The sequence below is a fragment of the Peromyscus maniculatus genome, chromosome 4, assembly GCF_049852395.1.
Source record: "Peromyscus maniculatus bairdii isolate BWxNUB_F1_BW_parent chromosome 4, HU_Pman_BW_mat_3.1, whole genome shotgun sequence".
Classification (NCBI taxonomy): Eukaryota; Metazoa; Chordata; class Mammalia; order Rodentia; family Cricetidae; genus Peromyscus; species Peromyscus maniculatus.
The window spans coordinates 139,945,903-140,090,081 of record NC_134855.1 but is presented as its reverse complement, the minus strand read 5'-3'; the positions used below and the strand labels follow the sequence as shown (position 1 = coordinate 140,090,081).

Below are 144,179 nucleotides of genomic sequence, written 5' to 3'. Positions count from 1 at the left end.
GCCGTGCCAAGGGCCTGTGCTTTGAAACAATCTGCAGTTGTCTGTGTGAGAACCAGCCCCACGGTTCTGTAAGACCAAAGAGAGAGGCAGACAGACCCAGGAAGGCAAGGTGAGACCCACGGGACCTCAGTTAGGGACGCAACAGCAACCAAGTGACCTGCACAGGACAGGTGAGGAGGACAAGAGACTTCATCCCTGCTGCCAAGTCCTGGTTTGTATGTCACTGAGATCAAGGTGGCGCTCTCTCTCTCTCTCCCTCCCTCCCTGGCTTTTCCTTGCAATTTGATGAGAAACCACAAAAAGCAGCAAGGGTCACTCGGGCTCAGTCACAGAGGTCAGGACTCGGGTGGCAATGACCCCAGGATTTAGTCAAGCTTCTGCTTGCCGGTCAGGTGGCTCGGCGGGTTAAAGCCTGTGTGTACAGGCCTGGCGGCCTGAGTTCAAGCCCTGGATCTTATGGTCGAAGGAAAAAACTGACTCCCAAAGTTGTCTTCTGACCCCCACGTGACCATGTGGGGGATGCGCAAGCAACACACACACACACACACACACACACACACACACACACACACACACACACACTCACTCCAAATAAATAGAAAGGACAAAGTATAATAATTCATAAGTACCCATGTCAGGCACTTAAGTCTCTAGCACTGTGCCAGCCTCTCTGTTGGGAGTTTTAAAGGAGAAAGTCGAAGCCACCTCACTTCAAGTTTCTGTGCAGTAGATGAAGTGTGTCTGGTTCAGGAGCCAAAGCAAAAAATGGCTCTCCCCCAAAGGCCAGGCCTTTCCGTTCCCAGCTGCAGCAGACTCCCCAGGGAGAGCCGGGAATAGGTGGAGAATGTAGTCAGAACAGATTCTGGGGCCCAGGGCACCCTAGATGAACACAGGGCTGGCTGGTGGCCTCTGTTCTTTGCCAGGCTAATCCCACCTGGGCCCCGGCTGGGGCTGGGAGCTGGCATTCACTATGTCACCTCTCACACAGGTTGTCTTCCACCTCGGAGTGCCCAGGACTGGGGGACAGGCAGCTGCGTGGCTCCTGACCAACCACCTCGGCTGTCTGGAGTAGAAACTTAAAGCAGTCAGCCCTCAGCCTCCTTAGCTCCTGCTGTGATGGCCAAGGGCCAGCCTGGCAGGGAGGACAGAGAAGAGGTGCCATTGCTCCATCACTCTGTTCCCCACACCCCCCAGAACTGGCTCACTCTCCTGCCACTTTGAAGGCCTCCCCGGCCCCAGCCTGGGAACCTGCCTTTCTCTGTGGAAAATGGGGACCAGTCATGGCTGTTCTGCCTGTGTCTAGAATTGCTAGAGGGACCAAATAAAATGGTGGGGTACAGGGACCGGGCTGCCCAGCAACACTTTCCCTTCCTCTGTACCAACGCATCTTGAAGAACAGAGAAGCAAGCAAACAAAACCAGCAGAGAAGGGGGTCCACGGACCTCAGTGTGTGGGTGACATTTCCCCAAAGCAGCTGAGAGAGGAGGAGTCGCATGGGGAGTGGGGAGTCAGTGGTGACACCCTGGGAAGCCTTAGCAAAAACACTTGCTAGGGGCAGATGCACGCCTTTATTCCCAGCACTCAGGAGGCAGAGGCAGCTGGATCTCTGAGAATCTGAGCTCAGCCGGGTCTACACAGCAAGTTCCAGGCCAGCCTGGTCTCCATAGTGAGAGCCTGTCTCAAAACAAAATAAAACACTTCCTGGGAAGTTGCATTCCCTCCTGCTACAGATGGAGGGGAGTTAGGATAGTGGTGAGTGCCTATCATTCCGGCACTGGGGAGGCTGAGGAAGGAAGATCGTGAGTTTAAGGTCAACCTCTGTTACATGGCAAGCAAGACGGTGTCTCAAACAAACAAAACGGAACAGTTTCCGAATCACATCGCTGTGAAATGTGTGTTGTTGTCGCATGGAAACAGGATATGTCTATGTATTCTAGGTTGGCCTCAACTTTGGAGAAGTGGGGGGGTGGGGATCCTCCTGCCTCAGTCTCCCCAGTACTGGAACCACCATGCCTAGCCAGAAAACAAAATTGAAAGGTTTAAAAACATTGAAGAAGAATCAGATGACAGCTGTGTCTGTGAAGGAACACTATGAAGCAGAAGTTCCTGAGCTCAGAAGGAACTTGATAACGGAAAGGTCAAATGGCCACGAGGCGGTCATGCTGGGACGGGAGGGACGGAGGGCGCGCTCGTGGGTCCTGCATTTCAGAGACACACTCCAAATCGAGGAAAGGAGACAGCATGGGTGTAACTGCAGCTCAGCGTGTGCTCACTGGCCTGACGGCCCCGGAGGGGTTGCTATGGCAGAAACTAACCGGACTCAGTGTTTAGGAAGCGCCTGAGGGGCTGGAGAGATGGCTCAGAGGTTAAGAGCCTGGACTGCTCCTGCAGAAGACCCAGGGTCCCTTCCCACAACCCACATAGGGTGGCTCACAACTACCTGGAACCCCGGCTCCAAGGCATCTGATACCCTTTTCTGGCCTCTGCAGGCATCTGCATGCATGTGGTACATAGACACACACACAGGCACACACACACACACACACACACACACACACACACACACACACACAAAATAGTTATTATCTTGTTGTATTTTGAGACAGGATTTCTCCAAGTATCTCTGGTTGTCCTGGTCACTCTGTAGACCAGGCTGGCCTCGAACTCAGAGATCCAACTGCCTCTGCATCCCGAGCGTGGCCCGATATTATTTAAAAAAAAAAAAAAGTCTGAACCCAGACATCCAGAGAACAGGGCAGAGTGCAAGAGTTGGTCGAGAGGCACAGACAGACGTCACAAGTCTCAGCCACGAGGCTGGCCACGTGACCTGAGCACAGGAATGGCTGACCGCCTCTGTCCTTCCTTTCTCCATAAAGCCAGCTGGCTGCAGATGAGACGGGGTGGTTTTTAGGGTGTTAACCTGCTGCCTTCTCAGAGTGCTGGCTCTGTGAGTCAGAACAGCTTGAAGACTCAATCCATGCCACTACGCATCGGCCTCTGGGTTGACAGGCAGTGAGGGCCCTGGATACAATCACACACTGGAAAGGACAGGGGAGGGAACTTGAGAGGAATTAAGACAAATCGGAGTGTGGTGGCTCATGCTGCAACCACAGCATTCAGGAGTTGATGCAGGAGGATTGCTGTGAGTTTGAGGCTAACCTGAGGTACACGATGAGTTCCCGACCACCCTGGGCTATAGAGTGAGACCTTGTCTCAAACAAACAAAAGACAAACTTGGAAGGAGCATCAACTGGCACCACAGGAAACACAGTGATGGAAACAGACATGGGAATGGGAAAAGAAAGTAAGTAGTTAGAGGTAAGAGAGCATTAGCCAGACCAGGAGAATGGCAAGCACCGGAATGGAACGACAGATGAGGCAACAGATGCACAGCTGGAGAGAGAGCAAATGTTCAGGGCACGCGGTGAGCACACCCGCCGTCCCAGCACTCTGTCTAAATAACATGAAGAGACGATCAAGCTGGGCAGTGGGGTGCATGCGGTTCTCCCAGCGGGGGGCGGGGCGCAGGGGCATGTGGATCTCTGAGTTAGAGGCCAGCCTGGTCTACAAAGGAAGTTCCAGTAGCCAGGGCTACACAGAGAAACACAGACTCAAAAAACCAACCAAACAAACAAACCAAAAGATCAGGGTTGGGAGAGAGCTAGTGGGTACAAGGTCTGCTGGGCAAACATGAAGATCTACGTTCGGTTCCCGGCTTCGGTGTAAAAAGCCAGCTGTGGGGGTCAGTTCCAGTAGACCCCTCCCCCCTCTCCCCCCACACTCTCGGGGCAGAGACAGGCCTATCCCAGGGGTTCAGTTAGCACTCAGACTCAGAGATTAGGAAGGCACCTGGCTGGGTGTGGTGGCTCACGCCTTTAATACAGGGGGATCCCTGTGAGTTTGAGGCTGGTCAGAGCTATATAGTGAGTTCTAGGACAGCCAGGGCTGCACAGAGAGACCTCTCTCAAAAAAGAAAGGAAGGCAGAGAGAGAGAGAGAGAGAGAGAGAGAGAGAGAGAGAGAGAGAATGGAGGGACGGAGGGACAGAAGGACAGAGGGACAGAAGAAAAGGCACCTGCCATGGACATCAAGTCTCCGGGGCAGCTCCCTGTATAGCTGAGTTGGAACATTCCATCTTGGAGGGAGGCTTGCCTGGCTCACAGCCCCTCCCCCAGGCGGTGGATGAAGCCCTGAAGGAGATGCTCCCTATGGAGCTGTTTGAGGCCAGGGTTGTAATTTCTGTGAACTGTCACCTGTGTTGAGATGGGCTTTTCTGTGATGCAATGGCCTTTGAATTGTCCCCGTAACAGTAACCCCTCATCCACACTCCTGGAAGTAAAGCCCAATAAGCTCATTGGTTCAAGTTGGACTTTGGGAGGCAGGTGTATGACAGGATGCAACACAACTGCCCCCCCCAAAAAATTTAGATTAATTCTCTAGGAACAAGAGATGTAACAGACTTGCCTAGAGAGAATTTGACCTGACCCCTGAGGAACACTTGAAGAAATGGAGGGGTATACCATGATCATGGACAGGAAGGCTCATAGCTACGCAATGTCTATCACCCCCAGGGTGATTCAGAAGGTCACGTTGCTAACAGTACCAACAGTCCTTCAAATGTAATTTTAAAGTAATAATGAAAAATTCATGAGCAGAAATATCCAGAAAATTCCCCAGAACGAAGAGAACAAGAGTCCCAGTGAGCTCCATGGGCTCTGTCAGGAATTGTAAAGTCGATCATTTGATGTTTTTACACTGGTGTATTAACAGGTCAGTGAAGGAGGTGGATATCCTAGGAATAAAACCAAATCCATTCAGAAATTAGTATACAGTAAAAAAATCAGGGGCTGGAGAGATGGCTCAGAGGTTAAGAGCACTGGCTGCTCTTCCAGAGGTCCTGAGTTCAATTCCCAGCAACCACATGGTGGCTCACAACCATCCATAATGAGATCTGGTGCCCTCTTCTGGCCTGAAGGTGTATATGCAGACAGAACACTGTATACATAATAAATAAATAAATCTTAAAAAAAAAAAAATCAATGTGTTTTTTTTTTTTACAATGATTGTGTTTGTGTTTCTAAGATTTACTTTATTTTAATTACATGTCTATGTTGGGGGGGTAGGTATGTGCAGGTGATGTAATAGAACAGTTAACATCGAAACCCCCTGGTGAAAAGATGTGCTATTCTGTAAGTGGTGTTGGGGCAGCTGAGAGATTGTGTAAAACAATTATGCATGTTTCACACTTGTGTTGGAAACACACATTTTCGGAGTCCCACGGAGAAACACAGGAACAAAGCAGAAATAACCCAGCAAGGCAATTTCTTTTTTGCAAAAAGGGTACAACTCCATGACCCAAACCAGGCAGCAGGCAGGCTGGGGCAGGACGGTCACTTGGCTTCTGTTCTAGCATGGGTGGCGACGTCTTTTCCCCTTTGGCTGGGGTCCAACCCACAGTCCTTCACAACTGTTGTGATCGAGTCTGAACGAAGGAGAGTGGTACAGCGTGGGGAGGGGTCGGCTGATCTGGGAAGGCAGCAGGGCCTCTGTGTAAGCAAGTTTCTCCAATGAGGAGACTGAAAGAATGGCATAAAGCCGGCGGTGGTGGCGCACGCCTTTAATCCCAGCACTCGGGAGGCAGAGGCAGGCACATCTCTGAGTTCAAGGCTAGCCTGATCTACAGAGTCAGTTCCAGATCAGCCAGGGCTACACAGAGAAACCCTGGCTAGTTTCCAGGATGGTGAGATTTAGGGACTACTGACCCTTGAGGACTAGATAGATGGGAACTAGGGCAGCTGGGTTGTGGCCATGCCTATGAGTACAGCCTTTATGAAGTTGAGGCAGGTAGATTGCTACTTACCTTGAGGCTAGCCTGGACTACATAACAAGACCTTATCTCAATAAATAAATTAAATTGGATTATATTAGACTAGATTAATGTCAGAATAAAAAGAAAAGTGCCAGGCATGGTGGCCCACACCTTTAATCCCAGCACTTGGGAGGCAGAGGCAGGTGGATCTCTGTGGGTTTAGGGCCAGCCTGGTCTACATAGAGAGTTCTAGGACAGCCAGGGCTACATAATAAAAATCTGTCTCAAAGAAACAAAACAATAAACAATAGCAAATAACAACAAAAGCCTCCCTAGGGCTGGAGAGATGGTTCAGTGATTAAGAGCACTGACTGCTTCCAGAGGACCCGGGTTCAATTCCCAGCACTCACATGGCAGCTCACAGCTGTTTGTGTAATTCCAGTTCCAGGGACCCAACACCCATGGCAAAACACCAATGCACATAAAAAAAAAAAAAAAAGAAAAGAAAAGAAAAAAGAAAAAAAAAGCCTTCGGGGTTGGGGATTTAGCTCAGTGGTAGAGCGTTTGCCTAGCAAGCACAAGGCCCTGGGTTCGGTCCTCAGCTCCAAAAAAAAAAAAAAAAAGAAAGAAAAGAAAAAGCCTTCCAGAGCCATGTACAATGGCATGCACCAGTCACCACAGGACCCAGGAGGCAGAGGCAGGAGGCCAGGAGTTCAAGGTCAACTTCAGCTGGTAGCAGGTTTGAGGTGGGGCTACATCAGAACCTGCTTCACAAAAATCAAAACAACACAGCAGCAGCCGTCCTAACAGAAAGGAGGCCTTCCTCACAACCTTGGAAAGGAGCCTCACAAACCCCACCACTAGTCCTGAGCCCAGCTGTCGTCGCTCCACCTTCCAGCTGAGCAAACTGGGCCAGCGCCTGGGTGACCCCGACATCGTCACCGTCTACACAGCCCAGGCCATTTGACACTCACACCAGCTTTAACCAGACTGTCACCCTGGTGGCAAGATGGCACACGGGCTTGGGCAAGCAGCAGACACCAACACTGACTCACTGGGAGGAAAAGCCAACCAGAGGACTTAGAAGACACAGGAACTGCCACTCCAGGGCAGGGAGGAACAGAGCGAGACACCCACCCCCAGCCCCCACCCTGCCCCCCAAACTCTTCTAGCTCAACTGTTTGCTTTGTTCCCATCAGCTCTCCTGCAGGACTAAGTCTCCCAAGAGACACACCCATTAACCCTGATGGACCGCCAAACAAGGAAGAGGATCAGCAGGGTGCACGCCCATTTCACAGACGAGGAACATGGAGTCCAGAGAAGCACAGGCCTTGACAAGGTGGCCAGAGAGCTGGGATGTGAGATCTGTGGTGTGAGCAGAGGCCTGGTCGTCCTTCACAGACAATGGTGGAATAAGACACCTCATCCTCCCCGCGGGATCCTGTCTGCCCAGAAGAGGCCTCCGGGCAGGGCACAGGAAACTGCCTCAGAGTGGCCTCATCCCAGCTGGGACCCCAGCGGTAAACTGACTCCCTTAAAGCCCTCAGCCCAACCCTCAGTTTTCTAAAGAAACTGTGGCCAGGGGCAATGCCTGTATTCCAAAGTGCATTTTTCCAACCCGTACACACAGTGCTAACCAAACTAAATATGCCCAGACCTGGAGGCGGCCCAGGCATTGCTGGTTCATAAGCCCTGGAATGTTTCTTTCTGCACACAAAAATGAAGGCCCTCTTTACACAGCTTTGCTGAGGGGGGGCGGGCTTGGGTAGCAGAGTCCCCAAGTTCAGTCCCGCCACCAAAGATCCCCTGTAGAAACTAGCACAGGAACTGGTCGGAGCCCGAGGACCTGGGTTCACATCTCAGCTCTGGCACTAACTGCAGGCTCGTGTAAGTGACCCGACCTCTCTGGGCCTGGAGGAAGTGGGATAGGAGCAGATAGGCCACAGCCTGGTCTAGAGGAAATTTCACAGAAGGCGCTGCTGCAGCTCTGTCCAGCCCGGCCCGAGGCATGAACCCTCACCTAGAAAGAGGACCATCGTGTTGGCTGGGGACCGAATCTCCATCCTCATGTTTTTCTTACAAACGCTTCGCCCAGAGCCCTTTCCCCTGCCTCCTGGCCCCTGATGTGAGACCTACACATGGTAGGAACTCAGAATCTCGGTGGTGATGGCAAGTGCTATTCTTCTTTGGCATTTCTGTCTCCTCCAGGAAGAGGTGCTGGTGAGAGCTCAGAGCTCAGAGCATCACTGAAGTGCTCTGAGTCATGACACTTCCCAGGCGGGGGCTGGATGTCTGACTATTAGGAGGGAGCTGGGTCCAGATAAGGTGCGTGGGAAGGACTGGGAAGCCTCAGCGGCTAAGACACTCACTTGCCGGGAACTTCTCAGCAGGATGGTCAGATTTCAGTGCCTGCCCGGGATGCAGCTGCTGACCTAAAGCCAAGCTAGTGACCCAGTTTCAAGGGGAGTGGCCCAGACACCTGACTCAGTCAGGCACCAGCTGCAGTGGCCAGCCCTGCTCCGGGAGCCTGGGGCTAGTCAAATCCCCATGGACCAGGAGGGAAGTAATGGGCTGTGGTGGCACATAACACCCTGATATCCCGAAGAACCCACATTCAAGGCCAAGACTGAGCTATGCCTGTGGGGACAGCATGATGGTCTGAGTTTCGTCCCGGGACCCACATGATGAAAGGAGAGAACTGACTTCCTCAAGTTGTCCTCTGACTGCTACATGCACCTCTGACCTCTTACACACAGGTGCTCATCCGCCCACACTAACATAAATCAAATGCAAAATAAATAAAAAGATTAAGTTCTTGGTTTAAAAACAAAATGAGGAAGTGGGGTGTGGGTGGCATGAATCTTTAATTCCCACACTTGGGAGGCAGAACCAGACAGATTTCTGTGACATGAGGCCAGCCTGGGCTACACAGGAGGCCCAGTCCAACCAGGACTCAAAACCAACCAACCAACCAACCAACCAACCAAACAAACAAAAAACCCCAGGAGAAACAGAGGCCCAGAGGAGAGTGGAGCAAGGTTATGCCATGTTCTGCTAGCCAAAGCCACACCCCGATGCTAGCCCCCAGCCTGGCGCCTGCAGGACCAAGAAGCACATTGGGGAAGGCCCAAAGGCGTTACACACAAGAGTGCGGAGTGCAAACCCGGGGCGATAGAAACCTGGCCCTCTGCATACTAGAGAGAGGTGCTATATCCAGGCTCTGGCTCGTTGGGGAGGGGGGCTTTAGAGAGATCAACGGGGACCCTGGAGTCTGTGTCCAAGTCTGATCCACACACCATCAGCATCAGGAACCACAGCAGGGCTAGCAGGGCTCATAGTACACATTTCTGGGACCTGCTGTTTGCACTGCATCCTCTCAAGGGATTCTGAAGCACCCACCATCTTTATCAACTTGGGGGTGCTGCTGACATCCTGGTTAAAAAGTCTGGTCTCAGAGAAGCCTGGCTTCAAGTAGCAGCTCTGCTGCTGTCTTGCTGTGTGACTTTAGGTCAGTTTCTGTACCTCTCTGAGTCTCGTTTTCTCCTCCTTTAAAATGGAGAGAGTCTCGGTGTTCATCCCATAATCCTGTTCTAAGGGATGCTGAGAGCGGCATTTGTAGAGCGTTCAGCATCAGTGCCAGACACTGAGTGTGGTGGCTGTAATGGAGAAGAACAAGCCAGAGGCAGGGAGGCAGGAGATGAGGAGGCTGCAGAACCCAGAGGCAAGGCCTGTGGCTGGCTGAGGAGCCCCGTGTCCCCTGGCTGCTCTGAGGTGGCCAATCTACCTTAACGTCCACGTCAGCCACCGTGACCAGATGCTTGACAGCCTGCGTCTTCTGCCTGGTGACTTCTGCCCTCCCACACACCCGGGAGCTGGACAGCGCCTCGCCTCGGGGACTTCTTCCCTCAGCTGAAACAACTGACTGACTATCCCGACCGAATGTTTCCAGCAGGTGAAGTGGGCCATTGTTCAGACCACTGCTGTGTTCTCAGAACACAGGGGAGCGGCCGGGAGCCCAGAGCCCCCCAGCTCCGTGTCAACACAACTGTAAGACTGGAAAGAAGTCAGACACAGGGTCCTGGGTGTTAACCTCAGCCATGAAGAGGGCTCTGTGGTGACAGACCCCTGGTCTGTGTGGGAGGTACTGGGGGGACAGTGTCTGGCCCCAAGAGGTGGCTGTCTGTGCCTGCTGAGCAGGTAAGTGATGAGGGACATGGACTCACTGAGGGCAGCTTTGGGTGATGGAGATCACTGGGAGCCAAACTCACACAATACCATCAGGCCTCCTCCAGGGGCCATCACTCATTGCTCCCCGACTGGTGTGACCAAGAGGATGGGATGCTGACGGAGGCCAGGGGACCAAGGTGGCTCCTTCTGGAGAAGCTGGGTGAAGGCCCTGTCCAGGACACCCCCTCCCAGGCCCCCAGGAACTGCAAGCTAAATATTTACAGGGGATTCCCCTTTCCTGCCTGTGTGGGCAGCCAGAGGCTTAGAGACAGGAGGCAGAATCCAGGGGGAGGAGAAGGGCCCAAGGACAAAGGTCAAAAGTCAGTAGAAAGAACTCCCAACTCCCAGAACAGTCTGCTCCCTCACTTGGTACCCAGTGCCACCAGAGTGGTCCCACTGCCGTTACTGCCAGCTCCTGGGGAGGAGTGGAATCCAAAGTATGTTGTGGCTTCCTTAAAGATGCTTGGGAATAAAATTATGTGTTTCTTTCTCCCAGTTTTGATTTCATTTTTCAAGAAGGGGAGTTGGAAGAGAGGGCACAACTAATTCAAAAAAATCTTACCCAGAGGAGACTGTTCTCCTAGACCCCAAAATGTGTCTATACAGATGGCTGGTAAAGGCCTACCTGAGGCCTGAGGACAGTGGATGTGATGGGGAGAGCCGCCATCTCCACACCCCCTCCTTACCCCCCCATCTCCTCCCACCTCAGTCCTGGCAGAGTCAGGCAGCTCTGTTCTCCACAGACGGGCGCCTCCTCTAAGCAGGTGGTGGATGCAGAGAATGTACCCTCTGGCTGCCATTTCCTGTCACCTTTGACCTCCAGGCTCTGATGGCACCAGAGCCGGCAGATCTCAGTGGACCGCTAAAGGAAATAGTCTGTCAAGAAAACAAAAGGGGGCTGAGGAGGATGGGTGGGTGGGTAAAAGTGTTTGCCCTCTGAGCGTGACCCAGAACCCACGTAAAAGCTGGGCGGGGTCAGGTAAAAGCCTGGCACAAGGGAACCCCCAGGAGTCCACAAGGGGGACCCCAGCTTAGACTCCTAGCAATAGTGAGTAAGTAGCCTGATCTGGCCATCTCCAGTGACCAGATGGTGCCTAGCCCAATTGTCATCAGAGAGGCTTCATCCAGCACCTGAGGGAGACAGGTTCAGACCCACATCCAAACATTAGGTGGAGTTCAGGGAACCCTGCAGAAGAGGAGGAGAGGAAATTGTGGGAGTCAGGGGTCAAGGAAACCACAGGAAAGCCTTGGGGTCAACTAGCCTGGGCTCCTGGGGGCTGGCAGACACGGAGCCCCCAGGGCTCACAGACACGGAGCCCCCAGGGCTGGCAGACACGGAGCCCCCAGGGCTCGCAGACACTGAGCCCCCAGGGCTCGCAGACACTGAGCTGATGGCTGGGGAGCCGGCACGAAACTGACCTAGGCTCTCTGTATATGTTACAGTTGTGTGGCTTGGTCCTCTTGTGGGACTCATAACAGTGGGACCAGGGGCTGTCTCCGACTCTTTTCCAGGCTCTTGGGACCCTACTCCTCATACTGGGTCGCCTTGTCCAGCCTTGATGCATGGGGGCAGGGATGCTTAGTTTTGCTGCGACTTGAAATGTCATGCTTTGTTGATACTCATGGGAGACCTGCCCTTTCCTAAGCAGAAATGGAGGAAGAGTGGATTGGGGAGTGGGAACAGAGCAGGGGGGGGTCGGGGGGGGGGGAAAGCTGCGGCAGGAATGTAAAATAATAAAATGAATAAATTTTTTTTTTAAAAAAAGTTGGGTGTGGCACCACACATCTATAACACCGTGAAGGGGAGGAAAGCCCTTCCTGGGGCTCACTGGCCAGCTAGTCTAGCCAATATTGCAAGTCCCGGGATGAGTGACAGACCCTATCTGGCACATATAAGGTGGAGAGTAAGAAAGACATGCATATCAACCTCTGGACTCTACACATGTACACACAAGTGCACCTACACACCCAGTGTCCCCATCACAGAAGAGTCTGAATCCCGAGAATGCACTGATCTCACTTACAGGAAGTCGGGATTCAGACTCTTCTGTGATGGGGACACTGGGTGGCTCGCTGGGGAGGAAGATTACTGTTGCTGGCAGGACGAGCGAGTCTTGGGTCACTCATCCATCCACTCATCTATCCATCCATCTACTCATCTATCCATCCCTCTCCTTATTCATCCACTCACACTCATCCATCCATCCATCCATCGTCTCATCTATCCATCCGTCCATTCATTTCCCACCTATTTATCTATAATCCCGCCACTCACCTATCCACCATATGTCCATCTACTCACCTCTCATCTACCAATCCACCATTTAGTCATTTATAATCCTATCCATCCAACATTTGTTCATATATCTCACCATCTACATTCATCTATCTGTCCATTCACTCATCCATTCTTCCATCTGCCATCAACCTATCCATCCATCCATCCATCCATCCATCCATTTGTCCGTCTATCCTCACATCCACACATCTACCCACCCACCAAAATGAGTGGATAGCATCCATCCCTCTGTCTACCCATCCCTCTATCTAGTTATTTTTGCACATTCAGCCAGCCAGCAGACATTTATTACAGGCCTACAATATGCCTGCATTGCACAGTCAGGGGACAGAGTGGGGACTGAATGGGCCTTTCTGAGCCCTACTCATTCTGCGACTGGGGTTTCAGGCCAAAGAGTTCCAACATGTCATGTCTGATGACACCCCTCAGTTACAGACATCTCAGAGAAGCAACAGGAAGTAAATTTAACCAAAATGGACATTCCAGAGTGTCTTAGTTAGGGTTTCTATTGCTGTGAAGAGACACCATGACCATGGCAACTCTTATTTAAAAATAAAATTTATTTGGTGCTTGCTTACAGTTTCAGAGGTTCGGTCCATTATCATCATGGCAGGACATGGTGACATGCAGGCACACGTGATGCTGGAGAAGGACCTGAGAGTCCTACGTCTTGATCCACAGGCAACAGGAAGTGAACTGTTTGACTGGCTGTGGCTTGAGCATAGACCTCAAAGCCCACTCCCATGGTGACACACTTCCTCCAACAGGGCCGCACCTACTCCAGCAAAACCATATCTCCTAATAGTGCCACTTCCCTTTGGCGACCATTTTCTTTCAAACCACACACCGAGTCTGGAAGGCAGGAGCCTTGCCCATCTCCAGGGCACGGAGTGGGCTTTCCATTTCAACACAGAGAGAATAGGGTGGGAGGGCACTTGATGAGGCAGACTTGACGAAGTGGGTTTGGTCGCTCATTATCCCTACCCTGCTTCTGCAAGATCCCCGAGAGATCGCCTGAGGGAACAAGGCTCTCCCCATCAGATTATTGCTCCTGCTTGGAGGGGATCTCATCATGTCTGTCGGCCTTCACATTCCTGGCACCAGATGTGACCACGGGTTTAAGACAAGACTGGAGACCCCAAGTGTCCCTCGGGTCTGGAGCAGGACACAAAACCCGACGATAGGGAGCCTTGGAAATGCTTATCTTTGCCTCTTCGCCTCAGAGGGGATGAGATAGGTCAGCTGCCAGTGTTTTCCACAGTGACCCACAGTTCTTCAGCAATGTGCCTGAGCGGGAAGGCGATGGAGAGCAGAGAGGCCCGCTTCATCGTGCTCCTAGTTCCCTTGGGGCCCAGCAGCTTCCAGCTCCTCTGGGAGCTGATGCCTCGCCCATCTCTTGGAAGAACCTCTCCTGGGAGGCAGGCTGGCTGGGGAAGGGGCAGGGAGATTAGGATTCAGGGACATCTGTCCACTAGGACCCATGCTGTTTGGAAAAAGTGAGAACCTGAGGCTGGGACTGAGGTGGGGCCGAGCTGAGGCCAAGCTGGGCTGGGTTATTTGGAAGTGGTTATGGCTTCAACTTTCCTCTGGGAGGTTCCTGCCAGTGCCTGTCTGTCCCGGGGTTGGAGCAGGTGAGGGTGGGGTCAGGAGGTTGGGGGGTTTGCACAGAGCCCTGCTGGGAAGGCAGATAACACCGTCTGGGTGCTGGCCTGAAGCCTGACTCCCCAGGGCTGGGCTCCAAGCCCTGCCGTCTCCATCCCTCCTCCCACACTCACCAGGTATCCCAGTTTACCACGGTCAGCCAGGGGACAGAGGACTTATCGCCCACCCTGGAGTCAGCCAGAACCTTCTGCTGCCATAAGAAATAGTCACCACCAACAACAACATGACCACGTGGTCACAGCAGGGGCCACATCAGCTCTGACCTCAACCTGGTGGCTTCCCTGGTTCCAGCCTGCTCTCACCATGTCCTGTCTGTCCTCGTCAGCCAGCCCAGGTTTCATGCACCTTCTGTAAGGGTTACTTGGCTCCGGGAGCCACCACCACAGAGCTTTGTCTATCTGTTTAGGAGCCGTGGGCTGGCCAGAGCCAATACTCCAGAAATCAGGGTCCAAGAACCATGGGCAGCTTGGGTCAGATGCAGACCCCACCCTGGCTGTGTGGCCCCAACCACCACATGCTCTCTCTGAGCTTCTGCTTGTCACCTGAGAAGCGACCAGGCCAGGCTTGTCACTTGGTCCCATGTTTACTTAATATTCAAAGGAGCATGGTAGTACACACCTGTATCCCAATATTTGGAAGCCTGGGACAAGAGGATTATTTCGAGTTCAAAGCCAGCCTGGATAACACAGAAAAACCCTACCTCAAAAAAGGGAAGGAATGTGCCAGGTGTGGCGCACGCCTTTGATCCCAGCAGAGGCAGAGGCAGGTAGACCTCTGTGAGTTCGAGGCCAGCCTGTTCTACACAGCAAGTTCCAAAATGGTCAGGGTTACATGATGAGACTGTGTCTCAATAACAAAAACAAAACAATAGTAACAAGATGAAAGAGCTGGAGGGAGAGAGGAAGAAAAAAGAGACAAGATGGTTTGGTGGGTGGGTGGGGCCTGGTGACCTGAGTTCAAAAAAAAAATAGAAGCAACTTCCCAAGGGCTGTCCTCTGAGTGACAGCCACATGTGGAATGCGTGGTGTGCCCGCACACAGGGGTGGTAGTCCCAGGAAATAAAAGAGGAAGAAAGGAACTCAGCTGGAGGGAACCTGAGTCCAGAGCTGAAAACTCAGCTCACAAGAGCCCAGGCAGGAGCCAGCAAGGACCACACGAGCTGGGTGGAGACTTGGCAGTGGCTTCCCCAGCCTGGTCACCCACAAGGCCAGATCTTCCAATTGCTCAGGAGAAGCCGGGAATCTTGAGTTTCCAGATTGTTCTCTGGTTTTGAGTGTTGATGACTAATTTAGAGCAAACACGTAAACACAGCTAGGAGCAGGATGCAGTAGCTATCAACTGTTCATTGAGGCCCCTGATTAACCTGAGGCCCCTGATTAACCTGAGAGCGGAACCAGAGCCCAAGACGGTGAGCCACCAGCCCCAGGCCATGGAGCACAGGAAGGGAGGAGACTCGGTGACCTTTCTTCTTGGGCCACAGACAGCTGCCCAGGCTTGGAATGGCTGTCCTCTGACCCTCAAGAAGGCCTCAGCCTTCCCCTCCAGGCCTGGCAGCTGGTTGCAACCTCCTCCTCTCTGGCCTGCTCAGCCTTGTCAGATACCAAGGGTTGTGTGGTACCCATCGGAGAAGACTACTCTGGTTTAAGCCAACAGAAAGTCCTTATTAGCCGGCTGGCGACCGCACTGGGGGTTTGGATCCCGGTGGAGCCCTGAGCCTTTCTCAGGGTGAATTTTTAAGACAAACATTGTGTTCTGTGTTGACATACTTCAATTAACAAGAAAAGTTAGACAAAAGCAGATCTGTAGAAGTCAAAAAGCAAGGTACATTTAGAGCCTTCCCGTAACCATGGACTTTGGTGGATTAGGCTTTGTTTTAGTTTCGGCAGGTAGGACGGTCTAGGTGCTGAGTTTTACAGCCAGGACAGCACTTCCATCGCGGAGTCAGTTATTCTAAGGTCTGGGGTCTGTTTCACTGAGATCAAGAGAATGGTTCCGAAACGGAAGCACCCTGGGAGCCAAGAACCGGAAAGAGGCAGTGAGGACGGGGTAACCTGGAAACCTGGTAACCTGGAAACCACTCTGGCAGGCTTGGGCGGAGCTGGGGGGGTGGGGAGTGGGCCGTTAAGGTCCTGAAGCATGGGGTCAGGGAAACGGGACAGTTGGTAGAGCATATGCCACCCGAGCACGAGGACCTGAGTTCGACTCCCAGCAGCACATGAGCAGGTATAGGGGCATGCACCTGTCATGGCAGGACTGGGGTAGACACGGGAGGCTCCCTAAGGCTTCCTGGCCCGTCCGCATAATCAGAACAGCAAGCTCCAGACTCGGTAAGAGATTCTACCTCAAAAAGTAAAGCAAAGGGAGAATGAAAAGGCTATCTGGCAGCAACCCCTGTCTTACACACACACACACACACACACACACACACACACACGCACGCACGCACGCACGCACGCACGCACACGCAAACGCACATGCACACGCACATGCATGCACACCACTCCCTGGCTACCTTCACATACCCTTTGCCTTCTCTGCTCAGCCTTCGATGGTGCCTGTACTTAGGAGGCACCGGACACACTCCTACCTCAGGGCCTTTACACTTACTGCTCACCCAGCCTGACTTACCTCCCACATTGAACTCATAGTCTCACTTGTTTTCAGCCTCTGCTTCAATGTCACCCCGTCAGCCAGGCCCTGGGGTACCATCCACGGGGTGTTCCTTTCCCCTGCCTGCACTAACCAATCATCGCAGGCTTGGTAACAAAGAAACATGGAGTTATTCTCTTACGGTTCTGAAGATCAGAAGAGCAATTTCGCTCTCCAGAGGCTAAACCCAAGGTGAGGGCAGGGCAGGGTCCCCTCTGGAGCGGACCCTGCCCTTTGCAGCTTCTAGAAGCTGTTGCATCTTGGCCGGCAGGTTGTCTCTGCAGTCTTCCAGGCCAGCCCCCATCTACCCAGTCCTGTGTTGCGTCCTTCTCATCCTGGCTCTGACCCCCGGGCTTCCTGCCTGCACCCCCTGCGTGACACTGGAATCCCCTGGCTAATGGGGACAATAAGCCAGCCTGAGGCCAGCTGCTCAGCCACCTAAGTTCCATCTGTGACTTTTGACTTCTTTCCCTTAGTGGAGCGCAGTCAGAGGCCCATGGAGAAGACCCTGGGGAGTGTGACGTCATTCCACGGCCACACAAGAGTGAACACCGAGCGTCAAGTGCCATCTTTAGGCCTGGCACGGTGGGTGGCTTTGTGGCTGAGCTCATGGGTGACAGAGAAGAATGTGGTGACTGAAGGAGCAGGAGGCAAGAAAAGTGACTCAGATAACTCCGCATCTCCTCAGCAGACCAAAGAAGAAACGTGGAGGCTCGCAGGGGCCTCCATGCCGAGGGCCAGGAACCAGAGCTGACAGCTTCTTTCTCGTCACTCAGGACACACCTCGGAGGGCTGGGAGTCAGTCCCAGGAGCAGGCCGGAGGGGGGGTCAGCCTTGGGTGGGGTAGGGCTTTGAACAGGCCAGGCCAGGTTGGTGGGCAGCCCTGAGTGCAGCCCCGGGCAGGACTCGGTCAGTTTATGACAGCCAGCGTGAGGCTGCCCCTCCTGCCCCGCGTGTCTTCCCAGCTTTGGCGTCACAGCAGTCAGGCTCCAGCCCAGGTTTCCTCACGGCTGAAAAATGTTCTGGCTGGAAGGATAGGAGCAGGAGGCCTCAGAAAGGAAACAGAACTAAAGGGCTTTCAGCCTCGGGGCAGGCGCTGGCCGCAGAGGTGAGGGACAGGAGGGCTCCAAACACTCGAGGCCGTTGTGGCGTCCAGACAGAGCCAGGGCCTGGGCACCAAGGACAAAGGAGAAAACAAAATGAGATATCAAAACACAGGGCCAGCTAGATGGAGTTTGCTGCCAAGCCTGATGACCTGAGTTCAACTCCTGGGACCCACAGGGTAGAAGGAGAGAACTAATTCCTGTGAGCTGTTCTCTGACCTCTACACACTCATGAACACACACACACACACACACACACACACACACACACACACAACATAGGCGCACACATATATACACACAGAGAGAGATACACAAAATACAGACACACACAACACACACAGACAGAACACACACAGCATACACACACACATACAACACAGGCATATGCATACATATACACAGACACACTCACACACACACACAAAACATAGGCGCACACACATATACACACAGAGATACACAAAATACAGACACACACAACACACACAGACAGAACACACACAACATACACACACACATACAACACGGGCATATGCATACATATACACACACACACACACTCTCACACACACAGAACACAGACACACAGACACACACACAGACACAAACACACACACACACACAAAACATAGGCGCACACATATATACACACAGAGATACACAAAATACAGATACATATAACACACAGAGACAGAACACAGAACACACACAGCATACACACACACACATACAACACAGGCATATGCATACATATACACAGACACACTCACACACACACAGAACACACACACAAAGAGCACACACAAACACACACAGCTTCCTGACAAGGGAGATGCTCACGGACAAGGCTGTGCTTCTGAAAAATGTCATTTGGACGTTTTTCCTGTTGCCGCGTAGGGGTCAAAGCCAGGCCCTGCACACGCTAGGTAAGTGCTCTGTCACTGACCCTCCCCTGCTCCCTCTACCTCCCCTGTTCCTGCAGTGTGACCCCTCTCCTCCGGCCTCCTTGCTCGGTCCTCATTGCCCTCCCAGCCACCAGGTGGGTCTGATCCACCCTTAGCCTGCTCTGAGGCGAGCGGAGATGGAGCGAGAGGGGTACCTGAGGCACTGGTGTCTAAGAGATCCCCCAGTGAGGCCTCGTCTATACCAGCACACTCTCCCTGGCCCACGGCCTGGGGTTCTGTCCCCTCAGTGGCCATCTTGGCCTTCCAGAAATTTCCAGAGCCCAGAGCAGGCCTTGGGACCCCAACTTCATCCAAACCTCAACTCCATCTGCCAAGCCAGTGTCCCCAGGTCACCTCTGCACCTCGCCCAATCTGTTCCCACTGTCCCTCTCCTCTGCACACCTCCTGCAGGGCCTCCATCCACTTCCACACTTGGAATTAGCTTTTCCTTCCAACATTCTCCCAGCTCTTGGCTGCCTGGAGCCCAGAGCCTGGACGGCACCTGGGACCAGTCCCTAGCATGGAGCCCGCATCTGTTGCAGCCTCTCTGCTTGCCTCGCGCCCAGGGCAATGGGCCTGGAACAAGTCCAGTGCTCACAGCAGAGGCTCTCATGCCCTCTCCGGGCAGGAGGCCGCTCAGGACAGATGGGTTCCGCAACCCAGATGAAGGTCGTGTTGTGATTTGAAAGCATAATTCCCACCGTGTGCCCATGTATCCGAACGCTTGCTCCCTCGCTGGTGGCACAGTCTGGGGAGGGTGTGGAACTTGGGGAAGCTGTAGCCCGGCTGGTAGCTGCTGAAGGTCAGAGCCCTGCCCTGCTTCCGGTCCTGATCCACCAACACGTGAGCACCTACACCACAGGTGCCACCAGCACAGACCAGCCGCCCTGCAGCCATGTCTTCTGCCAGGATGGGTTGTGGCTCCTGTGCAAACAGGCCCGTCCTCCATTAAGTTCCTCCCTAACACAGGTGGGGACCTGGGAGCCCCTAGGGCGGGAAGAGCATACGGAGCATGCGCATGCAGCAAGCCGCTGACGGTGGAAGGAGAAAAGCCGAGGTCTGATGGGCATCGAGCCCGAGGCAAAGCTGGGGAGAGAAATGAAGCAAAATGTAGGGGACGGAGGCTGTGGAAACTTGAGACTTTTCTTTTTTAAGATTTTTAAATTTTATTTCATGTGAATGATTGTTTTACCAGCACATGTCTCTGTGTACCATGTGTGTGTCTGATGCCACGAATGTTAGGATCCTGCCCTCACTTCTGCACATGCGCAGCTTGGGGCTCTGCATCTTACATCATCAGTGGGTGCGGGTGACTATGTACCCGCCTTAAAAAGCCAGACGCAGACCCCCCACTCTCTCTCTGTTCCCTCTCTGCTCTGCTCTGTTCCCACCATCTTTCTCTCTCTCCAGGCCTGGCTCTCCTCCCTCTTATCCCCTTCTTTCTAATAAAGCTCTTTGTAACTCTGGTAGTCTTGGCCATGGCTGTGGCCTGTGACTCCAGCTCTGCCACCAGCACTGTTTATCCTAACCATCAACGGAGATCAGAAGAGGACATCGGGACCCATGGAACTGGTGTTAAGGAAAGCTGTGAGCCACCAAGTGAGTGCTTGGAATAGAACCCAGGTCCTCTGAAAGAGGAGCCAGTGCTCTTAACAACTGAGCCGTCTCTCCAGCCAGCATAAGACTTTTCCTTCTTCCTCTCCTTTCCTCCTTCTCCTCCTTCTTCCTTTTCCTCTTCCTCTTCCTCTTCCTCTTCCTCTTCCTCTTCTTTGTTTGAGACAGGGTTTCTCTGTGTAGCTCTGGCTGACCTAGAACTCACTCTGTAAACCAGACTAACTTCAAACTCAGAGATCCGCCTGCTTCTGTCTTTTGACTGCTGGGATTAAAGGTGTGTGCCACCTTGCCCAGCTAGACTTTTCTTTTGTTTTTGTTTTTTTGTTTTTCAAGACAAGGTTTCTCTGTAAAACATTTCTGGCTGTCCTGGAACTCACTATGTAGACCAGGCTGGCCTAGAACTCACAGAGATCTGCCTGCCTCTGCCTCCCAAGTGTGGGGGATTAAAAGCGTGCACCTCTGATGCCCAGCTAGATTTTTCTTATAACTTAAACAATATTTTTTTTACTTCCCGATCCACCAACATGTGAGGTGCCGTTAAACAATTCCTATGTTTTATTTATTTATTTAGTGTGTGCACACATTTGCACTCCTGCAGACCACAGCACACTTGTGGAGATCAAAAACAACCTTCAAAGAGTTGAGCCTGGGGATCAAACTCGGGTCCTCTGTCTTGGTGACAAATGCCTTTACCTGCTGAGCCATCCCACCAGCCCTCTTATAACTTTGATTCATTTCCAATTAAAAGTCTTCCAAGGGGCCAGGCGTGTGGCTCACAGTAAAGCGCAGGTGGGTGTGGGCCCAAGTTCCAACCCCAACACCACAAAACGGAAGACCCTGCCTCATGATCAAAAAAACACAGTGGTGGATGAGTCCCCGAAAGTCCCCTTCCACCAACTCACACAGCGTCTTGGATGGGTGTCCCAGGGCCCCAGGGCACTCGGGCAGGAGAGTGTCCCAGCAAGTGTTTCCTCTGCACCACCCTGGCTGTTTACTCAGCCTCTGGGCTCCACAACGATCCCAGGTGTGTCCTCTTCACTGTATCACACTCACAAATATTTATCAAGTGGGCACAGGGGGTGTGATGGGTTATGGGGGGCAGTAGCAGCTTGCTCGCTCTGGGAGTAATGACCCCTCAGTCCCCACGTCTCCCTTTCTCCTCTGTGTGGGGAATACTTTTTAAACTCTCTCTTAAAACTAATACTGTCAGCCAGGTGGTGGTGGTGCACGCCTTTGATCCCAGCACTCGGGAAGCAGAGGCAGGTGGATCTCTGAGTTCGAGGCCGGCCTGGTCTACAGAGTGAGTTTCAGGACAGCCAGGGCTACATGGTGAAACCCTGTCTCAAAAAACCAAAACCAGTGTCCCCTCCTCCGCTGTCCCGTTCCAACTGTACATCCACTGTTGCCCTGGGGTCAAGTCACAATTTTGGGGTGCTGTCTCTGGAACATCTGACTGGGGGCCTCTTCGGGATGATTCTGAGTCCAGGTAGTAGAGAGTTGATTGGGGGGGGGTCATCACCCTTTGAGGCTGCAGACACCGTATATCCCATATATCCACGTCCTAAACCCACTCGGCGAAGGATGCTTCATCCTCCTGGCACAGAAATCATCCCACAGTTTCGGGAAAGTCCTGAGCTGGCCTGGTGCCTTGTCCCAGTGGGAGTGCGTGACAGAATGGCCTGTAATTTCAGCCCTTCCCATGTGACATGGGTTTTCAAGCCCTGCCCAGGAAAGAGTTGGTGGTACGGGGAATGCTTTGCTATACAAAAGAAACACAAATAAAGAAAAGAAATCGAGCCTCCTAACAGACACACCACGCTCTAGAGGCCAGCATCAGCTGAATACTCTGCCTCAAGAGGTCTTTATCTGGGTCAGTGCATCCCCGGAATCCGAGCACCCAGAGGCAGACGGATCTCTGTGAGCTCATGGACAGACAGCCTGGTACATAGTGAGTTCCGGGACAGCCAAGGCTATGTAGAGAGACCCTTTAAAGAGAGGGGGGGGTCTTTGTCTGGAAGAGGGGGAGAAGCAACACAGAGTTCTAACTAGGATTCCCATCCCACCCTGAGTCTGCACAAGGGTTTAGTGGACACCAGGTCTGGAGGCATCAGACAAGCCAAGGAGAAGATCTGGCCTGTCTCTGGGTCACCCAAGCCAGGGAGTTATCCACTGGGTGTCGTTTCATCCGGACCCTTTGCAGTGACTCAGCCTGTACAGGACACAGCATTGTATCACTGGGTGGTACCCTGGACTCCCTTCCTCTCATGCTCTGGCAGGGCTCTGTCGTGGGACAGACCAGCAGCTAGAGCCTATAGGAATGTTCTTCAACTCCTAGGGCCTTCATTTTCCTAATTGTGCCATGAAGCTGGTCACCTAAGCCCACGACTAAGCTCTACAACATCGCCCTCTTTTGGTTACAGATGGTACTTATCTTCCTTTGATGGACAGGCACACTTACCTTCTTCCCTGCAGGATCCAATACAAATGTTTAAGACAGTCACACGCTTGTCCGGAAGCATGGGACCTGCTTCGGCGTCCCTACCAGGACGTGGTGGGACAATGCTGCCTCTGGCTAGTGACCGGCCTTGTCCAGCCTTGGTCATCGCCTTTGGCCATGAGGTCATCTCTTTTAGCACAGTGCCAGCTAAACGGGGGGGGGGGGGGGGGGGGGGGGGGGGGGCGGGGGGGATATTTGTGGGGAGAAGTGAGCGCTCTGTGCAGGGAAGAGGGCCACTAGAGCCCCCCAGGTCAGGTGACCCTGGGGTGAGACAAGGAGAGAGCTTGGGCCCAGGAGGCAGGAAGTAGGCAGATGCTCGGAGGGAGCTGTGGTTCCCTGCAGTCACTGAGGAACCCCTAGGCTTCAGTCTCCCCCTGCTGGCCACCATGCAGAATGACAGTCTGGGCCTGGGCCTCAACGGGAGCACTTGATGAGCACCTACTGTGTTCATGGGAGGAGCGACCAGGCTGAGCACAGCTCTCCCCTGCAGGGACTAGATGTAGAGAAGGAGCCTGGGCATGGAGACTGAAGGAAGATACTGGCCTTATTAAGCACCTAATGTTTGTCCTGGAGTAGTCGGAAATACTGTCCTGGTGCCTGGTGCACTGCACACATTTGCTGTTATGTGCTGAGCCTGGGCTTAGCTGGGCGTACACATGGGTTACTATATACTTAGGACTCTCAGAACATGAGAGGGGAACTTTTTTTTAGTGTGTGTGTGTGTGTGTGTGTGTGTGTGTGTGTGTGATGCATGAAGGTACCCTTGGAAATAAGAAGAAAGCATTGGATCCCCTAGAGCTACTGAGCTCAATGTGGGTGCTGGGAATCAAACTCAGGTCCTCTGGAAGAGCAGCAAGTGCTCTGTGGAGCCCTGGCTGTCCGGGAACTCACTCTGTAGACCAGACTGGCCTTGAACTCACAGACCTCTGCCTGCCTCTACCTGCCAAGCTCTGGGATCAAAGGCGTGGACCACCACCTCCTGGTTCAGCAAGTGCTCTTAAACCACTGAGACACCGCTCCAGCCACAACGGGGACTATGCTTACAGCTGAGGTTCAGGGAGATTCGAACCTGTAGGTGGTGGAGTGGGACTGGGAACCACAGTGGAAGGGTGGGCTCTGCCTGCTCACAGCCCTGCACTGAGACTGCACATTCATCCACCCATGTGCAGAGCAAACATCTGCTGGGCTCCTGCCGTGTGGCTGGCACTATTCTGTGTGCTGCCCGAGGAGACATCTGATAACAGGGGCAGCAGTGTCCCCAGGAGCTGTCCGCAAAGCAAGGTAGAGGCCAGGTGTGGCACGCACCTGGGATCCCAGCACTCACGAGGCAGAGGCAGGAGGGTCAAGGACTCAAAGCCAGCCTTAACTGCATAAGGAGTTGGAGGTGCCCTCGGGTACTAGAGTGCATCAGAGACTGGTGTCCCTGTCTCCAAAGAGAGGGGGCTGGGGAGACGGCTCAGTGCTGCACCTGGCACGTAAGCACAAAGGCCTGAGTTCGATTCCCGGCACACACGTAAAACTCTGAGCATGGTGGTGCGCACCCCAGTACTACAGGAGGCTCCCAGGAGCAGGATGGCCGCACGGGCCAGCCTGACCTGAGTTCCAGGTCCAGGGGAGAGGTTTTGTCTCAAAACAAGGCTGGGTTGGTGAGATGGCTCAGCAGATCAAAGTGTTTGCCATGCTAGCCTGACAATCTGAGTGTGATTCCAGAACCCGTGTGAAAAGGTAGGATGCAGCGACTCAGCTGTGAATCCCGGAGCGTCTACGGTGGTGAGGTGCGAGGCAGACAGAAGGACCCCCAGAAGCCTGTGAGCCAGCTAGCATGGAGTTAAGAAGCATGCTGCAGGCCTGAACTAACAGGCCAAGGCTGCCCTAAAATCCTGCCATGAATGGCAGAGCCCCTCATGAACCCGCAGACACTGTCAGTTGCTCAGGCTAGGCTGAGGCCAGTCCTGCAGTTGTGGCTGGCGCCACCTGGTGTCTGCAGGAGACATTGCTGCACCTGGAGGGCCCATTACACTAGCTTCTGGTACTGTGTGTCACCAGGATGCCAGCAGAAGTGGCCATGGCCACCTGATGGCCCGGACTCAAGGTGTCAAGGACCGTACAAACATTCCCTCGGTGGACGGTCCCGTGAGGCCTGCCTGCCAGGCCTAGAATATAGATAGCTCTGTGCACATCAGGTCCGTGCTCCAGGCAGCTCCTCTCCCCGGAAGCTAAACTCACCCTGTCCTGGTTGGGTTTTGTCAACCTGGAGTAAGTTAGAGTCTGAGAAGAGGAAACCTCACTTGAGAAAACACCCCGATCAGATTGGCCTGTGGGCCAGCCTGTGGTACATTTTCTTGACTGATGACTGAGGCAGGAAGCCCAGCCCACTGTGGTGCCAACCCTGGTCTGGAGGTCCTGGGTTCTCAAAGAAAGCAGGCTGAGAGCTGGGCGGTGGTGGCACACACCTTTAATCCCAGCACTCAGGAGGCAGAGGCAGGTGGATCTCTGTGAGTTCCAGGCCAGCCTGGTCTACAAAGGAGATCCAGGACAGGCACCAAAACAACACAGAGAAACCCTGTCTCAAAAAACCAAAAAGAAGAAGAAGAAGTAGAAGAAGAAGGAGAAGGAGAAGGAGAAGAAGAAAGCAGTCTGAGAAAGCCATGATAAACAAGCCAGTAAGCAGCACCCCGCCGTGGTTTCTGCTTCAGCTCCTGCCCTGACTTCCTTTCATGTGACTATAAACTATAAGCTGAAATTAACCTTTTCCTCTCTAAGTTGCTTTTTGTCATAGTGTTAATCACAGACACAGAAAGTAAACTAAGACACACCTGTGTGTGTGTGTGTGTGTGTGTGTGTGTGTGTGTGTGTGTGTATGCATGTTCACGTGTGGTGCGGGTGCCTGTGCATGTGGAGGCCAGAGATCTCCCTCAGGTATGGTTCCTCACAAGTTATCGGCTTTTTAAAAAAATCATTAAAAAGTATTTTAAGCGATAGAGGAGCTGGAGAGATGACTCAGTGGTCAAGAGCACTGGCTGCTCCGGCAGAGGACCAGGTTCAATCCCCAGCACCTACCTGGTGACTCACAGCTGCCTGTAACTCCTGTCCTAGGGCTCTGACACCTTCTGAGCTCCACAGGTACCAGGCACACATGATGTGACATACATTCGGGCAGACACTCACAAACATAAAATAAAATAAGATAAATTCATCTTTAAAAGGATCATGGGCCTTTAATCCCAGCACTTGGGAGGCAGAGGCAGGCGGATCTTTGTGAGTTCGAGGCCAGCCTGGTCTACAGAGAAAGATCCAGGAAAAGCACAAAGCTCCACAGAGAAACCCTGTTTCGAAAAACCAAAAAAAAAAAAAAAAAAAAAAAAAATTAAATTAAATTAAAAAAAATAAAATAAAAGGATCATGGCTATGTGTGTGTGTGAGTGTGGGCACTGTGTGCCATGGAGCACGTCTAGAGGTCAGAGGACAACTTTGGGAGTATTTTTATTTTAGTAACCCTTGCTGTGATCCTGCTGACACACACAGTACTTGAACTAGACGCTAGAGTAACTCAGGCCCAGGAGGGCTGTCCAGGTGCAGCAATATCTCTTCCAGCCACCAGGTGGCGCCAGCCCCAACTGTAAGACTGGCCTCAGTTCAGCCTGGGCAACGGCAGGATGTTAGGGCAGCCTTGGTCTGTTAATTTGGGCCTGAGGCGTGCCTCTTTTCTCTCACACAGCCCATCATAACTGTCTTTGACTTTGTTAAGAGAAAATGATGCCCCCAAAGGGTCAGGTGTGGTACACACTTTGGCAGGCAGAGAACGGGTGGATCTCTGAGTTCAAGGCCAGCCTGGTCTACACAGCAAGTTCCAGGCCAAACAGAGCTACATATAGAGATCTTATTTTTTAAAAAAAGATGTCCCCAGAGAGGTGAGTTGCTGCCAGGCATGTGCCCCACTTCATTTATTCACTCAGCATCTGTTACTGGACCTGGGCTGGGGTCTGCTGAAGTGAGCAGGAGCTGTGCATCACGGGCCCCATGGGGCTCACATGCAGAGGACCCGCCAACTGCAGGAATCTCAGCCAGACAAGCAGGCCCCAGGTGCCCGCAGCAGCCATTCAGCAAGGCGTGGCACAGAATCAAGTCAGCACATGGCAGCTTCCATTTTACCCTACACTGGGCACGCGCTGGGATCTCTGCACCCCTGTGGAGTTCCATCCCATCTCCTAGGCTGCCACCCCTCCCCTGGCCCTGAGCCAGATGCTCCAATCTCCTTGCAGCCCCTCATGTGTGCTGGCACAGGACCTGCCTCAGGACCTTTGCTCTTGCTGCTTTTGTTAGAAACTTTCCCGCTAGGTAAGATTCCTCTCCTCGGGTGACTCTCTCCAGCCCTAATGGGTTTTTTGTTTGTCTGTTTGCATTTGTTTGTTTGTTTGTTTATCCAGACAGGGTTTCTCTGTGTATTTTGATGCCTGTCCTGGATCTCGCTCTGTAGACCAGGCTGGCCTCGAACTCACAGAGATCCGCCTGGCTCTGCCTCCTGAGTGCTGGGATTAAAGGCAAGGCGTGCACCACCACCGCCACCACCACCCGGCATTTTTTTTTTTTTCTGGCAGCACCGATGGTTTTCTCAGCTTGTCATAGTGAGCAGGTCTCACCTGTGCTGTAAATCCTTCTTACCACTGTGTCTCTGTCAGCTCCGCTAGAGAATCAGCTGCTCGAGAGGTTGTGAGGGAAACTGAGGACAGGTCTTTCCCAGCAGAGGGAATGGTAAATGCAAGGGTCCCACTAGTTGGCCTGCTTTGGGGAGACTGGCTCACACACCACACACAGCTGCTGGTCAAGAACCTTGAGTAGTTAGAGCAAGCTGAGCAGTTTGAATACAGAGACCCACTACAGGCTGCATCCCCCTGCCTCGGCCAGCAGGACAGTTGGTGGGAAAGAGAAAATGGTGAGCATTCTCAGAGCATCAAGTTTCCTCAGAGTGGGGAGGACAGGCAGGGACCTGGTCACCTGGGCGGCTGTGAGGGCCATGTCACATTGGCACGACTGAGCCATGCCATGCTCAAGAGGTCTCTGGAGCCTCAGTGCCCTCCCCTAACATGGTGTGAGAATAGACCAGCTATCCCGGGAGGAATGGGGCCCTCGCCTGGTGGTCATATGCAGAGGTCCGGTGTTGTGGAATGATCTTCTTACACACTGTGAAGATGTGTCGCTCAGGTTGGTTTAATAAAAAGCTGAGCAGCAAATAGCTAGGCAGGACTTCCGGGGCAGAGAGGACACTGAGAAGAAGAAGGGCAGAGTCCCATAGAGACACAGAGGAAGCAGGATGGACGGTATGTAGATGAATAGAAATGCGTTCATTTAAGTTATAAGAGCTAGCTAAAAACAAGCCTAAGCTATTGGCTGAGCTTTCATAATAATTAATAAGTCTCCGTGTTGTGATTTGGGAGCTAGCAAGTGGGACAGAGGGGAAAAAGTCCACTTACAAATGGTGTCCAACATGGGGGCACTTATTCCACATAAAGCTTTCCTGAGGAAGCTTTAAAAAAAAAGGTTCCAAATACACGAAAATGGAGCCAAACATGGCTTCCTAATCCTGCAGTCTCTCATGCAGGCCACAGTAAAGAGAGGCATCTCCTGGCTGCTGCCTGAGGGCTTGCATGAGCCAAGCTGCTTGGCAGGTTAAGGTTTCACTCATGCAGTCAGAAAAAGTTACAGATACACAGTAAAGCAGGTTCAGATGAAAAAAAAAAACAAAAACAAAAACCTCTGAACAGGTTACAGTATGTTTTAAAATATGCATAGGCTAGAGAGATGGCTCAAAGGTTAAGAGCCCTGGCTGCTCTTCAGAGAACAAGGGTTCAATTCCCAGCTTACAACCATCTCTAATGAGATCTGGTGCTCTCTTCTGGCATGCAGGCATGCATGCAGGTATACATGCAGGCAGAATACTATATACATAATAAATAAATAAATACATCTTAAGAAAAGAATAAAAATGTGCATAAGTTTAAGAAAGAAAGGAAAATGGGTATAGACAGTCATAGACAAAGTAAATCATTTATAAATAATTTAAAAAAAATAAGCCACATAGAGATGGGAAATACACAGGGAGACTGGACCTTGTATGGTGTTGTATTGACTTTAAAGTTTTTTTATTGCTGATAAGCAAACAATAGCTGCTGAGAGACATGGATTATGAAAACTACTAAATTTAACCAACCTGTATGTTTTTAAAATGCCTTAACTTGGAAATAAAAAAATATGTTACATTGGGGAAGAGGTTATGCTTTTGTTTCCACAGAAAATGAAAGGCTATGGATTCATTCAAGGTTGATAGAGATCAGATTTGATCGCTGGAGACCCCTGAAAATCTGGCTACAGACATAAAGAAATAAACCTAAAAAAAAACCCTACAAGAGAGGTGATGCATATTTTACCTGCTCAAACATAAAAAATCATCTTTAGCTGACTTGTGCACATTGCACATCCCATACTTGTATTAATGCAGATTATGTTACCTTTAAAAGTTTGTGTGTTTGCAGGCAAAAAAAGACCATATACCAATAAAGACAAGTAGCCCAGGTGATCTGGCCTCTCAGAATGCCTCTGTTGCAGTTTTCTCAGAGTTCTGCATCCAGAACAGCTTCAAGACTGATAGCTGAGATGGTCCAGCCTCACAGACTATTCCAGCCAGGACTTCAGACAAGCCTTGCATTATCCCATCACACTGAGACTGGGCAACAGCTAGTTCCTCTAGGACTTGACCATTATCTTAATTTTCTCATGATCCACCAAAGATTCCTGTACCCCCAGACAATATAAAGCAGTCTACAGAACACAATACCAACATTCCTAAGAGATGGGATGGGTGATTTTTGGTCATTTGGTGGTTTATGGATGTTTGTCATTGTTTAGGGGTATTGGTTACAAATTTTTTTGGTCATGGTCAGAAAAAAAAAGGCTGAACAAGGGAGATTAGATTCAGGGATCTCTTTTTGAAGGGAAAAAGGAGGAATACAGTATAGAAATGATAGGATAAAAAAGTGGATTGTTGAGTCTACTTTTGAACAACCACTAGTCTCAAATATTTTACATTGCTATGGATTTTGGTACATTGACACAAATTTAAAATTATTTTTGTTATACTGAACGTATGTTTCTACTCTTGTTTGGGGGTATTGTGCTTCTTCAGATCATTAAAAATATATGATTAAGAAATGCACGTTAATAGTTAGTCATTTATAATAATCAAACTTTTAGTCATATTAGGTATGCTTTCAAGGTTAAACATATATTTTAGAAAGATAGGTGATCTTCAAACACTTCAAAGACCTATAGAATATGGCATTTAAGATGTTTAATAACCTAAGGCTTTTCATGACAATGAGACACGTCTGCTCCTGGCAGCACCAATCTACTTCAGAGAAGATGATGGGCATCGGAGAAACTCCTTATGGAGTTTGCTTTCTTTGTGGCAAAAGTTAGCCACTGAGCAAGAAACTGCTCTTGCCTCAACTGCTGACAGTGTACTGTCCAAATTGGACAAACAGGACACAAAAGAAAGTGACTGCTGAACTTTGCCAAGAGAAGGTGGGACAGTCCTTCAAAATTCCTGCTTCACCAAAAGTCTGTCAGATATTTTAGGCCCGTATGCTGAAGATGGATACCCCAACATTACAGAGGAACCTTGGGGTGACTGTCCAAGCAGCCAAATGTCTCTTGTCATTTCTTACTTTTGGAAGTGGCTTCTCTGTACTTCCTGTTTACTCAAGTAAATTTTATCCTTCTTAGGTCTCTGATGGAGATTGAAAACTAGATAGTTATAGTTTTACAGTTTTCCTTGTTATCAAATTTAGGAAAGAAATTTACAGAAGAGATATAACATTTATAAGGTTAAAAACATAAAAGCTTAAGTTATTTATCTAAAATGATATTTTTTAGGATGGTAATACAAGTTATATTAAAAAATGGTTTAGGTATGAAACTTTGGACTCACCAAGATAGAATAGATAATGGAGTGTTTTCTCCAAATTTGCCAAATGCAAATGGACTGGACATTGTGAATGTAATTCTTACCTGATAATTGTTCTTATTGTATGTAGTTTTACTATGTTAGAGTTAAAACCTTTCCTTTTTATTTAAACAAAAAAGGAGGAAATGTTGTGGAACAATATTTTTGTGCACTATAAAGACTTGGATTGGTTTAATAAAAAGCTGAACAGCCAATAGCTAGGTGGGATCTTCAAGGGCAGAGAGGATTCTGGGAAGAAGGGCAGAGTTCCATAGAGATACAGAAGAAGTAGGAAAGCAGAATGGACAGTATGTAGATGAGGTAAATGAGCCTCAGGGTAGCACATAGATTAATAGAAGTGGGTTAATTTAAGTTATAAAAGCTAGCTAAAAACAAGCCTAAGCTAAAGGTGAGATTTCATAATTAATAATTAGTATCCATGTCACGATTTAGGAAGTGACTGGTGGGATAAAGAAAAATCCACTTACAGTCTGGTGAGGTATTCACAGTGATGGTCACGGTAATAGTCAGGCCTAATGGACTCCTGTAGTTCACTGTGATGTCACTAAGGTGGTCAGCTGGATAATCAATTGAGGTGGTCACTACTGTGATCAGCTATAATGGCCAGCTGTAGCAGACACTATGGAGGTCAGCTGTGATGACCAGTGTAATGGCCAGCCATAGGTGTTCAATGTGATGGTCAGTTGTCAGGGTCAGTGGTGGACAGATACAGTGATATCATACTGGTCATCTATGGTGGTCACTATTACAGTCGTCAGCTGTAGAGGTCATCATGGTGGTCAGCTGTCATTGTCAGTGTTGCGGCCAGATGCAGCAGTCATTTTGAAGGTCATCGTTGGGGTCACTTTGGTGGCCAGTTATATATAGTATTCATTGCAATGGTCAGCTGTGGGCATCAGCTGTAGTGGTCATCTTGATAGTCAAATGTGGTAGGCAGTTGTGCTGGGCAGTTGTAGTGGCCACTCTGGAGGTCGGTTTTCTTGGTCACTGTGGTGGTCAGCCGTAGTGGACACATGCAATCAGTTGTAATGATCAGCTACAGTGGTTACTATGGTGGTGAGCACAATAGTCATTATCGTGGTCTGTTGTGTAGACAGCTGTAGTAGTCACCTGAAGTGGTCACTGTTGTGTCAGTGGTCAGTTGTAGTGGTCGGTCACTATGGATGTCAGTGTGATGGTCAATGTGATGGTCAGTCACAGTGGTCACTATGGTGGCCATTTGTAATGATCACTGTGGTGGTGAGCAACAGTGTTGACTACCGTTGTCTGTACTGAACATTACAACTAGTGACAGCAATGACCACAGTGACCATGCAGCTGACTACCATAGTGGCCATTATGACTGGTCATCACAGTGACCACTAAATCTCACCTCCATAGTGACCATTATAGCTTACCAATGTAACTGAACACAGTAGTGACAACCTGGACTGACTAGTACAGTTGACCATTACAATGGACCACCACAGTGACCACGATGGCTGACCAACAGAGTGAAAACCACAACTGCCATATCAATGACCACCAAAGTAACCACTATTACTGTCATTAACAGTGACCACTACAACTGACTACATCAGTGACCACCATATGTTCATTCACTGTGATGGTCAGCCACAGTGGTCACTGTGATGGTCATTGATGTGGCCAGCTGTACTGTTCACTATGATATGCAGTCATGATGGTCACTGATGTGGCCAGCTGTACTGTTCACTATGATATGCAGTCATGATGGTCACTGATGTGGCCAGCTGTACTGCTCACTATGATGTGCAGTCATGATGGTCATTGATGTGGCCAGCTGCAGTGTTCACTGTGATTGTCAACCATAGTGGTCACCTTGGTGGCCAGTTGTAATGGTCAGCTACAGTGTGTGGTGGTTGGAATGAGAATGGCCTCCATAGGCTCAGATATATTAATGCTTGGTCCCCAGCTGGTGGAAGTGTTTAGGAAGGATTAGGAGGTGTGGCCTTGTCAGGGAAGCTATGTCATTGGAGGTCGGCTTTGAGTTTCCAAAAGCCCAGGCCAGGTCCAGTGTCTCACTTTCTGCCTCATGCTTGTGGGTCAGATGTGAGCTCCCAGCTACTGCCCCAGCGCCATGCCTGCCTCCACGCTCTCTGCCATGGGCTCATTGTCTGAAACTAAGCAAGGCCCCAGTTAAATGCTTTTTCCCCTTCCTTCCTTTCTTCCTTCCTTCCTTCCTTCCTTCCTTCCTTCCTTCCTTCCTTCCTTCCTTCCTTCCTCCCTCCCTCCCTCCCTCCCTCCCTCCCTCCCCCCCTCCCTCCCTTCCTTTTTTCTCCTGTAAGGGACAGCTGCTTTTGATATTGCTCTGTTGCTTTTTGTTTTCTTTTCTTTGTTTTTGTTACTGAGGTGGAACCCAGGGCATCACACGGCCTAGGCTCGGGCTCTACTGTAGTCACACCCTTAGGGCTCTACTGTAGTCACACCCTTAGCTCTCCCTGTTCTTACACACCCGCTGCTATCCAGGCTGACCTTGAACTTTCAGTTCTCCCTATTTCCACCTCTGGAGTAGCTGGAATGACAGGCCCACACCAGCCCCTCCAATTCACCAACACCATCAGGTCAAAGTCTCCTGAGCCACGCCAGCTCAGGGTGCCCTGCCTATGGTCACCCCACCACCTCCTCCAACCTCCTGGAAAGAGCATTGGGTCCTGGGGGTGGACTCTCCCACAGCCCAGCTCCCTCCAAGCTTTAAGAGCTGTTATTATGCTTTGCTTGCTGGACGATCATGAGTTATGTCCTGCTGGGCTATAATGCAAGATCCTGTCTCAAAAACAAACAAGAAAAAAAAAACTGTAACAAGTCCTGCCCCAGGACCTTTGCACTCACCATTTCTTATGTTTATGACTCTTAAAGTTCCCATCTCTCCCTATAAACCCCAACTCCATCACTGCCTCCTCGGTCACTTCCCTGACCACCTCTGCAGCCCCACCCCCGGGCTACTGTAAACTCCATCACTTCACTTCCTTCATAACTTCATCCCTGTCTGGTACTCACTTCCTTGTTGGCCTGTGTCTTGTCTCTCCACCCTCCTCCCCAGAACTCTGGGCCAACAGTAGGGATTTATGTCAGCTTTGTTCACTGCTGGAGATCGAAGCCAGGCATACAGCAGAGAGTCTGGATAAAGTAGATGCTCAATAAAGCCTTAATGGACAGATGGACATGAGAGCCTCGGTTACAGCTTTAATAATCCAACTCAACTCACTCCCTCAAGAACCTTCTTTGGCTCCCACTGATCTACAGAATAGACAGCAAACTCCTTTTGGGGGCATTCAAAGCTTTCTGTTTTGAATGAACCCAACTGTTCCCAAGCTGGATGCTCACTGTACTCCCAGAAGATAAGCAAGTAATTCATACAGAAGTATTAGGAAAGGGGCCACAGGCGGTGAGATGGCCGAGTGGACGTCTTGGTTTGCTTTGTATTATTTATCAAGCACTGTGGCCAAAAGCAGATGGGGGGAGAGGGTTTATTTCACTTTGCAGGTCACAGTCCATCACCACAGGAAGTCAGGGCAGGAAGTCAAGCAGGGAGCTGGAGGCAGGAGCTGAGGCAGAGGCCATGGACGTGCTGATTCCTGGCTTGTTACTCAAGGCTCACTCAGTCAGCTTATACACCTCAGGACCACCTGCCCAAGGGTGGCACTGTCCACAGTGGGCTATTAGTCACTAATCAAGAAAATGCCCCCCAGGCTTCCCCACAGGCCAATCTGATGGAGGCATTTTACCAAGTAAGGTTCCTCCTCACAAGTGACTTAGCCTGTGTCAGGGTGACATAAAAATTAACCAACACAGTGGGTAAAGGCACCAAGCTCAAAGACCTGAGTTCAGTGTCTCAGAACATCATGATGGAAGGAAGGAACCAACTCAGGTAAAGAAAGGGGTCAGGCAGGCAGCCATCTGTCTCCCAGCGTGACTGTGAACATCTTCGTCTGACTCAGCATTTGACCCTTACTCAGTCACATCAGTGATGACTGATGGGGGGAGAGAGGGGAGGGCTGGAGAGGTGGCTCAGAGGTTAAGAGCACTGGCTGCTCTTCCAGAGGTCCTGAGTTCAATTCCCAGCAACCACAGGGTGGCTCACAACCATCTGTAATGAGATCTGGCGCCCTCTTCTGGCCTGTAGACATACATGCAGGCAGAACACTGCATACATCATAAATAAAATCTTTGAGAGAGAGAATACTGAGTGTTCTCTGATGAAGAGTAGAAAAGCATGGCAGGGGCGGGGACGGGGCAAGGACAGGGCAGGGGAGGGGCAGGACAGGGGCAGGGACAGGGCAGGGCAGGACAGGGCAGGGCAGGGCAGGGCAGGGGCGGGGACGGGGCAGGGGCAGGGGCAGGGCAGGACAGGGCAGGGACAGGGCAGGACAGGACAGGGGCAGGGACAGGGCAGGACAGGACAGGGCAGGGCAGGGACAGGACAGGGCAGGACAGGACAGGGCAGGGGCAGGGCAGGACAGGACAGGGCAGGACAGGACAGGACAGGGCAGGGACAGGACAGGGCAGGACAGGGGCAGGACAGGGCAGGACAGGACAGGGCAGGACAGGACAGGACAGGGCAGGGCAGGACAGGACAGGGCAGGGGCAGGGCAGGACAGGACAGGACAGGGCAGGGCAGGGGCAGGGCAGGACAGGACAGGGCAGGACAGGGCAGGACAGGGGCAGGGCAGGGACAGGACAGGGCAGGACAGGACAGGGCAGGACAGGACAGGACAGGGCAGGGACAGGGCAGGACAGGACAGGGGCAGGGACAGGGCAGGACAGGACAGGGCAGGGGCAGGGCAGGACAGGACAGGGCAGGACAGGACAGGACAGGGCAGGGACAGGACAGGGCAGGGCAGGGGCAGGACAGGACAGGGGCAGGGCAGGACAGGACAGGACAGGGCAGGGACAGGACAGGGCAGGGCAGGACAGGACAGGGCAGGGGCAGGGCAGGACAGGACAGGACAGGGCAGGGCAGGGGCAGGGCAGGACAGGACAGGGCAGGACAGGGGCAGGGCAGGGACAGGACAGGGGCAGGGGCAGGACAGGACAGGGGCAGGGACAGGGCAGGACAGGACAGGGCAGGGGCAGGGCAGGACAGGGCAGGACAGGACAGGGGCAGGGACAGGGCAGGACAGGACAGGACAGGACAGGGCAGGGACAGGGCAGGACAGGACAGGGGCAGGGACAGGGCAGGACAGGACAGGGGCAGGGACAGGACAGGACAGGGCAGGGCAGGGGCAGGGCAGGACAGGACAGGGCAGGACAGGGGCAGGGCAGGGACAGGACAGGGGCAGGGGCAGGACAGGGGCAGGACAGGGGCAGGGGCAGGGCAGGGGCAGGGCAGGGCAGGGGCAGGGCAGGGCAGGGGCAGGGCAGGGGCAGGACAGGGGCAGGGGAAGGGGTAGGAGGCAGAGGCAGGGGCAGGGGCAGGGGCAGGGGTAGGAGGCAGAGGCAGGGGCAGGGGCAGGGGCAGGGGCAGGGGTAGGAGGCAGAGGCAGGGGCAGGGGCAGGGGCAGGGGAAGGGGTAGGAGGCAGAGGCAGGGGCGCGGGTCGTAATAAAGACCAGAAGCTGAGCTTTTATCCGCTGAGGAGTTGGTGAGAACATGGAGATTAAGAGCTTGGAGCAGGGACGCCTTTAATCCCAGCACTTGGGGAAGGAGCCGTCTCCCTGGGACACCCAGAACGGACCTGAAGGTTCTGCCCGAGGCCAACCCAGGGCCTAGCTGCCGATCCTGTGAAACCCAACAACTTGAGATGTTGGTGAGATTGACTTACTGATCAACCTGCTCAGCTGAGATCCACTCGGGAGAGGTTTCAGGAGCCTACAGCCTACAGTCTGAGGAAACAAGATCAGCTGAGGAGTTGACAAGCAAGAAAAACGTGACCCGAGAACCGAACCAGATCACCAGAATCATAAGCCCACCCTACACTGCCTGGGAACAGGTAAGGCCCCATCTCCAGTCCGGCAGACCAGCTCTCTAGCCCATAGGCCCCAGCCATAGGAGTCCCAGGGACCAGACAGCTACCTTTCCCTGCTCCCCCACCAAAAAACAAAAAAACAAACAAACAAAAAAACAAAAACAGCCGGGCGGTGGTGGCGCACGCCTTTAATCCCAGCACTCGGGAGGCAGAGGCAGGCGGATCTCGGTGAGTTCGAGGCCAGCCTGGGCTACCAAGCGAGTCCCAGGAAAGGCGCAAAGCTACACAGAGAAACCCTGTCTCGAAAAACCCAAAAAAAAAAAAAAAAAACAGGCCCTGTGAACCCAACAACCACTGGAGCCATAAGGCCACCCTGCACCAATTGGTAACAGCTACTCCCTGAGACAGAACCCACTAACACTGATTGGACTAAGCTGCTCCCAGAGAAACAGAGCCCAACAGCACCGATTCGACCAAGAACTCCTAGTGGATCAAGACTAACAATTAGAACAAGAGAGGCACCTTCAGACAGACACTGCCTGCACCGAGCAGAGGAAGAGATGAGTAGATGCCAGTGCAAAAATACAGGCAACAACATAAAGACTTATATGGCAACATCAGAACCTGCAAGACCTGAACATACCAACACAGAAGAAGCAGAAGAAATCAATCCTAAAAATGAGTTTAAGAAGATGATGAGGCCCTTAAAAAGGAAATGAAAAACTCCCTTAAAGAGGAAATAAAGATTTCCTTGGGTTGGGGATTTAGCTCAGTGGTACAGTGCTTGCCTAGCAAACCCAAGGCCCTGGGTTCAATCCTCAGCTCAAAAAAAAAAATTCCCTTAAAGAAATAGAAGAAAAAACAAACAAAAAATTAGAAGAAATCGAAGAAAGCCAAGGAAAAGTAATTAAACAGATGAAGGAAACGGTTCAAGATTTGAAAACTGAAATTGAGACAATAAAGAAAACACAAACTGAGGGAATGCTGGAAAAAGAAATCCTGACTAAACGATCAGGAACTACAGAAACAAGCATAACCAACCGAATGCAAGAGATGGGACAGAGAATCTCTGACACTGAAGACGCAATAGAGAAAATAGATTCGTCAGTAAAGCAAACACTGAAGACAAAAAAGTGGGAAAGCACATCAGGGAGAGCACCCCACCCCGCTGGACGGCATTTCTGCCACTGCACAGGGAGGGGAGCTGTGGTGACAGGGAGGTCCCAAGTCCCCAGTGACCAGCGGAGTAACCTACAGAAAGATGGTCTGAGTGAATCCCAGGGCCACACCAGGGCTCAGTCTGTGGAAGTTTTGCACCTTTGTCCCAGTGCCCTGCCATATAGTTGCCCTTGGCCCTTCTACAGCTGCAGACCTTTGTGAGCAGTGAGACAGGCTGGGGACACAGGGCCACCAAAGCTGCCATCGGTGTGGTCCTGCTACCCTTCGGCATCTGGGTACACCAGGTGACGCATTGGGGCAGACACGCAGGGGCCCCTGGCCAATGTGAAGAGCAGAAAACCAAAGCACAGTGAGCGTGCACTGGGCAAGGACAGTGAGTGGCCCTCTGAGCTGTCCCATGCAGAAGGGGATGTCCTCTAGAGACCTCAAGTCAGAAGTGGATCGACTGCCCGGGTCTCTGACAGGGCCACGTTCTCAGGCTGACAGCAGCTTCCCTCCCTGGCAGCTCCAGGGGTCTCTGTCCTGAAGAAATGCCCACAGAGCACTGGGGGTTCCTCTATGTGGCTGCCCTTCACCCCCGAAGCCTCCATCACCCTGCATCTCTCATCCAGACAGGGCTACAGGTCCCCAGGGTCCAGGTCCACGCTGGCTCCATTCCCACGGCCCCATTAGAGCCTCGGGGGCTGTTCTAGGGCTTGAGGTGCGTGTTCCTCATTCCTCTCCACTGCTCATTGCCTCCCCAGAGAAGACACGCATCAAGGTCCAACTTCTCACATGGCTGGTGTGGCCTGCAGGACCCCCTTCCTCTAAGTGCTGTCTCCTTCTCGCTCTTCCCCTCCTTCTCTGCGGCTCTGATCTCCCTCTGTTCCTTAGCCCCTGTTTGCTGTCCTTACCATCCATTTCTTGCAGACCTTGTTTTATTTTATTTACGGATGTGCATTGAACCTAGCGCCTCACACTTGCCTGGCAAAATCTTGACCACTGAGCTAAATCCCCAGACTTCTTTTGAACTCATTCAGTCATATATTCAAGGCTTGAACCATCAATCCTCCAGCCTCAGTCTCCTAGTGTCTGGGAGATGGGCCTGTGCATATTGGGAACTTCCCACAGCTGCTTCTGCCCACTTCAAGTCTCCCACAGTGAGTGACCTCCTCGCAGGCATCGGCCGGTCTGACGACCACACTTTTCTATCCCACCACCCAGCACGTGGAGACCACGCTCCACTTTGTCTTCTCCTTGGAGAACGAGCCCAGGAAGGCAGGCATCCTGGCATTTGTTTCTGCTCCTTGTAGTTCTTAAACGGGTGCTCACCGTGGGTTTGGTGCATTCAGAGAAGGGCCTGGGACTGTCTCTTTACTCACCCCAGTCCCGCTCTTCCTGGTTTTTGCCTTAACCAGGGTTGCTGAGAATTCTCTTATATCCTTCCTCCCTTCTTCCTTTTCTTCAGTGCTCAAAAGGAACTTTATGCAAATGAGGCAAAAGCTCAAACTCTGGGCTTCACCCCGTCCAGTTCCTCCTCCCCTCCCCCTCTCCATCTCTCCTTCTTTGCTCATTTTGTTTTTTGAGACAGGGGCTCACAAAGCCCAAGCTGACCTTGAATTTGCTACATAGCTGAGGATGATCTGAACTTCTCTCAGTTTTGTTTCTTTGTTTGGGCTTTTGCTTTCGGAGAGAGGGTTTCTCTTTGTATCCTGGGTATCTTGGAACTCTCTCTGTAGACCTGGCTGTCCTTAAACTCAGAGACTTGCCTGCCTCTGCCTCTGCGATTAGAGGCATGCACCACCAGCCAGCTAAATAAGCATTTAAAAGTCACTACTTGCCTTGTTGCTTGGACAAAGTGCCTAATACAATCAGTTTAAGGATCTGTGTTTGCCCAGTCTGAGGGTGCCCTCGGTCAAGGAGGGCATGGCGGCACAGGCTTGAGGTGGCTGGTCACAGTCTCCACAGTCAGGAGAGAGATGAACACTGCTGCTCAGCTCACTTTCTCCTTTGTATTCTGTACTGGGCCTCAGCCTACGATAGTGCAGCTCACACACAGGGTGAGTCTTCCTTCCTCAATTAACCTAATCTACAAGCTTTCGCACAACCATGTTTCCATGGCGATGCTCCAGCCTGTCAAGTTGACAGCTGATAGTCATCCTCACGTGAGGAACGTGGAGTCCTCCTAGCTGTAGGAGAATACTAAGTGCCACTGGCTTGGTGAGCCTGTGGTTGCCATTTCCCACTAAGCCACACTGTGTTCCTTTGCCTCTCAGAATCTGTTTCCTGTCTGTAAGGCAGGCTGAGAGAATAGTGAGTCTCCAGAAGGGTCTTGGGTCATTCGATCAAAGTTAGGGAACACAGGTTTGTCTAGAGGCCACCCAAAAACATGCTTTCTGCGGCTGTATGTTTACCCAGGGTGGCTGGGGAGTTATTAAAGTCATAGCAAGCAAGGGGACCAAAGGCCCCTCTATAGCCTGTCAAGACGTCACTGCTATAAGCCAGGCCCGAGACTGCCGGCTGCTGCATACCCCGGCCCCTCAACACTGCAGTACAGCACAAAGATGTTCTGCCCCCCATAATAAGTTTCTCCGCCAACACAGGGAGCCAGATCAAGCCAAATTGAAAAAGTTTAACAGCAGGTTTATTGAGCACAAAGCAACTCCCAGGTGGGTTCACTGGTCTCAGAGGAGAAGGCCAGAGAAGTCGTGCGCCTAAGCTAAGTCGTGCGCCTAACCTAAGGCAGGGAGGTTACATAGATTGTAGGCAATGGGTGATGATGTGTCCACCACAAGCTGGGTTTGTGCCCAAGTATGATCAAAAGCTGAGTGCTAAGTAGGGCGGTGGTGGCGCATACCTTTAATCCCAGCACTCAAGAGGCAGAGTCAGGCGGATCTCTGTGAGTTCAAGGCCAGCCTGGTCTACAGAGCTAGTTCCAGGACAGGCACCAAAAACTACACAGAGAAACCCTGTCTCGAAAAACCAAAAAAATAAAAAAAATTAAAAAAAAATAAAGCTGAGTGCTTAGGCGGGGACTCGAGCGGCCACATCAGGGAGGAGGTGCAGTAGCCGCCAAGAACGAGGAACTGGGCTGTTGGTGCCTTTCCTTTGTTCTGAGACTCTGAGCAGGCAGGGTTTGGAGACAGAAAGAGACAGGAGTGGGGCTTTCCGGACTGCGCAGGGGTGAGCCCGAGGCTCCAATTGAAAACCACTGACCCCTGAAACTGTAAGCAAGACAATTAAACACCTTCTTTCATAAGAGTCACCGTGGTCATGGTGTCTCTTCACAGCAATAGACAGCGACAGAAAGCAAGGAGGAACATTTCATTCATTCATTTACCTGTACACTGATGTCTTCTGTCCCAACTGCCTGTTCCCAAATACCCCGCAGCCACTTCCCAAATTACCACACAGAGGCTTACATTAATTATAAATGCTCAGCCAATACTTCAGGTTCGTTACTAACTAGCTCTTACAATTTAACCCATTTCTATTAATCCATGTACTGCTCCAAGGCTCATGGCCTTTACTTCTAGCAAATTTTGTGTGTCTGACTTCGGCTGGCAACTCCTCTGACTCCTCCCCCTCCTTCCCATCATTCTCAGTTTGGCTTTCCCACCTAACTTCCTGCCCAGCTACTGGCCTGCCAGCTTTTTGTTAACCAATGAAGAGTAATACACATTCATAGTGTAGAAAGGATTGTTCCACAGCATTTGCCACATCATTCAGTAGCATCTCCCATCAGACCCTGCTCTAGACAGCAGTGAGAACCAATGACCCCTTCCCCATGAGTTATCACTGGTGGAAGAAGACAGATCAATAAGCCAGAAAACAAACAAAACATTAACTATCATCTGGGGGTCGTTGGCAGGAAGACTTTTTTTTTTCCTTTGAGAGAGGGTCTCACTATGTAGCTCCAACTGGCCTGGAACTGAAAATGTAGACCATGCTAGCTGCAAACTCAGCAATCCTCCTGCCTCTGCCTGACCACGATGCCACCACCACACCCAGGAGGAGTTACTGACTGGCCAGCCAGCAGGGAAAAAGGGCTCCTCCCTTCTGGTGACACATTTCAGTTGCAATGCTCCCCACCCCATTGAAAACAATACAAATGAAAAAAATAAAAAATAAAAGGAGGCCATGACTGCTCCTAGGTATGGTGGAGGAGAAGGTTTATTGTAGATATACTGGAGAGCATAGCCAGAGGCAGAGACATCTGGAAGAGTCCAGAGTAAACATGACCTGGCTCAGGGTCATGTGAGGAGAAGGGGTAGCGAGAGCCAGGAGACCAAGAGGCAAAGGGTCTGTAACCAAGATGGCTGGGTTACATAGGAATCAGAGAAGCTGGGGACTGGAAAGCCAGCCCAGTCCCTGGATGGAGAAGTTGGGGGTAGGGGCAGGCATGCCAGCCAGGAGGACTCTGTATCAAGTAGGGACTGAGAGATGCTGGGAGAACCTGGCAGCCAGAGTCCACTTTGATATGTTACTAGGCATCTCAACAGTTTGTTCCAGGTTTGAGACCGAACAGTGTGATAAAGGGGGGAGTCTGGAAGAGGCCAGAGAAGCAGAATGGAAGAGTGGGAGGGAATAGTGCCTTCGCCTGGGTGTTCACACAGAGCTCTCGGGGGAGGTGACACTTTTGAAACTATAAGGTAATGGACCAATCACAGGGCCTTTTACAAATCATGTCCTTATCCTCCACACATGTAAATATGTAGGCAAACTATTAGAGAGGGGATTCACACTCCCCCACCCCCAAACAAACTCATTTATTGCTTTTAGGATAAATTACTTGTAGGCTATGCCTGGAAAAGCTTTTAAAAGCCCATAAAGAAAAGCAGCAGTGTGACGCTAGGGCCTCAGGGCTTCCCTGGGGCAATGCTCCGCAGCTCACTTTCTGACCTCAAGTGTTATTGGCTTCCATTTCCCTAAAGCAATCGCCTCCGGAGTCATTTGAAGTCTGGTGACTTTTTTTTTGGTTGGCACTTAGTGGCCGAGGCTGCTGGGTACCCTATAACGAAGCACAGCCCACCGCCCCACCCTCAGTCCCACAGGAGAGGCAGGTGAAGGTCAAGTGTGAAATTGAGATGGGATGCATTTCTCCAGAGGAGAGGGACGTGGACATCTTCATAGCACGTTCTGCACAAACAGGGACCTCAGGACACGTTCCTCATGGCAGGACACTGGCAGGTGTAGGCCATTCTGCCAGGAGTGGTGGGAATGCGTTCCGACAAATTCAGTTCTGCTCACTGGATGGAGCCTGTCCCATGATGTCACATCTGCCAGTAAAATGGCTCCCTCCCGCGTGTGTTGAGACCTTTCCTGCTGCACTCAGCCAGCTCCTCGGGGCCAGCACCCCTGGGTCTTCCTGCCACCTTCTCTGGAGCACAGTACCCGGCTTCCCCACCACCAATTTGCAGTTTTCTATCCTTCCTCCTTTGTTCCTTTTGGACTGAGTTCAATGCTTCTTGAAATGCCTGATTTTCTTCATGCTTCCCGTTGACAGCCCCACAACCTCCCAGACCTAGATCCACGCTTCTTGTTCTCTGTGACACACACCCCCCACCATGAATCCGGTTCTCCAGCCCCTCTGCCCCAACTCTCCACTCCTGTACCCTCACTCCTCTGAGGGACTGACCCACTGGGCCTGGATGGTCTCTCCCCTGATGCCCTCCCCAGAGCACACAGCTGCCCACTTGCTGGTTTTGCTTTGTGGTCTCCAGCCCCTTAAACATAATACGGAAAACGGTGCCGTGCAAGAGGGAAGCTGGCAGCTCCCAAGGGCTCCTCCATTCTCCAGCCCTGGCCAGTCCTGGGGTCCCACCGCAGCCTCTTCCCTCCATCACACCTGCACCAGCCCTCCGTTTCTGCTTCGCTCTGCCCCTCAGCTGCTACCATCCTAGATCCTGCTGTGGAATCCTACCACATACAGCCCTACCTGCTGAATACTCCAACTCCATTCCCCCAGGATGTGCCAATCCTCCTTCCTGGACCCACAGGCCCTGCCCAGCTTTGATGCTTTCTGTTGCTGAGGGCGTGTAGACGTGTAGATTACCTCACCCAGCTCTCCAACTCCACCTCACTAGGCTTCCTCCCTGACCAAGTGTCAGCCAGGCCCTTATTCCCAGCACATACTGTGGACTGGGCGTGGCTCAGCGCCTCAGACAGCTTGCTAATTTTACCTATCTATCTTGTTCCCAGTGCCTAGGTGCACGGCTGTGCCCTCTATTATAAAGAAAAGAAATACTGGGGGGTAGAGGGCTGGACAGATGGCTCAACGGTTAAGAGCACACACTACTCTTGCAGTTCCAGGTGAGCCAATGTCCACTTCTGACTTCTGTAGGCACCATACACACTGGGCACAGACATTCAGGCAAACATCTATACTCATAAAATAAAACAGTAAGAAAGACTGGGCTGGGGCTCCACTGGTGGAGAGCTGGGTGACCATGCATCAAGTCTGAGTTCTATCCCCTAGAACCACACACACTTGGTGGTGCACACCTATCAGAAGCTCAAGGTCATCTATACTCAAGTACAACTTGAGTACATCTATATTCAAGTACAACTATATACTAGGTTTATGGTCAGCCTGGGCTACAGGAGACTGGAAAACAAGGCAAACCACACACACAAACACACACACACACACACACACACAATGGTAAACTCGCAATTCATAAAAATCTGTGATTACAATCTGTGAGTAGAATCAGGTAGAAAGCAACCCAGGACTGGCCATAGATAACATTCTAGAACCAAATTGTCACCTATGTGTGGTGTTCTACAGAAGAGGGGGACCTCCCTGAAAGGCAATTAGACAGAGACAACCACCAAAGTTTGGTTCTTGAATATGTATTTTTTACTGAAAAAATCATTCATAAATTAACATACAAAAATGTACAAACACATGAGTGAATAATGTAATGACAAAGGACTTTTTCTGTGAAAAGTGTTTTTAAAACATCTTTAGATTTCAGTGCAAAAATGTACCCCTGGCACCTTTTAAAACAGAGAGCAGGCTGGAAACAAACAGAAGCAATGGTGGAATAAGCTAGCTGCGCTCACTGCCTCACCAGTCAGGCCACACCCTGCTGCTCTGCACGGTCCTCTGAGGAAGGGAAGCGTTGACCAGAGTCCCTGTTTTAGCAAAACCAAAGTTCTGCAAAACCCCTCTGCCCCCAAAAGCAGCCCTGTGTGAAGGGGAACCTTCCGGACACAAGGCAGTCCAGGACAAGGCTGGTTTAAGGGTCACTCATCTGTAGCATTGAATAATCTCAGCTGCCAGAATACACCAAGGTCACACTCGCATCTTGCTGTCATTTTCTTTAAGCATCCTGTGGCCTAACGTGTGGCCTGGTGGTATGGATTTGACTGTGACATTTCCCACTCAGCATGTGACTTGGTGGACAATGATCGACAGTGCCCACTGAGAGTCCACACTAAAAACAAACTTGGACATGATTGCAAAAGAATTGAAGTGACCCCACTTTGAGCAGTAAAAAGACCCTTTCTTTTGTCCCCAAATCGGCATTTTCTTTCTTAAATCAAGTATCAGCCTTTGGCCCAAAGCAGTACCCTGTGGCAAGTGTGAGGTCGCAGAGCTTCAACCAGGACACATGCTGCGTGCGCCTCTGTCCCTCCCTGGAAGCCCCTCCAAAGGACCATGGCTCTGCCACACTGCAAGCAGCTCCTGGCCCTCAGTGCACAGACAGGGGGATGAGGGAGTGAGGGCTGGGCCCACGGCTCAGTGGCAGAGCTCTTGCCTGGCATGTGAGGCCACGGGTTCCACCCCCAGCTCTGCAGAACTGACGAGGGAAGGGCAGAGGGTCGGGATGGGGCCAACACAGTCTGGACGCTGTGTGTACCGTAAGACAAAGGCAAGTCAACGCGGCCGAGCAGCTCCTTGCCAGTGCAAACAGATGACGCAGCTCACCAGCGCTCTCAAGGGCAGGCACCTGCTCTCTCATACGAGCGGGAAGCATTCTGCAATGCCATCTGTTCCCTAGATACCACTCTATTCTACAAAAAGAACAAAAACAAGGAAAAAAAAAACACGGCCTGGCCAATCACTCCCACAGTCTGGGGGATCATATGTCCACAGAACCAACTTGTGCGGTGCAAAAACCCCAACCCCACATATTTACACACCCCACACCCACCTATGTAAACCATGAACGTCAAGGGCTGAAGGCAAAAAGGCAAAGAACAGAAGCTGGAGGCCTCGAGAAAGCATCCTCACCACCCAGAGCCCTGCTGCAGGGGCAGGGCTGCCGCAGGGGCAGAGGCAGGAAAGGGCTGCCTCAGGAAGGAGGAACCCTTCTGAGTGCAGCTTAGGAACGGCCATCAGGAAGCAGGGGCCCTCTGCTGGCTGCCCGGCAAAGCTCTGGTGAGACCTCACCTGGACCCTGGCTGACACACAGCACCCCAGTGCCACCTGCTCCCTGGCTGAGCCCTTCCCAATCGACTGCTCGTTAGCACAACACAGCATCTTCCCAGAAACCAAAAAGGGAAACAGAGAAACCACTGAAGCCAGCTGGTCACACAAGCACAGCTCTGAGAAATAAGGCGATTTCCAAAGAAAGGGGAACGCCACCCATCACCCAACAGCGACTCTGAGATGCTGAAGGACAAAGTCCAGAGAGCTGAGGTACACAGTGTCACCCCTCCTGGGGGAGGGGGACCCTGCTACACAGCACAGGTTGGCCTGGAACTTGCTATGTAGCCTACACTGGCCTCAAACTTCCTGTTCTCCAGCCCCTGCCCCCCTCAACCCTCCCCCCGCCGGCACTGAGGGGCCTGTAAGAGCGGAGAGCACTGTGGTACTAAGAGCAGTCCCTGCTTAGCTGTTAGGTCTCTGAGGAAGACCTACGGGAAGGGAGGGGAAGAGAGGGGAGGGGAGGGGAGGGGAGGGGAGGGGAGGGGAGGGGCTGCAGTGACAAGTTCTTTGCTCTGCCCTGTGTCCACTCCCTTCTGAAATGACAGGGATTTGGAGATGCTGTTCTTCAACTGTGTGGTAACTCAGTTATGTTTGCCCCCCAAGGTCATCTAATATATGAAGCCCTCACTTTCAAGTGGAGCCAGCTATAAAATTAAACTTTAAAAAGGCATTTTACATGGCTTATTTACAATTACACTTCTTCAAGAAGTGACTGTTAATGTGTCTACCATCCCAGGTCCCTCCCCCCTCCACCCTTAGTCCCCACCAAAGCAGGTAATTTTCTTTAAAAAAAAAAAGGAGGGGGGGAAGAAAAGAAAGAAAGGAAGAAAAGAAGACACAGAGGTGCAGAGAACGAACGGTGTGGTAGGTGGGTCCTCCTGCTTCAAGCCAGGGGTGGCTGCCATGGCGGCCTCTGGGCCCGGCCATCCATCTATCCGAGGGGCACCTAGCCTGGCCCTGGGTGGGGACAGAAGAGAGCAGCAGGGCAGATGTCTGTCTTGTAGAATGAAGCCAGTGCTGATGAGAGGTGTCCCCAAGCCGCCTGTCCCTGTTTGAGCCCACAGTGAAGGCCTTTGTGCGTGTACTCTGTGACAGTTTTCTGGAACCCTCCGGTCCTGCACTCCACTCTCCTTCTGTCCTCGTCCTGTGTTGACCCCCAGGATGGCGCACCACAGCGCTTCTGAGGGGTGGTGGGTAGGCGGATGCGGCTTCTCTCCACATCTCAGTACTCAGTCACCTGAGCCAGCTCGGGTGTCAAGTTGACAGTTATGTTTTTATACAGGGCGTCGTACGTGACGTTTGCAAAGTAGTTGAGGTTGTTGAGGCCGTCCAGCCCTTGCCGCTCCTTTGACTTCCTCAGCAGAGCGTACCTGGGAAGCCGAGGACAGAGAGGGACTCAGAGCCAGCTTCCCAGCATCTCACCGAACGCCCTCAGGCCACAGGAAATGGAGGCTCAGGAGACTGGCCCAAGGTCGGAGTGGAGAAGCCCCGAAAGATTACAGGAGGGGACAAAAAGCAGCCAAGCTTAGAGCTCTGCCACTCCCCTGGAGACACCTTCATAGTGCAGGGGCTGGCAGACGGTGGTCCCAACTGTCTCAGGCTGCATAGAAGACCCAGGCATCTAAATCTCACCAATGGTCACCCAAAATGTCTACCTTGGTTAATCAGAACAGACACCCGTCACACCCAGCCACATCACAGGGGCAGACAGGCGATACAGCCAGATAGACGATACCAACCTTCCAAGAAACTGGACTTCTCCTCGATGGTGGTGAGGAATAGACTTGTATTTTCCCGTGTCCCCTTCTGGCCGGCTCACAGAATAGCCTGCATTTTGTACCCTGTCCAAAACCAAAGGGACATCAGTGAGATGCTGAAGACCCAGAGACTAGTAAACCCTAAGACAGCCTCTCCAACAATGTCCAAGCGCCTTCTCACTCATCTAACTGATTTGATGTTTAACTAGCTAACATTTCCTGTGTGTGTGTGTGTGTGTGTGTGTGTGTGTGTGTGTGTGTGTGTGTGTGTGTGCGTGTGTGTACAGGCATGCATGTGCTTAGAGAGGTCAGATGACAATTTTGCATGTCATTCCTCAGGCACTATGAAACTTGTCTTTTTGGAAACAAGGTCCCCCATTGGCCTGGAGCTACCACATAGGCTAGGCTGTGGCTGGCTAGCCCAGGGCATCTGCCAGCTCCACTTTCCCGCTGCTGGGAGCATGTGCTACTTCATGTGCTACTGAGATCAACAACTTTTTTTGAGACGAGGTCTCACCGTGTGGTTCTGACCTGCCTAAAACTCCCTATACAGACCTGCCTGACCTGGAACTCACAGAGATCTTCCCGCCTCTACCTCCCCAGGGCTGGGATGAAAGGCATATGCTTGTATGGTGGTCTGAATGAGAAATGTCCCCCATAGGCTTCAGTATTTGAACACCTGGTCCCCAGTTGGTAGTGCTGTTTGGGGAGGCTTAGGAGGTGTGGCCTTTCTGGAAGAGTCAGTCACTGGAAGCCAGCTTTGAGTTTAACCCATTTTCAGTTTGCTCTCTCTGCTTCATGCTTGAGGTTGAGATGTGTGCTCTCAGCAGCCTGCTCCAGCCATCATGCCTGCTGCCCCCTTCCATGATGGACACTCACCCTCTGGATCCAGAAGCCCAAATAAACCCTTTCTTCTCTATGTTGCCTTGGTCATGGTGTTTTGTCACAGCATTTGAACAGAGCCACCAGTTCCAGCTTTTAAAAAAACAAAACTCGCCAGGCGGTGGTGGCGCACGCCTTTAATCCCAGCACTCGGGAGGCAGAGCCAGGCGGATCTCTGTGAGTTCGAGGCCATCCTGGGCTACCAAGTGAGTTCCAGGAAAGGCGCAAAGCTACGCAGAGAAACCCTGTCTCGGAAAACAAAAACAAAAACAACAATAACAAAAAAAAAACAACAAAAACTCATGGTTTCAGGGATCAAACTTCGCACTTTCACAAGTGTGTGTGTGTGTGTGTGTGTGTGTGTGTGTGTGTGTGTGGTCAGCCAGTGCACGCTAGCAAAGTCCTGCATCCCTGAGCCACACCTCAGGAGTCGTCACAATGTGTTTCTTGACTATGTAGTCACACTAGGCATTTAATTAACTGGAGAGACACCTGTGTAACCTGTGTATGTGAACTAAGGATGGCACACTCCCATCGAATGCCCACCAGCAGACTGACTGGCATTTCTGTCTGTGGCAAAACCATGAGATTGCCATTGAAAACGGTGGCTATGGGAAGACAGCTCAGCAGATGAGTGCCAACCTGCAAGCATGAGGACTTGAGTTGGGGTTTTCGAGAACCCACGTAAAAGCTGAGCACAGTGTTGTGTGTCTAGAACCCCAGCACTGGGCAGGGGAGAGGGATGGACAGCTGACCCTGGAGTTCAGTGCTAGCCAGCCTAGCTGTATCGATGAGCTCCAGCTTCAGTGACAGACCCTGTCAGAAAACACCAAGTGGAGAGCCACTGAGAACAAGCCCAACACCCACCTCAGGTCTCCACCTGCAGGCAGCTACCGACTGCAGGGACAGATCTGTGAACAGGCTACCAGGCGCTCCACCCCTCAGCTTGGGGAGGGTCCACTGACATTGGGACACAGTACACAGAGAGCCACAGGGAACATGTTATAACAGGGCTCAAGCCGGGAGTGGGGGGGGGGCCACAGGCCTTTAATCCCAGCACTCAGGAGACAGTGGCAGGTGGATCTCTGTGAGTTCGAGGCCAGCCTGATCTACAGAGTAAGTTCTAGGACAGCCAGGACTGTTACACAGAGAACCTTGTCTTGAAAACAAACAAACAAACAATAAAACACCATGGCTCAAGAGCCCTAACACATCACATTCTGATCAAATTTATTTCTAAGACCTTCTCCTAAGTACCAGTGGGAATCTACTAAGCAACCACCAGTGTGCATGGGAACACTGAAGGCTAGACATGCCAGCAGGAAGCTGGGTAAGTTTCAGATGGTTTGCCACACAGACACCATGTGTTTCTAACACTGACATCACTCAGCCCCAAGCAGGGACACTTACCCTGAGACTGAGGCAAGTGCTTATTATGGTCTGATAAACCCACACAGGTCTGACGTGGTTCACTCCCCTGCTTTAAGACACTGAGATGTAACCATCTTGTTTTGGGCTGTGTAGACTGAGGCAACTTATTTTTATTCTCATATGAATTTTACGGTGAGCATACTTCTTCCCTCCGCTGGTCTATGAAGAAGAGTCTTTAGTACGTAGCTTAGGCTGGCTTTGAATTCCAAGAACTCTCTTCTCCACAGCTTCCCAAACTAAAACCATAGGTCTGAGGAGACACCACACCAGGTACTATTTTCTTTCTTTCTAACATTTAAGTATTGAAATGTGGTGGTATTCTAATTGTACTGAAATGTGATTTTGATTGTATGTTAATAAATAAAGTTGCCCGGGGGTCAGAGCTATTAGAGCCATAGACAGAGTGTGGCGGTGGTGGCGCACGCCTTTAATCTCAACACTTGGTAGAAGAGCTAGGTAGATATCTCTGTGTGTTCAGGGATACAGCCAGCATTGGAGACATATGCCTTTAAGACCTGGGGGGCTGTACATACAGACAGTGACGAGGCAGTCACGTGTTTGGGTTTACAACCAATGAGAAGGAAGAACAAAAGACTATGAAACGACTTACACACAGGAAATAGCTCTCTTTCGGGAAGCTAGGAGCTCGCAGGAGGAAGGGTAAGATTTTAGCTCTGAGCTCTGACTTCTTGGCTTTCTCTTTTACATTGGTTCTGTGTTTCTTATTTAGTAAGACGGTTGGTTACATCTACATTGAAAATTCTTTTTTTTTTTTTTTAACTTTATGTTATGTATAAGCATCTTGTGCAAGCCTGGTGTCCTTGGAGGTCAGAAGAGGGCATCAGATCCCTTGGAATTGGAGTTACAATAGACAGTTGTGAGCTGCCATGTGGGTGCTGGGAATTGAACCCAGGTCCTCAGCAAGAGCACCAAGTATTCTAAAACAGCAAGCCCTCTCTCCAGCCCCAAATTAATCTTTACATTTTTAATTATGTATATTTGTATGTACACGTGAGTACAGGTGCCTACAGAGGGCACTGGATCCTCTGGAGCTAGAGTTACAGACAGCTGTGAGCTGCCCAATGTGGGTGCTGGGAACCAAACCCAGGTCCTCTGGAAGAGCAATAGGTGCTCCTAACCACTGAGTCATCTCTCCAGCCCCCATACTTGTGACTTATAAAAAAATTCTTAAGCTGTCATGTAAGTTTATTTTTCATGTCAAAGGAGAAAATGAGGATAGTTGCCTTAGTAGGAAGTAGAAATTCTTTTCAGTTTAGTTAGAAGGTTTTTTTCTGTTGTTATTTAATGTTATAACTGTGTAATTTTAAAAACAAACTCCAAATAGTCATGACTCCCAATATTCATCTCCGTCATGAAAGAAAATAAGGCAGCTGCTCCCAGATTCAGTCGGAAAGGCTGGGTGGAGCTGCTGTGCAGTGTGGATGCTCACAAGGGGCAAAGCTGGGCACAAGTGTACAAGAGTGGAGGAGTGGGGTGGCGGGGCACGGGAAGCACCCCACCAGGCTCCCACTGACAGCTGCAAGGGTACTGGGTGACATGTGCAGGGTCTCTGAGACATGGTGGTGGGGTTGGGGGGGCAGGGTGGGATGCATACCTGTTCCACAGATCGTCATCTTCTCCACCCCAGCCCCAGAAGGCGTTAGGAAAGCCATTGATTTTCCGAAACTGTTCTACAGTCAAGCCGCTTACTCCACCAAAAAACTCTGCGTAGGGAAGCCTGAAGGAAGGAGAGCAGCCGAGTTAGAAGATGGAGAACTGAATTTCCTGATGAATTTGTCTTTGTTTTCCGGCACTGCACGGATGGAACCTAGAGGCTCACAGCCAGGCAAGGGAACTGAGCACCCCTCCAGGCTTCTAACTGGTTCACAACAACTCTTGTGCAGTGAGTGACAGAGCACAGAACTAACTTAGTGTGTACTGACTGGGTTGTGCAACCATGGTCACAATCAGTGCTCAGTTTCTCCTCTACCACCACCACCGGCCGTCACCACTCCAACATCTCACCCCCACCCAGTCCCACTGACCCACTTTCCACCCCCAGGGCCCCGCCTACTTTGGACACTTTCCACATCGAACAAGATGGTGACACTTGGCCCTGTGCCAGCTCCCTGCTGAACTCCTGAACACAGTCCTACACGCTGCAAGCCACCCACCAGCTGACACAGCTGGTCACAGCCAGCTACACCTCACTTCTGCAACTGGCCTTCCGGGAGGAGGAGACACTCACAGGTACATGTATTTGTCCAGTTTGGTCGCAAAGTGCCTGGGCATCTGTCCACAGCCATAGTAGTTCCGGTCACTCTCGGGTATATGATCCACATCATGAAAGATCAGGCAGTCCCAATCCAAGTCCTTCATGGCTTCTTGAAAGCCCACATTGAAAAGCATGGCTCGGTTAAAGGGCTGGGTGCCAACCTGAAAGAACAAAGGATCTTGAAGCAAAGACCTTACTGCCATCTCTGTACACCAAAAGGGCTCCTGGGAGCCAAAGGGACAGAACACTGGGCCCACAGGGTCTGCAGCACTGCTCAGCCCAGTCACCCAGGGAGTCCACTGCATTCTGTCGTGTTTCTTCAGAGAGCACCTCACCGACACATGCTGAGGACAGAGGCCCACAGCCACAGGACATTCAGGGAACAGGCCGGACTCTACCAAGTCTCAAGTCTGTGCTACACACACATCTATTTCACACATCTAGTCAGAGTGTGCTCATCTCAGCTTGTTTATTCTAAAGGTCCCACTACAACAGTCACTGAGTTCTCTAGAGACTAATGTCTGAGGATTACAAATTCTGTGACAGGTAGAGACCAGTTCACACTAGTTATGGCCTACTTGAACTACATGTGAACCTTCACTGACCCCAGCCGGTACCAAACACACACTCAGGACAGGCGCAAGGGAAGTGCTGGTTGGTTTCGATATTTGTCAATTTGACACAAACCTAGACATATCTAAGAAGAAAGACTTTTTTGATTTTGTTTTTCGAGACAGGGTAGGGTTTTTCTGTGTAACAGCCTGGGCTGTCCTGGAACTCACTCTGTAGACCAGCCTGGCCTCTAACTCTGAGACCCACCTGCCTCTGCCTCTCGAGTGCTGGGATTAAAGGTGTGCGCCACCACGCCAGGAGGAAAAGGGGCTCTTAATTGAGAAAATGCTTCCTTAAGACTGGCCTGTAGACAAGTCTATGGAGCATTTTCTTAATTAATGATTTATGTGGGAGGGCCAAGCTCATGAGGACAGTGCCACCCTGGGCTCTTTACACCCAAGACAATGTCACTTACAGCTTTCCAGACTGTGGGCTCAGAAGGGAGAGAAGGAAACTAAAGGTCACTCACTTGCTCGACCACGTAGAAGGCGAACTGCAGGCGCTGGCGCTGAAGCATGGGGAGCAGGTGTCGCAGGAGGACTGGGAGGTGCTCATGGCGGTTCCTGAAGGGGATGAGGATGGCCACCTGCAGTGGTCACAGGACAGGAAGCCATCCGTTAGCTGCTGGCCCCGCTGCCCAGTTCATTCTCTGCGTTGCTACACAGTTGGGTACCCTGGATGAGCAACCCTAGAGAGTGCTGAGGCCCTGACATCCTCAATGCTGACCTGTGCAAGCAATGACACCATGGAACTAACGGGACCCTGTCTAGACTGCAGCTCTAGGAGGCACACATACCCAAGGTCCTTCTAGAAGTGTGCAAACACAAAGGGAGCTAAGCACCTCCATGCTGCACACAGCTCGTTCCACACTGGACACCTGTGGACACCTGCTACTGTGCACTAAGCTTCTCCTGTGGCTCATGTTGTGGCCCACCTCTCCAGGGCCAGCAGCACCCAAGCACTTTATTTAACACTTGGTCAAAGAACGGCCTTAAGTTTCTGTCTCCTCTCCTGACTACAGTCCTCCTACAAAGGCCTGAAGGTCCAGCTGGATCATTATACTGCAGTCTACTTATCTATCCTCCAGGAACTTGGGAGACCAGACAGGAAGCACTGGCTCTGCAGAGACACAGTCCACAAATATGTCAGCTGATCTACTGATCCTTTCTCTTGCAAATAATCCTGCCTAGGAACAAAAGGGTCGCCATACACCAACAAGGTGCTGCCAATCTCTACGGCTACAGGAGAGTCCTTGGGGAAACCCATTTCTCGAAAATGAGAGGCAGAGTGCAAGTTCCTGGATGTCACAGGTCTTGAATCCCAGTAATCCCAGATGTGTTTCTGACACCTGGGGTCTGACTCATAGCCCACCTTCCATCGAGGCACACAGTCCGAAGGCTTCCAGTGGCCTCCAAGCTTGATGGCTGGGTCTCTGGAGAAGAGCTCGTGAATATCGTCCATTCTGATTTCACTCATGTTTATGTCTATTGGGCCCTCTGGACAGAGAGGAGGAAAAACAATGAAGAGTTTCCCAGGCTGAGCCCTGGCCCTACTGCTACCCACCTCTGCCCTTGAGTGTGCCAAAGGACAAGACCTTAGAGGCCGGCTCCTGCCAAAGCGGGCAGAGAAACAAGGGCCCTGAAACTGAGGGAGGCAGCTCTTCTTCAAGACCTCTCCCTGCTCCAGGGGGCTCCTGTTTCACGTCTCAATAAACTGCCTGCCCTCCAAAAAAGCCTGAGGGGCAGCTGGATTCCTCGGAGGAGGGACAGGAGTGTGGTGCACTTTGGCCTGGCATCATTCAGAAGCAAGGCCAGCTGCCTGTCTCACCCCAGCCACCAGGGAGTAGAGGCTCTGACTAATGGTGCCCAAACACAGAGCACTCACCTTTGACAAAGCCCCCAAACTGAAACCATGACAATCACTAAGTGCTAGGGAAGCCAGGCATGGGCATGCCTTTGATTCCAGCACTCAGGAGGCAGAGGCAGGAGGATCTATCTCTGTGAGTTTCAGGGCAGCCTGGTCTACAGATCGAGTTCCAGGACAGCTAGAGTACTAGTGTTGGGATTAAAGGCATGACCACCATGCATGGCTTGAATTTTCTTTAAACCAGCATGTTGTTAAGAAAATAACTTTTGCTGGGTCGTGGTGGTGCATGCCTTTAATCCCAGCACTCGGGAGGCAGAGGCAGGTGGATCTCTGTGAGTTTGAAACCAGCCTAGTCTACAAAGGGAGTTCCAGGACCCTATCTCAAAAAACAAAAATTAAAAACAACAACAAAGAGAAAATAACCTCTAGCAACTAGCCAGAATGGGATGGGAAAGAAGTGTGAGGTGGAGGTAGGGGTACAAATGAGAACCAAGTATGACACAGAAGAAGGAAGGTGGGTAGAGAGGTCTATTATGTCAAACCAGGTAGAACCAGTGGGCAATTTATACTAAAATGACAAAGCCATGGCCAGATCTTCTTGCAGGACACCTTAAGAAGGTCATCACAAAGGGCAGAACACAGCACCATTGAGAATGTGGGTCACCAGCAGCAGGCTTGGCTGAAGAGGAGCTGGGGCACAAGGAATTCCTCCAGCCCCAACTCCCAGGGCAGGGAGCCCTTGCACTATTCAAAGAGGCCGGGAAGCCAGCTGGTTACACTCTCCCTTCCACGTTAACCAAAGACTGCCCTGAAGCAACGGGGAAGCTGATCTACTCACTCATGGAAGGGAGCCTCTCTGGGCAAGGGTGGTTGGCGAAGTAGGTGAAATCTTCAGGAAGAAATGTCGTGGTTGGGGGGAAGGCTTCACTGTGGTTCAAGTCCAGAGGATAATCTAGGAAGGGAAGAGAAAGACGGCTCAGCCAGGCACTAACATGCTGACTCCTTCAGCTCCTCACAAGTGTTTATAGCTTAGTGGGAGCAGGTGGTTCCGTGCTGGAGCTAAAACTATGAAGCCATCACAGGAGGAAGAGAGGGCCTGCTGCAATGGCTCCCTTCCTATCTGCACCGGCACCGTGGGCTTCCGGTACTCAGTTTACAGGCAGTGGAAATCAGAATGAAGTGTCAACAGCACAGACCCCCCACACATACACACCCCTCTTATTTTACCAGCACTTCTGACCTCTGACCTGGGCATCTGCACTTGTTCACAGCCAAGCAGCACACCCCACTACCCCGTTTCTGGTTTCCTCTTCTACGAAGTCCCTTCGATGAGGAAGGCCAGAGCACTTCCTTTCCACTGCCTCCATGCCTTACCCTTCCGGTCCTAGAGTCTCCCAGTTACTTGCCATAACTAGACTTAGGGCAATCTTTGGTGCTGATATGGAGATGCCATAAACACCAGTCATAGCTGAGGAATGTGGAAGGTTGCTGTGGGATGGTCTGTATGTCAAATGTGATGCTCTGATTGGTCAATAAATAAAACACTGATTGGCCAGTAGCCAGGCAGGAAGTATAGGCGGGACTAACAGAGAGGAGAATTGAGAGAACAGGAAGGCGGAGGGAGACACTGGCAGCCACCGCCATGACAAGCAGCAGCATGAGAAGATGCCGGCAAGCCACGAGCCACGTGGCAAGGTATAGATTTATAGAAATGGATTAATTTAAGATGTAAGAACTAGATAGCTAGAAGCCTGAGCCATTAGGCCAAACAGTTTAAATAATGTAAGCGTCTGTGTGTTTATTTTATAAGTGGGCTGTCAGACTGCCAGGGATGGTGGGAGCCGGAGGGAAAACTCTCCAGCTACAGAAGGTGATGCTGTTTTTTGGTGCTGTCCTCATCTTCTGGACCTCAGTTTTATATGGAATTGTTCCTGGTTCAGCACTGTGCCCTCCCTTTGCACTGCCTCTCAGAGAAGGGCAGGCACCTTCTTATTGTGACAGCGCCCCATTCCCCAGACCCTTCACCAGAGCTACTACATGACCTTTACCCTGTATGCAGGCCTGAACCTCACTTTTGAAAGTTCTAATTTCCTCGTCTCACTCACTATTGAGCAGGTTCTCCAATGGCTTCCTCAAGTGGGGGGGGGGGGGGGCCGGCCAGAGAGATTGCTCAGTGGTTAGAGCACGGGTTGCTCTTGCAGAGGACTCAAATTCAGTTTCCAGACCCACAGCTCACAGCAATCTGTAACTCCAGTCTCATAGATCCAATGTCCTCTTCTAGCCTCTGTGGACACCAGGTACATATGTGGCACACAGACACGCAAGCAAAACACTCAAATATACAAAATCAATGTTAAAAATACTTTTAAAAAGATGTGGTGGATCTGGGCAGTGGTGGCGCACACCTTTAACCCCAGCACTTGGGAGGCAGAGGCAGGAGGATCTCTGTGAGTTCGAGGCCAGCCTGGTCTACAGAGCAAGATCCAGGACAGCCAGGGCTACACAGAGAAACCCTGTCTGGAAAAACAACAGCAACAGAGGAAAGTATATGATTCTGAAACCTAGTGTATCTGACGGTTTGTTTCTCTCACTTCGTTCACAGTGGCTGAGCTACAGCAGTGTGGGCAACTTCCCATTTATAGCTCTCCTCTGCCTTCTAGACTGTGGTGCTGAAGGTGGCTGCTGCCATTCACACACCTAGGCTTTGTGGGTGGCCAGTAACTTCTTTTTGGAAGTAGAAGTGCTTGCTCTTTGTTCAGGAACTGCAAATGGCTTTGCCTTGCTGGGAATCTACTTCCAGCCCTGTGTTGGTGGTTCAGTGGGCCTTTCAAGCCTGTAAACTCACTATTCTCTGGTCCCGGACACTCAGGGTGAGGTGTCACCTGGTGACAAGTCCTCCCTTCTCCCTCGCTGTCTGCTCTCCCTTGTTTCCGTATCTATTTCAGCAGTAGTGTTGCTAAGCACTGCAGCGGGAAGTCAGGCAGCTGTTCGGGTGTGGACACCAAGTCACACGGCAGGCTACCCTGGTTGAGCAGTGTGGTTCAGAGCCCCACTGTCCTTACCTTCAGGTGATTCCCAGAGAAATCTGTCCTAGTCCTCTGCCGTCACAGTAGTCCTGAATTAAGCACCCTGGCACAGAGGACAGAAGTACACACACCCACACCAACGGAACTGCTCTACATGTGTGAGGTTCTCAGGGCTCCAGTTCCTTGTCCGGCTGGGGACAAGGCTCTGGGCATCAGGCAGTATAGCCGCTTTTGGCCTTCTTGTGTAGTGGGTAACTGTTCTATGACCTTGAAGTACCATCCCTAGAGATGCAGCAGGTAACTAACTGCTCCACCTGCCTATGACCTTGAAGTACGTGTCCCTGGGGTGTGGCCTCACGAACCCTTAAGACCTGGGATGCACGTAGGCAGTTCTCTCTCTCTCTCTCTCTCTCTCTCTCTCTCTCTCTCTCTCTCTCTCTCTCTCTCTCTCTCTCTCTCTCAGATGCTGAGACGGACCAGGCAAAAGAACAGCGTGAACCACAGCTCAGCTTTCCAGGACCCTACAGTAAATCTCTCTTGCTATAGTGAGTTTTTACCCCTAATAAATTCCTTCCTCTTTAAGCAGACTCCGTGGATTTCTCGTTATATTCCTGAATCTTGCCCTCCCCCACTCCTTTTTGATTTTTTGAGACAAGAGTCTCAAGTATACCAGGCTATGTGACCAAGGATGACTTTGAACTCCTGACCCCCAGCTCACCTTTATTCTGATTCCCAAAGGTTTGGGACATTGACCATTACATCTCTGAGGAACTCTGGGAACACTGGGCAGTAAGGATCTCCTGTTGTAGCATTTTCAGTTACTGGTTGGCTTCCATGGTCTGTGAAGTCCTTGTCCTTTATCTTTGCTTCCCAACTGAATTTCCCCCTACTGTGGTCTTCTTATTGTTAAGGTTTTGTACCATTAAATACACAAAATACACACCATACACACACACACCACCACCACATACACACACATACCACACAAACATGCATGCACGTATACCATTACATACCACACACACAGGCACACATGCATATACACATACCACCACACATACACACTACTAACACACACACACACACACACACACACACACACACACACACACACACACACACACTTTCCCACCATTTGAGTGGGATCTAAGAGTGTATAAGCAGATGCCTCTTTTCCCAGGTACTGTTACCACCACACAGGACAAAGGTCGTGACATCATTCCCCCATAAGGTTCAACAGAAGCACCATGCAGAGAACCCCCTCCAGGAAAGGGCCAGCAGGGCTGTGGCGGCTGCCCCAGTTTTGCACTGACTGTCTCTTCTCCCAGCCCTTTAGAGTCACACAGTGTGACGAACATTAAAGCTGGCTCTCACCCACTGCTGGGGCTGGAGCTGCAGAATTTTCAACTCAGGCTGGCTTTCCTTGTTGCTGTTTTTTTCTTAAAGAACACCGAGAGGGCATCTAAGAGCCAAATGGCCACCACATCCAGGCCTTTATCCAGGGACAGCTTGAAGAGTGCTGGTCCTGTCTTGGGAGGGGTGGGTAGGAAACAGAATGCTGTCCTCTGTTTGGAGAGTTTTTAAACGGCATGATTATACTTTCTAAAAAGCTTTTTAAATTTTAGGTCTATCTTATGTGTATGAGTGCTTTGCCTGCATCTACGTCTGTGCACCACTTATGTGCCTGGTGTCTGCAGAGGTCGGCTGGAACTGGAGTTACAGGGGTGGTGAACTGCCACGTGGGTCTACAAACTGAATACTGGTTCTACAAGAGCAGCCAGTGGCTTTATCCCCTGGGCCAGCTCGCCGGCATATCAGCCGGAGATTGTATCTTTGCATACCAATCTTCACACTCAGCAGGAGAGCAGCATGGAATGGACCTGGATCTGGGAATGGGCTCAGGGCTTTGTACACATGAGACAAGCATTCTCCATTCCTTCAGCCACAGATTAGCCCTGATTTTATTTATTTGTTTGTTTATTTATTTTGACACATTCTCATTGTATAGCCTATGCTTCTGAGTGTTAGAATTTCAGGTTAGTACTTCAATAACAGGTATTATTTTAGATGATTCTGAGAGCTATATTATTTCTCTTTAAGAAAAAAAAATGAAGGGCTAGAGAGAGATAGCTTAGTGGTTAAGAGCTCTTCCAGGGGGCTCAGGTTCAATTCCCAGCACCCACATGGCAGCTCACAACTGTCTGTAACTCCAGTTCCAGGGGATCTGACACCTTCACACCAATGCACATAAAATAAAGTTAAATACATTTAAAAAAGAAAAGAAAAAGGAAAAAATGAAGCAGGAGAGATGGCTCAGCAGTTAAGAATGCTTGATGCTCTTGCAGAAGACCCAGGTTCAGTTCCCAGCACCCCTATTGGCTGGCTCACACCCACTTGTAACTTCAGATTAAAGGGATCCAACACTCTCTTCTGGCCTTTGTGGGCACCTACACACATGTACTCAAGTGTTCTCTCTCTCTGTTACACACACACACTCACACACACACTGAAATAAATCTTGAAAAAAGGTAAGAAATTGAGATCAGTGAGATTGTTTAGTGGGTAAATGCAGTTGCCACCAAGCTTGATGATCTGAGTTCAACTCCTGGGACCCACTTGGTGGAAGGAGAGAACCAACTTCCATACTCACGCCATGGTATATTTATGCTCCAACACAAATAAATTAAAAAAGAAATGAAGGCGGGGTGTAATGATGCACACCTTTAATCCCAGCACTTGAGAAGCAGAGGCAGGTGGGTCTCTGAGTTTGGGGCCAGCTACAGCTACATAGGGAGACACCGTCTCAAAAGCAAAACAAAAAGCCATGTTCTGAACGACGACGACGACAAGCTTGAGTTCAGAATGAACCTGCAGCCTTCTCGTTTCCTTAACCCCCCCCCCCAGCCCTTCTCTCAACACTCTCTTTTGGAGATAATTACTCAGCCTCCCTGCCTCTTCTGGGAGCAGACATTTCCTAGGGCCCTCTTCACTAGAGCTTACCTGAATCGTTCAGGCTGCTGTTCCTCTTGGCATAGGCGCTGCGGACTACCTGCTCATACACCTGGGCACCGATGGTCCTCACGTTGTCCCGAAGCAGGATGCCTTGAGCCTGCACCATGAAGAGGTAGGTATTCACTGTGGAAAAGAGGGTGGAGGAGAGCTGAGGAAGAAGCAGGGGTCAAAGCATCCATCACACAACTTGGGGCTTTCTATCCTTTAGAACCTCCTTCAGCTCTAAAGGCTTCCCTAGTCTTGCTACCTCTATTCCCACCCTGGACTCAGGACACTCACAGTTCTTGGGTGGACAGTAGTGCTCAGGGGAATTTCAGCCAATCCCAACTCGGTGTAGAAAAGCATAAACTTCAGTTACAACCCACCTGGTGTGCAAGCCTTCACAGTGCCCTCTAGCACAGTATCAATCAGAAAGACCTTCATAGACCAATGGTAACACTTGACGAAGATCTCTGCTCTTAGCACATCCACTTTACACTTGATGTCACTAAGAATGAAGTACAGGCCACTCTGCTCCCCAGGCACTGAAAGCTCTGTGTCCCAACACCTCCGCATAATGATGGACTAAGATGCCCGCCCAGCCTGCCAACACCCAAGGCAGTAAGGCCAGCACAGCTGAGTGCTCTTCAGGTAATGTGAGTAAACTAAAATGCACTGGTGAGCAAGTGAGTAGTGGATGGGCTAGTCACTGTCGCCTTAAGCTGGTGTGGCTGCTCCAGGAGGGAGTCGCACCCCAGAAGTCATAATACCCTCTTTCCTGGCCAGGCTCTCCATGCCTCACTCCCTTTCACAGGGAAAGGACTGCCTTACAAGGGTGGCTTCTTTACAAGCCATCCCTGCTACGGTCAGAGGTGCAATCTTCAATGTACGGCTGGCTTCTAACATGGCCTCAGGCTGTAGTACAGGGCTTACAGTCTTGGTACTCCTCTGTGCTCAGCACACATGGCCTTGGGCTGCAATTCTGGCTCAACAAGCTGTATCTTGGTGACATGTACTGTTATTATCACTGGGTCCCATACATAATGGGCAGTAACAACTGCAGGGGTAATGCCTCAGAGTCTGATGCTACACTGGAGTGGGGACAAAGTGGCTGGACAGCTCAGTGTGGAGCGTGGAGACCCGTCCATATTGAGAACACCTTCGGAATGGAGTCTAAGGGAGCCAACAGAGCTCTGTGCTGGAAGACACATGCACTCATTCCACCCTCCAAGAACAGAACAGACGTAGGGCTTGTTCTCCAGAGGGCTGGAAAACTTCAGAATCTTTTTCCCCCTACCCCCTAAGTTTTAGTTTTTCAAGACTGGGTCTCTCTGTGTAGTCCTGGACTGGCCTCCTGGGCTGGCCTCGAATTTACAGAGACCCACCTGCCTCTGCCTCCGAAGTGCTAGGATTAAAGGTGAGCGCCACCAGCACCGGTCTGAACTTCAGAATCTTCAGATATAGCCTCTGAGAAGTCTGTGCACAAGACATTTTCTATTTCCAACCTGCAGTGCAGCGCAGGGTCACAGCAGGAGGGTGGCCCACAGTTCATGTATTAAAAATGAGACCTTCAACTTCTTCTCAGAGCTCTTGCTTGCTTTTGTGGCACTGTTCTGTGTTCCCATAACCTGGTCTTCCTTCATTTCCACAGCTGTCAGAAATCACCTTAAAAACAAGCTGCTCTTTCAGTGGGTGCTGGTGGTGTATGGCACACGTGTATGAGGCTAGAGGGCAACCTTGGGTGTTATCCTCAGGAATGCCATCTGCCTCCTTTGAAACAGGCCTTCTTTGTGGCCTGAAAAGCTTACCAACTAAGCAAGACTGGCTGGCCAGTGAGTACCAGGGACTTCAAGTCTCCACTGCCCCGATGTTGGGATCACGGCACAAGGCACAGGCCTGGCATTTTCACGTGGGTACTTTTCATGTGGGTGCTATGGATGGAACTCAGGCCCTCTGGAAGCACTTTACCAACTGAGCCATCTGTCCCCAGACAAATGTTTATGGAAGCATTCAGAGTACTAGCGCACTGCAGACGAACACCCCCACCCAGTGTGCTGAAAGGTAATGCCAGCAGAGGGCTCCACCGGCACAGCTACGCCACTCTTCCTTGAGAGCTCAGAAAACAGGTTTCCTGCATCTGCCCCCAGGCATGGAACTAGGACAGCCAGGGTGGAGCCTGCAAGAGGTAACAAATTCACAGGTGACACCAGTTCTGCTAGCCCAAGGGTACACCTGGAGACAGCTACAAGGAACTGCAGCCGTACATTTACAGTGTGTGTGTTAATTCTTTCTCTTAATTCCCCTAAAGATCCGAAAAGGAGAGAAATCCATTAACGCTGCAGTGACCTCTGAGCACCTGCAGCAGTCATCGGTGAGACAGGATGAAAAGTAATCTGTGGAGCCCAGAGATCAGCATCATGTGTTCATCTACCATGTCTCTCCACCTTATTTTTAAAGACCGGGTCTCTCACTGAACCTGGTGCTCATCAATTGTGGAGGCTGTCCGGCCAGTGAGCTCTGGGGAATTGATCCCTGTCTCTGCTTGCTCAGTGCTGGGATTGCAGGTACACACCGACCACACCCAGCCTTTTGTTTTGTTTTTTTCAAAATAGGGTTTCTCTGTGTAGCCCTGGCTGTCCTGGAACTCATAGATCCACCTACTTCTGCCTCCCCCTGGGGTTAAGGGTGTGTGCCGCCGCCACAGCCATCATCACCCCCAGCCTTTATGTGGGCGCTGAACTCAGGTTCTCATGCTTACACACAGAGTACTTCACCCAGGGAGACATCTCCCCAGCCCTGCTTTGGTTGTTTTGAGACAGGGTCTCCCTATAAAATCCAGGCTGACCATAAACTGGCTGTGTAGTTCAGGCTGGCCTTGAACTCACAACCTTCCTGTCCTCAGCCCAAGTGCTGGGATTATAGGTATGTGCCAGCTTCCCCAGCTACAACTATTTATTTTTGTCTTACAACTAAGTTTTCAGCATCCTGCTCCACTGTGCTGTCACAAAGGAGCCATGTGCTCAAATAAAACGGTTACTAGGAAGGAGCTAGACTAGACCGTCAGTGTTCTTCTCTTGCACAGAACTGTCAGATGGATCTTTCTAGACTTAGCCACACACACACACACACACACACACACACACACACACACACACACACACACACACACACATCTCCTGCTTTGCTGGGGCTGCTACTGCTACACAGATTTTGACATACAATCCCAAGAAACTTTCAAACCTGGGTCAACACAGAGTTCTGGAGGGATATTTCCCTTTCTATCCCAGTTGTTTCTGATAACCTGATAAAAACACCCTGACAAAAAACAACCTAAGGCAGAAGGATTTTGCTTGGCTTACAATTCCAGCTTGTAGTCCATCACTGAGGAAATCCAAGTGTGAAAATCTAGAACAGAGACGTAACAGTGTGCACGCTTGTTAGTACTCAGCTTGCTTTCGACTCTTCTGCAGTTCAGGGTCCACTTTTAAGCGTGGCTTTGGGGTCAAGATGACTCACTGGATGAAGAATCTTGACCACCTGAGTCTGATGCCTGGGTTCAGGTAGTAGGAGATGTGACTCTTGAAAACTGTCACACTCGATAAGTAAATAATTTTTTTTTTTTTTTTAAACAGGGTTTCCCTGTGTAGCCCTGGCTGTCCTAGAACTCTCTCTGGAGACCAGGCTGTCCTCAAACTCAGAGATCCACTTGCCTCTGCCTCCCAAGTGCTGGGATTAAAGGCATGCTACACCACCACCACCACCACCACCACCACCACCACCACCACCACCACCACCACCACCACCACCACCACCACCACCACCCAGCAGTAGATTAAGTTCTAATAAAAATTTAAACTGACTTGCAATCTGTTTTATTAATAGTTTGTGAATACTGTCTCCTGAATAGGTCTTATCATTTTACTAAGAAAGTCACACAGGGGGCTGGAGAGATGGTTCAGCAGTTAAGAGCACTGGCTGCTCTTCTAAAGGTCCTGAGTTCAATTTCCATCAACTACATTGCAGCTCACAACCATCTATAATGTGATCCGATGCCCTCTTCTAACATAAAGGAGTACATGCAGATAGAGCACTCATAGACATAAAACAAATTTTTAAAATCTTAATTAAAAAAAAGCAAAGAAATTCACACAGACATACACCACTAAAGCCTTTCTGTTTAACCACAGGAACATGCTCAACCCTGAGAAACATAAAAGACCAAGAAGGCAAATGTTGCCAAACAAAGGGAATCAGTACCATCCAACAAACATCGTCCAGAAACAATGATTTCCAAGGACACAGGCAATCAATCAATCTGTAAGACATTTTGCCATCTGAGCAGACACAGGACTTCCAGGCTAAATACTCACTCTGAACTGCATCTTTATGAGGTAGATGCCATCCTGACCCTTTTTCCATGTGAGTGTCAACACTTTTTGTTTCACACTGCCACTGGCCCACGGGTCATGTGGTTAGTGAAGTCAAAAAAATCCCTTATGTGCCGAGCGGTGGTGGCACACGCCTGTAATCCCAGCACTCAGGAGGCAGAGGCAGGCAGATCTCTGTGAGTTCCAGGCCAGCCTGGTCTATAGAGCTAGTCCAGGACAGGCTCCAAAGCTACAGAGAAACCCTGTCTCAAAAAAACAAAAACAAAAACAAAAACAAAATCCCTTATGTACAAAGCCCAGGTGTTCTGGAACACTGTAATGAGCCTTACTTTGACAAGCAGTACTTTGCAGCACCATGGTCCTGATGAGCACTGGCTGAACTGCAGTTCAATTTTAGCTTGACATCCAGCTGAGCAGTGCTCCATGGTGTCAGTAAGTGCCTCTGCAGACTTCAGACTTAACTTTAGACTTAGCCCCTGGGTGAGGGGTGAGGGAGGCTCAGAAACGCTGCCACAATGTACCCGCTGCTAAAGTGACACTTAGCACAAATCAGCCTTGCTGACAACTCTGTAATTATTACCCAGCCCCATGTCTAGATCGAGGAATCTCTTATAACCATGACACAGATAAGATAAATAAGCTTTTCCTTGCAGCCATGGCTTCCCCAGAGTGCTTCCAGGCACAGAGTTGGAATCTCCTCTCTTCTCCTGGGTTCTAATCAACCTGAAGTTTTCTCTGGAATATACACTAGTAAAACTAAGAGACAGACAAAGCCCTCACAAAAGTACCAGATTGGAAGTAGAATACGGTGATGTAATGAGCCCACAAGGAAAAAAGGGAGTTTAAGTATCTGTTGTAGACCTGCGTGCTTGTCAGTGTGCCTAGAAAGCTAGCGTCTGAGAAGCAGAGTAAGGAGCTGGAGAAGGAACACAATCACAGGAGCTTCTGTGCCATGCTCAGGCTGTGAGCAACACTTTGAAAGCCAAGATATTGAGGAAAGGGTCCAGGACTAGACTTCAAGAGAGCCAGCTAATGGGAAATGCTCAAGACAAGTAAACCCCTCACCCAAACACCAAGGTTCCAAAGCCAAGCCTGGGGACTTGTTCCTGTAAAGCTTTACTTGGAAGGCTGAGGCAGGAAGAAGCCAGCCTGGTCTACACAGTGAGTTTTGGGCCACCCTTGGCAATTAAGTGAGATTCTGATTCTAAATAAAGTACACTAACTGCAGTAACACAGGCCTGTAATGCCTGTATGTGGGAGGCAGAAGTAGGAAGACGGTCCCCAGTTCAAGGCCAGCCTGGTCTGCACAGCAGTGTAAGACTCTGTCTTGGTCTGTGAATTGGGGAAATGGGTAAAAGCCAAATCTGACAACTTGAATTTGATCTCTAGGACCTACACTGCGGAAGGCACCAGAGGTGATGTCTCTGCCACAGGGGTGTACAGGGAGATCAAAGCACATGTGTCAGAAGAACAGTAGTGTTCTGGTCCCAGCTCTCATAAAGGTTCTCAGTGAAGAATGACCCAGTGATTCTGCATCTGCGTGGCTTCCTATGGAGTCAGTGTACTTCCTGCATCCTCCTGCACAGTGTGCTTCCTAATGCCTGTGTGTGTATGACCCCCGAGGTCACTGACATGCAGGTTGTTGCCTGCAGGAACAGAGGTCTAAGTCATCTGACCCTGTGAAGTCAGATTTCACAACAGGGCTTGTTCTCTGGAGTCCAGGTCTCGCAAGTGCCCGAAGCCATCCTCATTTCTTCCTTTGATGACATCTTTTACTGTCAGGATCATATGCACAACTGATTCCCAGTATTTTCAGTGCTAGGCACCAACACAACATGCCAGGAGGCATCCTGAGCACCTTCAGAGATTTATATTTTTAAGAATTTAATGCTGAGGCCGGGCGGTGGTGGCTCACGCCTTTAATCCCAGCACTCGGGAGGCAGAGGCAGGTGGATCTCTGTGAGTTCGAGGCCAGCCTGGGCTACCAAGTGAGTTCCAGGAAAGGTGCAAAGCTACACAGAGAAACCCTGTCTCAAAAAACCAAAAAAGAATTTGATGCTGAAATGAGAGTCACCAACCTAATGCATTTCTAATCTACTCACTGCACACGCGGGGAGACAGACAGTCAAGAGAGAGGTTATGGCACCCAGCGACACACCAATCTTCTTAAAGGGAAAAAAAAAAAAAAAACCGCTAGAAAGATGGCCCAGCAGTTAGAAACGCTTACTGAGGGGGCTGAAGAGATGGCTCAGCAGTTAAGAGCACTGGCTGCTCTTCCAGAGGACCGGGGGTTCAATTCCCAACACCCACATCGTAGCTCACAACTGTCTGTAACTCCAAGATCTGACACCCTCACACAGACACACATACAGGCAACACACCAAAGCACATAAAAATAAAAATAAATAAATTATTTTAAAAATGCTTACTGAACAATCAAGAGAACCAGAATTCGGATCCCAACGCCCATGTAATGAACCTGGCATTCCAGCTCCAAGGTGGAGGGGCAGAGACGGGGTCTCTGGGGCCTACTGGCTTCTAGTCTAACGGAGGAAACTCAGTTAGGTCCCTGGGGAAAAAAAAACTTGCTTCAAAGGCATAGGGAGAAAGTGATAGACGGGGACACTTGGTGTCATCTGACACACATGCACATATGTCTGCATACACATGTGCACGTGCATTCAATCCTAGCACTCAGGAGGCAGGGGCAGGAGGATCTACAGAGCGAGTTCCAGGACAGCCAGGGTATGGAGTGAGACCCTGTCTCGTGGGGGAAAGGTTGTTCTCAAACACACAGACATTTACACACGAATAAATCTTTTAAAAAATTCTTTTCTCTAAAATGCAGGAAGAATTTTTTTGACTGCAAAATTTGCACGCATGCATTGTCACATCCTTTTCAATGCCTTGGAACAGCAGAAACTGTTTAAGGAAACTGGAAGTGGAGTCACACAGCACAGAGGGCAAAGGTTTCATTTCAGGCTGACTCTGGGAAGAAACTGCCGTGCTCTCAAGGGCCGTCCCAACCTGTACAAAAGCCATTCAGTCCACCACAGGTTGTTTCCAGTCAACTTATTTCCAAGTATTTTTTTAAACAAAGTGAAAATCAACAGTCATGCAGTGTCTCAAAAACAATCCTACAAACCTGCCAGTCTTTTTAAAGTCTGGATTATTAAATGGCACACGATTAGATATGAGTACATATCTAAACAAAGCTCGCTGGGCAGCTCATGACAGGCAGGTAAGCACAGCTTCCACTCTCACTGTTTATGAGAATGGAGTTCTTTGTGTACTTATATAGGCAGGAATAGAAATTCTAAGTGCAACTAAGAAATTTTAATTCTTAATAGTATGACACTGACCAACCCTTACAAGTGCCTACCCCGGGCACATGTCCCACAGAGAGTTCAGCAAAGATGTCCAAATCTTATCCCGTATGCCCAAAGGGAACCCTGGGCCAGAAGAAACTACACATAAGCCTTCAAACACTGTCAGCATCACACATATGTTGGCCAGTACCCCCTGTGCACTGGACTGGGTGATGTGGAAGAAAAGATACTGTGAGAGGTGGAGCCACCTGCAAGGCTCTGTCTGTCTGGTCCCTTGTCACAGCCTCCCTCTCTCCAACTGCAGCCTTGGTCTGTCCTGTGGTATCAGGTTGCTTGTTGCTGCTGGCACCTACTCAGGAGTTCTGACCTTTCCTGATGCCCCTCTATCCCAGACTGGAACTGCTCACTCACTCCTATCTCCAGTCTTTCCAGTAGACACACCTACCCTGGCCATGCCCGCTTCATGAGGAGGCACCTTGCCCTTGAGTGAGCTGCAGGCTGGCATACTCTATGACCACTTGCGGCTGCTGTACCTGAATGACTTCTGCTTTACAAAGGCCAACAAGGGACAACACATTCTCAAACTCTCCTTGTCTTGAAGCTGAGAAGAGCTTCCCAGAACCAGAACTATCTATAGAAACTAAGAACTTTGGTACTGACAAAGGCTCTAGCATTCCTCTTCTGAGAATTGCATTTATACCACACAAATGGCAGACATGATAGGGGTAAGAAGCTTGCTCTGGCTTCATGTGGTGGCTTGAGCATACCTATAACCTTGGCACTTGGGACGTACAGATAGGAGGACCAGAAAGTCAAGGCTACATACCAATCTGAGGCTAGCCTGGACTACATGAGACCCTGTCTCAAAAGACAACTAAACAAAACTTTCTTTTCTTTTCTTTCTTTCAATAAACCATTTCCCCAACCCTATGGAAAAGCTGTTGTATAATAAAGTGGTGCTGTGTCAAACTTCACTAATTTTCTGTTCTTTTGCATACAGTCCAGATTCTTTTTCTTAGGTGATACATCTCACTGCAACCCAGGCTGGCCTTGAGCTTGCATCCTTTTGCCTCTGTCTCCCACCAAGGTTCATAACTCAAGAATAGAGACCCTAGTTGACTGTGTATGAAGTTAAATTACCCAGTGGCTATCCTGTGTTCACCAAGCCATTATTTGGTTTACAGGATCAACAATACCATTTATTAGGCTGGAGAGATGGTTCAGGGGTTCAGAGTGTGTATTACTCTTCCAGAAGAACATGAGCTCAATTCCCAGCACTCACTTCAGGCAGCTCTCAAATGCCTGTAACTCTAGCTCCAGAGAATCCCACCTCACTGGCCTCAGGAGTACCATATACACATGGCATACACACACATATACACAACATGATTAAAAGTAGAATTAATCTTAGGTCCAAATTTTTCATGTTTGGCATGACTTAGAAGAGAGCCCATGAAGCCTGTAGGTACTGTGGGGATGCCTGTGAGTCTGGAGTTCAGCAAGTGAAGGCAGGAAGACTGAGGACTCAAGACCATCCGTGGCTTTGCAGCGAGATCTTTAAGCCCTTGAGACCTTGTCTCAAAACGCAGACACTACACACACACACACCTGGCAGGGTAGGGTGGGGGTGGGGAGTGGGCTTGGTCATTCTCATTCTTACCACTTCAACACCTGTCAAAACAGTCTATGAGCAGCATTGTAGGGCCAGACACGAACCCAGACAATGCCCCTGCTACATATCTTAGACTGAAAGACCCCCAAAAAAGATTTCAGAAATCAACACTTCAGCACAGAAAAGCATGCACTCTGGAAGAAAAGACAGGGAGCAGGAAGAGGGACATCCAAAGTCACATCCATAGGTGCATCTGAAAACAAATCACTCATTCTCAAGTTACTGCTCTGTTACTGTTACTCTCACTCAAGGCATAACATACAACAATTAAAAATAAATTAAATAAATAAGTCAATAGGTTAGCAGTTGAAACTCAGTTCACACTGATACCATGCCGGCAACCATAGAGTTCTGAAATGTAGCAAAAATTAAATTACAGTGGCTGTAATAGATTTGGCATTTTATTTTTAAATATTAACAAGACTGCCAGGGAGAGTACATTTATCAAGGGATGGAGCTCAGCAGCAGCCTTGCTCACTTGGAGGCCAATTAGCTTCCCCATCTGGCCTAACAACAGCCTTTCTGGGTGCTCAGAGCCTCTTGGGATTCTGGATTTTCAGCTCGGTCTCTCCCAGAGCCTCTATGGATCAGCGCACCAGGGGCTCGGCATGCAGGCTAACCTAGCAATCCTATCTTGCTTTGTTTAGTTTCTTTTGCTGTTTGAAGATTAAGGAGTTCATGGTGAGCCTCAAGGCCAGCCTGGGCTACATGAAACTCTTTATCAAAACACCAAAGAGGCTGGCAAGATGACTCAGCAGGTAAAGGAACGTGCCACCAAGCCTAATAACCTGAGTTTGAGTCCCAGAATCTATACAGTAGGAGAGAATCAATTCCTGTAAGTTGTCCTCTGACCTCCACAAGTACATCACACACACACACACACACACACACACACACACACACACACACACACACACACACACCACTCACATAAATAAATTAAGTAATGTAAAACCTCCCCAGAAATTAAAACAATAGAAGACAAGGGGCCGAGGGGTTAGGGGAACACAAGAACTGACTTCAGTGCCCAGTACCCACATTAAAAAGCTGGGTGTAAGCCGGGCGGTGGTGGCGCACGCCTTTAATCCCAGCACTCGGGAGGCAGAGGCAGGCGGATCTCTGTGAGTTCGAGGCCAGCCTGGTCTCCAAAGCGAGTTCCAGGAAAGGCGCAAAGCTACACAGAGAAACCCTGTCTCGAAAAACCAAAAAAAAAAAAAAAAAAAAAAAAAAAAAAAGCTGGGTGTAAAGCCGGGCGGTGGTGGCGCACGCCTTTAATCCCAGCACTCGGGAGGCAGAGCCAGGCGGATCGCTGTGAGTTCGAGGCCAGCCTGGGCTACCAAGTGAGCTCCACGAAAGGCGCAAAACTACGCAGAGAAACCCTGTCTCGAAAAACCAAAAACCAAAAACCAAAAACCAAAAAACAAAAACAAAAAAAAAAAAAAAAAAAAAAAGCTGGGTGTATTGGGTGCACCTGTCATCTAGAGCTGGGGAGGCAGAGACAGCAGGTCCCTGGCTTAAATAGTCAGCCAACTCAGCCTACTTGGGAAGCTCCAGGCCAGTGAGAGACCTGGTCTCAAAAAAAAAAAACAAGATGTGTGGTAACTGAGGAACCAAAGCTGACCTCCATATATATTTGAGCACGTGTACACATGCATACATACATACATACATACATACATACATGGCGCGCACACACACAGAGGTTACTTGATGTTTAGTTTCTCCTTTTGCCTTGTTCTTCCCTCCTGACTCATCTTTAAAGTTACCCAAAGAAAGATCTGGGTTTGGTTACTAGCACCACAAGGAGGCTAACAACTGTCTCTAACTTCAGTTCAAGGGGATCCAACATCCTCTTCTGGTTTTTGGGTACCAGATGCCCACGTGTACAGACATGTACATGCATACAAAATACCCATACAGAAGGAAGAAAGAAGGAAGGAGGGGGGGAGCAGAGCAGCTTGACCAAAGGGGTGCTTGGAGGCCCAGACACAGCTTCTGTAGCAGGCTTGCTGGCAGGCAGCACTGGGACCCAGGAGGGTCCACGGGCTGACCCCACTCAGGCAGGACCTGTGTCTGGGGGGAGGTACTTGACATTCCAAACATTCCCTGTACTCCTGGACAAATGTCAGCTAATCGGCGGCCTGGGCCCTGGAGGTCCCCTGACCCCAACCTCTGCTATGATAAAAACTCCACCCTGCCTGGGCTCGGGGCTCTCTGCTCTCACCACTGCATCGAACAGAGAGTCTAAGCACCGAGCTTGAAATAAAGGCTCTTTGCTTTTACATATGGGATTCAGTCTCCATTGTGGTCTTTGGGGGTCCCCATGACCTGGGCATAACAACAGGCAGACAAGGCAGGAAGGCCAGCTGAACCCCAAAACTCAGAATCCCTAGGGCAACCGAGCATCTTAGTTCATGGTCAGGAGTTTGCAGCTGTGGACTTCACTCTATGGTCTGGAAGATAACTGAAGAATGGGTAACCTCATTTTTTAGAGAGGGGGCTGTGTTCTGGGGCTACCCCAGGAGTCATTCCTGAATTCGAACACCTACGGGCCCTACCAGAGAGTCTTGAAGAGTCAATGTTTACTATACTCTAGCTTCTGGAGCCCTCTCATAAAATGGCTCTGTCTACTAAATAAAGGGCAAAAGACAAGTCCCTTAGAGACTATAAAACACCGGTGTGGCAGCACATGCCTTAATCCCGGCACTCAAGGGCTGATGCACGAGGATTGCAAGCTGAAGATCAGCCCCGGCTACACAGTAGAACCCCCCATCTCAACAAAAACAACAGTAATTTGTGCTTGTGTTTCAACTCAATATCCTACCCCAACACACCCCTCTAATCAGGCTTTCCAGAAATGTCTTGCTAATTTGCAGTTAGAACAAACACACTCAAGAAAAAGATGTTCCCAGCAGGACACCAATGCTCCATGTGGGGATGAGAATGTGCCTGCATTTTGGCCCAATAACTGATGCTGGAAGCAGCAATACAAGCAGAGATGAAGTCAGGCTATTGACTGATGACTGTGCTAACCCTGCTCCCAAACACAGGATAAATGGTCCAGCTCCAGACAGTCTTGTCAATCCATTTCACCCTTCCTAGCATACCCAGCAGTTACAGAGCAGGATCATGGATAACTTAAAGCCAGAGCTGGGAGTGTAGCTCAGTGGCAAGTGCCTGTTTCTCATGTCTAAAGCCCTGTGTTTAATTCCAGCACCACAAAAAGGAAGAGATGGAGGTCAGCTGAGTGATGACTGTCCCAGGGCCAGCATAGGACAAGCAAAGAAGCAGAGAAAACGAGCCCTAGGCTCAGAGCAGAGATGCAATGTCTCAGACCTGAGAACATAAGAACAGTCTGGGTGGCGAAAAGTGGAGGCCCATCCCTTTGTTCCTCTACTGTCCTAGTGCACAGGAACCAACCAACTGTAGCTGCAAGACAAGTGCTCACCACAGCTTAAGTGAAGACCTGTCTGAAGGACAAGCCTTGTAATGAGCTAAGAGTTTTAAGAAGCCACCAGGCCCTTCCTCATTGACATCTAGCATCACTGAGCCCAGGAGCCAGCTAGGGGTGCTGCAGGGCCCTGGGAGCGCCAAATGACATGATCTTCCCAGACTTCCCTCCTACACACACCTTAGTAAAGAAGAAACTTAAGACTTCAGAGTCTGATAAAAGAGGCTTTACTATAATCCCTGTTTTACAGAAAGTGGCCAAGAGCCAGCTTTTATCTGACCAAGAGCCACTATTACAGGGGCTGCTAAGACTTGGAGCGCTCTGACTACCTACCTGTCCACCTTACCGTGAGCACTGTTAATGCTGTGACGATGGTGGCCAAAGGAGTTCTGGAAACCCAAAACAGAGTCCTTACAACCTCCTGGACAGACTAATCTCATTCCACACCTACTACGCAAAGAACAGGCTAAAGGTAGAGACAACACAGTAGAACAAAGAACACCTCATCTTGCTTGCCCATTCCTATAGCTGCCTGCTCAGAACTGCAGGGTGACTAAATGGATTATGGGAAATGGTCAGAATGGTCTCTTGGACAATAGCCTAAGCTCAGCTCCATTGGGGGGGGGGCAGTAGTGACAGTGAGACAGGGTCTCTCTATGCAGTCTCAGCTGTCCTAGAACTATGTAGCCTCAAACTCAGAGATCTGCCTGCCTCTGCCTCCCCACTGCTGGAATTAAAGGCATATGGCTTAGTCCAGCTTCATTTTAAAAACACCCTCTTGCCTCTTTCTTTTCCACCTTTAAAAAACTAAACAGAGCTTTTCTGAAACTGCTAGTCCTGACATAAAACTAAATTAACCTTTATCTGTCCTTCTATTAACACTGCTAGGTCTTGATGACAAGCTGAATATTGGCTAAATACACAAGTATCCTGTTTCTGGTCAACCAAACATTTCTTCAGTGGACTGGACTCCTGAAGCCCAGAGTCAGGTTTCCCATGGCACATATCATAGCCATACTGCTGCTGCCCAAACAGGAGACTAAGGAGATGTGGCAGAACACTCAGGCTGAGAGAGAGCATAGCAGAGAGCTTACCAGCACCTAGGAGGTCCTGGGTTCAAACCCAAGCTCAATCACCAAAACCCAAACAACTAAGAAACCCTGTGAACTAAATAAATAAACCTTGGGGCTGGAGAGATGGCTCAGTGGTTTGGAGCACTGACTGCTCTTCCAGAGTTTAATTCTCAGAACTCATGTGGCAATCCATCTGCTTGAGTGAGTACTGGGTTACAGGTATGAGCCACCACACTTGGTTTGGGCTGGCTATCCTAATGATTTTGTTTACCCTACAACGGTTTGGCATTAGTGCCAGGATAAGCAGTTGGGCAAATGGCAGTAATGTCAAACAGGACCCCCACATAAAATTCTACAAATACTAAGTCCATGCTCAGCTCAGAAGTTGCATATTGCACACCATCATTGTATCTGTCTACCAGCAGTCTCTGGGGTTCATTATCTCTTGAAACTGAATTAATTAACCTCAAGGTAAATAGCCCAGTGGTTCAAACTGTCAGCTTTGGAAGAGAATCCTGTTAAGTCCTAAGCTGTCAAGTGATTCTGAGCAAAGTAACCTTTTGAATTTGTTTCCTCAACCATAAAATGGGGATAAGGACACGTTTCTCTCACTGAAAATTAAATGAGTTAAATTTATATTTGCATAGAAACTGGACTGGAGGGATGACTCAGTAGAGAAGAGTGCTTGCTACACAAGCATGAGGCCTTGAGTTTGGATTCCAGCACCCACTTTAAAAACTGAGGTCGGCTGAATGTGGTGCACACCTTTAACCCCAGTACTCAGGAGGCAGAGGCAGGGGGATCTCTGAATTTGAGGTCAGCCTGGTCTACAGGGCGAGTTTCAGAACAGCCAGGGCTACACAAAGAAACCATGTCTTGAAAAACCAAAGAAGAAAGAAGAAGGGGGGGAGCAAGAGAGAAAGAGAGAGAGAGAGAGAGACAGAGAGAGACAGAGACAGACAGACAGACAGACAGACAGACAGACAGACAGACAGAAAGGGGGGGGAATTTCTTTAAACAGAGTGACTCCCAGGCAGCCTGCTTTCCAGGAGGAATCTTAAGCAGCTCCTGGTGTGGCTCTGAACTCTATCTTGTGGGGGGCTCTCTCCAAGTCTTCCTCATTGGGTCTAAAGACTTGTAGAAAGCAGCTTCTGCTGTATTGATGACTGCTAACCTGTGACAGATCAGAGACCCTCAGAGAGCAGGAAAACAAAAAACAAAAAAACTGCAGACTTTGGAGAGCTGCCAAGACCAACACAACTCCAGGAGATGAGATTCCGAAGGGGAATCCCAGGGGTGAGACATCACACTACAGCTGCTCTGCCCCTTGGGGCTTTGGCCAATTCCAGCTGCCAGGAAGAAGGCTTAAGAAGTGCCACAGAGCCTGGCACAGGACTGGAACCACTAATGACAAGAGAGAGCCAGGCAGACCTTGTGATAGCATCTCAGATCTAAAGAAACAAAGAGACAAAAGGGGACAGGAGGCTCAGTAGACGAAAGGGGCACAGCCTGAGTACCAGGGGAAGTGCCAAGAAAGCACCCAGGACCTCTGCTGGCACTTGTAGGGCCACCTAGAAGGGTGCCAGCAAAGTGGCACAGAAGAAACCCAACAAAACCTCACTCTGGGTCAGCTCAGCTGCTGTCAGTCAGCTTCCATTCCTCCTCCTCCTCCCCCTCCCCCCTTTTAATTTATTTAACTTTATTTTATGTTCATTGGTGTGAAGGTGTCAGATCCCCTGGAACTGGAGTTACAGATAGTTGTGAGCTGCCATGTGGGTGTTGGGAATTGAGCGGGTCCTCTGGAAGAGCAGTCAGTGCTCTTAACCACTGAGCCGTCTCTCCAGCCCCCCCCCCAGCTTTCTATTCTTGTAACAAAATACTTTAGATGATTAGTTGATAGAAAAGAAAAATGGTTAATCTATAGGAGAGCTGAATGTTCTAGACCAGCCTGGCTATGTAGTAAGACCTTACCTCAAACAAACAAACAATGCCAGTGAGATGAATGGGCTGGTAAGGAAAAGACCCTTGCTACCAAGGCATCATAATGACCTGAGTTCAATCCCTGGGACTCATACAGTGGAAACGTCCTCTGACCTCTTCACTTGTGGCAAGGCATGTCTGTGCTTGTACACACAAACTAATTAAAAATTAATGTTAGGGCAGCGTGACACTAGGGATATACCTTAGTTGGCAGAGTGCCTGACTAGCATGCTTATGAGGCTCTGGATTCTGCCTACAGAACTGAAGAAACCGGGCTTGGTGACGACACAAGGGAGGTGGAGGCAGGAGGACTAGGAGTTCAAGGTCCTCCTGGAGTAATGGCTCAGTACTCAGGAGCAACTGCTGCTCTTACAGACGACCTGAGTTTGGTTCCCAGCACCTACATCAGGAGACTCAAAACCACCTGTAACTTCAGCTCCAAAGAACACCCTCTTCTGACCTCGGTGGATACCCATGCACACATGACATTCACTTGGCTACACACACATAATAAAATAAAAGGCTATCCTATCCTTCCTTGGCTACGTAGTGAGATTTAGGCCAGTCTGGGATATATGGGATCCCCCCCCACACACACACACACACACTAAAAATAATCTAGGCTTCAAACTGAAATTAGAAGTAGATGGATTTACTTTAATATTAGATTATATGGGGAAAGATGAATTATGGAACTAGAAGACAAATTCACAGAAAATATGCAGACTGAATTTTGGAGGAAAACAGAAAACTGACCTTAGCAAGCTAGTGTCTTAGTAAACAGCTTTTCCTCGCCTCTTGATACACAGAGATGAACATAAGTACTTTACAGTCCCAAAGACTTGTGCTCCCTGGTCATCAGTACAGCATATCAGAGAAATGAGCCTTGTGACTCAGTCTGTGAGATGAACAGAGTCCTTACTTACTTCCCCTCTGTGCCCCAAAGCTGACATGGCAATGGCCTTGACCAGGTCCACACACCTTCCCCTCCCCATGAAGACTACAGTCTTGAAGGCACCAATTGCTAACACTAGAACCACACTCAGCAAGGCTAGAAGAATCTAGTTTTCTCTAAATGGCCAAGGGAACCCTTGGGTGGAGAACATGGAACACTGTCTCTGCTGTGATGGTTACTGCAGTCAGTTCATTTAACATACATCTGCAGACTGGGCCTGTGGACTTTGACTCTTACGTAATGGGCAGCACATGAGAGCTGGAAAAGATCTGTATGATTTGCTGTCCTGGCAGGAATTCCTTGAAGATTGGGTAATTTATTCTGCTTTTCTCTCTTGAGACAATCTACAGGTAGGAAACATGAGTCATTCCAATAAAAACAATGGTCACAGAGAGGAGATATTCCCATGCTGCCACATGTAGAAGCTGAAGTTGACCTCTATGGGATCCTCCAAAGGTGAAACAGAGAGCTGGACAGCTGACAAGCCAGAGAGCAAAGTAACTCTGCAGCAGCACAGTCAACATGGGACAAAAGCTTACTTACAGCTCCAGAAAATTATACACATACATTGTGTAGTAACTATGTATGTAACAACGGCAGACAACAGTTAGTTATCTCAAAATACAGATGATTTTTAATGTTTCCAACGTAAATTAACAGATGATAGAGACAACAGGCCAATTATATGCCAGCCATACACTGTACACATGCATTGAGGAGCCATACTGGTGCCAGGCTTGTGATGCACACCTGTAATCCCATCAACCAAGGAGCAGACAGGATGATCATCAGTTTGAGGCCAATCTGGGCTGCATAATGAATTCTGGACCAGCCTAAGTTACAAAGTGGAATCCTATTATAAAACAAAACAGTAACTATAGGGGCTGGAGGGATGGCTCAGTGGTTAAGAACACTTACTGTTCTTGCAATGAGCCAAAGTTCGATTGCCAGCACCAACACTGGGCATCTCACAACCACCTGAAGCTCCAGCTCCATGGAAACCAGACACCTCTGGCCTCCATGGGTACTGACACACACACAGATACATACTTAGAAAACAAAATACATCTTATAACCAAAGACTAAAAAGAGCTGGGCAGTGGTGGTGCACGCCTATAATCCCACCACTCAGGAAGCAGAGGCAGGAGGATCTCTGAGTTGAGGCCAGCCTGGTCTACAGAGGAGTTCCAGGACAGCCAGGGCTACATAGAGAAATCCTGTCTCAAAAAACAAAACAAGCCAGGTGGTGGTGGTACACACCTTTAATCCCAGCACTTGTGAGGCAGGCAGGTGGATCTTAGTGAATTTGAGGCCAGCCTGGTCTACAAAGCAAGTTCCAAAATGGCCAGGACTGTTACACAGAGAAACCCTATCTCAAAAAACAAAACAAAACAAAACCCTAAAAAGAAATGCTGTCACTCCTGTAGCAGGCTTTCTTGGACTGCCAGTCCCCAAATCATGACATGGAGACTTATTATTAATTATGAATGCTCAACTTTAGCTTAGACTTGTTTCTAACTAGTTTTAAAAAAAAAAACAAAAAAAAAAAAACTTAAATTAGCTCATTTCTATTAATCTATGTGCTGCCTCAAAGCTCATTTACCTCATCTATTTACTGTCCATCCTGTTTTCCTGCTTCCTCTGTGTCTATCTGGCTGGCTGCTACGTGACTGGACCCTGGTCGCTGGCTGGCTGGTTAGCTAGCTGGCTCCCCTTTTCTCTCCGCCAGCCAGCCCCACCTATCCTACTGCCTAGCTATTGGCAGTTCAGCCTTTTATTAGACCAATCAGGTGTCTTAGGCAGGCAAGATGAAACAGTAACACATCTTTACATAGTTAAACAAATGCAGCATAAACAAAAGCAACACATTTTTATATAGTTAAACAAATGCAGCATAAACAAATGCCACACATTTTTATATAGTTAAACAAATATTCTATTTCACAACACAGTCCTCCACAAGCATAAGTATTCCACAGAGCTGCTCTTCGTGGTTTAGAGCACAGCCAGTCAGGCAATCTCTGCCCCCACCTACACTCTGACACTTCCACTCAGTACACAGAACTGTGCATATAATGTAACAACTATGGTTTAGAAGAAATCTGCATAAGGGGCTAAAGAGATGGTTAAGAGGAGGACTGCTCTTGCAGAGGACTGGAGCACCCACAAGCAGCTCAAACACCTCCAAATGCTCCAGGAGACCCGATGCCCTCTCTGGCCTCCTTAGGTACCACATACACATGTACAACCTTCCCCCAACACACAATTTTAAGTAAAAATAAACCGTTTTTAAAATTTGCACACCAAAATAAAAGGCCAAAAAGAGTATCAAAATGTTAATGTGTGTTATCTCAGAGTCAGAATTTAGGCTGGGTTTTAAGCTTTGCTTTATATCAAAATTTTACAGCAGATATATTGTTTCTTATTTAAAAATTATCGTTATTTGTTGTACATATTGGGGGACACATGTGTACCACAGTCAGCGTATGAAGGTCAAAGGACAACTTGGGGAGTCATTTTTTATGTACTACATGCTTGGGTCCCAGGACCAAACGCAGATCATCAGGATTGATGATGGCAAGTACCTCTGAGCCATCATACTAGCCTTGACTACATTGTTTTTTAATCCAAAATAACTAACGGCTACTGAAAGGGAGGGGGAAGCTGTAGTCACAGTTGACCTGAAATAAGTCCTATGTGAATGGTCTTAGTACCCTTATCTTACAGGCACATCCATGTTCTTCCTGCCCAATTTATCTTCATACAACCAGGCTCTCCCAGCAACGAACTCCTAGACACTGCACCTGATCCGTGAGCTGGACCCTACAGTTTCACTTTCTGTCTTCAGTGTTCTCACCTGCCAAGCTTTCTTATACTTATTTACTGAAGTCTGAATTCTATAATTAACAGCTATGTCCAGTGTGATGACTCTATTCTACGACTGCACGGTTATAGAAAATACTGCTTTCTATGTAGCACTGCTTGGGGAGAAAGGTAAATCTATGACCATCTCTAACACTGCACTTCCCTGTTTTCCCAAAAATACACAAGGGGGCCCAGTACTCTTGAATAAACTATCCACTTCAGACCATCATGACTTCAGATCCACTGGCTTACTTTCTGTATGTGAACCCACCAGAGACTGTGTCTAAAGTCATAACTGCCCACCAGGCAGAATCTGGGTGGCAGTGGCAGCTAGCACTTACTGGAAACACTCACCACTGAGGACCTCACTAAGCACTGCACTGTTGGCAAGACTGGACACCTCTTCTCATGAGGCAACAGGAGAGATTCATTTTGCCCAAAGCCACAAAGCCAGTCAATCGCATGGCTACGACAGGAACACAGAGGGTGGCTGGCTCTGGGGTCAGGGCAGAGATGAGTGGGTTTCTCTTTGTCTGTCCCATGGCACAACATAGTTGTACAACTTACTAAGTATCCTACGGCCTGGAAGCTGTAGGGCTAGAACACTTTTTATAACTCAGCCATTAGGAGCCTGGGAGCTGAGTGAGAAATGCCTTACTGTTCTCATGCTCATATTAAACATCATTAGATGACTGGCTTCCTGTCCTCACCTGAAAGCCTGGTGGTGGTGGTGGTGGTGGTGGTGGTGGTGGTGGTGGTGGTGGTGGTGGTGGTGGACGCCTTTAATCCCAGAACTTGGGAGGCAGAAGCGTGTGCCTTAAATTCAAGGCTAGCCTGGTACAGAGTGTACAGAGTGAGTTCCAGGACAGCCAGGGCTACACAGAGAAACCCTGTCTCAAAAAACTTAAAATTAATTAATTAATTAATTTTAAAAAAAGCCTGGTTTGGGGTATAGCTCTGAGAGAAGCTACCTAGTGTTTGCCAGGCCCAGCACACACGAGAGCAAATGCCTGGGTGGCTGGTGGTGGTGCCATGCTTAAGCTCCTGCGCCATGGGTAGGCACGTACAGTGGCGGGTGTTGTGAACAGGGTAGAGCAGGGCCAGGGTGAAGCAGTGCAGGCAGCAGCTTTTCAAGCAGACACCACTCTGCCTAAGAGGAGCCCCAACCTCTGGACAGCGACCTCCCATGGACCGCCAAAAGGGGGGTTCCTGAAGGGGACGGAGGTACAAAAGTAATCAACCCTTGCCCTGGAGAATACCTCACTACCACTCGGTGGTTGTAAGGCAGTGACAGAGTGGAGTGGAGACAGCATGGGGGCCCTCCAGCTACCAGGGCTCTTAAAGAGCGAGCCAGGGAAGCATGCTGGAAGACTCACTTTCAGCCGTCTCCAGCGAAGTTAGGAAGTTCTGCTCCTCACTTCAGAGCCCCTTTCTGTGCACAGGAAATGGGCTTGGATGGACAGCGTGGGGTCTAGATGGCCAATGCAAGTAGGGCTTCTTAGGGGGCATGGCAAGCCAGTGCCAGAGCTCCCACACACTGCAGCACCCCTTTGTTTCTCCAACTACAACTTTCTAAATCAAAAAGCTCAAACCCAGTGACGAAAGCACTACGCTGGGTTAACATCTGGTTCAGTCTCATCCAGGGAGACTTCTGCAGGGGACTGACTTATAGGGTTCTGTGGAGCTCTACCCAACACAAATCAGGTGACCGTACTGGGGAAAATTCTCTAATCTCTGGCAGCCTGGACCACTAGGTTGAGGCCCCTGCATCTCCCAGGCTGACAGAAGCAAATACTCAGGGAAGGCCCTTACACCAAGCAGGCACTGGGAGGTAGACTAACCAGGAACAGAGAGAGGCTACAATGCAGCCTATGGACAAACAAGATGGGCTTCTCACACCACAGGAGACTCAGTGAAATGACATGGGCTAAATGGCTGACTCTGCTACCTCGGGGTAACTAAAAATGTGCAGTCCACAGGACAGAGAGAGACACAGAGAAGAGAATACCAGAATCTCGAGTATGGTCACAGTGGCATGTACCTCTCACATTCTCAGAGGAGGCTGAGACCGAAGAAGCATTTGGGCTCAGGAACTGAAGAGGTCTTGGGGAAATACAGAGGCCCTGTCACCAAAACAGAATGCCAATTTCAAGCAAGACCATTTATGGTGACACACACCTGTAATCCCAGCTGTCAGGAGGTGGACACAGATAGACTGCATTGAGTTTGAGGCCAGCTTGAGCTACACAGCCAACCTGTACTACCATACATACTAAGAATCGGTCTCAAAAAATAAAAACAAAGGGGGGGGGGAGTACTCTAGAAGCAGAGACAGGTGGATCTCTGTGAATTCAAGGCCAGTTTGGTCTACAGTGTGAGTTCCAGGACAGCCAGGGCTACACAGTGAAACCCTGTCTTGAAAGTCAAAAACAAAGATAGATATATAGATACACACACACACACACACACACACACACACACACACACACACACATATCTGTTGGTGAAGTGCCTGCTTGGCATGCACCTCCACACTGAGAAGAGAAATGAATGTCGACAGGTGAAAAGGGCACCCAAGAAGGTGGCTGGCTTCCTGGGAGTGCTGGAGCATGAACAGGGTAAAGAGACCAGCAGGGAAATGAGCATGCTTGGGGGAAGGGTGTCTAAAGAGGGGGCAGGGGTACAACAGCCTGGACACACTCAAGAGAGTGACCCCAACAGTGTCAGGGAAGAGAGAATTAGTTGGCTGCTCACTGGTAGACAAGCGAGCTACAAAAAGGGAGAAAGAAGCCTAGACTGAACCCTGAGTGCTACATTAAAAACCATGGGTGCTAGTGTGAATGGGAGGCAGGACAATGTGCATGTGTCATGGTTAATTACATCCCAACCTGTACACTGAAAAAGCCTAGGAACCAGCTCCCCCAGAGCAATGTGCACACCAACAAGAAATTCTTTCCTCAAACCCGCTCCCTACTAGGAAGAATCAGTTCTGTGGAGAAATAGCTGGCTTCTGTCTAGGGCAGGGAAACACAAAATATGTGTGGAACATCTTGTCATACAGAAAGAAAAGTGTTCAGGAAGGACGGGGACAGATGGATGTCAAGGTGAAAAGGGGTGCCATTAGCCCAATCAACACAAGGGAGCATGCAAATAACTAAATAAATTAAAATTGGCAGGGTTATGCTGATACACACACACATGCACACACACACAGGCACATACACACACACAGACACACACACACACACACACACACACACACACACACACAGAGGCACACACACAAGTTATATCCACCAAGGTGGCTCAGCAGCTCAAGCCTGATTTCTGGAACTCATGTGGTAGAAAGAACTGCCTCTCACAAGCTGTCTTCTGACCTCTACATGCAAGTCCACACACAATAAATAAATAAATTTAATATAAAAAATAACGAGGGCTGGGGATACAGCTCAGTGGTATGCCACTTGCCTAGCAGGCACAGGGCCCTGGGTTCCATCTGCTGCACCTTGGGCGAATAGGCAGACAGCCGTAAGACAGAACCCTAAGTCCACACTGGTAGGAAGGTAAATAGACGACAGACACCACCGCATCTTTAACTCCACAGAGTCTTGACTCAATTGAAACAGGGAAAGGATCACGGGGCAGGCTGTGACCTCTTGAACCTCCTTAACAAAGGGACAGACCAGAGTTCTACATCACCACACAGGATGCATTGAGACAGGCCATCACACAGTGAATCTCGTTGCCAAAGACACAGACCAAATCTAACTATGAGGAACATCAGACAAACTCAATGTGAAAGACCTGTACGAAGCACATGGCTTTTCATCAAAGATCAACAATGTCATGGTCATGAAAATTGAGAATTGAGGAACTTTTCCAGGGGGCCAAAGAAACAGGACAAGTAAACACAATGACTATGACCTACATCCTGTGATAGCAAAGGGACATTGTTCAGGTAACTGTTAAACTTTAATAGAGTGGTCTGGGGGTACAAGTCAGTGGTAGAGCATTTGCCTAGCAAGCATGAAAGCACTGGGTTTGATCCCAAGAACTCTCCCCCACACCCTTACGGATCTGAGGACTAGATGTCTGCTGTGGATATTGCTCTATATAAATAAAACACTGATGGTCAGTGACCAGGCAGGAAGTAGGTGGCCATGCAGGAAGTAGGTGGGACAAGGAGAGAGGAGAATTCTGGGAAACAGAAGGCTGAGGAGGGAGACACACTGCAGCCACCGCCAGGACAAGCAGCATGTGAAGACTCTGGTAAGCCACCAGCCATGTGGCAAGGCATAGATTTATAAAAATGGGTTAATTTAAGATAAAAGAACAGTTAGCAAGAAGCCTGCCACGGCCATACAGTTTATAAGTGATATAAGAGTCTGAGTGATTATTTTATACGTGGACTGTGGGACTGCGGGGTTTGGAGAACCTGGAGAGAAGCCCTCCAGCAACAGATGTCAGTCAAGATTACTGTTAACTTCTTAATGATAATGGTTAAGTCTCCTTTTGGGTATCTGCTTGTTTGTCTGTTTGAAAAACACACTCTGGAAGAGTCTGCAGGAAGAGAGCCTGTGTAACTAAACAGAAAGGACTGCTGGGCTCTGCAGCAGCACCCAGTGCTGAGGAGCACGCACTTGCTAACCCACAACCCGCAGCCGTCTCAAACTCCAGCCCAGAGGTCTGACAGCCTCTTCTGGTCTCTGCATGCACACGGTGCACATACAACTCACACAGGCACATACAGTACATATGCATACAGTAAACAGTTTAAATCATTTTCACATACTATTCAAATAGAACACATTTTGTCTTACAGTCCACCTAGAATGTTGGTTTTGAAAATGCAAGTTTATTCTAAAACAACTGAAATTTCTGGGAATAATGTGAGCAGAACTCGGTCCCTAGGGAGCAGTCCATCTGAACAGGCTCACTGACATGCACACACTCACACAGCCACGATGCCAGTCCAAGTGTACCCACTTGCCGCTTCAGAGAACTCTCGCCACAGTACAATCAGGCACATCCCTTTGCATGCTACTTCCATGAGCAAACTTCAAGATGTTTTCATGAGCCATGTTCATGGTGTTTCCTAACCATTTCGCATTTCAAACTTTTTGGGGTTCGTGTGAGTCCTGGTGATTGAACTGCAGTCACCAAGCTTGGTGGTAGGTACTTTTACCCCATAAGTCACCTCACTTAGCATTAGGGTTTTCTTTTTAACTTATGTCATTAGTGAAACTTGTGTCTACCCCTTCCTCCCCTGGTAAATGCTTTGTTTTTGTTTTTTTTTTTTTTTTTTATTAAACAACTTTACATGATATCATGAATTCTAAAACTATTTACTTCATGCTGTGGCAAAATTAACTACACAATAAATTAATATAATCACCTTTATGGACAAGAAAGTGCACTCCGTCAATGGCATTCTTATGGTACACACTGATATTCTTAAAAGGGATGGGAAAAGAAAGCAGCTCATCTGACCTCAAGCCAATCATCTCCAACAACTCAGAAGTGTGGCGATATCCTGAGTAATTGCAAGAATGGGAAAGCCAACACCCTGGAAAGTCTACCCCAACTGAGCTTTACTCCTGCAGCCACAGACCCAGGGACAAGCCAGGCCACCACCCCCACAGCAGTGTAGGACGAGAGAAAGGAAACACAGGCAGCAGAACACTGGCCCTTTGGTTCCAGCTCAAAACAACAGAATCCAAGCAACAGCGTGACTCATCCCCAGACAGCTTCCTAATCCCGAAAAGGGCCCCTGCTCAGACCGACCAAAGAACACAACAATCGCCAGGCCCACACAGGATCTATGCTTTGTTGGACCAACCAAAGGAGGAGATAAACTGTTAAACATCCACATTAAATTAACCCCAGAGTGTCACACCATTCATTGGAATCTGAGATTCTCCTTAACTTTTTCAATAGTATTTAGGAATGAAATTAAGTAGATTTGAGACCAAAGGGTCACATGTTTTATATACCAATAAAGACAACACACTTTATGTTTTCCATATCAAAAAATCCCTTACCAGAAGTAATCTTATATCCAGACACTGTATTTATAGTTGTAACAGAGACTATTCTGGAAAAGACTACAGCAAAGAGGCCGTTTGGAGGGCAGAGGCTGGAGATCTAGAGCTCAAACCTTGGCTATATAAAAACAATTCAAACTAAAAAGAAGGAACAAGAAAGAGAGACAGAAAGAAAAGTGAGCAAGCCTGTAAGACTTTTCTACAGAAGTCCAGCACTGACTCAGTTGTTGCCCTTCTTCACCTCAGCCCTCACGTATCTGTGTTCATAGAAGAAAACAAAGAAATGAACATGGTGACAGAGATGGGTATGAATAAGTCAGCGTCATTTCCCTTTACCACTCTTAAAGTTGACTTAATGATTTAAAAAGATTATTCCAAGTGAACAAGAATGGCAACATGTGTTAAAACCTAATCAAACATGATTCACTCCAGAACGGTCCATGTCTGATGACACAGCTCACATCAACAGTCTGCTGGCTAGCGGCACAATGCAATGAAGAGTCTGTTTTCCAACATACAATGCACACCTGAAGCATCAGCTCTGACCGTGCCATCTGGTTTACTGTTTTAATTTGCACTAATAAGTTAGCAGGCCTAATAACACTAAAATTAGATCTGTGGTGTTTAACTGGTGGCTGTTGGGCAATGATCTTGAACAAAAACCACAAGAGCCAGAGCCTGGCTGGCAGGTGCTTCTGCAGGCCTTTTCCCTTGCAAGTACAGACTTGGCTCTGCTCAAGGCCGTTGTAAATTAAGCACAGCAGAAATTAGCAACAGCTTCTCAAAGGAAGGGCCAAGGGCACGCCAGTACACAGGTGCTGTACTCGAAAGCAGAGCCTCCGGGACACAGGTCCCTTCACCCTCCAGGTTCACCACAGCCCGGGAAGACATGGCCCCTGCAGAAGTTCTGAATTACAAGGGTTCAAGTGAAGGCTTGGAGTGACAGGAATTTCACTGAGACCAAGAGCTTCAGGCCCTACGTGCAACATTCACTATAGATTCTAATCTATAGGCAGGAAGCTTCCCACTCACCTACCCAGATCTCTTCCTCTGAGTATGGTAGTTAAGGCACAGGGACAGTAAGGGGGACATTTGTCTGAACTGGTACTGGACTTCAAGCATCCCATACGATCTTTCAATCTTCCTGCTGTCCTTGCAGGCTTATCCACTGTCTGTCATCCTTTTTCACAGATGGCACCTGAGATCACAGGCCATCTGAAGGAATGAAGCCAGTCACTCAAAGCTTCAAAAGTCCAGGTTACAGAAGAGCTGATCCCTGGCTTGCATTCTGCTTTATGTTGGGGCAGGGAGGGGCTCTTCTGGCCCTTCCACTTAATTTCATGGTAAGTCCCTAGTCACATCATAGAGGTCCACTATACTATTCATTTTATTGTAGCTTTGACGTATTCTATAATAAAGTCATTACTAAGGAAACAAATTAGCTTGAGCCCAAAGCCAACCCCTAAAGTAGCTCTTAACCTTGAGTTAATCTTCCCTAGTGCCAAATCAAATTCCAACAAATCCAAATATTCTAATTCCTATAAATCTTAAGACTCCTAATATTTTAAACCAGAATGAAAAGAAGCCAGACTCCCAAGTCAACAGCAAAACAAAATTAAACAAATGTCAAACCAACTTTTGACTTCCTCCCCTTTCCTGATCCTCACTCAGACTGTTAGTGCAGGCCAGAACCTCACAGTGGGGGAGCCAGCTGCCCTGCAGATAACTCAAGGGATGGGCCCTGGCCTTACTGCAATGGAAGGGAGCTCTTCCTACCTTGCACTCATTGGTACAGAGCATGGGAGTGTAGCTCCCATGAGGACACGCTTCTCACATGGACTTGGAGTTTCATAAAGGGCTTGGTTCTTCACTCTCCCTCAGAGAACTAACTCCAGAGCCTATGCAAAAACTGCCTCTTGAAGCACACTTTGGACTGGGCATGGTAAGGTACATGTGTAATTATAGCACTCTAGAAGCTGAGGCAAGAGGATTGTCATGAGTTCCAGGCCAGCTTGAACCACAGTGAATCTTGACTAAAAACGAACTCAGAGGGATGACAGGCAGTGAATCCCAAAGACAAAGCCTGGAAACATGGGAACCATTGACCTAAGTATTCCTCTAATTAAAACTAGAAATGATGCCCGCAGCAGCTTGTACTCTAAGTCAGGGTGGACTGTGTCCTTATGTTTATTGATTATTTTACCTTAAAGACTCCAGGTTAAGGTTAAAACAAAACAACATTGCATTCACTTGTGGTGGACAGCATCATAGCCTTCACACACTGTATATATTCTGTGCTTTATTGTGATTTGAAAGCATGGTTAAACCCATCTTGAGTCCTAAACTGGGAGTTCAGGGAGAACATCCCACTTGCAAGAGCCCTCAACCTGTCCTTCATACAGCCAGCAAGCACCTGACTTCAGTGGGCATGATAAATCTGAAACTGTACTATGATTCATACTTTTGATCGCAATCAGCATTTTTACAAATCCATAATGTTCTTAATTGAGTTCCTTGCCTTGAAGGTTTACTAGTAGTGCGAGCGTCAACGTACTCCAGCAACAAGGAACACTCAGAACCTCAAATCTGTTCACCTTCACTGCCCAATACTTGCCAACAAGTACTTCCTCAGCATCTGATAGTATGGGAAGCAGGGCTACAGCAGTGACCAAGAGCATCAAGGCCCATGACCTTGAGTTGATTGAGAGGCCTGGGCCAGTAGCACAGAGCTGCTGCAGTGAAAACAGTCCTAAGCTGGTCTGTTGGAAAAGTGCTGGAGGGACAGGCAGCAGGTTCATGACGACGCAAGACAATGCTTTCTGAGTACCTACTAAGTGTCACTCTGACAAGGTCTCACTATGTAGCTCTGGAAAGGCCTTGCACCCTCAGTCCTGTCTCTGCTTCCCAAGTACTGCGATTACAGTGGTGTGCTGCCATTACCCTCTATTTACAGACTTGAAGAGCTGGAGGATGTCTTCGGGGAGTAAGAGTGTGCACTGCTTCTCCAGAGGACCTGAGTTCAGTTCCCAGCACTCCTGTGGGGTGGCTTCACAACTGTTGGTAACTCCAGCTCCAGGGGATCTGACTTCCTTTTCTGACCTCTACATACATACTCAGACACACAAACGCATAAATAAAAAAGCAAATCTTAGGGCTAGAGAGGTGGCTCAGGGTTAAAGAACTTGCTATTTAGAAAATACAGGTGGGCACAGATAATGGACTTCATTTTTCAAATCCCACTATTTGTTTAACCCAGAAACTGTACTGTCTCTCACGTAAAAAAGTAATAGCCTTGTCTTGCACAAATTGTTAGAGAATAACATTCAGAAGCAGAAAATGTTAATATGCTGAGTTATATTTTGGTCCTACTGAGCAAAATAATCAGTAAAGAGAAAACATCATAAGTGGTCACAGGATGCTTCCAACACTTAAAACACTGGATGGAATATTTCAGGTTTGGCAAACAGATGAACCTTTTAAAAACAGCCTGAAATCGGCCATCACAGAGGGCACACCTACAGTCCTGGCACTGAGAGAGACTGAGGCAGGAGGACTGATACCAGTTTGAGACACGTCTGGGCTACATAAAACCATGTCTTAAAACAACTAAGAATATGCCAGGTGGTTGAGGTATACGCCTTTAATCCCAACACTTGGGAGGCAGAAGCAGGCGGATCTTTGTGAGTTCAAGGCCAGCTTGGTCTACAGAGAGTTTCAGGACAGCCAGGGCTACACAGAGAGAAATCTTGTAGCCAAAAAAAGGATATGTAGATCATGAGAAAGAAACCTTCACTCTAGCCCTTTCAAAAACTCATTAGCAATCTCAGACCTTAGTCAAGAAGCAAAAGTGTCAACATTGACAAGGCAGTAACAGCAGATGGAGGTTTCCACTCTCTTAGCTGGGTTTTGAAACAGGGTCTTACTCTGTAGCCCAGTTTTTGACTCTGGTCTTGAACTGAAGCAATTCTTAACCAATGTAAGCCACCATTCACAGGTAGGCTCTAGACTTAAGGCCTAGCACTGAAAATAAAACTAAATTATTTTACCTTTTGTGCCTCAAAACACAGTTAGGAAAATGACAATGACAAGCCACAGAGTAAAAGTAAATACATAAAAATCTTACATCTGAGAAGGGTTTAATGTCATTCCAAGTATTACACAAGTGGCCAACCAGCACAGAAGATGCTGAGTACCAATGGGGAAATGAAAACTGAAAGCAGAATGAGATACATTTCACTCCTACCACATGCCTTTTCTTTTGAAGACAGGTTTCTTTCTTTATTTCTTTTTTTTTTTTTTTTTTTCCTTTTGGTTTTTCGAGACAGAGTTTCTCTAAATAGCCCTGATTGTCCTGACTTCACTCTGTAGACCAGGCTGGCCTGGAACTCACAGAGATTTGGCTGCCTCTGTCTCCTGAGTGTTGGGATTAAAGGTGTGCGCTATCACTGCCTGGCAGCAAACAGTTTTAATTCCAGCACATAGGAGGCAGAAGTAGGTGGATCTCTATGAGTTCCAGGTCACCTTGGCTACATAGTTCCAGGCCAGCCAGGAATACAGAGAGGGACCCTGCATTTAAAAAAAGAAAACAAAACAAAAAAACTGGGGCTAGGTATGTAGCCAGTTGGTAAGTACTTGTCTACCAAGCACAGAGTCCTGGGTTCAATTCCCAGCACTGCATGAAACCAGACATGGTAGCCCAAGCCATACAGCACTTGGGAGGAAAGGGAAAGAGAAAAAAGGATCACCATTAGCTACCTGGGGCCTCACTGACAGCCCTGGCTGACCTAGAACTCACTCTGTGGACCAAGCTGACCTCAAACTCACAGAGATCCGCCTGCCTCTTGTGTAGGGGGTGCTTGAATTATAGGCATACACCACCACACAGGGACTTAATGGGTTTCTTCCCTCATCAAGCAGGGAAGTGCTTTCTACCAATCCGGACGCAGGAAAATTACAACCCAGAAAATGCCCCTATCATTCCTGTGAGGATGCAGAGAAAAATGAATGTTTATTTTAAAGACCAAATGCTTTTACATACAATTCATAGAGGGCAGATATGGTGGCTCCTCCCAGCATTAAGGAGGTAGAGACAAGAGGATAAGGAGTTCAAACACAGCCTCCACTACCCAAACTTGGAGGCCAGTCTTGAACCAAAAAGAAACAAACATATAAGCAGTACACTGTAAATTATTCAGTCATCCCGTGGCTACGTGCCGTGTGGCTCAGTACTGGTCTACCCACTGAGGCCCTGGATTTGATGGATGAGGGAGTTAGCCTGTCATTTCTGGTCTATCTGGCTTGACTTCCTCAGATAAAAAGTTTTATAAGTCAAGTAAAAAAAGGTGTAGAACTCTTCTAAGGTAAAACAGAAAACCCAAATCCTGATGCAGGAACTGAAGAGATGACTCAGTGGTTAAGAGCACTCACTGCTGTATCAGAAGACTGGAGTTGGGTTCCCAGCACCCACACCAGGTGACTCATGAATGCCTGACCTGACCTCCCTGGGCACTCTCTCACATACAACATACATACATATAAATAAATCTTTAAAAATTTTCCATATAAATACTTTCTTTCAGAATTTTCCAAGGGCTATGGGCATAATGGGATAGTGGAACCCTACCTATGCGCAAAATCAGAGACCCCCCAGAATTGCAAAACACGTCAGTCTTCCTAAAATCGACAATTGTGTCCTTCTTCTGAATGACAATCAAGGTTTAGCTAACACAAATATGCAGCAGTGTTATGTAGGAAAATACTGTTTTCTGACCATCACAAATGACTCACTGATCCAAAACATAAACTTAGCATGAACACTTTAGGCTTCACGTATAAAGGCATAAAAGTAGAAATCCTTAGCTTGATGTGGCTGTTTTCGTGAGATGAGTCTTTCTCTTGGTGGGCTGAACTCGGGAAGCTAGGATGCAGCATCCAAGTTTGCTGTCTCACATCCAAGAATGAGGAAACAGAAACATGGAGTGAGCAGAATGAATGGCAGTTTTATTAAGGAAACGTGAGAAAGAATTCCCAAGTGTGGGAAGGGCTCCAAGGGAGGAGTACTGTCCGGCTGCCCTGCCCAGTGGGCTTTTATAGCTTTTATGGTGGTAATCAAGTGGAGACTAAGGTCATCTTTACTGAGACTGGTCATTTTTGAGCAGCATGTCAGGTGCCGAAACAGGAAAGAGACCACAGGTCCTGAGTAATGTCCATTCAAGGGAGGGGTGACCAGAGCTCCATGACTAGTTCACAATCTACATAGGCTCTGTCCTTAACTGCCTAAGAGAAGTCAGCTCCTGTATGCAGTGAGATACAGTGGCTCACAGCTGTGATCCCTGCAGACAGGAGGACCTTGAGTTCAAGGCCAGCCTGATCAACACTGGGAGACCCCATCTAAAAACCAGACAAAAGGGCGATTATTGGTACAGTGCTTGTGTAGCACACACAGCTCTGGGCCAGACATGGTGGCCCATACCTGCCAGAGAGGAAGAGGCAAGAGGATGGGAGGCCAAGGTCATACTCAACAAAACAAACTTGAGCCAACTTGAGCTACACCAAACTGTCAACAACAACAACAAAAAAGTTTTTTAAGCATAACTTCTAGGCTCGTCATGGTAACACCTTTAATCCCAGCATTCAGGAAGCAGACACCAAGTGGATCTCTGAGTTCAAGGCCAGCCTGGTCTACATAATGCTTTTTCAAAAAATAAAAAATAAAAATAAAAGCAGAACCTTCACAATCAGCAGTTCTATGAGAGGAAAATACATTTCTCTTTTCTCATCTTTCCAAGCTCCTACTTTACTAAACACAGAATTAAACAATAGGTTTAAATGCCTATAAATTATAGTGTTCAGAACACCTGGAGAATGAAAACAGTTCTGCTTACTGGAATTTATTACAATGTCTTCGACTGTTTATTAAAAACAACAAAGAATTGTGCCCACCAGCACAGAGATTAATTTACAGCCCAATTGTGTGCTTGCTTTTCGACCACTCCACACCCACAGCTCATCTCCGTAATTAGGCCACTCCCTACCTCAAAGAGCGATTCCTCCTGCTGCAGGTAACTAAAGCACCTGGGCACAATGGTCAGGTTCCTTCCACAGGCAGCGTCAGAGTCACCAGAAGAGGAACAATACCCCAGGGCAACCAACTGCTTACCCAAGCTAACAAAGGGAAGGGGGGAGAGGGGAATTTGAGAAGGGCCAACTCTCTGAATTATTTAAGATGCCGCCCATGCTTGGAGAAACTGAATTCATGGGAGGATCCCATTCGAATGCTCTTCACACAAAGGTACCATAGAAAAAGCCGTGGGTCCAAAGGCAATACTCTTCAGTTCACATCCACTATGCTGGGACTGGAGGAAAAGTGCAAAGGGCCCTGTTTGCTGCTGAGAAGCTGGATGAGGGGCTGTGAGAAAGCAAGACTCCTCTCTGCATATAAAAATTTAAAGATGACCCCAGGGCAAAAGATGAGAACAAGACAGATTACATCCCAGGGATACCTAAACCATCCTTTGTAGTTCTTTTCTATCTGACACAGGACAGACTCTATCACAGTGATTTCCAAGACAGACTTCAGTGTAGATTCCAAGTCTTATATGCCAGGCCAATGTCCTCAAGCAACAGCACCTCGAAAAGCATGGGAACCACACACAAACCCTTGTCCAAACGTGCAGCAGCAGTTTCCCCAGGGAATAGGATTTCTGGGGGCTAGGGCGGAGCTCTCTGGCAGTGCGCTTGCCTAGGATCTGTGAGACCCCAGGCTCTCTCCCCAGCACCCAGAAAAGGGTAAGGGGCTCAAGCGACCTTGGGTCAGAAAGTGACTCTATTCTACAGTCCAGTTTTTTCAGTCCACAGGAGAGAAGACCCAGCAAGTTTTGCATCTAAGTGTGAATGGTGCTCGATCCCAGTGAAGTTAGAGCACCGGCCATCTGCGTCAGGAACAGTAACAAACAAGGGGCTTTGGGCCCAGCTCTAGGTCAAGCCCTTTTACACCCACGTTCCAATTTAACTCTGACACATAGAGAGCCAGTCTGTGGACCGGTGGGGGACAGGAGAATGAAGTGCCCTTGAAATCATGGCTGACTGGAACAGAGGTATAGCTGCCATCTCAACTAAGACTCATCCTCCACAGGGGGCCTGCAGGTCCCACTCATCTCCTACGAGTCCCTTACTTTTTCCTGCTCCAGGCCCCCTACATGTCCGGGTCTTCCAGCACCACAACCCCCATCCACAGACTGATGAGTGACAGTATTATTCAGCTTTCAACCAGATCTGGTTGACCCCAAGATCTTAAAATTCTCTTCCACGTATCCATTCCCATCAGAATAGAAACACAAAACCTTCCCCATAAAGGGACCACAGGAGTAGAAATACTTTGCCCTCCCAGCTTCCAAACTATCCCGCATCTGAAAGTACACAAGAGGGATGTCACAAAACAACCTGGTGACAAGATGATTTGGCCCTTCAGGACATACTGTCTTCCATTTCTATGTGTTTCTTGCAACCGATCTTGCCATCATTTGTATGGCATGTGTGCCCCTGGGACATCCCAATTCTTAAGTCTGGGCAAGTGTAGCTCAGTCTGGCTAAAATGAAAGCTGTAGTCAGAACTGACCACATCTGGGAACAAGACAGACATGCAAATGCCAACTTATTGAGCCACTTTCTTAATTCCTTTTGTCTCAGTGATCTACAAAAAAAAAAAAAAATAGTAATAATAAGGTCAAAGGCAGGTCCTGTCCTGGGACCTGAGGAATGACTGTGGCTTCCCTGATAGCTCTTAAAGGATGACTGGAGGCCACCTCTCTGCCCACACCCACCCTGCCGGCTTCTGATTAGCCCTTATCTACTTAGCTTCACCTCTACTCGGCTACTCCTGACAGATCTCAGCAGCTCTCCATTCCTCACTAATTTCCTTTGAATGGTTGTATGTCCCTCCACTTTAACAGTCACAAAAGCCGAATCAAGGGGACCAGGTGAGTCAGTAGCATCTTGGCAACTGTGGCTTTTGATTGTCACTCTCCCAAAGACCTCTAGAAAGACATGGCAAGAGAGCCCCCTCCCTCCTGGCTGTCATGATCCTGACCAGGCAGGTATAAGAAGCAGACCCACCTTTCTCACTGCCAAAGCCCAGCTCACTCACTCTAAATCTAAGACCTTCTTTCTTAGACGGCAAGAACTCTGCAGAAAGGACTGAAAACATGGCCACCGCACGCCCTGACAGTAGGGGAACTGTTCCTTCTGAAATCCAGCCTGCCCTCCACATACAGACTCCTCCTAAGAAGGGATGCAGGGCACTGTATTCAAAGACATCTGTCCAGAACTTGGGAGGTGGAGGAAGAAGGCTCAGAAGTGCAGTTCATCCTTGGCCACATGGCGAGTCTGAGGCCAGCCTGGGCTACATGAGACCATGTCCCAAAAATCACAATCTTGGGGTTGGGGATTTAGCTCAGTGGTAGTGCCAGCGCTTGCCTAGCAAGTACAAGGCCCTGGGTTCGGTCCCCAGCTCTGGGAAAAAAAAAAAAAAAAAAAAAAAAAAAAAAAAAATCAACCAAAAATCACAATCTTGTGAGTCTGAGTTGGAAAAGAAGGAACACTGAGGGGGAAAGAGTCTTAATAGGAGAAGGTGCTTAATTTTCTAAAGCAAAATAGTCCATATACCCCACTGTATCTCCTCCAGGAACCCGTGTGTGAAGCGGAGACATTCAGAGGGCATTTTGAAGACAGTGACAACAAAAGGTTTCCCTGCCATAACAGAGTGAAGGAAATCTGAACATTTCTGAACAAATCTGAACAGCTTATTAGAAAAAACTCTATTTGATTATGTAAAACATGTACTTTTTCTATAATCATTTTTTTTAGAATCCAATATTTTTTTAGAATGTCAACAAACTACCAGCGTTCCATATACTAAATCATTCATTAGCTTGATTAAGATATAATTTTTGTTTGTTTTGGTTTTGGAGACAGGGTTTTTCTGTGTAGCCCTGACTATTCTGGAACTCGCTTTGTAGACCAGGCTGGACTCGAACTCACAGAGATCCACCTGCCTCTGCCTCCTGAGTGCTGACTTGTGCCACCACCACCCAGCAAAGCATATTTTTTTTTAACACAAAGGCCTGTAATCCCAGATACTCAAGGAGCATAGGCAGAAGAATTGAAAGTTCAAGGCTTGCCTAAGCTACAGTGAGTAAAACCCTGTCCTGTCTTGATCCCCCTAATTTTTATTACATTTATTTACTTATTTATTTATTATATGCCATGGGGAGATTATAAAAGCCAGAGCTCCTTCTACAACATGGGATCAAACTCAGGTCATGATTCACTCACTGAGCCCTCAATTCACACACACACACACACACACACACCCCAAATGAGAGAAACCAAAACCAAATGACTTCCTCAAAGTTATTTGGTCAAATCAGGAGGGATCTGAACAACTGGTTCTTTCTTGTCTCTCAAACCCTAGCCACAATCAAACTATCCCTGGGAATGAGCAGACCAAACGGGAAAACCATTACCCACTTCCTTTCTTCAGCCGTCAAAGCAGAGAAAAATTGGTTGAAATGGCAAAACACAACTTCAAACAGTACAATTTCAGTAGAGTGCTCAGTTAGCCTTAACTGCATGCAGCATCTCTCTCAAGGGTTCCTGTTGTAATGACTGGCAGAGGTCAGTGGCTCTACCCTCCTGTCAAATGAAGGGACCATAAAGTTATTAAGATGTTTTCAGACCAGCACTTTGTATCTGCTTCTATTAGTAGCTCAAGTCCATTCTCCTTTAAAGGACCTGCCGGGCTGGAAGTACTCTGAGCTCTGAAATTCCTCTAGTCAGAGGGTCATAAATAAGATCAAAGTTTCCTCCAGAAAAGAGGGTATGTCAACACTGCAGGTAAAGGTGATAAGAAAGAAGCGTTCCTCAAGCTGTGAAGAAGGGCTTCAAGGAAGGGGAGCTCACGTCTTGAATACCTCTCCCTTTCTCTTCTTTTTCAACTCTCAGCTGCCCAAATGGGGATCGAAGCCAAGACCTCACACATGCTAAGTGAAAACTCTAATGCTGAATTCTAGCCTCAGGCTTTTTAAAAATGTATTTATCCTTTTTATTTATGTGCAGATGTGTATCTGTGTGTGTTCATGCATGCATGTGCTATACACGTGAAGGTACCTTAGGTCAGAAGAGGACTTGAGATCCCCTAAAGAATGTTACAAGCAGTTGTGAGCCTCCCCATGTGGGTGCTGGGAGTCAAAAATCAGGTCCTCTGGAAGGGCAGCAAATGCTCTTACTGCTGAGCCATTTCTCCAGTTTCCAGTTTGTTTTGGGATATAGAGTCTCACTAAGTTGTGATATACTCTGGGAGTAGTGATGTCTCTTAGCCCTGGAGCACATGGTCATAAGGACTATAAAGTGAGTCAAAAGCAATGACTGGGAGGGTGCAGGGTGAGAGGGATATCTGGGAGGAAGTTCAGGTCTGCCACTTTCCAAGTACCAGAAAAACAGACCTGTCACTATTTGGAAATGTACTAGATTGAACTATGGTCGATACCCTGCCTACAAGATAAAATTTCATATGGTTCAACTTTATGTTCTTTAGGTGGCTTGATATAGTGGCACACGCTTTTAATCACAGCACTCAGGAGGTAGAGACAGGCAGATGTCTGTTGGGTTCTGGGACAGTCTGGCCTATACAGAGACCCTGTCTCAAAATAAAAAATAAATTAATCTTTTGTATGTGTATGGGTATTTTGCCTACATGCATGTCTGTGCACTATACATGTGCATACCTAGTGCCTTCAGAGGCCAAAAGAGGGTGATAGATCTCCTAGAATCAGAGTTACAATAGTTGTGAGCTGCCATGTATCGACTGGGAATTGAACTCAGGTCCTCTGGAACAACCAGTGCTTGTAATCACTAAGCTATCTCTCCAAGCCTCTAAGCTCTCTCTCTTTTTTTTTTAAGTTTCTGAGACAAGGTCTATGTAGTCCCGGCTGTCCTGGAACTCACTATTGTCTCACTATGTAGACAAGGCTGACCTCAAACTCAGTGATATCCTCTTGCTTCAGCCTCCTAAGTGCTGGAATTAAAGGCATGTACCACAATAGACAACTTAAGATCATTTTTATAACCATCTCAAATAAGGTTTTTATATCCAAAGGCTCATAAACCCTTGCGTTCTCTAGACTGCCTCACCCTTTGGGAAAGATTCACCACAGCACAGTTGAAAGCTAGACATTTGAAAACTGAAGTTCATTAACAAGGAGGGCATGGAAGGGGCTGGTGAGATGGCTCAGCAACGAACAGCACTTGCTGCTCTTGGGCAGGAACCAGGTTTGGTTGCTAGCATCCACATGGTGGCTGTAACTGTAACCATCTGGTAACTTCAGTTCCGGGGATCCGATGCCCTCTTCTGGTCTTCAAAAGCATTGCATGCATGTGGTGCACAGCCATACATGCAAACAAGACATCCATACACATAAAACATAAATCTTTTTCTAAAAGGCAAGATAAATAAAACAGCCAAATAGCTAAATGTAACTGTGGTTATGTGACTCCTAAGATTCCTCCTTTTTACTGATTCTCCCCATCTCTTCTTCTCGTTTGCAGTGCTAGGTATCAAACCCAGGACCTTGCACAATGCTAGATGGTCCTCTACCACCCAGCCACATCCCAGCCCAGCTGTTCCTATTCTCTACCAACACACTCTGAATCCACAATAGATCTGCTCCCATACTTCTAAGAAGTTACTAATGAAATCCCAAGTGTTTCATCTTGCAGTGACACAGGATTTGGGATCCTAAGCATGGTGGTAATACAGGGGATTCACTGACCTAAAATCTACTATTGAGAAATATGAAGTCTGTAAGTTTAATTTCTGTTGGAGAGTCTGGCTTCTACCCTTATCAAAAGGTGATCACCATGGAGATACAGGGGATATAAAGACACAGACCAGAAACACCTGTCACTTTCACAAAAGGTAAAAACGAAGATCTGGCTGGGAGATGCCTCTAGGTTTAAACCCATCAATTTACACCCATTTTTATGAGAATCTAATGTCCTATTCGCTAATGAGCTCTCTTCTCAATTAATTCCACTAATTAGTTATCTATTCTTGTGCAGCCAGAATTCCTGTCCTTTTACTTAGCAAGCTTAACAAGCCACAATAATTATACATCCCTAGTGGGGTGGCTGCTCACCAAGTCAGTCAGGACAATCTCATGTTGGCTCTTCCAGCTTCCCAGATGAGGCTGACAGTATGCAACACCAACATTTAACCATCAAGTGAAACAAGCTTTAAAAGAATAATCAGGGGAGAACCTCCCACTCTCTCTCTCTGGAAATTTCTCTGCCAGTTCAGAGTTGCCAGGTCAACAGGGAATAGCAGCATTTACTACTACGATCTCAAAGGCACTTCCCCACAGCGGCACCCATCTCAACCATCCAGAATTCTCGCAATCGGCCCCACCCCCAACAGCATCTTCTCATTTTTCACCATGGGCTGAAGTTTTCTCCAGAACTCCAAGACCACACTAAGGCAGACAAGTCGCATTCCTTAAACCTTTGTCCTTCTGTCCCCCAAACTACCTGTAACAGCAGGTTTTTATTTATTTATTTCGAAGACTCTGGGCGTCCGCTATGGAGATAAAAGCTTCAAAGGGCATTTATGGACCTCCACTCTTTAAAACCTGGTGAGGCTGGGATTCGTGCCCCCATTTTACAGAGGAGAGAAGCTGAGGGCCCAAGGTCATACAGGACATCTGACCTCAGTGTCCTCTGCCCTTAACCCTCACGCTGCCTCTCTGCCTTCCCATCAGCTTCCCTTCTGTTCCGGGAAGGGCTGGTTTTCCTCCCCAGGCCATCTCCCCCTCTACAGGGCGGGCCTGGGAGGAGAATCGCTACCCATTCCGTTTCTTCTCTGCGCGCCCCCTCCCTTCCACCTGGCACCGTTTTCCCCAAGGCCCCTGTCACAGCACCTCCTCCAGGGCCAATTCAAACTTCCCATCGGTCCCCAGAGCAGGTCCGGTCCGCTACGAGGAGCCGCGGGCGAGCAGCGGGCAAGCAGCGGGCTCGGGGAAGGCGGAGGGGGAGGGGAAAGGGGCGCGCAGCCCGCAGCCCCGCCGGGTCTGGGCAGCGGCAACGCGCGGCCGCGGGGGGCGCGGGCGGCTGCGTCAGGGAGGAGGCCGCGCGTGCGGGCAAGCTGCGGGGCGGCGCGGCAGGAAACGGCGAGTCACGGAGCGCGGGGCCGGCCGGGGCGGCGGCGCGGGCCGCGGCGGGAAGGGGCGTGGGGCGGCCGCGGGGTCGCCTTCCTACCTATGCCGGGCGCCACATAGACGAAGTAGAGCAGCGAAGACGACAGCGAGAAGAAGAAGAGCGCGGCGAGCAGCGAGCGGCGCGGCAGCCGCAGCAGCCCCCGGCGGGCGCGCATGCTGAGCCGGCGGCCGCTCGAGGGCCGGCCCGGGCCCCGCTCCCGCCGCTCCGGTCCGCCGCCTGGGCCTCGGCCGCCGCCTTCCGGGCTTCGCGCGCCGCCGCCTCGCCGCTTTCAGCCGCCGGCCGCCGCGGGCCGGGCCACATGAGGCGGGAGGGGGCCGGCGGCCAGAGGAGCGCAGCGGCGGGGGCGGGGCAGGAGGGGCGGGGCCTGGTGGGAGGGGCGGGGTCTGGTGCCGGGGGTGGGCGGGGGCAAGGCCCGCAGCCTGAGGAGCCGATGGGGGAACCAGGCCTGAGGCAGGCCTGACGGGGACCGGAGTAGGGCGTGGCCTAGGGTGGGGGCGGGACGAGGGCGGGGCCTGATGCTAAGGGCGCCGCCGCGAGCCTGAGGAGCACACCGGCAGAGACCCGGCCTGAGGTCTGATGGGGAGGGGGATAAGGGCGGGGTCTGAGGAATAAGGACGTAGCCGCGAGCCTAAGCAGCATTTCGGCGGAAACTGGGCCTGAGGCCTGACGGGGAGGAGAGAAGGGTGTGGCCTGGTGCAAGGGGCGGGGCTGGGCGGGGCCGACAGGCGTGGGGCGGGGATGGAGGCGGGGCCTGAATGTGGGGGCGGGGCGGGCGGGGGACCGCGCGCGCTTGCACTCTAGCCGCAAGACCCTCGCGCGGCCGCCGCCCATGCTGGCAGGAAGCGTCTTGCTAGTACGAGTTGGTTCCGGGCGCAAGCACCCAGCGCGAGGGCCGAGGGGTGCTGGACGGAGTCTGAATGACCAGGTAGCCCGCTGCCGCAGGAGAGCAAGGATGCAGAGGCCGGGGCACTGGTGTTCGCCCTCCTTCATCCATTCATTCCAGTCACCATTTAGGATAAAGTGCCAGTTATGGTTCCTGGGGCTGGGGATGCTCCAAGGGGCAAAAAAGATAAAAAATCTGTCTTCTAGGAACCTGCATTCATGCGGAGGAGAAAAAAGAAATCGATAATAGCAGGTGATGATAAGAGATATGAAGACAACTGAACATGAGAATGTTTTGGATGCCGTCTGCACTAGTCCAAAAAGGCCTCCCCCTCTGTAGGTAGCATGGACACAAAAGAGTGAGAAAGAGAAGGCCCACCAAGGAGAACAACAGATGTGAAAGCCCGAAAGGAAGAAGAGGCTAAATCGCCGGCAGAATGAATCCAACGCCGGCATGGATAAAATGCCAGGAAGGAAGGAGAGATCCAAACAAGGTCACATCCTACAGGACAGAACAATGGTGACAAGTGTCAGTGTTGACACTGAGAGACAGGGCCTCTTATCCATTAACCTGCTCCAAGTCCTAAGGTAGTGGCTTTTTTTTGTCCCGATTGTACAAATGAGAAAAAGGAAGTTTCTGCAAAGAGAAGCAAGTCATCCAGGCTGTGCAGCAAGGACGCAAATCAGAAGTGGCCTGCCACCCCGACTGCTCGGTCTGCACTGTCACGTGTTCCTCCTCTGCGCCCTGGCTTTCCTATCTTGTGTATTCCTTTTGGTTTCCCAGGTCAGAGCTCCACAAGGACAGGGATTTTGTTCCATTTTCTGCTGTGTCTGTGCACATAACTCAGAGTCCGGTACCCAAAGGAGCAGCAGATGTAGTCAGGGCACCTGCCAGGACCAGAGGAAACAGATGGCTAGTTCTTGAAGTCTCAGAGCAGGCTCCATCTGAAGTGTGTGAGCTCAGGCAGAATTCCTCAGAACCCTCAGTGAGAGGGAACCAGTCATGGTGACACGTTAGGCTGACTTCCACACGTGAACACCAGTACATGCACACACAAAATAAGTAAGTAAATGTTATAAAGTTAAACTGAAACACACAGAGTGGGTCTGCAGGGGGTGAGAAGGGTTTTTCTGGATGAAGCATCTGGTATGGTAAAGGCCCTAGCTATGGCTCAACAGGATCCTAAAGACATCTAGTCCAGACTCTTCTTTTTTTTTCCTCTTTCATCCTGAGGAGTTGCTACGCCTCTGATCTCTGTTTCTCTGTAAAGCCCTACCTTCCCGGTTCCTCCATGCTGAAGTTCTGCTATGAGAGTTCATGACAGGGTCTCTGTAAAGTGTTCAGCCTGTAATCAATACTTAAGCAATTTGAACCATTCCTGTCCTTTTTTAAAAATGATTTGTTTAAATTTATTTTTATGTACATGGGTGTGAGGGTGTCAGATCCCCTGGAACTGGAGTTATAAGCAGTTGTGAGCTGCCATGTGGGTGCTGGGAATTGAACCCAGGTCCTCTGGAAGAGCAGCCAGTGCTCTTAACTGCTGAACCATCTCTCCAGCCCCTGCTAGTCTTAATATAGAGAATTCAAGGGCAACATGGGCTACATGAGACCCCATATCAAAGAAAAAAAAAATCACAAGTAGCAAGGTGCCCTGTTCTTCCCTTAAACTCCTGGGAAGATTCCAGATGCCTCCCCTGAGGCCATTGCACAATAAATAAACATTTAGGAGTGAGATAGCATCTCTGGGCGGGACTACCTCAATTCCAACTTCTGAAGGCAGAGAAAACCAATGCGTCTAAGGACACACCAGGTCCAGCCACTGAGTGCTTCCTCCAGCCCATGTACACTGAATTTAGTTGGCTGGGAGGTTCCCTGTGGTCAGTCACCCCTTTCAACAGAAATGAAACTCAAAAGTGAAAAGGAAGCTTAGCACTTAGGCCAGCAGCTTTGAGAACTGGTAAATCCTCAGGGTGGCACCAGCCTATAATCCCAGCACTTCAGAAATGGAGGCCAGTCCCGGGGCTGTTGTTTACCTCAGCACAGCCTGGTCTGTCCTAACTGATCAGGACTATGCTACACTTCTTCATTCCCGTTTTAAAAGATTTATTTAATTCTAATTATGTGTATGTGGAGGGGGATGGTATGTGCTCAGGAGTGCAGGTGCCTGCTGAGGCCAGAAGAGGAAATCAGATCCTTCTGAAGCTGGAGTTACCGGCAGTCCAGAAGCAAGGGGATTAGCACAAGTTCAAGACCAGCCAGGGCTACATAACAAAGCCGTTTCAAAAATGAACAACAAGGTTAGGAAGGGCAATCCATGGGTAACAGGGACCTGTGCTTGACTCCCTAGAAACCACATAAAAGCTGGATGCATAGCCCAAGTGTCTGTCTGTAATGCCAGTGCTCCTGTGGGAAGATGGGAGGCAAAGACAGAAGAATCCTTAGAAGCTCACAAGCCAGCTAGCTCAGTGTGCACAGCGCTTGGGCACATACACACACACACACACACACACACACACACACACACACGGATGAACACACACATGCACACATACATGCATGGACACACAGATACCCACATGCATACATACAGTAAGGAACACACACATAATGCACATAGCCACACACATACATACATACACACGCCATTCGAGCACACACAAATACAAAAATAAAAAAATAACAAAACCCTCTTGTTTGTTTAGGGTGTAAGGGGAGCACTGTTGAAATGGTCTCATGTAGCCCCAGCTGGCCTGAAACTCTGCAGTAGAGGGTGACCTTGAACTTCTGGTCCTTGGGCCAGAGACACAGAACAGCTGGTAAGGACATTCAGGTCCTGCTTGGTGGATGCATAGAACTGATTCCCGAGCTGGGCTGTGGTGGCGCACACCTTCAATCCCAGCACTCGGGAGTTCGAGGCCAGCCTGGGCTACAGAGTGAGTTCCAGGAAAGGCTCCAAAGCTACACAGAGAAACTCTGTCTCAAAAAAAAAAAAAAAAAAAAGAAGAAGAAAAGAAAAAAAAGAAAAAGAAAAGAAAAAGGATTCCTGCAAGTTGTCCTCAGATCGGCACTGTCTTATCATGGCACATGTGCACACACACACAATAAAAATAAATGTAACTTTTCAAATATTTAAGAAATTTTATTTCATGTGTATGGGTGTTTTGCCTGCATGTATGTCTGTATGTCACATCTGTGCAGTGTCCATGGAGGTCAGGAGAGGATGTTGAATCCTCTGGGAACTGGAGTTACAGGTAGCTGTGAGCCACCATATGGGTGCTGGGAACTGGACCTGGGTCTTCTGCAAAGGCAGCGTGTGCTCTTAACTGCTGAGCCATCTCCCAAGGCCCAAAGGCAGAGCTGTTTCTGTGAAATGTCACACATCTCTTCCTGAACCAATCACTCACTAATGAAGCAGTGTGTGCTGATTGGCCAGACCTTGTCAGGTGCCCAGGCTGGAGGGCCCTGTCAACTTCACAGGAAGCACATGGCTGATAAATAGAAAGTGTGGCTCTCCAAAGAGGAAGATACAATTGCTCTGGCAGAAGGAACAGGTGACAGCAGACACCTGGGAACCAGTCCTTCACCGCCCTTAATATTCCTCTTATGGTGCTTGGAACACTATGTCCCCTTCCCCCCTCATCCACTAAGACCCAGTTCAAATACCTTTTTCACCAGGCAATGTCTCAGAATTGAAGTGCTGGATTCTAGTTATGTTGTAACACTATCTCTCTCTCTCTCTCTCTCTCTCTCTCTCTCTCTCTCTCTCTCTCTCCCCCCCCCCGTGGGGGGGGGCCGCAGAGAGCATGTAGGATTGGTTCCCTCCTTCTGTTATGTAGGTCCAGGGAATCAAACTCAAAGTCCTCAGGCTTGGCAGCAGCAGGTGCCTTTATCCCCTCAGCCATCCCTTGGGCCCAGGAGTTCTTGAATGAATGCTCTCAAACTCCATTCTTTTCTCCTCCACTAGAGGAGACTCAAAAGTTTCCCGTGGTGTACCTGACTCCCCTGCAGCAAGAATGTGAATGAAATCCTTCTGTTATTCTGGATCTTGATACACAGTCTCGCTCTGTAGCCCAGGCTTTCCTAGAACTCACTATGTAGCTCAGGTTGGTCATGAACTCAGCAATCCTTCTGCCTCCGTATCTGAGTCCAGGCTGCCATGCAAATGAGGCCCTGTCAGTGAGATCTTCAGAGGCCTCTTCTTCCTGTGGCTGTAGCAGCTGACTAGCCAATCCTGGCAGATGGGAGAGGCACGAGACTGACTGTCCACTCTCTGGTCCCCAGTTTGGAGGGTGTTGGTGACAGGGCCTCGGCCGTGGTGATAGCAGAGACCACGGTAGTTTGGCCATGACCCACTTCCTGTCTTCCTCGTGGTTCTGTAAGTGTCTGTGTCCCACCGTTAAACCCCTTTCTGACTAACGTTAGTGGAGTGGCTTTCACCAACTGAACGAAGCCCTGAGCAAATCCTCCTGTGTAGGGGCTGGGCTGTGGCTTATTGAAAAGCCATTGCCTGACAGAGCACTTCAAACACTTCAAAAATGGACAGAAACCCCTAGGCAGGGTAACTCCAGGCACCTGGGAGTGCTACACATTTAGGATGTACTCTCTGAGACAGCAGTGTCTGAGCCTGTAAATGAGAACTCACAGTAGGCTGCAGCAGCGCACGCTATAATCCCAGCATTAGAGAGGTGGATGAAAGAGGATCAGAAGTTCGAGGTTATCCTCAGCTACATAATGAATTCAATACCAGGAAGGACGACATGAAACCCTGAGGCCAGGCAGCAGTGCAATGCCTTTAACCCTAGCACTCGGGAGGTAGAGGCAGGTGGATCTCTGTGAGTTCGAGGCCAGCCTGGTCTACAGAGCGAGATCCAGGACAGGCACTAAAGCTACACAGAGAAACCCTGTCTCAAAAAAAAAAAAAAAAAAAAAAGAAAAGAAAAGAAAAAAAGAAAAAAGAAAAAAGAAAGAAAAATAAGCAGCACATGGTAGAACACGCTTTTAATCCCAGCGCTTGGGAGGAAGAGCCAGAGGAGGAGCTCTGTGGGTCCCAGGCCAGGTCTACAGAGCAAACACACCAAGCTCCAGGACAGCCAGGGCTATATGGAGAAACCAAAGATGAGCAGGAAAGAATCCGATGAATAATGAGCTCCTTGCTTAATCTATCTAACAATAGCTTGAGGAAAGCACTTTCTGTCCCCCTCGTTTACAGAGGAGGAACTGAAGTGCAGAGAGGTTACGGAACCTGCATGAGCTCACACTGCCAATTTTCCATGAACTGGGTTAATCTGTGGTTCCGCTCCATGAGTCTGTTTCATCCTTGCCCCCTAGTGCCTAGGAAAGCACTTAGCACACCCTGAATGCTTGGTAAACATTGGCTGAATGAATGAGTGAATGGTCTGAGTTCAACAGAGTCTGCTGTGATAACCCGAAATAAAAACAACAAAATCCAAACGGTAGAACTACATTCTCAGGTGGTATCCACCCCCACCCCCCCCAAACCAGAGCTTGTGGGACAAACTTCGTAGAGCAGAGAATAAACGCTTTGGTTTTACAAACCATATAATCTCTGTCCCAACCACTCAGTTCAGCTAAAACTGCCACAGAATGTATAGGTAACAAATGTGCATGAGTGTGTGCCAATACAACTTTATTTACAACCTTTGGTTCCTGCACTCAGAATGAGTTTTATTTCATAGAGCTCTTTCCTCTAGAGACCGTACTTGGTTAAATCAAAAGCCCATGCCTGCCGGTCTGGATGTAGAACTCTCAGCTCCTCCTCCAGCACTATGTCCACCGTCATGCCAACATGCTCCCCGCCATGACGATAATGGACTAACCTGAAACTGTAACCAAGACCCCAATTAAATGCTTTCTTTGATATGAGTTGCCTTGCTTATGGTGTCTCTCGGAGCCATAGAACAGTGACTGTGACGCTTCAAATATCCCCAGGGTTGAATGCAGGCAGGAACTTAGGCCCCATTCCAGCATTCTACACAGATGAAGGGATCCAGCAAACATTCCTTGATTCTGCCAAGCGAAGAAGGAATCCCTGCAAACATCCACCCAAAGATGAATGCCACCCAAAGACGGCTCCTGAAGGCTCCTGCAGCTGCCCAGAAAAGAGATGAACTAGCACTCAGGGTTTTATGGGCTCTGGCCAGCTGGGCAGATCTTGCCCAATGAAGAAAAGCCAGTGGCCAGGCAGTCTCATCAAGAGATGCACTGGGTAAAACACAGTTTAGAGGGCCAGTAAGATGACCCTGCTTGCTGGCAGGCCTTAGTACCTGAGTTTGACTCCCAAGACCCTCATGATGGAAGGAGAAAACCAACTTCTTTTTTTAAAAGTAATATTTATTTATTCATTTAATGTTATGTGTGTTGGTACTTGGCCTGAGTGTATGTCTGTGTGAGGGAGTCAGATCCACTGGAACTTGAGTTACAGACATTTGTGAGATGCCATGTGGGTGCTGGGAATTGAACCCAGGTCCTTTGGAAGAGCCATGTCTCCAGCCCCCAAAACCAACTTCTTAAAGTTGCCCTCTGACCTCTACACACAAGCTGTGGCATGTGCACACTGTATACCCTGCATACATAGACACACACACACACACACACACACACACACACACACACACACACACGAGTTTAAAAAAAAAACCATAGTTTATAAAAATTCCAATTATAACTGAAAAGGTGGTCACCCACACCTATAATTCCAGCACTTGGTAGGTGGAGGCAGGAGGCCCAAGTTCAAGATCATTCTCTGACACACAGTGAGTTCAAGGCCAGAGTGTATAAGAGAGCCATTTCAAAAAAAAGAAAAGATGCTTGAGACCTGGTTTCGATGTACCAAAGAAGTAGAGCCCTTGCCTAGCATGAACGAGGCCTTCATCTTAATCCAGTGCCATAATAAGAAGAAATAAAAGCAGATGCTTAGTCAAAGCATAGTGGCACATGCCTTTTGTCCTAGTGCTCTGGAGGTAAGGAGGTAGAGGCAGGTGGATCACTGTGAGTTTGAAGCTGGACTGGTCTATATAGCAAGTTCCAGGCCAGCCGGGGTTACATAGTGAAACGCTGCATCAAATAAACAAATAACAACACAACCAAAACAAAACCACAGATGCTTGAGATCCAAACAACAATATTGATTCCAAAGGAGAAAACACAAAATTGAAATTAGCCGGTGACCAATTAAAACGTCTAGGGAAAAAATGTATTAGATCAACTAGCCACGTGCCTCTGACCTCAGACAGCCCCACGTATCAAGGGGGCCCTATGGAGGGAAGTGATTTTCCTAGGCTTTATAGGATACGGAAGGGGCTTGAAAGCCTTTCGAGGACCCTGGGCAGCTCCTGAAATGGCTCCAAGTCGGCGAATTGCCAGAAACTCCTATGGGAAAACTCTGCAGGCTGCCTGCTGCCGTGCTGTGCTGGCCCCTCCCCAGCAGGGGGTACAGCTATGCCGGACCCCCTCCTGAGCAGGGCTCGGCTATGCTCACCCTGACTCTCAAGAGATGGACAGAATTCAGATGTCACCATCTGAGGAAAGGCCACAAGTAGAAGCCACAGGCATTGTGCTGTGACAGGTGTCATGGAAACAGTGTCACTGGCTCAGGAAGGGGTAACAGCTGTGTCAGCTTCCTTCCAGAACTGCAGGCACCCCAGGAGTCTCTGGGGAGAGCCTTGAGCCAGTCACACCACAGAACTGGGACGAGAGAAGGAGCCATGGTTGCCACTAAGCCCCAGGCAGGATGAGAGTCAGTGAGTAAAGACGGGGGGTGGGGTGGGGTGGGGGTGGGGATCTAGGGTCTTCCTTCCGCCTTCTCTACATTTATTTATTTATTTTATGGACATCGGGAGGTTGAGCTATGCCTCATCACACTTATGAAGGTCAGAGGACAATTTGTGGGTGACTGTTCTCTCCTTCCATCATATGGGTCCCAGCTTTTAAAGCAGGATTGAACTCAAGTTCACAGCAGACATCTTAACGCACTGAACAGCCTTTCCAGTTCTGAGTTCAGGATATTTTTGTTTTGTTTGAGACGGGGATTCTCTTTATAGGCCTCACTGGCTTGGATCTCGCTCTGTCGAGCAGGCTGACCTGAACTCACAGAGATTCACCTGCCTCTGCTTCCCGAGTGCTGGGATTAAAGGCGTGCGCCACACTCAGGGAATTCAGGGTCTTAACATCCCTGTCAACACAAAAACCCAGTGCTCACCTCAAAGAGGAATGAGTTGCCCATGGCCCAGGAACATGGACAATGGGTCCCTTTGAATACCATGATCCAGCCAGCTGTGTTTGAAGCCAACCTCTTGAGCTGTGCAGTGAGACTGTCTCCAACAGTTCCATTGAGTTTTATAGCTGTTAGGAAAAAGTCATAAATCGAGGTAGACAGGCTACAGACCATATGCAGAAATCTCTGTTGTAGGCCTCAGATGCTATCTCATGACATTCTTAGCTTTGAGTCGATGAATGCCAGTGGTCTGTTAGGTACTTACTACATTCTCACAAGTTTCACACGACAGTCACAAGGATGTTAGGTCAGACACGGGTGGGCAGTGAATGCCTATTGAAAGCACTAAAGATAACTTGACTACAGACTGGCCACATTGTGACTCTTTCCATCTAAGACATGCTAATCAGCGAAACCAGCTGTTCAGTCTTTAATGCAGGCGTGGCTTGGAGGCTTCCTTTCTAGGAACTTCACAGTCCCAGAGCCCAGCCCTGATTAGTCAACGTGGGGGTGGAGGGTGTGTGTGTAGAAGAGATGGGGGATGCGGGTGGGAGAGGCGGGGCTTGGGGTGGGGGGTTGAGGTGGGGGTGTCTCCTGTACCCATCCTGTGTTCTTTACGGGGGGTGGGCAAAAACTAGATTAGGGCTCAAAGGGGATCAGCTGAGGCAAAGAGCAGCTCATGGACATATGCATGCAGCATACACATGGAGTTGTATATGAAGAGAGTGACCAGAGAAGGAGGGACAGCCAGCAAGGCCTGCAGCAGGCTGGCTAGCAGAGTGAACAACTTCCTGCATGGATGGGAGCTTCTTTTATAGAAGGAAAACAATCCAGGGCTTGTGAGTGTGCTGGCTCCTGCATGCGACCCACCAAAAAAAAAAAAGAAAGAAAAAAGGAAGTGGAGAGAAAAAGCTGGAGGGAGTGGTCAGGGAGTGAATATGATCAAAACACACTGAACACAGCCGGGCGGTGGTGGCACTCGCCTTTAATCCTAACACTTGGGAGGCAGAGGTAGGTAAATTTTTGTGAGATCAAGGCCAGCCTGATGTACACAGAGAGTTCCAGGACAGCCAGAGCTACACAGAAAAACCCTGTCTGGGGGCGTGGGGGACGACAGCTACAACAACAAAAACCACTGAAATTCTCAAAAAAATACATTATGCCCTAATTTTCATCCTTTACTTTTGCTTTTCATTTCGTTTCGTTTTCGCTTGCTTGTTTGTTTTTGAGGCAGGGTTTCTCTGTGTCACTGTGGAGCCCTGGCTGTCCTGGAACTTGCCCTGTAAACCATTTTAGCCTTGAACTCAAAGATCCATCTGTCTGTGCTCCCCGAGTGCTGGGGTCATAGGTACGTGACACCATGCCCAGCTTTTGTCTTTGTATTAATTAACGAAGTTTCCTATCACAAGGCTAGCCTTAAACTCCTGATCCACCTGCTGACTGATAAGATGACAGGCTCAGTGTAATCATCACACCCACCTATTCCACCCATTCTATTCTCTATTAAACCAGTGCCCATCACCAGGCACCTTCCGAGACACACACACACACACACACACACACACACACCATCCACGCACATAAACATGCACACACAGAGCCTCACCACTATCATTAACTTCTTGTGTATTTTTCTAGCATTTTCATGCTTACAAAAGGGGAGTGGTGGCGCATGCCCTTTATCCCAGCGCTCGGTAGACAGAGGAATGGGGATCTCTGAGTTCGAGGCCAGCCTGGTCTACAGAGCGAGTTCCAGGACAGCCAGAGCTACACAGAGAAACCCTGCCTCGGAAAACAAAAAGGTAGAAGAAGGAGAGGAGGAGGAGGGGGTGGCGGTGGAGGAGCAGGAGGTTCTTACTTCACAGACAGTGTTACCAGGGAGAACACACACCCATCCCGCAGCTGCTTCCTCAGCTCTTCTGTGGACAGCTGGGAGATTATTGGCCTGATTGTTTATACAAAAACCCTTGGTCACCTTGCACCTCACCCCACCCCTGCAGCAGTGTGTCACTGCCCTGCTGTGCCAGGATCTCCAATTCCAGCCTCCTGTTCCAGACACCTGATCTCCTCCCTGCGGATCCAGAAGTCCTCAAAGCCTGCCTGCATGGCTGTCTGGGGAGGCTTGGTCCTGTGCAAACAACTGTCTGTTCTGCTTAATCCGTCTATTGTCAGTTGGCCCCAGCAAGACCTCAGAGGACAGAGAGAAAACACCCTTCCACTTCCACAGTGGAAACACAAACTTGTCACCACCCCTCCAGGTTCTGTCCTATCAAAACATACCCATGCCATCTCAATAGCCTCAAAGGTCTTAACAGTGAACTCCCGAGGCAAAGTCCAAAATCTCTCGTCTGAATGTCATGCCATGTCAGGTAGGCATGGGTAAGACTCTGGGCATGCTTCATCAGCAGACAATGTGACCTCCAGGAGGGAGCCTGTGAGGTCAAACCTGACATGTGCCGTGGTGCAATGAGCACAGGCTAGACCCTCAAATTCAGGAAGGGAGAAAAGTCCCCAGCAAGCCTCAAAACTTACAGTTGGAAAGTGCTCAGCCCCGGGCCTCTGCTGTCCGGGCCACAGGGCCAGCTCTGCCTCTGTAGTCTTTCTTCCTGGTAACAGTTTCACACCTGAGTCCCGGCAGCCCATCCCCTGGTCTTGCTCATCACAGCTTGCACATAGCTCTCAGGAGCCACAGTCCTGAGCCTGTGGGTCCCAGACTGGAGTGACACTTTGGTGGTTGGCCACCAGAGGCTGGCTGTGTGGACTCAGGGAAACCCACCTTCCACACCTCTGCCCACATGGGGGCTTTGGCTCTTCAGCAGCTTCTTTCCAAGGGTGCTACACAGCTTTGTGGACATTCTTTAAACCATACCTCGGAGCTTTTCTGGGCACAGCAGGAGCCGCGTCAAGGCATGACCTGAATGGCTTTGGGGGAGCAGCAGCCTAGGGAGCAACAACACCAGCAGCCAAAGCTCCTTTACCCACAACCCTGGCATTTTGGGCCTGTGATGGGAAGTGCACCCCAAAACCTGAAAATGCCTTTTGGTTGTTCCTTCCTCATTCTCTTGGACAATGAAGCCGGAGCCTGGCATGCATGGAGATGGGAGAGGGTTTTGTACTGTCTCCTTATTCAATGGCTGTTCCATCACCCTTTAGTCCTCGGTCTCTGAAATAAGCTTCTCCCCTCCTTCCATCCTTCCCTCCTTCTTCCTGCCTCCCTCCCTCCTGCTTTTCTTCATCCTTCTTCTGTCTGTTTTTCTCTGTCTCTCTGACAGGGTGTCACTCTAGTCCAAGCTGGTCTCAAACTCATTGCAATCCTCCTGCCTCAGCCTCTCAAAGTGTGAGGAATACAGGCTTGAGTCACCATACCCGGCTCGGCTTCTCACTTTTCCCCAGTGAAGACAGACGCTGAATCTCCTGAATCTGCTTCCTCTGACCAACACCTCTCTAGTCAAATCACCCCAACCCCCACCCCACCCCAGCCCCTGCAGCCTTTGCTAATGTACTCAAGAGACAGAAAGCCACAACCTCTATGCCCTCTTGAAAAACAACCTCAGGAAAAGACTCCAACTCACAAGCCTTTGATTTAATCCCAGCACTCCACAGGGGAGGCAGAGGCAGGTGGATCTCTGAGTTCAAGGACAGCCTGAGCTACGGAACTTTATCCTGTCTCAAAAACCAAAACCAAAACAAAACAAGCTTTACTTGCACAGAGCTTTGCTGTAAACACAACCCAACCAAGTTGATGAGGAAGATGTGCAGCGTCGGGCCCTGCTCACATTACCACTCACTCTGTTCTCCACCACACAGCCTTCTCTACGAAGTTGGGGGTTGGGGATAGTGCTCTCTCTCCATAGCTCGTGGGACACATCAGCACTGTCCACAGCTCACCTCAAGGTCACCTTCGAGGCTGTCTGTGGCTGTGTGGACTGGCAACCTGAACTTCAGAACTCTGGCAACCTGTATCTGACCTGTTACAAAGTTGCTTCTGTCTTTCATTTCTCATTATTTTAGTGTTCTTTTGATGGAGACAGGGTCTCATATGTCCAGGCCGACCTCAAACGTGCTACATAGCTAAGACGAAACCCTGAATTTCTGTGGTGATATTTTGCTTATGCTCTAACAAATAAAGCTTGCCTGGAGATCACAGTGCAGAGTGAACCACTAGAGGCCAGGCAGTGGTGGCACACACCTTTAACCCCAGCACTTGGGAGGAGGAAGCAGGAAGACCAGTAGTTCAAGGCTACCCTGGGCTACACAAGATTGATCCAGTCTAAAAGAGAAACAGCCAGGCAGTGGTGGCACACACCTTTGACCTCAGCACTAGGGAGGTGGAGACAGGAAGTGATATGGCTGGGTGGAGAGAGGACTATAGGGCAGGAGGAGACCGGAGCTCAGCTCCCTTTTAGGCTGAGGATTATGTAGAGGTAAGAACCAGTGGCTGGCTGCTCTGTTTCTCTGATCTTTCAGCATTTACCCCCTATATCTGACTCTGGGTTTTTATTAAGACCAATTAGGATTCATGCTACAAATTTCTTTCATTATCATATTTTTGTTCTATTTGTGTATGGGGGGGTATGTGCACACCGTGGCATGTGTGTGGTCGTCAGAGGATAGTTTGTGGGGGCTGGTTCTCTCCTTCCTCCATGTGGGAGAGCAAACTCAGGTCCTCAGCCTCGGTGGCAATCACTTTACTCAGAAAGCCATCTCACCATCTCTGACCTTGAATTTCTGATCCTCCTTCCTCTACCTCTGGGATTACAGCCCTGTACCACATGCCCAGCTCTGAACTTCACATCTGTTAGGGCAGCCTCTCTCCCATCTCTTGGAAGCAACTTCTAGCCTTAGTCTTTCTGGCTGTGAGGGTGGCTTACAGACAACGAGAACTTACCCTCCATCCTCTGACAGTTGTTTATGTGGATTTTTAAAGATTTGTTGCTGGGCAGTGGTGGCACATACCTTTAATCCCAGCACTGTGAGTTCAAGGCCAGCCTGGTCTACAGAGCGAGTTCCAGGACAGTTAGGGCTACACAGAAAAATCATGTCTTGAAAATTAAAAAAAAAAAAAAGATTTGTTTGTTTTTATTTTATGTGTATAAGTGTTTTGCCTTCATGTGTATATGTGCACCACCTGTATGCAGTTCTTGTGGAGGCCAGCAGAGGGCATCAGATCCTCTGGAACTAGAGTTACTGATGCTTGTGAGCCATCATGTAGGTGTAGGAACTGAACTCAGGTCCTCTTCAAGAACAGCAAGTGCTCTTAATTGCTGAGCCATCTCTCCAGTTCTCTTGTTTGGATTTGAGACAGGTCCTTACTCTCTGGTCTAGACTGGCCTGAACCTCACCATGTAGTTCAGGCTGACTCACCATGTAGCTAAGGCTGGCCTTGGGTTCACTATAATTTTCCTACCTCAGCTTCCTGAGCGTCAGAATGACCCTAGCCACCAAACCCAGCTTTACCCTGTGCTTTACCAACTCTGCTCTATTCTGCAGTGGAGACTGAGCCTCTAGACTTATTTATGAAACAGTAGGGTCAGGGTGGGTATAGCTGTGGTTGAACAAGTGCTTAGGGTGTGCAAGGTTCTGGGTTTGAGTCCCAGCACCAGAAGAAGAAACAAAGAGGAAGAAGTTGGGGAAGAACAGCCAACAGCAATGTTAACATCTAATATTTCTTATCTAATATCTGTTGTTCCAGACACAGCAGCAAGCTTGTAATACACTACCTCAATCCATGCAACAACCCTGGCTATCACACGCACAGTACAGTTTACTGTGTATGGAGGAGTTATGGGCAGGTGCTCCTCCCCAGGAGCTGCCATCCTTGTTTTTTGAGGCAGGGTCTCTCACTGGGATCTGGGGCTCACTGATTAGGCTGGTGACCCCCAGGATCTTTCTCTCTCTTCCTCCACAGTGCTAGAATTACCAAGCATTTAGCAAAGCCTGGTCTCACTTCCAGACCTATTGTTAAAATCCCTTCCTGGGGGAGAGAAGCAACATCTACCTCTTCTCCTAAGGTCCCAACAAAAAACTGAGGCACAATTTCACCAAGCTCACTCTGGGAACCAATGAGTTTATTGGGCTTCCTTAGAGAGCATAAGTGAGGCGGTGCTTACAGAGATGTGGGTGCTCTTCCCACAATAGGCCACACCCAAAAAGCCTTTACCCAGCAGAGCTGAGGGGTTCTCTGTAGCCACAAAGGTGGAGCCTGAGCTCTGTTCTTCCCTGGCTACCTATTCTAGCTCGTCCCTGAGGCCACATGCAATCAGGGCAGAGTTGCCAACAGCAGGTACAGGGAGTGGCTGGATCCTTAGTGAGGGGCTCAAGACCCTCCCCAGCCCTCCACGAGGGGGCATAACCAGCTTACTAGCCCAAACAGGATGATCTTTTGCAAGCAGGCGCAGCTGGACTCTTTTTTTTTTTTTTTTTTTTTTTTTTTTTTTTTTTTGGTTTTTCGAGACAGGGTTTCTCTGTGTAGCTTTGCGCCTTTCCTGGAACTCACTTGGTAGCCCAGGCTGGCCTCGAACTCACAAAGATCCGCCTGCCTCTGCCTCCCGAGTGCTGGGATTAAAGGCGTGCGCCACCACCGCCCGGCTCGCAGCTGGACTCTTTAAGATGGCAGTTGCTTATATGGGAAGACAATCACTCATCGGGCCTCGGGTCCATCTGTCCATCCCGAGTACTAGAATTACAGATGTCTGCTGCCACACTCGGCTACTCTTCTGCTTTATTCAGAATAAAATCCAAATACTGGGACTAGGTATGTGGCGCAGCCGGGAGAGTGCTTGCCTCGTACGTACAAATCCTTGGGTTTGGTTCCCAGATTCCCAACATAGCACAAACTGGACAGAGCGGTACACACTGTAATCCCAGTACTTGGACAAGGGCAGGAGAATCCCGAGTTCAAAGGCATCCTTGTCTACAGAGCAGAGTTCCAGGTCATCTTGGAATAAGTGAAATATTTGCTGTTTTGTTGTTATTTTAGATTTGTTTTATGTGTATGAATGAGAGTACCCGGGAGTTGGGGATGGTTGTGACCCACATTGTGGGCACTAGGAATTGATCTTTGGTCCTCTGCAAGAGCAACATGTACTCTTTTTGTTTGTTTGTTTGTGGAGAGACAGGGTTTCTCTGTGTAACCACCCTGGCTTTCCTGGAACTTGCTTTGCAGACAAGATTGACCTCAAACTCACAGAGATCTGCCTACCTCTGCTTCCTGAGTGCTAGGATTAAAGGCATGGGCCACTACCACCTGGCTTCGGCAGTTACTCTTAACTTCTGAGCCATCTCTCCAGCCCTTTATTACTTGCTGTCCTAAAATAAGGAAATACATCTAGAGTCATTGAGATGGCTCGGTGGGTGTCTTGGTTAGTGTTTCTATTGTTACAATAAAACACCACGACCAAAAAGCAAGTTGGGGAGGAAAGTAAGTCAGGACAGGAACTCAAGCAAGACAGGAACCTGGAGGCAGGAGCTGATGCAGAGGCCATGGAGGAGTGCTGCTTACTGGCTTGCTCCACATGGCTTATTCAGCCTGCTTTCTTATAGAAACCACCCCACTGATTACTAATTGAGAAAATGCCTTACAGCTGGATCTCATGGAGGCATTTCCTCAACTGAGACTCCTTCCTCTCCTATGACTCTAGCTTGCGTCAAGTTCACACAAAACCAGCAGGTAAAGATAAGCTCTTGCTGATAAGTCAGTCTGATGGCCTGAGTTTGATCCTTGGGGCCCACACGGCAGAAGACAAGAACCAACTTCAAACTGTCTTCATGTGCCATGGCATATGCCACAAAAAAAAATAAAAATATAAAATAAATGTAAAAAGAAACATTCAAATGCCTCCTCCCTGTAACCTCCAGGTCCATCCTCTTCTGTCAGCCAGCTCAAATCACTACAGCTCTACTGCCCTGGCTGCTGGTAACTACATCACAACTTCTACCCCTGGACCTTTGCACACTGTTCTGGCCTCTAATGCTCTTCTAGATTGAACTGGCCTTATTCCTTCTCATCTTTTAGGTAATATATCACCTCCTCAGAGAGGCTTCACGGGCCCTCTGACTGATGTGAGTCATCTCTCTCTTGACTCTCTTTATCTACCTCTTATGGATTCCTCCTAGCCATTTCCATGGTGGGTTTTTGTTTGGTTTTGTTTTTGTTTTTCCCGATACAGGCTTTCTCTGTGTAGCTTTGTGCCTGTCCTGGAACTCTGTAGTCCAGGCTGGCCTCAAACTCACAGAGATCCGCCTGGCTCTGCCTCCCGAGTGCTGGGATTAAAGGCGAGTGCCACCACCGCCCAGCTCTCCATGGTGTGTCTTAAGAAGAGGTTGGTGAATGGTCACAGAGTTAGCATACACCTTGCCTCTAGCTTTCATGGTTGCGTCTTCTGGTAAGCCAACTGTCCCCTTTATCCACACTGAATATTCATCCATTTTGAGTGAGCTGATGAGGGAGGTAAGGCTTGTCCCCTAGACAAACGGGATGATGAGCCATCACCTGCAGAAAGTGCCCTCTGGAAAGATCGGTGGGGTCAGTGTGCTGGTCAGTTGTTGTCAACGTGACACACACTGGGCCACTTGGGGAGAAGGAACCTCAATTGAGGAAGCAAGTCTTTCAGATTGGCCGCGGGCGGTTTTCCTGATTAATCGTTGATGTGGGAGGTTGCAGTCCAGTGTGGGCAGCGCCTCCCTGGGCAGGTGGTCCTGGCTTGTGTGAGAAAGCGCTGGACAGGCCACAGGAAGCAAGCCAGCAAGCAGCGCCCCTCCCATCTCTGCTCCTGCTTGAGTTCCTGCCCTGGCTTCCCCCAGTGAGTGTGATCGAAATCTAAGTCAAATAAATCCTTTCTTCCTAAGTTTCTTTGGTCATGGTGTTTATAAAAGCAATGATAGGTTGGCAGCTAATGGTGGCATGTGTTTGTTTGTTTTATTTTGTTCTTGAGACAGGGTCTCCCTGGTTGGTGGCACACACATTTAATCCCAGCACTCAAGAGGCAGAGGCAGGCAAATGTCTCAGTTCCAGGCCAGCCTGGTCTACGAGTGAGTCCAGGACAGTCAGGGCTACATAGAGAAAGCCTGTCTTGGAAAACCAAAAATAAGTAAATAAAAAAGTAATGGTAGGCAAAGGAGGATGAAAGTGAATTCAAATGTGCTCCTCCTTTGCTCCTAACTCTCCATAGCTCCCATTGCCTTCAAGAGAAAACCCCAGCAAGCATCCTGCTGGGCTCTGAATGAACCAGGGCTGCCCACTCAATCCCCTAAGGTTTCCCGCCAGGTTTCTTATCTCAGAAACGCCACACACTGGTTTCCTTTAAGTCACCGAAGGCAGCAGCTTACTCACCCTGTGTGTGAAATATTTCTTCTGGAAACTTCCCTTCCCCTTCCTGCTCTCTCACCCACGCACTCACCCTGCAGGTGCATTGGCAGTTCTCTGCCCAAAGGGGTGGGGGTGACGGGTGCATGGGGTGGGTGCGGGGGATGGACGCAGGACCAAGGCTACACGACCAGCAGTGTGAGGCAGAGGGAGGGAGTGGGTGGGAAAGACGTCCCGGTCGGTCTTCTCTGAGGTGTGAGCAGGGAAACGTGGTCCGATTGAAATCTCACACTTGCCAGGAGGCTGGTAGAGGCAGAAGCAAGCGGCCTCAGTCACTGTCAACCCCCTCGCTCTGTGGCTCTGTGCACGGACAGCTTCTATAAAGCGGGTGCTCAAGCATGGCGGCTAAGACCCAGGACTTAATGGAGCTTGTTGGAAACTTGGTGTTTTCACCTGTAGAGGTGGTAGCTGTTCTGACCCCTACGAGAGGTGACCGGGAAACGTGAGGAACGGGGCTCCGGTAATGTGAGTCCTCACTAAACGCCAAGGGTTAGCCCAAAATGTCTGAAGCGTAACTTCCTCCAGAGCTCCGGATTGCTTTACCCTAGGCCACGCGCTGCGCACGGGGTCTCTGCTAGCTGGCTATAGAAGCTTCTCAATCCTAGTCCTTCTTGGCTCCTTAAGCAGCTGCCTGTGGAATCCTTCCTTTAACAGTTGGGAGGAAACGCTGTGGGTTTCCAGGGCACGGGGAGAGGTCCGCAGGAACATCCAATCCCCCAGAGGGCAGGGCCCCTGGGCTGCTGAGCCTCTGAGCCAATAGGAAGTGAAGAAATGGGGGCCCGGAAGTGGCACACGCAGCGAGGCAGTGTAAGATGCAGGCAGGAACCCAGGCTTCCTCTCTGGGTACTTCGGCTTCCTTTATCAAGAAGTAGAGTGCTTGCCCGGGACTCATGAAGCTCTGGACTTGGTCCTAGCACCACATCATGGGCGTGGTGGAGCATGCCTGTGATCCCAGCACTCAGGAGGTGTAAGCCAGGGAATCATAATTTAAGGACTGCCTGGACAACACAGTAAGCCACTGTCTCAAATTAAAATAATAATAATAATAATAATAATAATAATAATAATAATAATAGCTGGGCAGTGGTGGCGCACGCCTTTAAACCCAGCACTCAGGATGCAGAGGCAGGTGGATCTTTGTGAGTTCAAGGCCAGCCTGGTCTACAGAGTGGGTTCCAGGACTACACAGTGAAACCCTGTCTCAACAATAACAATAAATAATAGTAGTAGTAGTAGCAGTAAAAGGGCTGAGACACAATTGGCATGTCCAGCTAGGTGTGGCAGCATACATCTGATGTCCCATTACTCAGGAGCTGGAAGGAAGGTCAGAAGTTCTTTTTTACCTTTGAGATAGAACCTTGCTCTGTAGCCCTGGCTGGCCTGGTATGGTGTAGCCCAGGCTAGCCTTGAACTGGCAGCCATCTTCCTGCCACAGCCTCCTGAGAGCTGGGATTCTGGGCATGCCCAGCTCCCTTTGGCTTTCTTACCTTGCTCTGACAGTGTCATCACAAAACACAACTCTGGTTGGGGTGGGACCTCATGTCCCCCGTCCCCGTCCTGTCCCCAGCCCCAACACCATCTGACTTGAACCTGTGCTGGCCTTGTGCATGCCGCCACAGTCTCTGTGAGTTCACATGTGCATCAATCCTGCCGTGTCTGGAAGATGTTTCCGCGGAGTTGTCCATCACCTCCCGCTCTTACAAGCCTTCCACCTCCAAACAAGAGGCTGTTTGCAGTTGGTGCCCAGGAAAAGGGAGGACCTGTTCTTTCCGATGCGTGTGACTGGGCATATCAACCACTCTCCAGGGCAGGCCTCACATCCAGAAGTAGTTGGCCAACACAAAACGAACCCCATGTTGCTGCTGTTGTTGTTGTTGTTTGTTGTGTACAGATACCTATTGTTTGTTTGTTTTTTGTCTTACTGTTTTTTGTTTCTTTTGATTTTCAATTTTGTGTGTGTGTGTGTGTGTGTTTTTTTTTTTTTTTTAAAGAAAGCAAGAGGGCTGGAGAGCTGGCTCAGCGGTTAAGAGCGCACTGGCTGCTCTTCCAGAAGACCCGGGTTCAATTCCCAGCACCCATGTGGCAGCCCGCAACTGTCTATAACTCTAGTTGCAGGGATCTGACACCCTCACAGGGACACACATGCAGGCAAAATATCAGTGAACATAAGATAAAATAAAAGAATTAAAAAAAAGAGAAAGAAACAGAGTTGGGAGGTAGGGAGGTGAGAAGGATCTGGGAGGAGTTGGGGTAGGGGGAATGTTCAAAATATATTGTATGAAAATCTTTTAATAATAAAAAAAAGGAAAGCTATGTAGTGCACACCTTCATCTCAGCACTCAGGAGGCAGAGACAGGTGGATCTCTGAATTTGAAGCCAGCCTGGTCCACAGAGCAAGTTCCAGGACAGCCAAAGTTACAGTAATAGAGAAATTCTGTCTCAAACACACACACACACACACACACACACACACACACCTCACCTCAAAGGGAAAAAAGAAGACAGTTTATTCTGGAGACAAACATGAGTGGCATGGCCCAGGAACACAGAGTTAGGTTACCCCAAATTCTGTTACATGGTAATTGTTTGATAAAGTTTCTATAGTAACAGAGCACTAAAAACATAAATCAAGACACTTTGAAGTGAGTGGAAGCAGAGAAGCCGCAGCAAAGGGCCTCAGAGGCTGCTGTTGACGCTCTTCTGTCTTTAGTTGGTAGAGACTAGGATTCTGTTAACACATTCCAAAGGTTTTTTATCTGTTAGTCACAGCTGGGTCTGACACAGAAGAGGACAGGGGATAGTTATTTAGGAGGCTAAAGATAGCCCAAGATAGTTGGACATAGTGGCGCACACCTTTAATCCTAGCTCTTGAGAGACAGAGGCAGCCGATCTCTGAGTTTGAGGTCATCCTGGTCTACATAGTTTCAGGATAGTCAGGGGTGCCCAGAGAGACCCTGTCTTAGGAGGGGGGGGGGGAGAGAGAGAGAGAGAGAGAGAGAGAGAGAGAGAGAGAGAGAGAGAGAGAGAGAGAAAGAGAGAGAGAGAGAGAGAGAGAGAAGAAAAGAAAGCCCAAGATAAATTGTAATTATGCTCTGGACCTGCAACATTCCAACTTCTACATCACTGAAGCTCTAATCTGTCAGTCAGCCTTGCAGAAGGTGCAGGTTTTTCCTAGGCACTGTTGCTAAACTGACAACCATCTCCCACTGGCCAGGGTTGAAGCATGGCTACTGCCATGTAGGAGCTGAATGTTACGTCTTATTTAATTTTAATAGATTTGCATTTAAATGTAAATAGTGACATGTGGCTAGTGGCAGCACGTGACCGAGCTGTCCTTGGTTTTTCCTGTGTACTTCCCGGTGTGTGGGTGTGTGGGTGACCAGTGGCCACTTTGCATTCATTTCCATACCTCATTTTGTTCTTCTGATTTTTTTTTCCCCTGCTAAACATTGTATTTGGGAGTCTTTCCAGACCAGGCCATAGAGAGCTATGGTAGTCTTCTTTTTAAAATTATTTAAATCACATTTAGTTGTATGTGCGCTTAAGAATGTGTCCATGCCACAGTGCTCCCTCTGTCCACCCTCTGGGCACTGGGGAGTCATTAGGTTTGGTGACAGGAGCCTCTGCCTGCTGAGCTATCTCCGTCCCTGAGCCCATGCCTCAGTCTTTGAAAGTACTACCCAGAATTCACTGGTACAGATGAGCCATAATTTGTTCAGCCATCCCCGATTAAGAGACACATAGATGCCTTTCAGTTTACCCCCGACAGAAATAGAGCTACAGCCAGGAACAATCCTAGGCTCCAGGAGTGGAGGCAGGAGGATTGCCACAAGTTTTAGGCTAGCCAGGGCTATGTGGCAAGAACCTGTCTCAAAGGAAAAAAAAAAGAGTGTAGCCTGTGATCTCAGCATTACAAGCGGAAGCAGGAGGAGCAGACGTTCAAGGTCATCCTTGGCTATGGAGCAAGTTTGAGGCTAGCCTGGGCTATTAAAAAACCCTGTCGGCCGGGCGGTGGTGGTGCACGCCTTTAATTCCAGCCCTTGGGAGGCAGAGCCAGGCGGATCTCGGTGAGTTCGAGGCCAGCCTGGACTACCAAGTGAGTCCCAGGAAAGGCACAAAGCTACACAGAGAAACCCTGTCTCAAAAAACCAAAAACAAAAAAAACAAAAAACTGTCTCAAAAATAAATAAAAAAAGAATAGAGAGTTAGAAGGAATGCTGCCTCCCTGGGGACATGCATGGTCCCTCCTCTCTGATGAGCACAGGCTTCAGTATCCCTGATCCAAAGTGCTTGAGACCAGCAGTATTCCTAATTTTAGATTTGGGGATTTTGGAGTATTCAGACGCAGCCAGGTGAACACTCTCATTTGGAAGTCTGAATGTGTGTGGATCTTCGGATTTGGGGATTGGGAAACTCAAACTGTGCTCTTTTTTTTTTTTTTTTTTTTTTTTATAGTGGGATTGAGGTAGGGTCACCCTCTGTAGTGTGACCTCACACTTGGACAATTCTCCTGTCTCAGTTTCTCACATGTTTGGATTACCGTTGTGTGCCATCATACTGTACAAAAGTTACTGTTAGTTTTGTTTTGTTCTACTTTGTGTGTGGAGGGGGAGGTGTCGTGTAGCCTACCCTAGCCTCCAAGTCCATGCGTAGCCAAGGATGACTATTGACTATCTGATTCTCCTGCCTCTGGCTCTTGGGTGCTGCGATTATAGTCATGGGCCAACACACTTCAGTTTATGTGCTGCTGGAGATGGGACTCAGGACTTCAGGCATGCTAGGCAGGCATGCTACCGGCTGAGCTCACCCCTCATAGTGGCTATTTTATATAAGACCTCCTGGGGAGAGCTTTACTGTGCGCCGAGCATTGCTCCAAACACTTGACTTATATTGGTGTTTTGTTTTGTTTTTCTCCAGTACTGGACTAGAACCCAAGGCCTCTCAAGGTCAGCAATTGCTCTACCACTGAGCTACAGCCCCAGCCACGATCCCTTCTGCTTGTGGCCCAAGAGAGTGGGGTTTTGTTGTTGTTTTGTCTCTGTAGCACAGATGTGGGAAGTGAGGGGCCCCTTCACAAATTAGCCCCAAATCACACAGCCTGTAGGTAAGAGAGGCATTTGAATCTAGAACCCTCACAGCCTGTCATGTCTGCTGCCTGTTCTGTTCTCACTGCACCTGCACACGCAGGGACTCCTGCCACACGGGCCAGGGTCTGCGTGCCCCCAACCACCACTACAAAGCTCTTTCCCCAGTGTGGTGAGGTCCATCCTCGCCAAGCTCTGGGCCACACCCCTTCTCCTCAGTTCCCTAGCTCCAGGCCAGGGATGTGCTCAGAGCACTCCAGAGCTGCAGCAAGAGAAAGAATGAGCATGTGAGTTCCTTATGTAAGCGGTGCAAAGGGAGACCCACCCTGCTAACTGGAAGCAAGCAGGAGTTACACAGGGCTTCCTGGAATCCAGGCCCCAAGCTGCCAAGACGCAGGCCTCCTCGCTTAGGAACAATTGAATGTCACTGGGGTAACCCAGCACTGCTGGTCAGAGAGGCCTCCTGCCCACGGGCTCACAGTGCAGCCCCTGTGAGCCAGGCCAGGCTCCAAATAAAAAAAAGGGCCTGGCATGGTGCCCTTTGAGGCCGTCTGGGGAGACACTCTACAGGCCTGGCTCTATGTAGGCTGCCACCTAATAGGCACAGACCATAGACTCCTAAGCCAGGAACCCTAGATTTTCCTGTTCTGTGCCCTTAGGCATGGCATAACTCCTTGAAGACTTATGGTTTCTTGGTAGAAAGTCCAGTTAAAGCTGTGCACGGGTGTAGAGCCATCCACGAGAGCATGGGCAGCCTACCAGGTGAGAGACTCATGTTCTAGGAGAGTCCCTTTTATCTAAACTACTCATGTGCTAGTGGGGTTTTTTGTTTTGTTTTGTTGTTTTGAAATCGGGTCTCATGTACCTCAGTATGGCATTGAACAGTCTGTGATCTTTCACTTACTCTCCCTCATCTCTCTTTCTTTTCTCTGTTTTTTGGGGAATTTTGATTTGGGGTTTTTGTGGGGAGGGGTTGGTGTGAGCTTTTTGTGGGGAGCATGGTCTCGTTCTAGCCCAGGTGGCCTGAAACTCAATGGCCACCTGCCTACCTCAGCCTCCCTCGCTTGTGTGGGATTGTGAATGTGAGTCTGGAGCCATGTGGTCAGGTTTCATGTGATGTTTCTGTTTTAACTCAGCCTCTGGAAGAACCTTCACTTAACAAAAAAGGAAAGTGAAATTAAGTCACAGAGGGGGCTGAAGAGGCGGCTCAGCAGTTAGGAGCACTTGTGGCTCTTGCCGAGGACTCGAGTTTGATTCCCAGCACCCATGCTGGGTGGGTTACAGCTGCCAATAAATCTGGGGATTCAAAGCCTTCTGGCCTCGAAAGGAATTTGCACTTGTGTGTGCACGTGCACACACACACACACACACACACACACACACACATACACATACACACACACGGGGTATATGAAGTAAAAATAAGTTTTTGATTTAAAAAAGCTTCAAAAAAGAGGTCAAGGCTTATTTTGCCCTCATAACTGGGGGTGGAGGGGTGGAGTCAGCATCTGAATAGAGATAACATCACTTTGGCCCTTGGTCGTCACCTCCCAAGTTTTCCCTAGTACCCCGTGTCATAAGAGATTTGATGCAATTTCCCAGGTTTTCACATTACCGGTGATCTCCATCAATTGCTCTTTCAAATAAACAGCTATGCCTGGAATAAGGTCAAAGTACAGCAGGTGGAGACCTCAGACCTTGTGTCAGCAAATGGTTGGGCCTGGGAACACTCTGGATGCTGGCTGGGTCAGGTGGTGAATGAAGGTCAGGCTTTGAAGTCTACAGTCAGGTTCAAATCCTACTCAGGGTCTGAGGGTTGGTCTGGGTGTCTACATCCTCACCTACCAAGTCTGTCAGCCTGTGCCTGCTCCTCTCTGCCAACTTGAACCAACGGTAATGAGGCTGTTGCAGGACCTTCCTCACAGGACAGAGGTGGTGACTGACCTCCCTGGACCAGCGGGAATGCTCACTTTTCTTCAAAAGAGAAGAACAAGAAAGGGAACAAAGGGCCCCGTCCAGACCCACAGGACTCCTGGGAGTGGAGTGAACCTGGTCACTGGGTGTTAGCTTGGGGTCTAAGCAGCTAGGACGAGAAGGGGGCTTGCTGAAGAGCAGGGGTCTCAGCCAAGAGTGACTCCATGATGACAGGACTCTGCATAAAGTCCTTTTAACTGAAAGGCTGATCACTGGATCACTACCCTGAAATCGCTGGACTGCGCTGAGGTGGAGCTCAGGGGCAGATTGCTTGCCTGGCATTCGTGAGGCTCTGGGTTAGACCTGGGCACAGCACACACACAAAAACAAAGTAACAGAAACTGGGAGTAATAGCACACGCCTGTAATCTGTAATCCCTGGACCCAGGAGCCTGAGGCAGGGGGATTGCCCTGATTTGAGATCAGCCTCCACTACATAGAGAGTAAAGAAAATTGTTTTGTTATCTGTAATTTTACTATGTTAAAGTCAAAACCTTCCTTTTTGAAAATAAAAAAAAAAAGGAAAGGAAAGGGGGAGTGCTGGGGACGTCTTTCTGTATGCTGTGAATGTGCTGCTCTGATTGATTGATAAATACAACACTGATTGGCCAGTAGCCAGGCAGGAAGTAGAGTGTAGGCGGGATAAGCAGAGAGGAGAATCCTGGCAAGTGGAAGGCTGAGTCAGGAGACGCTGCCAGCCGCCACCATGAGAAGTAAGATGTAAAGCTACCAGTAAGCCATGAGCCACATGGCAACTTATAGATTAATAGAAATGGGTTAAATTAAGATATAAAAACTAGATAGCAAGAAGCCTGCCACGGCCATACAGTTTATAAGTAGTATAAGTCTCTGTGTGTTTACTTGGGTCTGAGTGGCTTCAGGCCCAAGCGGGGCTGGCGAAAACTCCAGCTCCAACAAAAAACAAGGACCGGCAAGATGGCTCAGTGAGTAAAGGAGCTTGCAGCCAAGCAAGCCTGACAACCTGAGTTCAGTTCCTAAGACCCACATGGTAGGAGAGGGCCAACTCCCATAGCTGTCTTCTGAACTCCACAGAGCAAAACCCACCATGGTGGTAGACATCTGTATTTCCAGCACTCAAGTGGTGGCAGGAGAATCAGAAGTTCAAGGTCATCCTCAGCTACATAGCGAGTTCTAGTGAGTTCAAGGCCAGCCTGGGCTACATGAGACCTTGTCTCAAAAAGGCAGGGGCAGGGGCTGGCAAGATGGCACAGTAGGTGAAGGCCTTTGGAGTACAAACCCTGAGTTTGGTCCTGAGAACTGACTCCCAAAAGTCCTGATTTCCATGTGCACACAGTGGGGTGCCCTCTCTCTCTCTCTCATACACACACACACACACCACAAACACATATCTTAAAAAAAAAAAAAAGACACCAGGATCAGCACTAGCACAGCTGCACCCAAGGGTTCAAACGCCCCCCTAGGGGTAGTCTCTCTGTCCCTCCCTCTCCAGCTCTGCTTTCTAGTCCTCCTCATGTAAACCCCACATTCAGGAGGTAACATGGCTACTAGCAGCCTCCCGGCAACCACAGGCCAAGAGATTCTTTCTCATTGGTTTCAACAGCTAAGCCCAGAATAGAGTGGTGTGGGGTTTTATTGGGTCAAGTGCCCAGCTCTGATCCAACCGCTGTGACCTCGGCAGATAAACAACTATGACGGGCTAGCTTGGAGGCAGGGCAAGAGGAGCTAACAAGTACCTCTGGTGTGTGCACAGAATTTAAAATAAAAATAAATCTTAAAAAAAAAGTCAACGCCTGCTCCCTCTTTGCAGGGCCGAGCTCTGCTCATGCCGCACAGGGAATAAAGCCACTAAGTTCTACACTGCCTGGCTAATTGTGGACATGCCATGCACAGCCTTCAGATAACTTTCAGGTTTTGTCTTCCTTGGCAGAGTAATGCAAAATTAAAGTGGGGAAAATATTTAATATTTAATATCAAGCATTAAAAAGAAGCCTGCTAACATTTCGATGGATCTCAATGCAAAGACTAGAAAGACAGTAAGAGAAAGTCCGGGGCCAACAAGAAGGCTCAGCAGGTAAGGGAGCTTGCTGCCAGGCCCGACAACCTGAGTTCGATCCCCAGGACCCACGTGGGAGTAGAAGGAGAGCACCCGCTCCTGAAAGTTGTCCTCTGACCTCCACGTGCGTGGCCTGACACATGTTCCCCCACAAGCAATCAGTGTAAAGACGAAACTGAAGTAAAAAGAGAGAGAGTTTTGTTTTGATTAAGTCCAAACGCACCTGCAGTGGCAGTCAAAGAGAAAGAACGTGGGCGGCGGCGCCCCACATCTGCCGTCCCGGCACTCGGAAGACGGAGGCGAGAGGATCGCTGCAGCTGGGGAGCCACCCTCTTCTACAAAGTGTTCCAGGCCGGCCTGCTCTGCATGAGACTCTTTCAAAAACACAAAAGCTAAACCCAGCCGTGGTGGCGCACACCTTTAATTTCAACACTCAGAGGCAGAGGCAAGTGGATCTCTGTGATTTTGAGGCTAGCCTGGTCTACAAAGCGAGTTCCAGGACAGCCAGGGCTACACAGAGAAACCCTGTCTCAAAAACAAACAAACAAACAAACAAACAAACAGGAAAAAAGATACAAATGTACCACGTACTTATCCACAGGAGTGCAGTTGATTTTTCTATTTGTTGTTGATGTTGTTTGAAAAAGTGTCTCTCTATGTAGCCCTGGTTGACCTGGAATTCACTATGTAGACAACAGTGACCTTGAATTCATGAGGATCTGCCTGCCTCAGCCTCTCGAGTGCTGGGTTTAAACGCCTGTGTCTCCATGTCTGGCCCTGAGACAGAAATTTGTCTATCTATCTATCTATCTATCTATTTATTTATTTTTGTATTTTTTTCCTTTTATTTTATTTTACAATACCATTCAGTTCTACATATCAGCCATGGGTTCCCCTGTTCTCCCCCCTCCCACCCCCTCCCCTTACCCCCACCTCACCCCCCATTCCCACCTCCTCCAGGGCAAAGCCTCTCCTGAGGACTGCGATCCACCTGGTAGACTCAGTCCAGGCAGGTCCAGCCCCCTCCTCCCAGACTGAGCCAAGAGTCCCTGCATAAGCTCCAGGTTTCAAACAGCCAACTCATGCAATGAGCACAGGACTTGGTCCCACTGCCTAGTTGCCTCCCAAACTGATCAAGCCAATCAACTGTCTCACCTGTTCAGAGGGCAGAGACAGAGATTTACTAAAGTGCCTGTGATCCACCCTACACATCAGGGCAAGCATTTCAAATTCTGTAATTCCCTGGTCTACAGGAGTCCCAAGACAGCCAAGGCTGCTCAGAAACCCTTTCTCAAAAACAAACAGATAAACAACAACCACCCTGTAATTCCTCGGACCCGGGAAAGGGCTCAGTAAGAAGAGAAGCTTGATGCCCAACTGACAGGGCAGGGGTGGGGGATGTGGGCTGACGTGCATGCCCAAGCATCACTAATACTCAAGTATCAGGAAGCTCACATTGTTTTAACAAGGTCAAAACCAAGCTGTTGCTTCCTGATTGCCCCAAACCCATTTCTCTGCCTGGATGCTTTCTTCCGATTACTCTTCACTTCTGGGGGCCCTGCCTGCAGGTCCAGCCAGGTGATTCACATGTCTGCAACCCAAGCATTAGGGAGGGAGGAATAAGAGATGAGGTTCAGGAGTTTGAGGTCATCCTTGACTACAGGACATGTGAGACTGGCCTACAGACTCATGACCCTGTCTCAACCCAAAACAAAAAAGGCACCCTGGTAAGGATAACAGAGGGAGTCCTTGATATTCTCATGTTCCCAAGGGAATCTACATCTAGACACATCCTGAGGACATGGGACACTGGATATACAGCCCAAATCATCCTAGAAATACCTATACGCATGCTGGGGGGGGGGGGAATTCTGGGTGCTTCTGAGGACCGGGCCTCCGGGGGCCTGAGGGACAGACTTCCTCATCCTGTGGACACACAGACAGACAGACACATTTATTGATGCTGTTGAAGATAGGATTTCCCTTTGTAACACCATCGCTGGCTTTAAACCCACAGCAACTGTCCTGACTCAGACTTCCAAGTGCTGGGATTCCAGGCATGCACTGCTACACCCAATCATTCTGAATTAAAAAAATAAAAACAGCGTCTCACTATGTAGTCTTGGCTGCTCTAGAACAAACTGTGTACTCCAGGCTGGCCTTGGACACCCAGAGCTCTGCAGGCCCTGCCTCCTGAGAGCTGGGATGAAAGGATTATGCCACTATGTCTAGCACTGGATTATATTTCATTTTTGCATACATATATCTCCTGTAGCCTGGGTTGTCTCAAACTCCCAATACAGTTGAAAATGACTTTGGCCTCCTTGCCCACCTCATTCTCCTGCCTCCACCTTCCAAGTGCTGAGATTACAGTGTGTGCCACATGACCAGGTGTGTGGTGCTGAGGATCAAACCCAGGGCTTATGCATTCTAGGTAAGTGCTCTATTAACTAAGCCACACTCCCAGATCCTATTGATGTTGTTGTTGGTGGTGTGTGTATGTGTGTGTGTGTGTGTGTGTGTGTGTGTGTGTGTGTGTGTGTGAAAACGTGCATGCACACACATTCACACAAGCTGGTATGCATGATCTGGTGCATTGGATGCAGAGAACAAACTTTGGTGCCATGCCTCAGGAGCTGTCAAACTTGTTTGAGAAAAGACTCTCAGTGGGACCTGGGGCTCACTGGTTCAGCTAGGCAGCTAGCCAGGGAACCCCAGTGATCCACCCCCCTGTCTTCACAGCTCTCCTGGGAGCCCAATTTTTTTATATGGCTGCTGGGGATTGAAACTCTGGTTTGCAAGCAGTTTCTCAGCCCCACCCCAATTCCTGGATATTTTTACTCTGCTTGGAGTTTGCTAACTTGAGGTCAGCCTTCACCATTCCAAAACTTAGGTAGCAAGACTTCAAAGTCAGCCCAACAATCGAATTTTACATTTCTTTGAAGTACATGAGATAAGCCTTTTCATCAGGCAAGCCTGGCTACTACAGAAAGTCTCCCTCAGAAAGCAAAGAAAGAGATGTTTAAAGGCTAACAGGTCGCAGGTGATTCAGCACTGCATCTGAGGGACCCTCAGCATCCTTCCGCCTCTCTATCACCTTCCAGTTCCCCAGTCCTGCATTTCAAAGGTTTCCTGAGCTCAACCAGGCACCAGCCATACCTCCTTGAAGTTCCTTTGAATGTCAAGTTCAAATGATTCCGCCTACATCCTCTTCAAAGACCATACAGAAAGCGTGGCCAGTAGCTGAAGGGCCTCAAAGGTGGTCTTGTCCTTTGTTACATAAGGCAGGAGGCTGGAGTTCTGGAAAGGAAGTTTTCCTAAGACAACACAGAGTCAGTTGGTAACAAGGTTAAGTCACCAAGGAGTCCCAACAGTACAACACCCCCTCAGCATGGGTCTTTCATGCCTGGGTCTGAATGTTAGCACTGGGTGAGCCCTATGGAAAAACAAAGACAAGCAAGGCTGGGGTACAGCTCAGTTGCTAGAGCATTTACCTTGACCGCACAAAGCCAGAAGTTCAAACCCCAGCACTGCATAAACAGGTATGGTGGTACCTGACTATGATCATAGTCCTGGGTGTGTAGAGGCCAGAGGATCAGGAGTTCAAGGTCATCTTCTTCTATACAAATACAGCAAATTGGGAACTTGCTTATCTTTCTATCTATCTATCTATCTATCTATCTATCTATCTATCTATCTATCTATCTATCTAACGAGGCAACTTTTCAGGCTATAGCCCAGATTACCTTGGAACGTCAAATCCTCTCACCTCAGGCTCCCCGATGCTGGAATTACAGGTGTTCACCACTGTGCCTAGCTGTTTGTTGACACAAGGTGTCCCATAGCCCAGGCTGACTAGGAACTCCACATATAGACATACATAACCTTGAAACTTCTGCTTGTTTGGGACACGGTCTCACTCTATAACCCAGGCTGTCCTGGAACTTATTTTGTAGGCCAGGCTGGCCTCAAACCCCGGTGATGCCCCTGCCTCTAACTAAGTGCTGAGGTTACATGCAGTCACTTCTATTCTGTCTCGTGCAAGGAATCATGCATGATAGATACTGAGCCTAACTCTGTTCTTATTGTGCTTGAGGTGGAGCCCAGGGCTTCCCTCCTCTAGGCAAGCACTCTATTACTGAGCCGCATCCCAGGTCCTAGTCATTTTGTTTTCTTAGCTCAGGACAGTATGAAGACATGGGCCAGCCCACTCTGACCCACTGTGTCATCAATGCTGGAATAAGGCTAGGGCTGCAGGCAGCTCCCAGATTCACTATTGGATTCTGAGGCAGCTTAAAGAGACAGGAGGCAGAAAAAGAACAGGAGCCTGACCTTTCAGCAGCTGGGACAATGCTTATTGGTGCCTCCAGTGAGGGGGCCGACTCTCCCGTGGGAAGTTGAGCAGTCTGCCTGAGGGGAAAAAAAAGATGGCCCTTTAGAGGGGCAGACATGATTGCAGCAGGCAGTAGCCGTTTCTCTCCTGCAGTCCCTCCCTCCTGGAGGTGCTTGCCCAAGGTGAGACGGGTTGTCCCAACAGATACAAAGCCCACAGTGACAGAATCTCGATGAATTGTTAATGCTTAACACAGACAAAAGCCTCTCTCTCCCCAGCACTCAGAGCAAAGCTGGAAAGGCCACCCCACTGGAGAGCCAGCATGCTCTCTGGGTACTCCTTTAAGCCCAGCAGAGGCACAGGCAGGCTGATCTCTGAGTTTGAGGCCAGCCCGGACTACAGAGTTAGTTCCAGGACAGCCAGGGCTACACAGAGAAATCCTGTCTCAAAAAATCCAAAACCAAAGAGAAAAAGAGAGAGGGGAGAGAGAGAGAGAGAGAGAGAGAGAGAGAGAGAGAGAGAGAGAGAGAGAGAGAGAGAGGCCTTAACTGCCACGTACACAGAGTTTTTGAGGGGTAGCAACAACTTGTCTCAGGTTATGTCAGAAATGGCAAGTCAGCATCCTATGACATCTCAGGACAACAGAGCGGATGTGGATGAGAAGGAGACTGAGGGAGAGCACTCCGCTCGTCCCAAGTGAGTTTCCATCCAATTTGGGTAGACTGGAAGCAGGGCTTTTGAGGAGTGACTAAGGAGAGGTGGTGGCCAGTGGTCCCTTGGGAGCACTGGACCTGCCACTCATTTAGGGGCCATCAGCAGTGAGCCAGTGTTCTGTCACCTGTCTTGTTATCTTCCCACTTGTTTGGAATGTGGCTCTTCTGGGAACCAGGGACTTGGCCTTGGCCCTATGGGGCCTCTGTCACGGTGCCTATCTCTCAAGTTTGGTGTGGATGGAAATAATGACTTGGCCAACGTATGAACTTGAGCACAATGCCATGGGCTTCCAAAAAGCACCTAGACTCCGGAAAGCACGAGAACAGACATGTGAGTTTCCGCTGAAAAGTCCTGTCTTTCCAGGGCACATTAGGAGGACCCACATAAGCACCAAGCTGTTCACACTGGCAACAAAGTTGCCTTGTACAGCCATTGCCTACCTGGCTCCACACAGGATGCGTCTTGCTTTAGATATAGGGGACATTATTTTTTTCCTGAAGATAATACCTCCTAAATTGGGCAGGGTGACACAAACGCACCATGTGATAAAGATGACCGCCACCTCACCTGGTTTACGTGAATTTTTCACTTGGAGAAACACATTTGAAAGGCAGATTCCCAAAGCCTGTGTTGTGAAGCATGCCTGTAATCCAGCACTCAGGAAGAGCTAGCATTTGGGCTAGCCTGGGCTACTTAGCAAGACCTTATCTCTATGGAAAGAAAGGCAGAAAGGGGGGAAGGGAAGGGAGAGGGAGCTGGGGGCTTGGCTCAGTGGCAGAAGGAAGCACTCGCTGTGCAAGCAGGTGAACCTGAGTTCAAATTCCTAGCACACAAAACAAAAGCTGGGAGTGGCCACACACCCATAGCCTCAGTCCTTCCGTGAGCAGAGAGAGGAGGATGCTGGGGCTTGGTGGCTGCCAGCCTAGACCCAACTTCAGTGAGAGACCCTGTCTATCAAAATAAGTTCCAGGACAGCCTGGGTTATAGAGTGAGACCAAGTCCCAAACAAGCAGAAGTTTCAAGGTTATGTATATCTATATATAAGTTTATGGTGGGAGCAGAGACGGTTGTGAACGCTGCCTAAGAGTGTGGGGAAGAAATGAAGTGCATTCCTTTCCTTCACAGAGCACGGCCACCTTCTCGGCAAAGTGGGGGAGGATTTCTCATTCTTTCCAAAGACTCAGAGTTGAGAAATTGGAAGGTGATATGTCAACAAGTCTAACGGCTGCCTCCCACATCCCCCCCTCTCCCTCTCCTGGCTGTTGAGAGTTCCCAAAACAACAGGAAACTAAAGGTGAGGAGGAAGTTTCACCCCCAAAACCAGAGACTGAAAAACCCACAGCTTTGTGGCCGAGCAGGGAAGGCAGACCTGTGGACAAGAGGACAGAAGGTTCAAGCCTAACCTCAGAAGAGAAGTTGAATTCTGGGTATGTAGTGCATGACAGCTGGGAGGTACACAAGCCACCAAGACTTGCTGTTGCTCTCAGCACAGCCATCCTCTGTTTTAGCTACAGGCTCAGCGACATCCGGGTTCCAAGCAAATACCCTGGACTCATAGACATCTCCCCCAAGAGATTTGTAGATGGGAATAGAAAAGTATGTTAGAAAGTACGTTAGAAGAGAAGAGGATGAAGAAGAGGATGGAGAAGAAGATAAAGAAGAAAAAGAATCACTAGTCCTGGGACTCGCTCTGGAGACCAGGCTGGCCTTGAACTCACAGAGATCCACCTGCCTTGCCTCCCAAGTCCTGAAACTAAAGGCGTGCGCCACCGCTACCTGACAAAAGAAAAAATCTTTAATCCCAGCACTCAGATGATAGAGGCAGGGGGATCTCTGGAAGTTCGTCGAGGCCAGCCTGGTATACACAGTGAGTTCCAGTCAGCCAGAGCTATAGAGCGAGACCCTATCTAAAATAAATAAATAAACAAGTAACCTAAGACACTGAAGGAACTAGAAGAAGAACAGTTAACTATGTACAAATTCAGCAAAAGAAATGATATCATACATCTTAGGTCAACCACTGGCCCTCAGCACACAGGAACGCAGCGGGCAGGCGCCCTCTGCTTAACCCACCCAGAGCATGCCTGCTTCAGTAGCAGGAGGTAACTGGTCACCAGCCGACATGCTGCTGTCCACCAAAAGCCCCGTGAGTCATTCCCAAGGTTCCTGGGAAGAAAAGACATCCAGATAAGGGGCCCATTCCAGGAAGAAATAAAACCTTGGCCCAAAGCCCAGACATTCAGGGAAAGCCATTGGCCGGCTGGGTAGGGGTCACCTTGAACTTAGTGTCCGTACCACTCTCTCTTAATCATTCATTCACCAACTATTTATAGGTATGACATTATTCATTCATCCAGCGCATGCTTATGAAGAGAGGCAAAGTGACTTCACTTTTGAGCACAACCTATGCCCTTTAGCTGGGTTTGTTTTCTCTGGTCACAGCTCCCTGTAGCCAGCTGTCACCCAACAATATCAAATGGAAAATTCCAGAAATAAACAATTCTTAAACTTAATTTATTGTTGAGACAGGGTCTCTCACTATACAGCTCTGGCTTGCTAGGGACTCGTTGTGTAGACTAAGCTAACCGCAGACTTACAGAGATCCTCCTGCCTCTGCTTCCCAAGTTTGGGGACTGAAGGTATGTTCCACACCAGATCACAATTCATAAGTTTTAAATTGGGCACCACTGCCAAATAGCATGATGAGATTTGGATCTGTTTGCACCATCTCCTCAGGAGGCCACTCCTCCTAATGTGCAGGTAGCCTACATACGTGCACCTTGTCATGTTCTAGAAGTGACTTCCTAGACATCTTGGATCCGAATCCACTCTCGAGGCACTAGTCTGTCCTTAAAATCATTCTCCTTTGTCATTCGCTTAATCGGTGCTGTGTACATACAGCACCACAGCAGTGGAGAGGACTTCAAGATATGTGTGCTTTCAGGTTTCCATCTAGGGTTTGGCCACACACCCCCTCCTCTGTATACTTCCTCAGAGTCGGCACTCATTAGTACAATCAATACCATGCTTTACTGTGCTTTAGTTGTTCTGATAAGGAGTGTGGGTGTGCGTGTGCGCGCGTGCGGGCATGCGTGTAGACCAGAGGTTGATGTCCACTATCTTCCTCATTAATTATCCACAAGATCACTATCAATATCATTAACATTATTATCACCATCATGCTGTAGGATGGTCTGTATGTCAAATTGCTCTGATTGGTCAATAAATAAAACACTGATTGGCCAGTGGCCAGGCAGGAAGTAGGTGGGACAAGGAGAGAGAAGATTTCTGGGAAGCGGAAGGCTGAGGAGAGAGACACTGCCAGCCGCTGCCATGACCAGCAGCATGTGAAGACTCTGGTAAGCCACCAGCCACGTGGCAAGGTGTAGATTTATGGAAATGGATTAATTTAAGCTATAAGAACAGTTAGCAAGAAGCCTGCCACGGCCATACAGTTTGTAAGCAATATAAGTCTCTGTGTTTACTTGGTTGGGTCTGAGCAACTGTGGGACTGGCGGGTGACAGAGATTTGTCCTGACTGTGGGCAAGGCAGGAAAACTCTAGCTACACCATCACCACTACCATCATCATTTTCATTATCTTCATTACTATTATCACCATCATTACCAGCAGCAGCAGCATTACCATTATTACCATCATCAATATTATCATTATCACCACCATCATCACCACCATCACTGCCAACATCACCACCATCAGTACTACACCATCACCATAACACCATCATCACCATCATCACCACCATCACTACATCATCACCATCATCACCACCATCACAGTCATCATCACCACCAGCAGCACCACTAGTACCACCATCCCTATCATTATCATCACCACCACTTATTTTGTTTTTTATTTTATTTTCCCTTTTTTGTGGTAGGAGTTGAACCCAGGGTCTTGGGCATACAAAGTATATGTTTTACCACTGAGCCACACCCCAGTCTTTGATTATTATTAGAGAAGTATAAATAACTGTATGTGAGGTAACTCCCTCCAGGATGCCTGAGCAACTCTGTTCAGGGTTTTCTTGTGTCTCTAGCTGGGCTTGCAGCAAAGTCACGGAACCGATTTGTTTGCAGAAATACTATCACAAATTAATTTATGATATTTCAGAAGGAGAACATAAGTGAACTGAGCAAAGTAGAGATGGGAGATTGAACACTTAATACAGCAGAACTGGTCGCTGAGACTGGACCAGGCAGAGGTAAAGGGCCATTACAAGGGCTGAGTACATGGGCAGCACAACAGTTGAGTGCTTGCCCACATCCCCAAGACATTATAATGCAGCTGAAATGGAAAGTGAGGGCTGTGGGAAGAATGAGGAAGGAAGCTTAGCCCGACTCCAGGGGCAGGGGTGGGATGGGGTTAGAGGTGCGACGGAGTTCAGGTGGTAGCAGACTACCAACTAACCAGATAAATAAAAAAGAAGATGAAGTACTTTTTATAGGGTAAATTGTGGAGTAAGTCGGCAGGCACAACTGGATGCAGGAACTCGGCATCAGAATATCCGTCTGCTGAGCTAGCTCGTCAGGTTCTTGCCGCACAAACTGGGGTACCTGAGTCTGATCCCCGGAACCCGCAGTAGATGGGGAGGATGGACTCCTGTAACACGAGTTCCTAGATGGTCTTACAATAAAAACCCAGGGCCAGATACTGGGTAAATGTTGAAAGATCAGAGAGACAAAGGAACAGGCCACAGCTCACCTCTCCAACTCCTCAAATCCTCTGACTGGATGTCTCTGAGTCCTCACCCAAAAGGCTCCAGCCAAAAAAGCCTCTAGCTGAAAGGGATGCTTCTGTCTAAAAGCCTCTAGTTCCTTTCTCCTCACGGATCTCTGCCTCCTGAGTGCTAGGATTAAAGGTGTGTGCCCCCACTGCCTGGCTTTAATCTAATGGCTTGTATTGTTCTCTGTCTTCAGGCAAATTTTATTAGGGTACACAATATATCACCATAGACTACCACAGTTGTTCAATGACTTCTATACATGCATCATGGCACAAGTATATACACACACACACACACACACACACACACACACACACACACAAACATATAATCTTAAATACATCTCTCCATCTCCTCCATCACTCTTTAGCTCTCTGCTCTACTCTGCTTGGATTCGTTTTTACTCAAGATTTTTGTGCACGGTGACACCAGGCCCACAGTGACACCAGGCCCATGGTGACACCAGGCCCATGGCTCCACTTTCACCTCTGGAGTGGTGGTGTCTCTGTAAGCTCTCCTGTGGCCCCTTTCAAAGGGAGCTCCTATTTCTCAGCAGTTCCAGCAAAAATCCCCAGAATGAGTCTAGTTGGTCCAGCTGGAGCCAGAAGCTTGTCCAAGAACCAATTTCAACATCCAGGGAACTTCCCAAGACCATGGCTAAGGCTTGGGGAACAGCTGGAGCTGGAATTCGGTGGGTAGAGTACTTGCCCTAGGTTTGACTCCCAGGACTGCACATTACTGGGCCTGATTCAGAACACCCGTAACCTAGCACCCAGGAGGTAGAGGCACCAAAGTCAGAAGCTTCAGGTCATTCTCTCTACACAGAGTTCGAGGCCAGCCTGGACAACAGAATCAGTGGCAGAGGGGATGGCTGTCTTCTGATGAGAGGACGCAATCACACACGCCTTGTCACACACAAGGCAGAGACAGTTTCCTGGAGAAGATGGCCTTCAAATTGAAAACTCAAGTGTAGTTGGAGTTATCTCCAGTCCCACCTGGGCCCTAGCCTCTCAGACCCAAAGAAACACACACAGGCTAATATTATTTAAAACTGCTCAGCCATTAGCTCAGGCCTACCACTGACTAGCTCTTACACTTAAACTCAGCCCATTTCTGGTAATCTATATGTCGACATGTGTTCCGTGGCTTTACCTGCTGCCTGTTACCTGCTGCGCCCTGGACGGCTGGGGTGTCATCTCCTGACTCAGCCTTCCTCTTCCCAGAATTTTCTTCTCTGCTTGTCCCACCTATACTTCCTACTGGCCAATCAGCATTTTATTTATACAGAGCGATATCCACAGCACTCAAGGGTCAGCTGAACTTTGCCAGGTGATGGGGGAAAGGACCAGAAAGAGCACAGAGGGAGGACAGTCTCGTTCTAGGAAATGCAAGTGCTTGGGGGACAGTGGAGGAGGAAGGGGGTACTGCAGTGGACTTGGGGGACAGTGGAAAGGAAGGGGACTATGCAGTGGAGCAGGCAGCTTCGGCTGAGGGTTCCCTCCCCTGCCCAGAGCACTGACTCAGTTAAGGGGTTTCAACTTTCCTGGCCTACCCATGGCTCCTGTCCCAGACCACAGCTCTGGAATGCCAGCTCATGCCACATAGTGAGCCACAGATCTTCTGGTGTTGCTCAGGGGGATGGTCTCCCAGTTTGAAATGAGGCAGGTATTGCTGTGGAATATTTCTCTACACTGTGTGAAGATATGTCACTCTGACTGGTTTAATAAAGAGATGATCAGCCAATGGCTAGACAGAATTTCTGGGCACAGAGGATGCTGGGAAAAAGAAGAGCTGAGCTGCGAGGAGATGCAGAGGAAGCATGACATGTAAGAGATGAGGTAACAAGTCATGAGCCACATGGCAGCATGTAAATTAATAAAAATTGATTGATTTAAGTTATAAGAGCTAGTCAGAAACAAATCTAAGCTATTGTCAGAACTTTCATAATCAATAATAAGCCTCTGTGTGGTTATTTCGGGTTGGCAGGCAAGACAGAAAAATTCACCTACAAGGTATTGCTGTGCTATGGTTGTTTGACCCACAGGCACCCAGGTAGCTTTTGTTTATCTGGGAGAAGGGTACTCAGGAGGTCTGTAGCCACTGTGTCCTAGGTATGTCCTCCCTGAGCTGACTCATCTTCTTCCCACAAATGTTGTGAGGAACCTCCTTCTTTAAAAAAGCAAGAGGGAAGGAGGGAGAGAGGGGAGGGAGGGAGGGAGGGAGGGAGGAAGGGGAGGGAGGGAGGGAAACAGAGGGGTGGGGCTGGAGAGATGGCTCAGAGATTACGAGTACTGGCTGTTCTTCCAGAGGTCCTGAGTTCAATTCCCAGCAACCACATGGTGGCTCACAACCATCTGTAATGAGATCTGGTGCCCTCTTCTGGCCTGCAGGTGTACATGCAGACAGAGCACTGTATACATAGCAAATAAATATTAAAAAAAAAAAAAAAAGGAAGGAAGGAAGGAAGGAAGAAAGGAAGAAAGGAAGGAAGAAAGGAAGAAAGAAAGAGAGAGAGAAAGAAAGAGTCTGTGGCTCAGGCTGAAACTTAGTATGTAGCCCAGACTGGACTCAATCCTCAGCCTCTTTCTCAAGCATGGACCTGGGTCTTGTGCAGGCTAAGTACATGTTTTCCACTGAGCCACACTCCCAGCCTTGACCAACAGTCGATCCTCATGGAAGATACAGATGAAGACCCAGAGTGTCTAGGCAACTCACCAGAGACAGCAGAACTGTGGTGTGCAGGTGCCGGCTTGAGGGAATGGAAAGTGGTGCAGCCCTGCTGGAAAACTGTGTGAGTCCCAGAGGTCAGACTCTGCTCATTGGGTGACTCACAAAACCACCCAAGTGGCCCATGGCTAATAATGGATAAGAGAGTGAGATCTGGGCAAGGCAGTGGTGGCGCACACCTTTAATCCCAGAACTTGGGAGGCAAAGGTAGGCAATTCTCTGTGAGTTCGAGGCCAGCCTGGTCTACAGAGTGAGTACAAGGTCAGCCAGGGCTACACAGAGAAACCCTGTCTTGAAAAGAAAGAAAAGAAGGAAGGGAGGGAGGGAAGAAGAAAGGAAGAGAAAGTGAGATCTGTCACACAAGGGAAACCTAAGTAAGAGAGTCAGGGAGGATTGAGAGCAACACAGACAGACAGACAGACACACACACACACACACACACATACACACACACACACAACTATAAACATGAAAAAGCTACAGATACTGACAAAAAAAGTGAAGAAAGGGCACTTGAAGAGTCAGAAATTTGTCTTTGGAGATCAATTACAATGGATTCTTATTTTTAGATGTGTGTGTGTGTGTGTGTGTGTGTGTGTGTGTGTGTGTGTGTGTGTGTGTGTTGCTCACAGAGGCATTGGATCCTTTGGAGCTGGAGTCACAGATGTCAGCCATCTGATGTGGATGCTGGGAACTGAACTGGGAACTGAACTCTTCTGAGTCATCAAGGCAGCCCCCCTTAGAAAGCTGGTGAGGCAATCTTCCCAAGTGTCAGCACAGAGGCTCTGCCTTTAACACCTCAGAACACCCTAGGACTCTCACTTCCATCTGCACCAGGGACCATGCCAAAGATGCCTCTGGGCTCAATGGTGTTTCAGCACCAATTCATTGTCTCTGGCATGACTGGTTGCCAGCTGTACCTCAGTTCATTCTCCACAGAGATAGTCTGCACCCACACTGTGAGTGCCAGGAACCTGGGTTTGGGTTTTTCTTGAAATGATGAAGCATGCTTTCCAAAACCTCCTCTCTTTAAAGACCAAGATCCCACCCAAATGAGTGCCAGGGCTCCTGATGCAGGAAGGACCTGGGTTTACATGCAGGCATGGGTTCTGCAAACCATCTCCTTTCTGAGTGTCTCAGTTTCCCTCTGCATGCTTGAACTCTGTGAGTTCAAGGCCAGATTGTTCAACATCCAGGAGTCCAGGCCAGCCAGGACCATATGAAGAGACACTGTCGTGTGTGTGTGTGTGTGTGTGTGTGTGTGTGTGTGTGTGTGTGTGTGTGTGTATTCCTCTTCATCCCTCAGGTGTGTGTGTGTGGTTTCCTCCACATCCCTCAGGTGTGTGTGTGTGTGTGTGTGTGTGTGTATTCCTCTTCATCCCTCAGGTGTGTATGTGGTTTCCTCCACATCCCTCAGATGTGTGTGTGTGTGTGTGTGTGTGTGTGTGTATTCCTCTTCATCCCTCAGGTGTGTGTGTGTGGTTTCCTCCACATCCCTCAGGTGTGTGTGTGTGTGTGTGTGTGTGTGTGTGTGTGTGTGTGTGTGTGTATTCCTCTTCATCCCTCAGGTGTGTGTGTGTGGTTTCCTCCACATCCCTCAGATGTGTGTGTGTGTGTGTGTGTGTGTGTGTGTGTGTGTGTGTGTGGTTGAGAAATGGCTCAGTAGTTAAGAGCACTGGCTTTTCTTCCAGCGACTAGGATTCAGTTCCCAGCATCCACATGGTGGCTCACAATCATTTATAGTTTCAGTTCTGGTGATATTACACCCTCTTCTGGCCTCTGCAGACACTAGGCATGCACCTGGTACACAGACGTGCATTCACGCAAACATCCATATACATAAAAATTCTTTTAAAAATTTAAATTTCAAATAAATAAATACATAAAATAAGATGGAGAGTGGTAGAGAAAGGCACGCAATGTGACTTCTGGCTTTCACCCAAGCATGTCTGAGTGTGCATCCATACACATATAAACATATATACATCACACAACCACAATTTCTTTAAGGATTATGTCAATCGCTAACTGACTCAGCACAGAGCCTAGAATTTTTGTCTACTCAGTGACCATTTCTTCCCCATTTCCACTTGTTTATTTAATTGAGGCTATTTTCAAAAAGTAGAAAATGGTGAAAAATAAGAGTCCCTTTCCCCCAGTTCCCGGAGCCACCCACTTCCCCCCTACACAACCATGAGAGAGGCTTTCAAAACCACAGTTACAGAAATGATGCAAGAATTACTTGGAGAATTCCAGGGATTGACTGTCATCCGTCCTTTTGGAGGAGGAGGCAGGATAAATAGAAGTTCAAGACCAGCCTGGACTACATGAAACCCCATCTCAATAAAAAGGAATAACTGTGCATGCCGGTACATGCCTGAGCTGCCAGCACCGGGGGACAGAGTGGGGATGATGACAAAAACCCTGAAGCTAAACTGGCGGGTGGTGGTGGCCCACGCCTTTGATCCTAACACCTGGCAGGCACAGGCAGGCACCTGGTCTACAGAGAGAGTTCCAGGACAGCCAGGCCTACACACAGAGAAACCTGCCTTGAGAAAAACAAACAAAAAAAACCAAAATCCGAAGCTAGCCTAGTCCATATATAGTTCCAGGCTAGCCAGAACCACCTATTTATTTGTTAATTTATTTTGCTTCTCCCCCTTTCCCTGGTTTTTCAAGACAGGGTTTCTCTGTGTAGCCCAGGCTGTCCTGGAACTTGCTCTGTAGACCAAGTTGGCCTGGAACTCACAAAGATCTGCCTGCCTCTGCCTCCTGAGTGCTGGGATTATAGGTGTGTGCCACCACCCCTGGCTTGTTGTTTATTTTATTTTTACCAGTACCAGAGATTGAACATAGGTCTTTATGGATGCTA

At 49.2% G+C, this 144,179-nt stretch overlaps 1 protein-coding gene and 1 long non-coding RNA gene across 3 annotated transcripts; one reads left to right on the top strand and one right to left on the bottom strand.

Annotated features, from left to right (window-relative positions):
* Nucleotides 1–44,748: 44,748 nt before the first annotated feature.
* On the bottom strand, nt 44,749–101,463 carry B4galt5 (beta-1,4-galactosyltransferase 5). Of its 2 annotated transcripts, none has more exons than XM_076571131.1 (9): nt 101,254–101,463; nt 61,199–61,333; nt 56,011–56,124; nt 54,678–54,802; nt 53,776–53,892; nt 52,668–52,855; nt 52,035–52,157; nt 48,089–48,190; nt 44,749–47,719 (listed from the first exon to the last, which is right to left on the bottom strand). In XM_076571131.1, the coding sequence occupies exons 1-9, from the start codon at nt 101,366–101,368 to the stop codon at nt 47,572–47,574; spliced, it is 1,167 nt and encodes a 388-aa protein (XP_076427246.1). In that variant the 5' UTR covers nt 101,369–101,463; the 3' UTR covers nt 44,749–47,571. The 2 variants fall into 2 exon arrangements, with proteins under 2 accessions (XP_076427246.1, XP_006993600.2); XM_006993538.4 differs by lacking the exon at nt 101,254–101,463 and adding an exon at nt 100,917–101,007.
* A 249-nt stretch (nt 101,464–101,712) lies between these two features.
* Nucleotides 101,713–105,225, top strand: LOC143273064 (uncharacterized). The gene is made up of 2 exons (XR_013050933.1): nt 101,713–101,785; nt 102,304–105,225. It is a non-coding gene; the product is annotated as an uncharacterized LOC143273064 (long non-coding RNA).
* The last annotated feature ends 38,954 nt before the right edge of the window (nt 105,226–144,179 follow it).

What these genes read in the sequence shown, in the direction of transcription:
- B4galt5 (XM_076571131.1), bottom strand. Translation starts at nt 101,368, where the DNA reads ATGCGCGCCCGCCGGGGGCTGCTGCGGCTGCCGCGCCGCTCGCTGCTC. An exon ending in GATGACGATCTGTGGAACAG is followed by an intron (nt 48,191 to 52,034) that starts GTATGCATCCCA and finishes GGTTTTGGACAG; the next exon opens with GGTACAAAATGCAGGCTATT. An exon ending in GAAGTCCAGTTTCTTGGAAG is followed by an intron (nt 47,720 to 48,088) that starts GTTGGTATCGTC and finishes TCGGCTTCCCAG; the next exon opens with GTACGCTCTGCTGAGGAAGT.